Source organism: Cucumis melo, chromosome 9 (assembly GCF_025177605.1).
Source record: "Cucumis melo cultivar AY chromosome 9, USDA_Cmelo_AY_1.0, whole genome shotgun sequence".
Lineage (NCBI taxonomy): Eukaryota > Viridiplantae > Streptophyta > Magnoliopsida > Cucurbitales > Cucurbitaceae > Cucumis > Cucumis melo.
In genome coordinates, this window is record NC_066865.1 from 13,907,976 (window position 1) to 14,038,504 (window position 130,529).

Sequence of the window (130,529 nt, forward strand, 5' to 3'; positions counted from 1 at the left end):
CCAACACTAAATACAAGCACACTTTTCCACACTTCCATATAGAACTACAACAAATACACATCATCCAACACTTACATATTATAAACACAACTATATTCAACACTATAAGTTCAACTACTCCAAATCCTCCAATATATACATAATCACACATATCAAACAACACATCCTACCATCCATGGCAAACCAATAGTAAACACCTACAATGCATAAGATCCAACACTAAAATACAAGCACACTAACGCCATTAAAGATAATATATAAGATCGTGATTTATAAACACAATAGAAGGTTCCTTCACTAACTAAAGTATAGGTACAAACTATCTAACAAACAACAATTAGTACGGGACCACCTGCCCTTCAAAAAACTATAGGACTGCCGTCCCCTACAAAAACTTAACTCGACCAACTACTAACCTAACTACAAAAATCAACTACTAACCTAACTACAAAAAGCAACTACTTACACAAATCTGCTAACAAAAGCTGCCCATTCAGTTCGAATCTCATCGATCTCCTCTTGGCTATATGCATTTTTGGTATTGAACTACGCACAAAGAGAAAGATATGGAAAGTATGAGTTTGGATCACAAATTGTAATATGTAAAAAGTTAAAGTAGAAACTTACAAGGTTAGTAATAGAAGTACTAGAATTATGCACTATCTCATGTATGTACTTTTGCACGTAGTACCCGCACCCTACAGAATCCAATTGACGAGGGCACTGCATGTATATCAATTGAATACAAATTAATCTTATGTTTCATAAAAAGTAATAACCTGTAAATGCAAATTACCTTTACAGGTCTCCATTTTGGAGTTGATCGATAGCGTTGTAGATCGTGTTTCGCTTGCCATGTCTTCAACCCTCTAAATATTTTTAAACATTAGAAGACAAGAAAGTTAAATAAGAAGTAATAAAGTAAATACACTTACACATTTATGATTCCATGAATGTCTTCATTGACTTTACTCCGAAGAGAGTCCAAAACATAAACGCAATTTTCACGAAGATCGATAACATGCAACATCCAATGAAAACTACAATAAACAACATCTTCAATGTGAGTACACATTTAAGCTCAATGGAAATATATTAATGTGTTTCTCTTCTTTATTTACCCGGTATTATATGGAATTAGCACTTTAAATAACCAAAAAACTACTCAAAACTAAAACTAAACTATATCTTTGAATTTTATTTACAGGACCGACTTGTGATGATACTTAAACTAAACTAAGAAAGTAAATAAAGGTGATCGAATATGAAAGTTATTAACTAAGAGAAGTTTTAGAGAAAATATTTCATCAATATGAAATTAAGACTATGACATTATGTTCCTGCATCAATAATCTCTACCACTGTCGAACTAAAATAGTGATCAATTCAAACCACAACCTAACATGCAAGATGTAATTTAAACCTACTCTTTCAAGCAAGAATGAAACCATGGAACCATTCAAACCTTGATCAAATATTCAAAAGTATTAAAGACCAGTCATGCTAGAAAGTGTAAATGTAAATTACCATTCAAAAAGAAAAACTTTCAACAAATCAAACATAAAAATTCATCTATCCCTAAAGCAGTGTGAGAAATTTAGCCTAAAATTTCTCCTATAGACAAGACCAACATCACCAGAATGATCTAAAGCTTTTGTTCACTAATTATTATATCCAGACTACTGAATTTAAGAACTTAACATCAACAGCAAATTCCATTAAACCACCCATGATTAATTGTAATTGAAAATCAAATGCAGAACTCCATAAAAGTTGGAATCAAAGCAAACAAAACCCACACAAATCTTCCAATGCAACCAGACAAAATTTAGACTCTCTTCCTAGTTTCTAATCTAGCCATTCCAACAGATTCTATTATTTTTTTCCCTTTCTTTTCATAACAATCCATCATTCCTAGGATTTGTATATAGCGACCGACTTCAACTCTATGTTGTATATACCTGATGTGTTAAGTTAATAAAACTAGAAGACAGTGAAATTAATCAAAGCATCAATACAATTATGTTCCAATTTTTTGGGTTTTGCAGCAGAATTGATGTGTGACCGCGGTATATGCATGAACAGAAAACTACTCGTATTCTATATGCCTTGACAACTTTCCCTTGTCTAAGCAAACAAATGGGCTGCCGGAAAGATGACAACTTTCCCTTGTCTAAGCAAACAAATGGGCTGCCGGAAAGATGACAACTTTCCCTTGTCTAAGCAAACAAAAGTTGGAATCAAAGCAAACAAAACCCACACAACACCATCATCCTTCACATTTCTTTTCCCAATAACCAAAAATAGGCTACCGGAAAGATGAGATTTTTGCAACTTCAGGGCTCCAAATTCCCTTAATCAAATTTCTCGATCCTCCCAATAAAGCCCGCAACACAAATCTTCCAATGCAACCAGACAAAATTTAGACTCTCTTCCTAGTTTCTAATCTAGCCATTCCAACAGATTCTATTATTTTTTTCCCTTTCTTTTCATAACAATCCATCATTCCTAGGATTTGTATATAGCGACCGACTTCAACTCTATGTTGTATATACCTGATGTGTTAAGTTAATAAAACTAGAAGACAGTGAAATTAATCAAAGCATCAATACAATTATGTTCCAATTTTTTGGGTTTTGCAGCAGAATTGATGTGTGACCGCGGTATATGCATGAACAGAAAACTACTCGTATTCTATATGCCTTGACAACTTTCCCTTGTCTAAGAATCCATAATCTAAATCGAAATCAAAAAACATGCTAAAAACCCCAAATGAAAGAAGATGGAAATTTTACCGTGAGAAGATGTATTTTGTGAACGCGGACGAATTTGATTCCAAGGGTGGGCGAACCTGGTTGCTGGTTGATGTGAACGCGGTTGCTGTGAACACGATTGCTGTGAACGGGGACGACCGGACGAATTTCTTTAGAAGGAGAGAAATGCGGCCGAATTTGATTCCAAGGGTGGGCGAACAGAACAACAATCGATCGGAATGGTGGCGGCGATAGAAATGGTGGAGGCGATAGAAATGGTGGCGGCGATAAAATGGCGGCGTCGATTAAAATTGTGGCGTCGATCGGAGAAGAAATGAAGGAGAGAAATGAAGGAAGTTCGGAGAAGACGAGGGTCGAGATTTGGAATCGAATAGCTAGGTCGAAAAGGTAAAGTAAGAGAGAGAATTCACGAAAAAAATTATTAAAAAAAAATTAAATGGACCTTTAATGTCGGTGGAAAACCGACATTAAAGTGTCTATTTTTTCACAAAATAAAAATATTAAAAATTAAAATTTAAATGGACCTTTAATGTCGGTTCTCAAAATGGCGGACCTTTAATGTCGTTTTAAAACCGACATTAAAGCTTTGTCTTTAATGTCGGTGGAAAACCGACATTAAAGATCCGCTTTTTCAAAACCGACACCAATGGTCTTTTTTCATTTTTCCCAAGCGACATTAAAGCCTATATTTGTTCTAGTGAAAAACCCTTTATGTGTATAATAGTACGTACAATAGTTCACTAATTTTTAGGCATATAGCCGAAATTAAATAACCACACATATCAATATAATAAAGACGAATATTATGCTAATGTGCCTACAGTACAAAATCTCAGAGGTAAATGATTTCCACTATTTGTCTCTGAAATATCTCATGTAAGTTGGTAATAAAAGTTATTGCTAATCGCATGAAGTCATTCTGAAGAGCATCATCTATCTATCTATCTATCTCAAATATGTCTTCATCTTCTAGTGTTATATTCTTAGTGATATATAAGATCTTTATTATTCATGAACAAATGTCTTCACCATATAAAATGTTGGAAGAAGGGTAAGAGCATTTTCACGGCAATCCAAGCTTAGCTTATTGATAATGTGTATGAGTGATATGATGATAATTTTAATTTCAAAGTTTAGAGCAAGCATATACTATCACAAGTGTAGCTAGTAATGTACGAGTACTTTAAGTAACTGTTTCCCATAATACTAGTAAACAATTCAAATCTTTTTAAGACACAACTCTTCGAAGGTAAACATGAAAGGGTAATCGGTTAAAAGTTAAATTGGTGAAAATTTGTGGTTAAATAAAAGTAAACAATAGATGACAACAAAAATGAGAGGGTTATGATGTAGGCTCTTATTTGGGTTTTTCTTGTCGTCATTTCCTCGATATGTAAAGTAAATAATGCTTTCAACCATATAAATTACAGAGTTTGGAAAATTCTTCAAAAATGAAAAGAAAAACTTTTTCGGTTGTGGTATGAAAAACTAAAGCGTGATTCAAACTATACCAACATACACTTGAGCTGTTTTCGTCTACCCAAATAATTTTGTTGCGGTTATTCATATGTTTCTAGTGGAAATCTTCTCCATAATAAAGTAAGAGTCACTTTTACATTTTTTAATGCGTAGCTATATCTTTAAAAACTTTTAATTTATATACACATATGTCATGATATGAGTTTATTTAGGACTATATGAATAATAAACAACACAATTACGATTGTATAATGTCATTTGAAGACTTGGGATGCTATAACATAACAAATAGAGACTGTGCAAGAGGTAAGTAACTTTAATTTGGTAGTACTTTCTTAAGAATGTTTTTCTTTTAAATTATTAAATAAAAAAATGTTTAACTAATAACAAACCACACTTTATGACCTAGTTCCAATATTTCCAAGAGTAACTTTTTTATGCAGTACATTTTCTAAGGAGTTTCTTCTTAAATAAGTGTTTTTTTTCCATTACTTACCCTAAAGTACTTTTTCCTCATCCATCTCTAAAATATATGATCTTACCATTTGGTAGAGTTTTATTTTAGTATAACAATAGTGGAACGAAAGATCCAATGTTATAGAAGGGTCATTAGTATATTTACATTAGTGTATTATTGTAAAAGATAATTTTTCACTCTCTTGATTGTTTATTACAATCAATTAATTAACCTTTCCCACACAAAATACTGATTACTGAGTATTATCAAATATAATTATTGATTATTATAAAATATAATTATATATTATGAATGTATGTCCATGGCCTATATAGGTTATCAATAATTGTTATATAGCTATTATTCAATTTCAAGTTGTAACATCTAACTTATTGAATTCGATATTGTAATCAATACTATCACATGTCCTATAAATAGATGTGTATAGTGCATTTTTAATACACACCACTCTTCAATTATTATTCTTTCTTTTCTCTCTTCTACTTCATTCTCTTGTTTTGTTTCATTGTTATTATTGTTATTCTTGTTCATATTTTTCTTTATTTTATAACATGTTATCAGCACGAGCCTCACCACACTATAAGAAATCGATCGGGGATACCCCAATGCATTTTATCACATCAACATAAGGAACATCGAAAAATAGCACAACTGTCAACACCGTAAGGTGTGTGTCGGCAGATGCAATCTATCCCGACGTTGATTTCATGACATTAGGAATGGTCATCCAATTCTCGACGCCATACACGTACACATCGTGGAAAAGGAAACAATTAAATAACAATTTTCTTTTTCCCAACGCCATGCATATATACATCGGTAAATAGGTGGCGATTTCTAACATATACATGTATAGCATCGGAGAAAGGAAATTATTATTGTTTGCCCGACATTTTACTTATGGTGTCTAGAATAATTGGGATCTTCTGACATTTTCATTGTGCGTAGAGAGATCCTCTATAAAAAAGTTAGAGAAAAAGAGCTAGAGAGTTAGACACTACAACAAATTAGCCTTTTAATAACATTTTTAATAACATATATTATAAAATGTTATTAAAGAAAATAAAAAAAGGCGCATGGGAATTAAAAAAGAAAAAAAATGTGTGAGGACTAAAACGTAATTAAAAGAAAAACAAAAGAAAAGAAAAGCGGGAATGCGCGACCTAATTTGGGACTAGTTTCTTCTCCTTCGGTTCTCTTCTCACGAAAAGCAGCAACTCTTCCCTTCCACAATTTATAACTCTGGCCTCATTTTCTTCGTTCTCTTCAGTCTTCAACCTCACCTTCCTTCCAAGCTCCATTTGGTCAAATCTTCGACCTCATCTTCTCCATTCTCTAGGTCCCCAAGCTTTGCCTATCACGAAATAATAAGGTAAAGTAGCATATAAGTTAGATGTCGAGAGCTCTTTTGAATGATCATTCCATCTTCATTTGGTATGCTTAATCATCTTATCGTCGGCCTAATTTTTCTATTCTTTGACTCGTCTATCTTCTTTCTATTTGTGGTTGTTTGATGTTAGTGATAAATATTTTGTCTTTGGTTGTTTGTTGTTTTTCGAAAACCCTGCATATTGATATACTGTCTCCATCAATCTCCACATGATCAGTCAAGCTTTTAGTAGTAATCGGGCCGTAAAAATATCTCCAAATTCCTCAGTGGCGAGCCTACAACATCATGTTGGTAGATAAGTGGCTAGAGAGGCACTACAGAAAAATGGATTATTCCCGACGCAGAATACGACGTCAGCATAAGGAACGTCGGGAATAAGGGTTTTCTCGATGCCGTGAACACCGCGTCGAGAAAACACTATTTCTCGATGCACCAAGAAAGCGTCGGCAATAATTCGTCGGGAGAAGGGTAAATTAAATTTAAAAAACAAATTATTCCCGACGTTGTGCACAGTGCGTCGAGAACGATGTCGGGAAAAGGGGTTTTTCCCGACACATTATTAAGCATCGGGAAAACCGTTTAATGAGCGTCGGGAATGCCCCTTTTCCCGACGCTTTTAGAGGGATTTCCCGACGCCGCGGCACTGCGTCGGGAAATCCCCTTTTTAATCATTTCAGTTCTGTAATTTACAGAACCGAAACCGAGAGGGAAAACGAGAGGAGAAACCGAGAGGGGAGAAGAGAGAATCGTCATCGTCGTCCCGTGTTCTGCCGTCGTCGTCCCTTGCCGCCGTCCTTGCCGCCGTTCAGCCACCGTCTGCCACTTTAGGTAAGTGGAAAATTAAATTTTATTTAGTTTAAATTTATGTTTTAGGGTTTTTTTTAGGAAATTTTTTTTAGGATTTTATTTTGGAATAGATTTTTGTTTCTTAAATGTATTTTTGTATAGAATGTGTGTAATTTGTGGTTGAATTGAAATTTGAATGGTTTAGGGTTTAGGGTTATTTAGAAAATTGAATTGAGGGGAGAGTTTATAGTTAAATGAAAATTGAATGGGGGTATAATTGGGGGAGGGGGTTTATTGTTAAATTGAAAATTGAATTGGGAGGGGGGTTTATAGTTGAATTGAAAATTGAAATTGGAGGGGAGGGGGGGTTAATAGTTAAATTGAATTTGGAGGGGGGGGGGGGGAAATTGAAATTTGAAATTGGAGGGGAGGGGGGTTAATAGTTAAATTGAATGGGGGAGGAATTTATAGTTAAATTTAAAATTCAATTGGGGAGAGGGAGGTTTAAGTTAAATTGAAAATTGAAATTGGAGTGGAGGGGGGTTAATAGTTAAATTGAAGCCGGAGGGGGGGTGGGATTTATAGTTTATGTTTTGAATTGAAAATGTAAAATGTGTGTTAAGATTTGTTTTGGCTATCCTGTTTGTGTTGAATATTTGTATTGTTGATTTGAGATGGCTATCCTGCAGTTATGGTAGCTTTTTTGTTTTGAATTTGTTTATGTTTTGAGCCTCTGTAGTTTGGAGGGGTTTGTAGGATGCGAAGATATTTTGAAGTATTTTGTTGTTAATAATTAGGTTATGTTGGCTATCTTGGGGTTATGGTAGCCTCTATAGTTTGAATGTTTGTTTTCTATGTCCATAGCCATTATGTCATATCGACGATCAAATTTTATGGAGACGGACGATATGTTCCTCCAGTTTGAGGACGATTTAGATAATAACATCGCGAGAGGGTCGTCATCTGTAGGCGACAATATGGGTGAGTCTAAGAATTTTCTTCATTTTAACTTACAAATATTTCATGTTCTTTTTTCTAACTTTATATGTTATTATCGATTTATTAAGCAGAGTCTTCTTCTCAACAAGCGACTCCGACTCCTGGGAGACGTGCACAGTCTCGACTCTTGGAGTTAGAGCGCCACGTTGTAATAAATGGGTGCATTCCAATGACGATCGCCCCTGGAGCGGAGAAGTCTATTTCTCCACACGTCGTTCGCTTCAGCCAGGCGATAGACGTGTGCGTGCGAAAGACATTTCCCGTCCGCTGTCTTAAGTGGGCAGACGTTGGGAGAGAATACATTGAGGTCGTCAAGAGCGACCTCCAGGTAATTAAATGCACTACACATTTATATATGATTTCATTTGAAACATATCTAACTTTAACCAATCTTATGTGTTATGTTTGTAATGTGTTGCGATTGTTTGTGTTTGATTTCAATGATCAAGCGATGAACAGGTTTGTTGAGCATCAGATGTTCACGACCTTTAAAGAGTTTTGAGCCGACTGTCATAAACATTTCAAAAAGTACAGCGACCTGGAGGAGGCTCGTGCCAACCCACCAAACGCATTGGTTGGACGTGATGAGGATTGGCACTTCCTCTGCGACCATTACATCAGCCGTGCATTCCAGGTATTTGTCATGATTAATTATGATAACAAGTTTTAATATGTATACGAAATAAACAATATAATTGTTTTAATGCAGGAGCAATCACGGACGAACAAGGCTGCTAGACAGAAGCACCTTACAATCATAGTAGCGGGTCCAAGTCGTTTCTACAACGACAGTATGAGCTTGCTGAAAGAAAAGGGGAGTCAGTCGATCGTGTGAAATTGTTTCAAGGAACACACGTTCGAGCTGGGACATTCGTGTCGCAGGCCACCGAGGATGTGCTTGTAAGTTATGCCTTATTAATTATCCACTTTCATTATATATTTTTGCGCGTTACCTAACATAGTTTTTAAATTTGTTGCAGAATCAAATGCTAGAACTCCAATCCCAGCCTACCACAGAGGGTAGTCAGTCACTCTCTAAGGATGAGATATGCGATCAGGTGTTGGGTAGACGACCAGGCTACTCAAAAGGCCTTGGTTGGGGACCCAAGCCGAAGGCCCGCAGAACGGCGAGTGCAAGCAGTTCGTCGACATCTTGTTCGCAGTCCACAGAAAAATAGATTGAATTACAAGCTAAACTTCATGAAGCTTTGGAACAGATTGAAGTACAAGATAGAAATCACCAAGCATTAGCTTCACAAGTGGAAAGTATGAAAAAGATGATAGAAGAACTAACTCGTGCACAACAGAGACCACCACATGATCCCTAGCTCTGCGATACGTATATGTCTCTATTATTCTTAAGTTTTTGCAATATATGATTATGTACTAAACTTGGTTATTTTTATACCATTTTTAGGACCGAAGGTGTAGAATGACGCGCATACGCACCTCGTTGAAAGACTATTCATTATGTTTATGTTTTTTCTATTTTGAGAACTATATTTTGTTGTAGTCAACTTATTCGTATTATTAATTTTAATTCTATTTTTTTAATTTGTGTTTGTATATTTATTAATTTATTTTAATTTATATTTAATTTGTTTTAATTTAATCCAAAACGTCGCGAAAATTTTTTAAGCAATCCGAATATCATTGTAAATGTTTGAGCAAAATATTATAAGGAAAAAAGTAGAAATAAAATATTTAAAAAAATATATAAAAGGATTTCTCGACGTTCTTTACGTCGAAAAAAAAAACGTCGGAAAAGCGATGTTCCCGACGCCGAGACATGCGTCGGGAAAACCTTTCCCGACACCGTGTTGGTACGGCGTCGGGAAAGCCTCTCGCGACGCATTTCTCCCGACGTCGTTTTGTACGTCGGGATATCCTTTCCCGACGAACTTTTCATTTACGTCGACGTATTTGTGCGTCCGGAGTACCCCTGTCTCTTGTAGTGAGGTTGTGGATGTTCGTGTTCATCTATTGCATCTTTCTAATTTTCAAATAAATGATTGGTCAGAGCTTTCGACTAACCGATATGCGCTTACGATTTTGATGCTTCCATCAGATAGTGCTAGACAATGGTGTGTTCATGAGTTGGAGCTGGTTGAAGTTGTTTCTAATCAGGTATTCATATCTTGTTGGCATTGCTTTCCTTTAATCAAACTTCTCCATGTAATCTTATAAGTAGTTAAATGCAATATGTTTGTCTAGAATTTCCATCTATTACTGCTTATCATGGTTAATTTTAATCTATAACTCAGAACAGGCAAAAGAGTTAGTTTGTTTAACCCTACTGCATTGTGAAGCTGAATCTTTGCAGTAAGCTTTGTTTGATGTTTGTTGAAAAACCCTGCATATTGGTTATAAAGAACACTATTGCATATTGGAAAACCATGCTAGAACGTGAATATTACATTAAGGATTTTAGATTGAAACTTCTAAAATGGTTTAGCTTGAGATCAACCGAGCAAGAACGTAGAGTTGTTAACACCTTTGTCCAAACACTGATTGATGAACCTAGTAGCTTGGTTGGACAGTTAATTGACTCCTTTTCTAATATCATATCTTGCCAGAAGCCCCGAATACAGTCAGCTTTGGCATTAGATTAGCATTTTCACACGAAGAAAAATAATCGTATGATCTCAACTTTCTCTGCTTCTTCTCCTTTCTAATTGGTTTGCCATCATTTGTACAGGCGTAGAATATTCATTTTTTTTATTTCTTTAAGTTTATAAACTTATGCGTCATAATTCTCTTCAAGCACATATCAAGATTGAACCCAGCTTGATCCCATAGTTGCAACTATAACTTACAGTACACTAAAGTATGAACAGTGAGTATGACTTTCTTTTTTCTGAATAGAGGGGGAAAACAATGGTAATGGTGAACAAATATCAATTTTGCTAGGTTTCGTCTTGCTACAACAATGGGGGATTTCTAGAGGGTCAAAGGTGAACATCAAAACTATCGAAATACCCTCTGTTTTTTTTTAAACTAATATTTTTAGTCAAATATCTTTTTTTTTTTTTGGCTAAGTTGGACAAAGGTTTTAACAAGGCAAAAGGGAGTCTTATGGCATTCTATAAGGTATGTACTCAATTATGTTATGGTTGAATAGGTAACTGATTTTGTTTTTACCCATAAGTTGTTTCATTCCATGTTTTGGTTTTTAGACACAGTAAACAAGATACTTCTTTTAATATATTTCATAATTTTTTTAGGCACAGTATCTTATTCATTTCATGTTTTGGTTTACTTTTGCTGTTAATATGTAATATTTTATTTTTATATATTTCATTTTAGATGTTACTTTAGTTTACGTTTAATTGTTCTAGTCTCAATTTCTTCATCTTCCAATTTTACAAAGATCGTCTCTAGTTCCTACTTTCTCACAATTCTTTCATTAACTACCTTAAGAGAAAGGGGAAAGTAAAAAGTTTTATCATTATACTCATATCACCCTATTACATCCAACATAATTTATTTTTATGTCTCCAACACACTCCCCCTAATTATTATTGTTATGAAAAGTTTTTTGGTATGTAATTTCTATCATTTAGTTGATTCTTTTATGTAATTGCTAATTATTGTTGTTGTTATTGGATTATCTTGTCTGTGCTTTTTCATCTTATGTTTGGATCTATATGTGATTTTGTTTCCATTTCGAGATCTAGGTTTGGCTCTTTGACTTATAAATGGAAAGTTGTACGTTTTTTCGTCATTTTAGTTTTTGGTGTGGGGGAATTTCGGGAATTGGAGGATGATAATGTCCAATATTTGTGAATGGGGTTTGTTGTTTGATTCAATTTTTCTTTTATTTTATTGAATGGGATCGTGGGGTTGTGTCTGATGGTAATTTGATGTGATGGATCTTTGACTTGTGTTTGCAAGTTGATCCCCTTGTTGATTCTTTGGAAAATTGAATCTCTTGCCATTGATCGTGCTAGATTGGTGACATTGAAGTTTGGGTTGAAGAATTTTTTGTGCAATTGGAGTTCAATGTACATTCATGGTCAGTTTCTTTGTTTCTTATCCATGATTGCTCCTTCAAATATTGTGCTTTCGTTCTGAAGTTCTACTTATGATGGGCTTTTGTGTTACTTCCTTATGTTTGTTCTAATATTTTGATCTGGTGGTGTGTACATAGTCATTTTCATTTGGGAAGAACCATAAGTAGGTTTTCAATGATTGTATTGATGGCTTGTATACATACCAATCTATATAGAAGTATATGTCATGTAGTTTATGCTTTATGCTCTGTTTTTATATTTAAACCGAAGGCACTTCCTTTTTAGAGTGGTTCTGAACTGGATTATTAAGGGGACTTCAGAAATATTGGACATGAGAAGCTCCTATGTTAATAAAATATTGTTAATCTTAGCCTCTAATCTTTATTTTATAGACACCCCTTCCTCTTTTTCCCGTTTTTTTCTTTGTAGTATTTCATTGCTTATGTTTTCTGTTTGAACACTTTATGCATGATATTAAGGTAAGATCTCAATCTCTCAAACATTATTATAAGTTCATGGATTTTTATTCGTGCATAAATATGAATATTTGCATATTATTAGCTAAGTTTTTTTTTTAGTCTTTGCTTATTTTTCATTGTAATGTTAGTTTTTTTAGTGGTGATGGTGATTATTACTCTGTTGATGTTAATGGTGATTATTACTTTGTTGATGTGACCTTCGTATGTTAGTATTCTTGATTTCACTTTGGGTAGAATTGGTTCTCAATTACATTTTACATTCTTGTAGCAATAATTTGAAGATATAATGTTTTAAAAAGATTGGGTGCACTTGAATAGGAAAGGGAATGTCAAATTTTTATGAAACTAAAATAGATTGATATAGTTAGTTATATTAATTGCAAACTTGAATGTTTTTAATAGAGCAATAAATGAATATCTGAGGGGAGCATGGAACTTTGTGAAACAAGTAGAAAACATGTTGGGTGGAGTAGACAAAATTTCATGTCCATATAAGACATATAGGAACATGAATCATCAAACCTTTGATGTTGTATATGAACATTTGGTTATAAAAGATATGGATCCTACTTATAGGTTTTAGTACCATCATGGTGAAGATGTACTAGTAGAATGTATAATTGATGGTCAACCCTTTTATAGTACTTCTTTCATAAGCGACGAAAACGTTGATGAACCATTCGTAAATAGTGATGTTAATCAAAAGGTCGTAGATGCAAACACTTCTTTGTATCCTCATTGTACAAAATATACAAGAATGTCAACTGTGGTATCTTTATATAAGATAAAGGCTACTAATGATTGGACAAATAAAAGTTTCACAAGCCTTTTAGAGTTGTTGCACGATATGCTACCCCCTGACAATGTTATCCCAAAATCTACTTATGAAATGAAGAAGTTCTTAAAAGTATTTGATTTATGATATGAAAAGATTCATGCTTGTGAAAATGATTGTTGCTTGTTTACAAAAGAGAACAAAGATTTAGAGATACGTCCAATTTATAGGCATTCTCGATGAAAGGTGGATAAGCGCACCAAAAGAATGAAACAAGGTGTTCCAACAAAAGTGTTAAGATACTTTCCGTTGATTCCAAGACTAAAATAAATGTTCCAAATGCCTGATGTAGCTGAATTACTAACATGGTATATGAATCATAAAAGTAGTGATGGGAAGATGCGTCATCCAGTCAATTGTGTTTCATGGGATTGATGCTAAGTGGCCCAACTTTTCAAATGATCCACGAAACTTGAGATTCCATCTTACAACCGATGGTTTCAATCATTCTCTAATCTTAATAATAGGTACAGTTGTTAATCAGTCATGCTTGTGATATACAACCTACCTCCTTGATTATGCATGTCGAAAGAAAATATAATGCTAACTTTACTGATTTCTGGTACTAAACAGCCTGGCAATGACATTGACATTTTTATGCAACCATAAATTGATGACTTCAAATTGTTATGGGACAAAAAGGAGGTTTGTGATGTAATTAGCAAATCAAACTTTAATTTAAAAGTTGTGCTTATGTGGACGATCAATGACTTTCCTACTTATAGAAATCTTGCTGGGTGTACAACAATGGGCAAGACGAAATGTCCAATTTGTGGGGTGCAAACACATTCTCAGTGGTTGTACCATAGTAAGAAATTACTTTATATAAGTCATAGACATTTTTTGCCTTCATCTTATTCGTATAGAAGAAAGAACTCATGGTTTGATGGCAAAGTTGAAGACTGACAAGTTCCTAGGATTGCAAATGGGAATGCAATTGATATTCAACTTAAAAGATTTTCAAAATTACTTTGGAAAAGTTGATAAGAAAAAATGAAAGAGACAAAAAGAGTTGAAAGGAATGTGGAAAAAATGATCAATCTTGTTTGACTTACCATATTGGAAGGTACATACATTTTGTCACTGATGTCGTTTAATTGGCTAGTCTTCCATTGTACATTAGGTAATGCATTGACCTATTTTTACGTTAATGTAGGAACTTGTATTACGTCGCAACTTAGATGTCATGCATGTTGAGAAAAATGTATGTGAGAGCATAATAGGCACATTGTTGGATATTAATGGAAAATCAAAAGATGGATACAATGCTCGTAAAGATTTGCAAGAAATGAATATACGACATGAATTACACCCAAAAGAGCATGAGAGTCGAGTATACATTCCTTCAGCTTTACACACTTTGTCCAAATTAGATAAACAACTGTTTTGCAAGAGGTTGTACGAGTTGAAAGTACCTGATGGTTATAGTTTAAACATTTCGAACTGTGTTTCAGTGGAGGAAAGCAAAGTAATGGGATTAAAATCTCATGACTATCATGTTCTAATGCAACAACTTCTACCGATGGTCATAATTAAAGGAATGCTTCCAAAGGGTCCAAGATATTCAATAACACGAATCTGTGGATTCTTTAATAAAATTTGCCAACGTGTAATTGATCGAGAAAGTATGTTGAAAATTGAAAATGAGGTAATTGAAACATTGTGCCTTTCGTTAAATGTATGTTTGTGTGGACTCGTTCAATTTCGTTGGATGTATCCATTTGAAAAGTATCTTATTTTCATATCATACATTATAGGTAGCATACAGCTAAATATCTTAGGTATCTTATAATAGTTATGATGTTAACCTTAGGTACATGAAGACTATAAAAGGGTTTGTTAGGAAATAATCATGTCCAGAAGGGTGCATTGCAGAACGTTATTTAGCCGAAGATTGCATCCTTTTTTATAAGAATTGTGTTCAAGGTTCAATAGGACTTGATGATAAAAAATGTCGAAACAAAGAATTTAATAATGATATCATTCTCGAAGATCATCCTATATCTACTGGAAAGGAAATTACATTATCTAATCAAGTGCTCAATCTTGCACATCAATGTCTTATTTAACACAAGTGATGAATCAATTGTACACTATTTATCATCTTTTGAAGATTGTATTAGAATTTTAATTAGTGATACATCAAATATTTTAGAATGCATGAAAACGAATTGATCCTATCAAATAAAAGACTTGCGAATGATGACACTCAACTAATGAAGGTTCGCTCGAAACAATTTCCTATTTGGTTGAAAAAAAATGTAAAGTTTTGCTTGCTTATGATAATGGTCTCAATCATGAATTCATCTAACTATATTGCTTTTAATTGGAACAAATTTCATTGGATGTTGGTAAGGCAAAAAACTCAAATATATTTAAATGGCTTGCAAATGGACCACACAAAACCACAATGTCATTTTCAGGTTTTATTCTAAATGGTCAACGGTTTGATATTAAAAGAGTAGAAAGATTGACTTAAAATAGTGGTGTTTCAATTGATGCAAGTACAATATGTAGATCAAGTGCTGGAGATGGATCTCCAAAAATTGACGTGGTTACATATTATGAAGTGCTAACCAAAATAGTTTTATTAGATTACTATGTAATGACTATGGAAGATAACACTTTCATTACTATTAAAAGAAAATAAAAACTTTCTTAACAAAATGGAAAATAACACTTTTATTAAAAACCTCAAATACTCATTATTAATTATAAATAAATAAAAGTAAGTAAAAAAAGATCTAAAAAACTAAAATCCTAATTAGGGCCTATCTAATTTTAAGAAAAGTAATCATAAAAACAACTCATGAGGTTAATAAATTTAGTAATACAAAAATATACTAAAAATCAACGCGATGAAGCAAAAGTGGAAGCAAAAAGTTTTCTTATGGTCAGTAGCGGTCATTTATTATCATTTGCCAGCTTCCCTGTACCTCTACCTCTACCTATGTCTGAAAAATTAAACATAAAAAGAGTGAGTATAAACATACTCAGTAAGAGACCTACTACTAGTCCCGCTAGGTGTCTATTAACTTCTCATAAAGTTCTGTAAACAAGTACCCCTAAACTTGTGCACTCCCGAACACACGAAATCTAATGATCTTGTAGGAACACAACTGATCTTCGGTGAACTCAAAGGAACACCTAGGACAAAACTGGTCTTCGATAAACTCAAAGGAAAACCTAGGACAAACTGATCTTTAGTGAACACGAAGGAAACATTTAGGATGCGTTTGGGGTGGGGTTTTAGGGGGAAAAGGATTAGGAAATTGAGCCAAACCGTGTTTGGCCCAAGGAATATGATAAATGATCCTAATCCCTAAATAACTCTATCTTATCCTATCTTTACTTTCTTACAATCCTATATTACCCTACCCAAATAACCCAATCTAAATTCTATTATTATTTTTTAAATTACTACAATCATAATCCTTCCCCCAAACACATATTATTATAACACTACTATCATAATCTCTCCCCCAAACACATACTATTATAATACTACCTTTTATATTCTTTCCCTCAAACACATATTATCATAACACTAGGATTATCATAATCCTAGGATTATTATAATCCTTTTTCCACATAACTTTTTCCCTCCCCCAAACGCACCCTTAAGATAATCAGGCTATAAGTGACCCTATTGGACCACTCATATACCTAACATATCATGACAGACTGGTGACCCCATCGGAACACACAGTCATAAAAAGGTGGTGATCCCGAGGGACACCTATATAGGTACGACCACTACAAGAAATCTGGCCTTTAATGTCGGTTTAAAATCGACATTAAAGGCCTTTAATGTCACTTGGCAACCGACATCTTTGCGAGCGTTATTAAAGGACTTTAATGTCGGTTGGGCTTCAATGTCGGTTTATAACCGACATTAAAGACCTTCAATGTCGGTTATAAACCGACATCTTTGAAGGTGTTATTGAAGGCTTTTAATGTGGGTTCATCTTTAATGTCGGTGGATAACCGACATTAAATATGTCTTTAATGTCACTTATGATACATCTTTAATGTCGTTTTTCCACCGACATTAAAGTCTTTAATTTTGTTTCGACCGACATTAAAGCTGTCTTTATGTAACGCCCAACATTTCGGTTTTCCTTTGTTGTTTTGACCATTAATATTAATATTAAGTGTGGTTAATATTATCCTTATTAAACTAAAGTTGTATTTTCTTTTTATATTAATTATTGAAGTTAGGGGTAAAATAGTCAATTAATGGGTTGGCAAATTAATTATTTGCCTTGGAAAGGGTCAAGGGTGGAGAGAGAAAAGAGGGCTATTAAATTCTTTTATTATTTTTTTAATTCTTTTAAAAAGAGGCATTGGGAGACGTGAGACTCCTCATCACCCCAAAGAAGAAAAAAAAAAAGAAAACCCTAGCCGCCGCCACTCTCCGCGCCGCCGCCGCACGCCGCCAGCTTCAAGCAAGCGCCGAAGCCGATCCACCGCGCGTCTGCAAGTCGAGTAGAAGGCGAACCACCCTCCGCGCACGCCGGGCATCCATCGCACAGCCGAACCCGCAGCCGCCACCTGAAGCCGATCCTCCGCGCGTCTGCAAGCCGAACCCGCAGCCGCCAGCCGAAGCCGGAACTCGCCGCGCCGCTTCGATCTAAGGAGGACAGCCGACGCCGCGCCGCTTCGATCAGGAGGATAGCCGAGCCGCGTCGCGCCGCTCCGATCAAGCCGAAAGGAGCCGCTTGGATCTGACGCAGCCGGAACATCCGTCAGCCGGCCGTCGCGCCGTCGCGCCGACTGAAGCCCAGCAGCCAACGTCGAGTGTGCCTCCAGCCGTCGAACCCGAACCCGGAGCCGCTCCTCATCCGCGCGCCCGAGCCTGAAGCCGAAGCCGAAGCCGCGCCGCGTCCAGCCCTCTCCGCGTGTGAGCCGCGTCCGCGTGGGAAGCCGCGCCGCGCGTTTCCGCGTAGCCGAGCCGCATCTCCTTCCTGTTGCAAGCCGAGCCGCACGCGTAGCTTCCTGTACCGAGCCGAGCCGCGCCTGCGCCAAGCCGAGCCGGTCCCTGTCTTCTTCCAGCCGAGCCGCCAAGACCAAATTGGCTCCATCCACCTAAATTTTGGTAATTTAATTAATTATTGTGGCATTTCCCAGTAAGGCTCCATGCTTCGGACGTCAATTAAATTAATTTGGGACTAAAATTAAGTTATTTTCCTTAAGGGACGTCTTGGACCAAGTAATTGCTGCAGCGCGGGAATTCTTCAGCAGGGGGGCTCGAGCACTGCAACCTCTCTAGGGTAAGTTATTTCAAATGAGTCTTGAACCGATAGTCGTTGGCGACCTAATTACGAATTTTGGCATATTAAACAGTTAGGACTTCGTCGCTTGGAAAGCGTACTGCCTCGCGGTTAGGACTCGACAAGTAGATCTCCAGGTAAGAGATTCTACTACTAGCTTCATGTTTAGAAGTATGAGACTATGTATGCCCCGACTTTTCATGTTAAGGATTAGACAGTACGTTGCCTGAGATAAATGATAGTATGATGCAAATGACGATATAGTTATACTATAGCCTGTTATGTGTGGCAAGAGCTGTTATGGCTATACGACGAATGTCGGGACGGAGAGTGTAGAGATGATTTATGTGACATGTTATATGCTGATGCCATGTGTATGTATACTGCAATTAGGGTACCTGTTAGCTTAATCTGTTAGAGTCGTACATGCATGGGTGTCCTTCGGGATCACCACCTATTGAGGACTGTGTGGTCCGACGGGACACCAGTCTAGCATGGATATAGATATGACTCGAGTGACTCGACGGGGTCCTCGCATTCCGACTGTCCTAGGTGTCCCCCGGGGCACCGAAGACCAGAGTTACGTTCCTACGGGAGCGCATGATTGCACGTGTTCGGGAACGTGCCAGAGATTGGGTACCAGTTATCAGGACTCTAACAGGAAGTTAACACGCACCTAGTGGGACTAGTAGTGGGTCCCTTACTGAGTATTTTTATACTCACTCTCTTCATTTTATGTTTTCAGGTAGAGGACGAGGCAAGGGCAAGGGCAAGCTGGCGAGCGACCCGAAGTGAGACCGTGAAGGGCCATAGGGACTACCGCTTCCGCTTATCTTTATTTCAGACTTTCGCATTTGAATTTGAGTACTTTTCATTACTTACCATCTTTTATGTAGATAGGGCCTGAGTAGGACTTCAGAACGCATTTACACTTTTTTGCATGACTACCTTGTTTAATTTTTTATAAATGAAATTTCTTAAACCGTATGCGTTTTAATAAATTTTATGACTTAAACCACTTGTTCTATATTTAGTAATGACTTCGATTCAGTATAAGGAGTTGGGTCGTTACACTTTAATGTCGTTTTTTCAAATTTATTTTTATTAAATCCTTGCATTATTGTCCATTTTGTATGACACCAAATAGTTAAAAATGAAATCTTTTACTTGTACATATACAAAATGAAATCTTAATAATGTGTACATTTATATACAACTTGGCTCCAAACACAAAGAAATTATGAAGCTTAATTATTATACATTGATCATCCTTTGGAAAAAAAAAAAAGAAAGAAAAAGAATATATTGAGAGAGCAATAACTAAAACTGCAACTAATAGCAAACTAGAACGCTTCACAAATGACCATCTTTAAGATCTTGTCACAAAGATGAGGATTTGGCTAATTGTACTCACTTGTAATCATTTCTTCTATTGCAGTCATTTGTTTAGTGATAGCTCCCTGTAAAAAACATCAAGATGGTTGAATTGATAAGTTACAATGTTATGACCTAGTTGCTAGTAGAAATATTCACATTTGATTACTAATTAATAAAGCAAAGGGTTGGTTACCAAACATAACTTTTATTGCGCAAAGCGGAAGGGTCTGAGGGTGGTTAGATGGATCGATGGCAGCAATCGGAATATGCAAAAGAACCCAAAAAAAATTTTTTTAAGGACATTAAAAACATGAGTTAGCATAAATATTTCCATTTCTCATTATCAATAAATTAAATTATGAGACTAAAAACTCACTCCTCCATTAACTACATTAACTAAAGCAACAACCATTATAGCTATTTAAGTAAATCATAAGAGAACTGAAGATGACGATTGACTATATTAGTTAAAAATCAAGAAAAATAAAAAACTTCAGACTTACATGTATTTATCATAGCAATGAAACTCACCAATCTCGGGAAACATCCATCTTCCATCAACAAAAGGATGTGCAGGATACCTGTAAAAGGTCCCTCTATATAAGCCCTCAAGCAACACCTTTGAAGTTCCCGTTTAAATATCAATAATTATTATAAAAGTACCTAAGCTCTCCAAAAGGGCCAAGACCAATGCTTTTCCTGTATCAAATCTCCAACTAAGTGACCAAAATTCTTAACAAAGCGAAATATGAAGTCTTCATAGCACTGTAAAGCATATCATGACTATAAAATAGAACCACAAATCAGAGGTAAAGATATGATCACATTCGAAAAGAGTTTGTGGGATTGCAACATCAATCGAACTTTCAGCACAATGATAATACAACAAGATCAAAATGAAGAAAAACAACTCATCAATGATAGTACAACATCAATCAAACTGATCATTCTTTTTATAAGTATTCAAACGTTTTGACTTGTACTTGAAATGGAGTAGACAAGCCACCTGCAGACAACTCAAAATCATTTCATGCTATAATATATAATAGACAAATAAATCATTTAATTACTAAGATGGTGGGAACTTACAGAGAAGCACTTGGATGATGGAACCCATAAATTTGAACTACCAGTGTCAAAAACAACAGTAACTTCCCATGAACAAATTCTCCTTTAGTTACTTGAAAAATATAAGTGCATAAAAAAATCCAAGCATCTAATAAGTGACCACATCTACATTTCTTGTTTTGTTATCAACTTTCTATTCATGTTTTTCAAAAATCAAGTCAAGTTTTGAGAAATAGTCACCACCATAATAGTCTTTTCATTGCCAAACAAAAGAATCAAACATAAAGTCACCACCAAAACAGTTTTTTCTTCACATAATTAAACTTCCCGTTTTTCTAAATTGTTAAACTAAGTATTAGAAACAACACCACCAAAAAAAATTTCTAAACCAAGTACAACCACATAACAGTCTTACTAAGATAATATTGTAACTTGTTCATTCAAGTCCTCCTAAAAAACAAATTGAGAAACATGGTAAGATAAACTTTTTTGTATAATACCTTCAATTCCAAATAGTTGACTGAAGCTTGAACTTGAACCATCAATTTCCTACATATTATTTGGTGCTTGTGATTTGCTTGATTACACAGATAAGAGAACAATATATCTCTTGGTTGTTCTTATGGCTAAACAACAATTATTACAATAGAGCCATCAAAAACAAGAATCTGATTTGAACATGCAAATCACATTTCCTATCATCTTAACACTTTGGTTCTTTACTAGTGATTATCAATATGGCCCCATGAGTTTACGAAAATTGATATTTCATTGTGGGCTGAGGAAAGGGGGCGTATATTTTCAAATATTGATGCAGAGAAAAATCATTTAAGCAATATTGATGCAAAGAAAAATCAAACTACAAGATCAGTGGACTACAAAACCTTAAGCTTGATCAAACTTGGGTTGATGAATGTTATAATTTAGCATTGACCAAGCATCTGGATCTCAAAGCATATTATTAGTTCAACTTCAATCTTCCTTTTCTATAACATAAGAACTCTTCAAAAATAAAAAAAAAATAAAAAAGTTATATTCAATACTCTCATTTCCAACAGGTCAAAATCATCAAATAATATTTGGATAGAAAATAGTACGAGCTGGACTTAATGGTGGTAATGAAAAATTGTGAGCCATTTGAATCAGGTCCTGAGTTTACCATCGAGACAACACCTGTATAACAAGCAATCCATTTATAATGAAGATGTGAAACTTGAGTCAACAAACTAATAATGAAGTTAACAGGCCATTTGAAAGCATTGGGTTCAAGACCTGCATGTGAATGTTTTATTCTGAAGTTCTCATCAGCAAATATACCACCATAAATTGATTCATATCCTTTTCCATCACCATATAAAATATCACCACCTTGAATAACGAAACCAGATACAATACAGTGGAATGGTGTTCCTTTGTAATGGAGTGCTTTTCCACTTGTAGTTTTACCTTTCTCCCCTGCATTTAGAATTTTAGAGCAAGTTCAGAAAATGAGAAAACTAAATTAGGTAGAAGGTAAAGAATACAAGATTCATCATACCTGTACATAGAGCCCTGAAATTTTTTGCAGAGAAGAACACAAGTCAGAATTTAAACAAAAATCTGATCATAATGTCATAGAAACATATTGCAAGTTTAAACGGGAGACTTGAGAATTCCATTGCAGAATACAATCAATAAACAATCACACACCAAGAATATTGGCAAAAGACAAGTGAAATAAGGCAAAGCATCCATAAGTTCTAGTCACACTTCCAAGACCACTCTTCAGTTTCGAGGTAACTGAATACATCCTCAAGGCAAATGGTGAAAAATTTACTGCTTACTTGAAACCTTTTCTACCTTGGCCATGCAACTTAAAATTGAGAAGAATTTCGAGTTCAATTTGAACTTTTCCACATAAGGTGGAATTCAAGACAAGATTCACCATACCAAGAATCACATTGAATTGAAACGAATCCACCAAACAACAAACTCCAAGAAACAAAAAATGGCATATAATTACACATTGGACACGAATAAAACCGTTCATTAAAAGTGTAAAACGCCTCCAATCGAAGTTGAGTCTACAAGAAAACAATATATAGAAAGATGAAAGCATAGACAACGTTTTCTTTGATAATTTTATGGACTAGGACAAAAATCGGAGTGGGGATAAAAGCACGCAAAATAAAACATCCCTTCTTATTTGTTACTAAAGATGGTTTCCACGTAAGAAACGCACTCTCCCTCCACTTTCCTTTTGTTAATCATTCAACATAAGCCTTTGCAAACATAATAGCTATAAGTGAAAGTAACTAACCTCATGTTTGCTGTACTCTTTTAGGACTGGCAAAAGCAATTCATCTGCCTTCGAGTTCTCCCACCCAAACTTTTTCCAACGTAATCTGCAGCATATGAAGCAAGTTTAGTAGGGGGGATATTCAATTTTCTTAAGTATATTGTAGATCTGGTTCGCCGATGTAGAAAAGTGCAAAAAACATCATATATCAAAAGTTGAAATTTTTTTGTGTTTTGATCAGATGGAATTTTTTTTTGTGTTTCTCCTCTGATGTTGATGTCGTTACTGTATGAAGATGATACTATAACAAAAGTTGCAATCCAAAAAATGAAGGTAGATCTCGGTACTTGCTTCCACATTATTAAATCCACTAACCAAAACGTAAAAAAAAAAAATTAGGTAAGGAATTTTTGAACACCTATAAGCTTACCCCTAAACAGTATTCAAGTCTGGCTTCTTTTGCCACCCATCAAAAGAATTCCCATGGTAGGAAAGAACTATATCTTAAAAGAATCGTCGAACAACAGCTAATTGACGCTTTTGCAACAGATCTGGCCACAAGCCAACCAGATCGGAGCTTGTGAGATAGACACAGACGTGCGATAGTGGTGGCGAGGGCTGGACATGAACATGGTTGAAGAAAAGGACTCCCGACGGTGGTGGCAAGCATAACAGTGTTTGAAGAAAGGGAGAAGTGACGACGGTGGTGGCAGGCACGGGCTAGGCACGAGGGACGATGGTGGTGGTGGTGGCAGCGACTGTTCAGAGAAGAAAGGAAAGATTGTTAGATGAGAATGAGGAGTGAAGAAGAAATTGGAAGGAAGAAATCGTGTGGGTTATTGAGAAAGAGTAAAATGAGAGAGAGAAAGTCATTTTTTAAAAAAAATAAAAATTAAAATTAAAATTAAAAAGGAGCTTTAATGTCGCTTTTCAAAACAAGGATGTTTAATGTCAGTTTTAAACCGACATTAAAGCTCCTTTTTTAATGTCGGTTAAAACCGACATTAAACATCTGCCTTTTCAAAAACGACATTAAAGCTCATTTTTCATTTTTTCCAACCGGTAAAGGCCAGATTTGTTCTAGTGGACCTTAATAGATAAAGTTAACAGAACAGCCAATCAATAGCATGTAGCACATTATAACATCATATCATGGCATGAATATTAATCCTACGTTGTTAATCATTTTATTAATATTTCATGCATCATCATCATCATCAACATAAATCAGTCATAATTATCAGTCATCAATACATTATGCATCCTAGCTACATCAATGCATAACGGATAAATTACATGCAAGCTCTTAACTTTAGTACGAAGGTGTAGTAGGAGAATCTCTTACCTCGAGATTAGCAAACAGATAATTATGCCTAACAACAACAATCAGAGCTTTCTAAATAGACAAGTCTTAAACATAAATGAAACTAAATTAATAAATTCCTCAACTGGCTAAAAGCCCAAAAATCCAATTAATTCAACCTACATAAAGTTGAGGTTGAATCCAAATTATCCTTGATCTGGAAAAAATCTTGAGCACAAAACTTCCAATTTAATTTAGCCAAACCTTCATGAAAAATACCCCAACTTAAATCCAAAATTAAATTATTTAGAGTCCAAAATTAACATCTCATGCGTATTATCCAAAACTCATTAAAACTTACCAAACCTTACCAAAATAGGTAGGAAAAGAACCAAAACTAGGTTAGGGCTCGGCTAAAGGGAATCGACTTGGGTAGCTAGAGGCTGGCACACGTGGCTCGGTGAGGAAGAAGGCAGATGTGTACAGCTCGGCGGAAAGAGGAAATCGACTTGGATGGAAATGGATGTGCAGCTTGCGTACGGCTCACAAAGGAGGATCGACTCATACTCACACTTGAATGCTTGAGGCTTGCGACGACTTGTGACAAAGTTCCGTGTGGTGGTCGATGGTGGAGACGACTGGAGCATGGCGGATGGTTGGGTGATGCACATGAAGATGCATGACGAATACAGATGGAAGTAACGAAGACGTTCGACGACGGTTGAAGGTGAACTAACGAAGACAACGAAGGAGACGTGATGACCGACGACAGAAGAAGCCTTCGTTGATGACGATGCGTCACGATGAAACAATGTGGAGTTGATCGAAGGAGGATGGCGGCGCACTAAGGTTTTGACTTGAGAAAGAGGATGAATGAATAGTAATTGACATGCATCACGAGGTCTTATTTAAATAAAAATAATATTTTTTTTATTTTTCCTTTTTCTTTTTCTTCATTCTTTTCAAAAATATATTTCTCTCTCCATTTAATTATCAATCAGATCATCACTTTCTTTATCCAAAAATAAAATCAAATAATCTCTCTCCTCATTAACTCTTCCCATCAAATCAACTCTTTTATCTTCCCAAAAATCAATAATATATTCTTAACCTTTAATAACTCAAATAATTATATATACACATATATTTATAATTATCCATAATTTTCTAAACTTCAACAATTTAATTAACAAACAACACAACTTTAATAATATAAAATTCCAAATCTTCAAACTAATTAAATATTCTCCCAACAAAAATTTAATCAATCCTAATTCCACAAAATCAAACAAAATTGTCATTTATCTCAAATTAACACCCCATTAATTTCAACATGCTTAAAATTAAGACTTAGGATAATAAATACAAAATTACCTAAATTTTGGAGCATTACAATATTCCCTCCTTTAAGAACTTTTGTTCTCGAAAGTTCTAATCCTCGAATATCTCGGGATATTGTGCTCTAGTGTCATCCTCTCTTTTTCATGTGGCCTCCTCAGCTTCATGGTTTTGTTAAAAAATTTTAACTAGTGTGATTCCTCTATTACAGAGGAGCTTGACCTCTCTTGCCAAAATCTCAACGGGTTGCTCCTTAAAACTTAAATTCTTATTAATTTGCAATGGTTCAAAGTCAACTATATGCCTTGGGTGTGCTACATACTTCCACAACATAGAGACATGGAATACATCATGAACTGTAGAAAATGACAAACGATAAGTTATAGGGCTAATCTGCTCAAGTATCTCAAATGGCCCTACAAAACGTGGACTTAGCTTTCTCTTCTTCTTAAATCTCAAAACACCTTTCATAGATGCTACCTTCAGAAAAACCATGTCTCCTACATCAAACTCGAGATCCTTACGTCGTTCATCAGCGTAACTCATTTGTCTATTTTACGCTACCAACATACGGGCTCTAATATTTTATATGGCTTTGTTGGTGCTCTGAACTAGCTCGGGACCTAGCATTCTCTACTCACCAACCTCATCACAACAAATAAGGGATCTACAACACTTACCATACTGAGCTTTAAATGGTGACATGCCAATGGTAGCCTGGTAGTTGTTATTATAAGTGAACTCCATCAAATGCAAATAAGAGTCTCAACTCCCTGAAAACTCTAACGCACAAGCACACAGCATATCCTTCAATATTTGGTTCAAACGCTCTGTTTGACAATCGATCTAAGGATGAAAGGTTGTGCTAAAATCTAATCTCGTGTCGAAGGAAATCTGAAGTCCTTTCGAGAACTTTGAAGTGAATCGAGCATCTCTGTAAACAACGATCAATATAGGAACTCCATTCAGTCTCATTATCTACGTCATATATAATTGTCCCCACTTACTGGCAGTATAAGTGAATTTCCCTGGAATGAAATGTTCTGACTTCATAAGCTTGTCAACAACAACCCAAATCACGGTATAACCCTTAAGAGTCTTTGGCAGTCATGTAATGAAGACCATAGACATATTCTCCCACTTCCACTCTGGCACACTCAAGGGTTGCAACAAACCTGCTGGCTTTTGTCTTAGTGCCTTCACCTACTGCCACACCAAACATTTACTAACGAAGTCTCCCACTTCTCTCTTTATATTTCGCCACCAGTAAACTCGCTTCAAGTTCTGGTACATCTTTGTACTGCCAGGATGTATAGAAAATGGGAAACTATGAGCCTCAGTCAAAAGCTCTATCTTAACTATACTATCTGCTGGCACGCACAACCGTCTCTTAAACATTAGTCTATCATCAGAGGATATGGAGAACTCCTCAACTTGCCTTGCTTTTGCTAGGCAACGCTTCTTAACCAAATATGGATCGTTAAACTGAGCAACAATAATCCTCTGTCTCAAAGTCGGTCGCAATGACAACTGAGCAAACTGAGAGGTGACTTCCCCTATTGAAACTACAATCTCAGCTCTCTTAAAGTTTCTATACAAAGGAACTTACTCACTAATAAGTGCTGCAGAATGTGATATTTCCTACTAAGAGCATCAGCTACCACATTCGCCTTACCAGGGTGAAACAAAATCTCATAGTCATAATCCTTTACTAACTCAAGTCATCTTCTTTATCTCGTGTTTAACTCCTTCTAAGTGAAAAAGTATTTCATGCTCTTATGGTCTGTAAAAATATGTATTTTCTCACCATACAAATAGTGCCTCCATATCTTTAGTGCAAAAATAACTGTTGTCAACTCTAAATCATGTGTAGGGTAGTTCTGTTCATGATTCTTCAACTAACGAGAGGCATAAGTAACCACCTTAGCTTGCTGCATCAAGACACAACCTAGTCCTTTCTTAGAGGCATCACTGTAAATCACAAAAGTTTCAAATCCATCTTACACTGTAAGGATTGGTGCAGTAACAAGCTTCTGCTTAAGATTCTGGAAACTACTCTCACATGTTGGGCTTCAAACAAAAAAAGTCCCTTTCCTGGTCAACTGAGTCAAAGGACTAGCTATACGAGAGAAATATTCCACGAACTTTCTATAATAACTTACTAAACCCAGAAAACTAAGAACCTCACTAACTGTAGAAAGTCAAGGCTAATTGGTAATAGCTTCAATCTTTTTTGGGTCTACAAAAACTCCCTCAGTAGATACTACATGGCCAAGAAAAGATACCTTCTTCAGCCAGAACTCACACTTAGAAAACTTAGCATATTGCTTATTGGCTCGACGAAGAGTCTCCAAAACTTGATGGAAATGCTCCTCATGCTTAGCCTCTATCTTGGAGTAAACCAAAATATCATCAATAAAAACTATTACAAAAGTGTCTAAGAAATCCTTAAACATCTTGTTCATCAAATCCATGAATACAACAGAAGCATTTGTCAAGCCAAAAGATATTACAATGAACTCGTAATGTCTATATCTGGAATGAAAATCAATCTTAGGAATATCAGTGTCCCTAATCTTCAACTGGTGATAGCCTTAACATAAATCAATCTTAGAGAATACAGTGGCTCCTCGTAACTGATCAAACAAATCATCAATTCTGGGTAGTGGATATATATTCTTGATTATCACCTTATTAAGCTCTCTATAATTAATGCAAAGGCGCATCAACCAATCTTTCTTCTTCACGAACAGTATTGGTGCTCCCCACGGTGACACACTAGGTCGAACGAAACCTTTGTCCAGTAATTCCTACAACTGGACCTTTAACTCTTTTAGCTCAGTTAGGGGCCATTCTATATGAAGCTCTTGATATGGGAACAGTGCATGGCTCTAACTCAATATCAAAATCGATCTTTCTGTGAGAAGGAAGTTCTGGAACCTCATCCGAGAAAACATTAAGGTATTCCTTTACCACTAGTTCAAATGATAAGGAAACATCAGACTCTCTGATGTTTACTATGCTAGCTAAGATACTCTAAGTATCGTTATTGAGTAGCATACTGGCCCTCATGGCTGAGATAACTTTGGGTAGGACCACAGACCCTGCCCCCTTATACTTGAAACTAGTCGAGAAGAAGAATTAAAAACCACCTCCTTACGGAAACAGTCTATACTTGCATGATTAGCAGATAGTCAATCCATACCAAAAGTTACATCAAAGTCTTGCATGTCTAAAACTAACAAAGTTTCATCTAACACATGCTTCGCTATTTCTATTTTACATTCTTTTATATTTTCTTTTGATAACATGATTTCTTCGGATGGAGTAGAAACCAATATCATATAACCCTCTAAACACATATGATGAATAAACATTGAGGATATAAATGAATAAGAAGACCTAGAGTCAAACAACACAAATGCGAAGTGCCCCAAGATTGAGAGCGTACTTGTCCCCACTGTGCTAGCTTGCTCAACCTCTTGTTAAGTAGTGGCAAATACTCTTCCCAGCTGGGAGGTGGAAGTTTTGTTCAAGGCAGCCCCGAACAGTTTTTTAGGACAAAAGTCAGTTATGTGTCCTACTTGCTTGCACTTATAACATACTCCACTTCCTAGTAGACGACGTCCTCCATGACCTCCCAAAGCTTCGACAAGTAGGTAGTTCTTTCAAGGTCTTACCTACTTCAACAATCTCCTGGCAATGACACATAAAAACACCACCTGAACTCAGATTCCTCTGTGGCACTACGGTAAACTGCGACTCAGCCTTCCTCTTTTTCCTAAGGTTGACCCTTTCCCTACAGTCTTGGACGGATCAGCCCTCTCATGTAAACTCATATCCACTGCCAGGTGCAGTACTTCAACGTGGGTAGGCTTGAATGAAACCCTGGAGGTCTAACCTCAGACCTCTAACAAACTTGTCGGGTTTGGCAACCTCAATCGCTACCATCTCGGGAGAAAAATGGGACAACATGTTGAATTCTTGATCATACTGCTCCAAAGTCACATCGTCTTGCTGCAGTTCTAAAAATTCTTGCTACTTGGCATCTCTTAAGCTGACAGAGAAGAATTTTACATAAAAGTTCTCCTTCAACTGCTCCTAGGTGATCTGATTGACAACACCACCTAGCATCCTCTTTATAGACTCCCACCAAGCAGTTCCTCTGTCCGTCAACAAAAATACAGTACACTGGACATTCTGGTCGTTAAGGCACCTCATATAACGAAAAATAGTCTCCATAGAAGCCAACCACATCTGAGCCTTATTGGGGTCTTCCAAGGATCCATCAAAAGTCTTAGGATTGTACTTCTAGAAATCCCTCAAGTGTTTAGCCTCGACTGACAACTGATCTGGCATGCTTTGGAGTTCCACTAGGGTCTGAACAGAGGCTGACGAGGTTTGCTGGATAGCTTGAATAGTGTCAACGCCTCTCTTAGCATATCTCGGTACCTCTGCTTCATTACAGCAAGGTCTGCTTGAGTGGCAGGTGCAATGGGGTTGGTAGCTTGCACGACAGGTTATTCTTCAGGTTAGTTACATCCAGCTCCTCTGCCTCCCCTACCACCTCTACAAGCACCTCTGCACGATGACATTTTTCCTAAATCCATAATGGTGTTAAAGTTGACGATGGATTTACACTTGTTAATCTGCATCAAAACCAAAGTCAATTCTCAGGCGAACTATACATTCTTGCATCACAAGCTAAACAAGTTTCTATGCAAGAGAAAATGACAATTCTTCTTGGTATGTTGTATCAAAAGCACCATCGAGAGGATTTCATGAATTAGACAAATATGATGTGAATGTTGAGACAAGCTTTATAGGTGATGGATCCTCCTTAACGCTTAATGATATTGATGATGAGTTTGAATGTCACAACAATTCAAGGGATGATTGTGAAGGCATCTTATTATGATAACTTAAGACTTACGGTCTTTTTGTAAATTTGCACTAACATGTGACTTGTGGCCATTTTATGAGTTTACAATCGTATAGAGTTAGTGGTCATTTTGTAAATTTACAAACATGGTGCATACTTAGGGACACTTAGTATAATATTAGTTGTTTTTTTGTGAATATAGTGCTAGCCAGTCATTTTGTAAATATGCACAGACAATTGCTAGGTTGTGTGCATTCTGAAACTTTTCAATTTGCAATGCTCTACAAATATTTTACATGTATAATCAATATATATAAGTGTTCTCTTTATTCTCACTTAAACCCTCGCTATGCATGCTAGTGCTTTTTTTTTTTTTTTTTTTCAGGTTGTGTGAACTATTTGAGTCAAAGAGCTTCAACCATTGGGAACGACATGAAGTCAAACATGCATGTAAATTATCTTTAAATATTTATTTAGATAGAAAATATCATACACACACAAACATACATATTATTATTATATTAATTTCAATGCTTTATGTCTTAGGATTTTGATAAGGAAAAAAACAAACAAATCGTTGGTAAGAAATCAAAAAGTCCTCGTTGTACAACACATACATTAGAACGACGATGATCTGATCGAACCTCGGTGAAAACATCATGGAGATTTGCAAAGTCATTTAGTATGGACTTAACTCAACCTGGTAGCGACAATAAGGAAAACAAGGGAGAAGCTCTTCATTTAACAAAGAATGTAAAATCAAGGATTGTAAATAATACAAATAATGTTGCCAATCCTAGTACAGAGAAAGAGATTAGGGAAACATCACCTTTTTTCTGACCCACTTCACCACAATAATTGTGAGGAAGCTACTACTCCACTTACATCTTCACATGTCAATGCAATCATTCATCCCCAGTCTAAAAGACCACAAAATAGGTCGTTAGACTCACCTGCTGCTCCTACCAGATCAACAGTTCGTAAATTACCCATTAAAGAGGTTAAATCTTAGTTGGAGCACGATGAAAATGTGGATTGTGAGGAAGTTCATACCAAATAACCAAGTTCTGAAAAGACTAGAGGTCGAACGAAGATGCAAACAATAGGGATGGAGGCAAAAATAAAACTAAATATAAAGTACAACAGATATAGACAACCTATTGGAGAAACATCAGTTGGGTTGTCCTCATTTTTTGGTACATTGGTCAGAGAAGAGGTCCCAGTGAATGTTGAAACTTGAAAGAAAATTTCAACAAGGCAAAAAGAAATATTGTGGCATTCTATTCAAGTATGTAATTTATAATTATATATTTATATAATGAGTATAATTTAAACTTTCTTATATGATCACTACCTAAATGCTTTTATTCTTCAAGCACGATATAATGTTACGTTGATGAATGGCAAAAGAAATATTTATTCCAAAAGATGGGTGGACTGTGGAGAACAAGCAAAATCTTGCCTATTGAGTAATATTGGGGAAACCCCAAATGACGAGAAGTTGAATCAACTCAAGTCAGATAACATTTCTTCAATGCATGATTGGGATGACTTCGTCAAACATAAAACCGGTGCAACCTTCAAGGTATGTTTGTAGTATGAAAGTTGATGGCATTTATTTCTTTGATTCAAGGTATAGAAACAAGTTTAGTCTTAAAACCTTTATTGATATCTCGTTAAGTATGGTTTTTAGGCAAAAAGCAATAAGTTTAAAGATATGGAAAAAAAAAAAAAAAACGCAACTTCCTCACACATGTAGTCGTAGAGGCTATGGTCGACTAGCTGAAGATTTGGTATAATTTTATATTTATCATATATAGCTAATATATAACTCACTATTATGTTTCAATGTAGAAAAACTCTTTTTCTTCAACTCCGATTACCCGAGTAGATGTTTGGACAAAGGCACATGTGAAGAAAGATGGAAAACCTATCAACTCGCAAGTGGGCGACACTCTCGTTGGTTTATCTTTTGTATTTTTTACTTTTATGTTTTCATTTTTTATAGTTGTTGTCATTTGAGTATTGATTTCTACAACTAAATGGTTGTTTGATGAACTATGCTTAGACGCCACTTATCTCAATCTCTTGTTAAATTGCTGCCCATTGAGTAATAAGATTTAGTTGAAGTAGTTTTTAAATGTTGTGACTTTTCCTAATGCCTTCTCCCCCCCCCCCCCCAAATGATCTTTTTTTATGTCACATGTGTTGTTTAATTTGATTATTAACAATACTACAAAAACAGACTCTCTTGACGATTTTAAATTGTCAAAAATGATAATTCTTGACAGTTTTAAAACAGTCATTGAAGCCAATGTCAAGAAAGACAAAGTTCTTGACGGTTGGTAAAAACATCAAGAATAGTGAACGTTGAATGCTTATAACCGTAAAGTATACAAATTTTCATCACAATTTAAAACCGTCAAGAGTATAAGTGTTCATGACAATTTAAAATCGTCAAGAATATAAGTATGCAAGACATAAACCGTCAAGAATATGAATATTTATGACATTTTATAACTGTCAAGAGTATGCTTTTTTATGACATTTAATAACCGTCAAGAAAGTGATTGTTTATGACATTTTAAAATCATCAAGAATGCAATTGTTTATGACATTTCAAAACCATCAAATATTTTTCTATTTTTTTCAAATTATAATTCAATTATATTTTTATTCTTGTATTATGCTTTCTTTGGTCCTCTATAGTGGTCCAGCCATTGTTCTATAAATACATATAAACAACAATATTAATCAAATATAAAACTTTTCACCATATCATTTCCAAAACTTTGCAAATATTCATATCATTTACAAAACTAATATAAACAATTTCATCATATTTCCAAGAATTCAACTCAACATCCTCTAATTAAATAACTTAGCCCAAAAGTATTTCATCTCTATACATAAAGTTTCATAATGGCAACCCCCTCCATATGAACAATTCACCTATACCCTAAATCACAACAAAGTCTCAAAAGTATACCAATCAACCCCCTCCTCCATATGAACAATTCAAAAAATCAGCCACAAAAAAATCAGTCAACTCAACCCACACCTCATCTAACTCGGCCTGTGAGTATGGGTTTCGTGTATCAATTTGTAAACATGCAAAATAAATGAATTAGTATTCATGAAAATTATTATACTCACAGAAGAAATGGTTTGATATATAACAATATCGAATCCAAGATAACAATGCTTAGCTAAATGAAAGTACGTTGTCGGAGTAACATATCTACCAACCACATGCACTCTAACATTTTGGCTATATTGCTACTGATTCCAGAAAAAGAATCAAAACAAAAAAAGTAAAAAAAAAAAATGCAAACAATAACCATCAAAGACGAGTATCAAGCATCAAGTATAACATTCACAAGGACCTTAAAGAAAAGTACAGAGAGTAATATTGATAACTAATGGATTACAAGTTACAAATATATATTCAATCATTCAAAGTTCCATACTCCAATATTCAAAATATATATCAGTTTATGACCTATTTTCCTGGGATTCTGAAGGAGGGGTTTTTTCTCTACCAACCAGTAATGGACTTTGTTTTGCTCTCCAAACCTTTGGAAATGTATGCTAAATTTGAGCATTTGCTTCCTTATTTCCAGAGTTTCTCTGATGAGTTTCAGTAAAGGATTTCTGGAAATACACCATGCAGCACACAAAATTTCACAAGTACTCTCCATGAAAAGATTGTGTAAAAGAATAATGGTAATTAAAAATATGACGAGCAACCATTTTGGACAATAACAGTAATAGATAGCAGAAGAAATAGATTTGCAGATATGTGAGAAAAAGTGAGGCACAACAACAGAAATGGGAAACAATTAGATACTAGTGTTGCCCAAAACACTTAATCATATTTGAAGACACTTGAACAAGTGTGTACAATATAGGAATTAGGATGAATACTTTTAACTCAGGTGCATAATAAACGTGTGACATTGACAAATACTTGTTCATATTCATAGCTGAAATTTTCAAAAACATCTTATCAACATATCTAAAATCCACAAAATGAATCTATTCAAGAACATGAATTTGCAAGACTAATAAAATTAAAAAGAAAAAGAACCGAAACCATGAGGTATGATAACTTCATCCTATACTGAAAAGCACTGTACAAAGAATCAAAATCAGAATTGTGATCTTGAAAATGTGACCATTTGGGCGATACAGCACAAAAATACACAAACTTAAAAATAAAATAAAATGAAAGGTTAATTAAAATAAAAACAAAAAAAATCACCGTACAGCTGGAATAAACTCTCATCAGCATGTAAGACATACCAAAGCTGTAATTCCACACAAGCACATAAAAAGGAAAATCTAAAGCAGTCCTCCAAGAACGGCCACTGCTCGAACCACACGAAGCTGGAAAAGAACAGAGAGATTATTGACAGTCTAAATATGTTGTAAACCAGCGATTGTTGAAAAAAAAACATCTGGAAGAAACGTTAGGCTGACTTTTGTAGTAGAGAACTCCAGGCCCAATGCAAAAACAAGGAAGATCACACCAAACTTAGCTACTGTCTCAACCTGAATGGATATGTAAATGACAGATTAAATTCTGGTGAATCAATCTAATATATTAAGGTAATATCCGGGGATTCCAAAAGCATAAATTCTTGATAGTACCATAACTTATAAGAATCAATAATAATGCTCAAGACAATTAAATATTCATTATTCCATAACTAATTTAAAAAAGAAAAAAAGAAAAATTTGAGAAAAAAGTCAAATTTTGCTTTGACAAGTATACATACTCATTCAATAACAACAGCCTAATGTTACAGTTAGCATATGAACCAAATGTAATAGATTTACAAATTTTGTCCGATACCTAAAATCCAGTAAGTATATCTCTTAGCTTTATAATAAAACAGAATGTTACAACAGAAAATAATCAGGGAGAAAAGTTACATACTTGCACCATTTCACCAACAAAGCTTAAACCTCCAGGTCTAATGAGAGATCCAGCTAACAGGTATCCGGTAAAGACCTCAGATTTCAGAATACCGTAAGCACTATTTACAAAGAAGAAAGTTTTAGGTCTTTTAAAAGAATTTAGAGGCTTATGTCCTGAAGCTCAACCTCTCAAGGTAAAGCAATGTTTCTTAGAAATCAAATCGTAGGCTATTAGAAATAAAGTTAAAAAACTAGACGGCTATTGTATATTTAACATCAGATTTAAATATCTGGAAAATAGTTTTAGATAACGATGGGAAATAGCTTTCCAATCATTCTTAAACAATATCTACTGAAAGCACACCCAAATAAGCAAAATAACTCTTATAAAATGCACACTGGTTTATTTGGGAAAAATGTTCTTCCATGGAGTGAAAATCAATATAATATGCTTAAATGATAACATAAAGTTTTTTTCCACCACATACGCCTTTGTTTAACAAAGTTGCATATCACATTGGCCATTGATCCTAGGGGCTCTTCCAAAAATCATTTGTGCATTAAACATGCCCTATACAATAAGAATGCTATGGTGCCACATTATGACATTGGTTTTTCAATCTTTTTAGAGAGAGAGGATGAAGAAGAAGAATGATGATGATCAGACCGGTTGTCCTGCACAAGCGAAAGCAATGCCACACAAGCTGCAGAAACAATAACGACAACTAGATCTGAAATCAATCTGCAGATAGAACAATTGAAAAGATTGGACCAGTAAGCACTTCATCATATTGATGCATACCGAACAACAATGAATCATGAATAAAGACAAGACCTAAGGACTAAGTCCACTAAGCATTACTGATAGAACCTAACCTTAAATCCAATTGGAGCACAAGATACTTTCACTTGGGATTTGAAATAATAAAGACATTGTTCTGAAGGAAAAAATCCAATGAAAATGAATCAACTTCATGAATAAAATTATATTTGTTTTCTTGAAATAGGAATAAAATTGTATTTATTTGTAAACTTTAATGGATAAGTAAAAATGTAACAGGTATACACATTAGGCATACCTTTCGATCAATTAATGTTGGCCTGTCTTCTGCTCGATTCTCATTATCTAAATGGAAGATATCATGGAACTGAAATGATCTAAGGACGAAAAACAGGTAAAAAGTACTATTACAATCTACTTTCGTACTGGCAACGACTATGGTATTCATTTCATAAACAGTTCAATTCAACGAGTGAAATATATGTTTTGTATACAGGGAATGGAAGAACATACTTCTCCTCTTTCGTTTCATTCTTTTTTCACTTAACTCGAGCAACAGTTTCCAAAACTGCCTGACATATGGAAACACATTCATTTCAGTTCATGGGCAAATACCAGTAAGAGATAGCATTGGGAGTACATTAGCAAACATATTTGTTATTCCAACTGCATGATAATTCGTTGAGAAGGAAGCAAGAGGATGATAATTCCGCATCAGAAAATTTCATCTGACGGCTGGAATTTTGAGGAATCTTATAGCTTTCAAATGGAAATTTGAATTGAACAGAAAGAGCAGGTGGCCTTGCCTACTGGATTCTTTCATTAGTTTTTCTTCTGTTAAAAGTCAGTAGAAAGAAAAGACCGGCAGTGGCAAGATAAAACGTCAACCTAACCTGCTTCTCAGCAACGCTGGTGTTGAAGTTGCCAGGATCCGCGACTGCAAAGGAAAGTAAAAATATAGATACTCTCAAGAAATTCAGCGACACCATAGTTATTTTCTCAAGAAAGTCGATTTGGCAAAAAGATAACATAATTTATTAAATTGCTGGATGATTTTTCAAGACCATAGAGCATCAAAATCTCTTTCCAGTTAAAATCCTGCTTATTTTCCACATTTCTAGTGACCAATAGGACGTCTAAGTAGAAGAAATAATAAAAGAGAGAAGAAAAACAGACCTCAATGTTCAACAAACAAAGAATAGAAGAAACGCATTTCAAGAATTTCACAATCCTAAGCCGAAGGAGGAAGCGGGAGCTTAGGGCCCGTTTGGTAACGTTTCTATTCTCTGTTTCTTGTTTCTTGTTCCTTGTTCCCTGTTTCCTGTTTCTTCTTTTTTTAGAACAAGAAACAGTAATGCGTTTGATAACTGTTTCTATTTTTTGTTTCTTGAAAAAAAAAAAAGAAACAGAAACAAAAAAGTGTTCGATAACTGTTTCTTGTTTATTGATTTTCTTCTAGATTTATTTTTTATTTTTCACATCTACTTCAATTAAACATTAAACAAAAATATAGGTCTATCCATCAAACATAACAAATAAAATTATCAAAAGTTTATTCATTTAATACGAAGAAGTATCAATGAACGAATAAAAATAATAACATAAACATAAAATTATATTTATCCTTCAAATGTTACCAAATTTGATTGGCAATATCATCTCTTACTCAGGCAATTTCTCTTTTTAATCCATCAATTTCTACAATCTCATTGTTATTTCGTGACATCTAGAATTTAATATTAATTTTAAAGTAAGTTATTATGTCTTCAATATTCAGAATTGAAAGAAACAAAACAAAATTTAACCTTTAACTCTTAACCTATGATGCTTTAGAGAAAAACTCACAACGAAAATCCAGATTTGCACAAAGAGAAAGATGAAAACTATGGATCCGACGAAGAGGAACAATCAGGCAAAAACTATGGATCCGACGAAGAGAAAGAGTTCGGGTTGTCGAGAAAGACGGTGAGAGGTGAAGAGGAAGACAATGTGCAAAGAAAAACGATGAGTAAAAGAGGAAGAGGATGATTATTTGGAGAAGACGATGGAGATAAAAGGAAAAGGAAACCAATAAAAATAATTGAAAAAAGAAAAATGAACCAATAAAAATAATTGAGAAAAAGGAAAATAAAAGAAATAAAAATAATTGAGAAAAATGAAAATAAAAGAAATAAAAATAATTGAGAAAAAGAAAAAAGCAAATAAAAATAATTGAGAAAAATGAAAGGAAAAAAAATAATTGAGAAAAAGGAAAAGGAAACAAATAGAAATAAATTGAGAAAAAGGAAACCAATAAAAGCAATTGAGAAACGGAACAGAAGAAACTACTTTTTTTTGTTCCCAATAATTCTTTCTAAAATGAGAAACGTTTCTACTTTTTTTGAGAACGAGAAACAAGGAACGTTATCAAACACTTCTGTTTCTTAAAAAATGGAAACAGAAACAAGAAACAGGAAACAAGAACGTTACCAAACGGGCCCTTATATACCAAAACAAATAACAAAAGAGGAAGAAATGGAAGTCAGATCGACAAACCTTCATCAGCCTGCTCATTCTCAGTAAATTCCTTTCTCGAGAGCCCGATCTCTTAGCATTGCTTGAACAAAAGCTCAATAAATCCACTACTTTAACAAGAATGAACAAAAGCCTTAGTAACAAATCATTATGCCATTTGCAGGAACACACGGACCTATCACCACTAACTTGGTTTGTAGTCCTCTTCAAAGATAGGAGTTTATATTTCCTCATCCCACTTCAAGATTTATCCATGTGGGACAAAGTTTGATGGTTTTGCTATTTGGGCCAAGCCCAATAAGTCATTTCCAATAATCCCCACAAATGACTACTATAGCAAAGTTTTCGGGTAAGTGAAAAGAATGAGATTTGTTCTGAGCATAGAGGAGATATTAAGCTTAGGCACCAATATCCGAAGATTTGAATTGATGCGTAGTGAAGTAAGGCAACAACCTTGTTTAGAGGGAGTGGATTATATCTTGAACTCCTTGTAACACTTGGTTGAGACCCTTACGACACGCTTTATCTCTAGGAAAAAGCCTTTGTTTCTGCAACATAAACTTGTGCCTTTTTGGCCATGCACATAGATCGAACCTCGGGTCGTCGTGAGAGCTCTAGAAAGAGACCTTTAAACTCTTCCATAGAAGGCGGCCTCACCTTCACTGTCACGTTATATGCTCCATCAAGTTTGTCAAGTCAAACCACTCAAAAGAGCTATGGAGACTTCATTGTCCATACTGATTATGAACTCACAGGTTTTGGATTATCCATCTAGTCCATTTAAGGACTGTCCACACGATGGGCTATGGACCATCAAGTCTATCGCAACAGACCACCCAATAAGGGGCTATGGACCATCAAGTCTATCGCAATAGACCACCCATTTATCAAGTGCTATGGATCTCCGAAGGGCTTCAGGCCCATGTTCACAGAGGAATCTAATACCATTTTCCTTGTTAGTCCTTTGGTTAAAGGATCAGCCAAGTTCTTCTCAGATCGAACAAATTCCAAGGAGATGGTTCCTTCCTTTAGCAGTTGTTTTACTACTGCATGCCTAAGACGTATGTGTCTACTTTTACCATTATAAACACTGTTCTTGGCAGTACATATCGCGGCTTGCGAATCACACTGTATGGACACCGGTACAGATGTCCCCCACAATGGTACATCTCCTAGTAGATTTTTGATCCACTCAGCCTCCTGTCCTGCCAACTCTAATGCTATGAACTCGGATTCCATCGTGGATCTGTTTTGTAGACTTCCAAGATATAGCTCCACCTCCGAGTAAAAATACATACCCACTAGTAGAGTTAACCTCATCATTATCTGTGACCTAGTTTGCATCACAATATCCTTCTAGTACGGTAGGAAATTTGTTGAAGTGTAGACAGTAATCTATCGTCCCTTTAAGATATCTCAACAGATGGCGTAAGGCATCCCAGTGGTATCTATTAGGATTGTGTGTATATCTACTTAATCTACTGACAGCATATGCAATATCTGGTCTAGTGTAATTCATTAAATACATCACACTACCTATGATCTTTGCATATTCGGGTTGAGACACACTATCTCCTTTATTCTTCTTAAGATGTTTACTAGCGTCAAAGGGAGTTCTCACAGGAGAAACATCAAAGGAATCAAACTTCTTTAGTATTTTCTCTACGTAATGAGATTGACATAAAGACAAACTGGTTTTGTTTTTTCTGATTTTAACACCTAGGATTACGTCTGCTTCTCCCAGGTCTTTCATTTCAAAGTGTGACGAGAGGAAAAACTTAGTATCAGTTATTAACTCTATGTTTGTTCCAAAGATTAACATGTCGTCAACATATAGACATATTAATATGCAATCAGCTCCAACAATCTTTGAATAGACACACGTGTCAGAGGAATTTATTTTAAATCCATTGTTTACCAACGTATTGTTAAATTTTTCATACCACTGTTTGGGAGCTTGCTTAAGATCGTATAGGGACTTTCTCAGTTTACACACTTTGTTTTCTTGCCCAGAGATTTTAAAGCCTTCTGGTTGTGTCATATAAATTTCTTCTTCTAAGTCACCATTTAAAAAGGCTGTTTTTACGTCCATTTGATGAATAAGAAGATTATGTATTGCGGCCAAACCAATCAAGGCCCTAATTGTGGTTATCTTAGTTACAGGGGAATATGTGTCAAAATAGTCAACACCTTGTTTCTGGGTATATCCTACTACCACTAATCTAGCCTTGTATCTTTCTATTGATCCATTTGGTTTTGTTTTTCTTTTAAAGATCCACTTACATCTAATTGGCTTGTTTCCCATAGGAAGATCCACCAGTTCCCATGTATGATTCATGACCAGTGAGTCCAATTCACTTTTAATGGCCTCTTTCCACATACTTGAATCTACAGAGTTTAGCGCTTCTTGGTAAGTTTTAGGATCCTCATCTATTAAGTACAAGTTTGTGAAGTTACAGTCAATTTCATCACGCCTTTCCACTATGAAGGTGCTTAGGAAATCTGGACCGAAACTTTTCTCAGTTCTCTGTCTTTTACTTCTCCTAAGTTCTAATTCACAACTTAGGTTTGGAGTATCAACAGTTTCAGAAACAGGTGTTTCACTAACGATTTCAGGATCATGCATTCTGTTAGATAGGTTAGGAGCATACAATGATTGTTTTAACGAAAAAACATGCTCAAAGAATTCTGCATCTCTAGATTCGTTTATAGTTTTGTCATTTAAACACATAAACCTATATGCAGCACTATTTTGAGCATACTCGATAAAAATACAGTCAAAGGTTTTAGATCCTACCGTAGTTTTCTTCAATGCAGGAAATGGTACCTTAGCCAAGCATCCCCAGACCTTTAGGTAGGAAAGATTTGGTGCATGTCCTTTCCAGAGTTCGTATGGAGTTTTGTCTAGCCCTTTGTGGGGAATCCTATTAAGAATAAAACATGCAGACAACACGGCTTCCCCCCACATATTATCAAATAGACCGGAGCTTAATAACATGGCATTCATCATTTCTTTAAGAGTACTATTTTTTCGTTCTGCTATGCCATTTTGTTGTGGTGAGTAAGGAGCAGTAAATTCATGGATGATACCATTTGATTCACAAAATTCTTTAAGAGTTTTATCGGAATACTCACCTTCTCTATCTGATCTTAATCTTTTTATCTTTTTTCCTAACTGATTCTCAGATTCTGCCTTGAATTTTAAGAACATACTGGCAGCTTCATTTTTTGTTTTTATCAGGTATATCTCAGTGAATCTAGAGTAATCGTCAACAAAGGATACATAGTAGTTTTTACCACCTCTACTAGTAGTGGTTCTAAAGTCGGCTAGATCCGAGTGAATTAATTCTAACAGCTCAGTAGTTCTATATTCAACTGGTTTGAAAGGCTTCTTATGGAATTTACTTTCTACGCAAATAGGGCATTTACCAGTTTCATGCGTCTCAGAGGTATTAATGAGTCTCAAGTCTTTAAGTTTTCTAATTGATGCAAAGTTCACATGTCCTAGTCTACCATGCCATAAGTTAGCAGATTCAATCAAGTAAGCAGAACTGGAAGCATTTGCATTCATAGAAATTGTGTTTAGTACAAATAGACCATTAGACAGATACCCCTTACCGACAAAATCTCCATTTTTGGTGAGGACAACTTTGTCACTTTCTAGCACAATTTTAAGCCCGGTCCGATTCAACAGACTCCCAGACACCAGGTTCCTACGTAGGGAAGGGACATATAGAACATTACTTAAAGATAAAGTTTTGCCAGAAGTTAACTTTAAAATAACCTTCCCTTTTCCCGATTACTCCTGCAGTGGCCGAGTTTCCCATGAACACGCATTCTCCATCGGCAGTGTCTTCGTAGTCATGGAGAAGTTCACGATTGGTGCAGAAGTGTCTCGAGGCTCTAGTGTCGAGAATCCAGTCCGTCTTGTTTTCTATCAGATTGGGCTCTACTATGGCTGCTATGATCTCACTGTCTTGCTCTGCTAGATTGGCTTGAGGTGTTGGTTTCTGACTTGGCCTCCCTTTCCTCTGGTTGCATTGGTATGATTTGTGCTTTTCCTTTCCGCACACGTCGCAGACCAACTTTTTCTTTTTAATTTGACCCCCAGTAGTCTTGAATTGTCTCTTCTCTGAGTTTTTCCCTTTATGCCCTTTTTCCTGCTTCGTTCTGTCTCTGTTTACAAAGGATGATTCGACTAAGTTAGCATTAACTGAATTTAAATTTTGGGAGGCTAACTTATCTTTCAGTCTGTTGGCTTCTTCCGTGCGCATATGACTGATGAGTTCCTGGAGCTTTAGATCCTTCTTGTGCTTGAGATGATTACGGTAGTCATTCTAGGATGGAGGAAATTTTTCCAACAGGGCATTCGCTTGAAGTATTTCGCACATCTTCATGCCTTCAGACAGGACGTTTGCCACCAAGTTCTCGTACTCATGTATTTGTTCCACGACTGGTTTGTCGTCAGTCATCTGGAATTGTAGCCATTTTCCAACTACATATTTTTTCCGTCCAGCATCATCTCCTCCATACCGTGATTCCAGGGTGCTCCAGATGTCCTTGGCAGATTTTTGGACTACGAAGAGGTCAAACATCGGATCTGACATATGGTTTAACAGGTGTCCTCGAACGGTCTTGTTATCCTTTGCATATTTTTCAGGATCAATCACTTGGCCCTTCTTTACTTGATCAGTGACAGTGACAGTTGTAAGAGGCCCCGTAGATGATTCTGGATTAGAGGATGTTGACGTGGTAGTTGGGGGATCAGATGACGGGAGATCTGTAGTGAGGACATAATCAACTTCTAGTTGTTCAAAGAAGATTAGCAACTTTTGGGACCAACGGCGGTAGCTTGTTCCGTCGAGTGGCTCAAGTTTAGACAGGTCCGGTAGGATTTTGTTGGAGGTCTTGATCGACATAATTGCTTTCAGATTCTTAGAAGGTAAGGTCGATCAGAATTATTGCTGTGCCGTGACGAACCACTGCCCTGAAAGCAATTTCGGCTGACCGTGGTGCTAATCGTTATGTCGTTTGCTCCCCAAGGTTAACACAGCTTCCCTGGTACGAACGTGCACTCGTAAGTACATGGAATAGAAACAAAGGGCTTATAAAAGCTCAGACCACAGGGCGAATGAGAGGAAGAGAGGATTGAAGTGAATTGTGTGATTTGATGAATGGGTGCTCTCCAATTTATAGAGGGGTGAGGGAGGAAGTGCATGGAGGAGAGTCTTTAACGGGAAGAAGAGGACGAGAGCGAACTTCGCAAAAGTCTGGCAGAGAGAACGTTGGACACGTTTCACGTACGTACGTTTGAAGCGCGTAAAAGTGTGCCACGTACGTGAATGCCTTGACTGTCTAAAAAGGTTACACGTGTCCCTTAAGCTGCCAAAGAATAAAAATAAAATTATATTCCTATCTTTCGCGCAAGCACGATTGCCCAAGCTCGCCCGTCCGTCCGACCGGACGGCGGCAGCACGCGTGTGGGACAGGGTTATGCTATCACCACTAACTTGGTTTGTAGTCCTCTTCAAAGATAGGAGTTTATATTTCCTCATCCCACTTCAAGATTTATCCATGTGGGACAATGTTGGTTTTGCTATTTGGGCCAAGCCCAATAAGTCATTTCCAATATGCTTGACCTTAACCAAGCTGAAGAAGAACAATGCTCGGCAATGGATGACATTCGACGGACAACATTCAGAAAGAAGACGGAGCGACAGCCGATGAGTTCACAGCAACATACGCGAAGAAAGTGAAGAAAAAATTTGGGGGAGGCGCGCACGAGAAGTTTGGAAATTCATTTAGGTTATGAAATATTTAATAAAAATAATATTTTATTTAAAAATTACTTAGTAATTCTTGACGTTTTTAAAACGTCAAGAAATTTGGAAAATATCTCCTTTCGCCTTTTTATAAAAATTCTTGACGTTTTAAACCGTCTAGAATTTAATTGATATAATTTGACATTTTTAAAACATCAAGAAAAAATACATATTACTTTATGTTTACAAAACGTTAAGAATGTTAAATTTATAAATATTCTTGATGTTTTTAAAACGTCAAGAAAAAATTACTTGATGTTTAAAATGTCAAGAAATAAAAACTACAACCGTCAAGAAAGGTATTTTTTTTCTATTGTCATTTGAGTATTGATTTCTTCAACTAAATGGCTTATTTGATTAATTATGCTTAGACGTCACTTGTTTTGATTTCTTGTTAGGTTGTTGCCCTTTGAGTAGTGAAATTTAGTTGAAGTAGTTTTTAAATGTTGTGACTTTCTCTAATGCCTTTTGCCCCCACTCCCAATGATCTTTTGTTATGTCTCATGTTTTGTTTATTGAGTATTGATTTATAGTTGGATTGTTGCCTTCAACTAAATGACTTGTTGTGACTGTCTCATGCCCCCTCCCACCCACTCAACCACCATGACTTTTGAATAGTTATATGATTTTTTGTTAGGAAAGTATTGAACAAATTCGTGTGGGAATGTCTTCTTCGAGTAGTATAATTGATTATGCAATTAGTAGAGTTTTCGGTCCCAGTCAAGGCTATGTAAGAGGATTAGGATTTGGTATGATTGTATCGAAGGTATGTACATCAATTCAATAAGATAAAACCATTGCACCTCTTGAAAGAAAATGTAAAAACCTAACGTCAAATGTAGATGAGCTGAAAAGTGTGGTAGCTTCCTTACTAAAGGACAAGGCAAATTTGTCTTAATATTCTTAAAAGTTCTTACACTATGTTTTATAACACATTTTGACATTGTTGCTTTTACAGGAAAAAAAACAAGTGAGCACAATTCTAATAATCTTGTTAGAGTACCATCATCGACAAATAAAATTCCTACTCCTACACCAATCATAAATTCCCCACCGATAAATGCGTTTGTAACTTTTTTGTTCCTTTGTTATTTTAAATTATTATTTTTTGAGATTTTTCTAACCATATTATTGTTGAAAAAGAGTGTTACTACCAACACTCCCCATAAGTGCTTGTTACTAGATTGGGTTGGTTTAGGAGAAGTCATTGCTAAAGGTAGATGGTCTTCCAATGATCCATCAATTCTTGTCCACTATGTACCTCTTGGCCTCAACGTAGTTTGTGTATGGGTTGATACACTGAAAATACCAAATTCCTTTTTATTGAGGCCTACCTCTAACATGATTATTATTGATGATGCTCCGGTCACTAATTTAACATGGCCAATGGGTAAAGTCAAACCATGTAAGAAATTTTATTTACTTTGTGAAGTATTTATTTAGTTCTTTAACTAATTTATTGTTAGAGTTAGATAATGATATTTCTTTTTATTTTTTGTTAGGTGATTGATGTGTGGAGAAAATATTAGAGCAACACATATATGTGGGACAATTTTGGTATTGCTACAATTTGAACATCTTTTTGATCCTATCAAAATTTTGGGATATATATATATATATATATATGAAGTCATTTTATCTGAATTAAGAATTTACTTGTTCTAATAGTTTAGCACTTTGGGACTTAGTGTTGATGATTATTTCAAACGTAACGTTTGAATGAATATAATGCTTTTTTTTTTTTGTATGTTATAAATTTGAATATTTTGGTTATAATTATGATTGTAGATTTGGATGAATGTGAATTTACCTTTCTAGTATGGCAAATTACAACTTGATTTGTAAATATCTATATGATTATATATTGATTTTATAATAATAATATTGGATAAGTGCTATTAGATCAATTATAGTTATGTTTGTATTATTACAAAAGAATTGCTATGGAGCGTCCATCAACAATAAAGTTTGTGTGAAAATAGGGTATTTACAATTTGTTTCCATTATGATGAATAACACTAATAAAAATAAGAGACTTTCAATAACATATCTAGTCTTTTATAACGTCTTTTTATTGTTATAAAATTTTTTATGGTACTTTTTCAATACCATGGAACGTTTCCATAATAGTGAATTAAAGCTATAATATAACAACTTTTTATATTTTTATTAATAACTTTACAAAAACCGCTATTAAAAGTCAACGAGCATTTAAAAAACTCTACAAAATATTGTTTATAGCATTTTTCAATCTTATTAAAATAGTTATTGAATGGTTTTTATAACACTTTTCAAACGCTATAAAAAGTCTTTTATAGCATTTTTGCAATGTTATTAAAAACGATATTGAAACATTTTGATACCGCTTTTCTAATGCAATAAAAAACGTTGTCCAATTTTCAGAAGCGATTTTTCAATGTTATTAAAATAGCTATTGAAACACTTTGATAATGCTTTTTGAATGCAATAAAAAATGTTATAAAATGTCTTTTATAGCATTTTTCCAATGTTATGGAAAACACTATTGAAACATTTTATAGCGATTTTACAACACAATAAAAAATGCTATCAAAATGTTTTGATAGCATTTTTTTCACGTTATAAAAAGCATTTATACATCATATTTTTGCTATAGCTAGAGACATATTATAGCGTTTTGCATAGTGGTAAAAAAACGCTTGAAAAGTCATGAACTTTCAATAACATCGCCTACGATAGCATTTCAAAAACGCTATAAAAAATCAACAACAACGTTTTTTGATGCTATTGTAACTGATATTTCTTGTAGTGAGAGAGATAGAGAACCTGAGAGAGAAGTGCAGCCGTGAAGAAGTCGGAAAGAAGGGTCGTCGCTCACCGTCTTGCCGCTCGTCGTCCTATTCTGTCGTCACCGCTTGCGATTCCGGTAAGTTGTTTTTTGTTTTCTCTTTTTTAAGTTAAAGAAATATATAGTTTTAGATTTTGATTTTGAAATAGTTATAATGTTTGATTTTTTTGGAATGTATATTGAAAATTGCTAGAGGTGAAAATTGTATATTAAAAATTGTTGAAATGTTTGTCGAAATGTTTGCTGAAATGTATATTGAAAATTGTTAGAGGTGAAAATTGAATATTGAAGATTGTATATTGAAAATTGGAATGTATATTGAAAATTATTATAGATGAAAATTGTTTAAATTGTTAGAGGGTATAAGAATTTAGAGGTCGAGGGTTTTTGAATTTGAGAAAATGAGAAAGACTTAATGAATTTGAGAAAATGAGAGAGTGAATGAAATTGAGAAATTATGGGGGTTATAATGGATTAAACGTGAGCCTATAATGGATTGAGAAAATTGTTCGTTGAATGTGTTAGTTAGTAAAGATTGAAGCATTTTAATTGATTGTTCTAGTTATCCAGTAGTTATGGTAGTTGTTGAATAAGAAATTTTGGAACCAATTACAAATTGTCATGTCATTTACTAAAATAATTGTATTTGGGATTAACTAAAAATTAGCATGTGTCCCAAATTAAATTTAAAGACAAATTGGACAATTTTAATGATGTCATATGTTTTTATTATGATAATTGGATCAAAATAATTATTTTAGTTCAATTAAATATTATTTACTTGCGCTAAAATTCAATTAAGCCAAAAAATAAGCTTAATTTATCCCAAAATTAAATATGACATAAATTCATGTGATTGAGTCCATGGGCCTGGTCCATGGACTAGACCAGGCTTAAGTTCATAAAAGTTCACCAGTAAACTCTATAAATAGAGGAGTTCTTTCATTTGTGGGGAGGTAAAATTTTTAACTTCAGAAGGTATAGAGAGAATTCTCCCAAGAGATAGAAGACTGACTCATCAACTCCTGAAGGAGTCGAATACCCTCAAAGATTGAAGCTCCTTCCAAGACTCAAACTTCAAGAACACCCTCGTAGATTGAAGCTCCTTTGAAGATACAAGTTTTCTTCCAAGACTACAACTTCAAGAACACCCTCGAAGATTGAAACTCCTTTAAAGATACAAGTTTTCTTCCAAGACTCCAACTTCAAGAACACCCTCAAAGATTGAAGCTCATTTGAAGATACAAGCTTTCTTCCAAGACTCCAACTTCAAGAACATCACGTGTTTCGCTTCCTCAAATCAAGCGTAAGCATCTAGCCGAGAGAGAATTAGATGATCAAATTCTAGAGATCAAACCACATCGCATCAAATCAACGTAAATACAATATCAACACAAGTTCAACTCCACGAATCAAATTTCTCCGAAAATCTCGTGTGAACAAATTGGCACGTCCAATGGGACATCTCTACCTCTCATGTCTCTCATCATCCAAATCTATAAGAAAATCAATGGCATCAAAGAAGGCTGCATCCAAATCTTCTGTTGCAAACGACGCTTATACAGGACCCATCACCCGCAATCATTCTAAGGGAATCACTCAAGAGCAGGATCAAGGTTCTAACGTCGCTCAGAGCATTCTCAAGCAATTGATGGAGTCTCCTAAAGTTGGGATTGTCCTCAAAGAAAATTCTTTGTATGAAAATTCTGATTCTGCCTCTAGCAAGTCAAAGAAAGAAGCACACCCTGACGTGATGTCTGTCATGATGGCTGATATAACGGCCAAGGCTACCATGGAAGAGATGGAGAGGAAAGTTAACATCCTGATGAAGGTTGTGGAGGAACGAGATCATGAAATCACAGCTTTGAGAAAGTAGATGCAGACTCGTGAAATTACTGAGTCAAGTCAAACTCCTGTTGTCAAAACTACTGATAAAGGGAAGAATGTGGTGCAGGAAAACCAACCACAACAACAATCAGTTTCTGTTGCTTCTGTCTCAGTTTAGCAGCTACAGGATATGATCGTGAATTCCATTAGAGCTCAGTATGGAGGACCGCTGCAAACTTCCTTCATGTACTCTAAGCCGTACACCAAGAGAATCGATAACTTGAGAATGCCACTTGGGTACTAACCTCCAAAATTCCAACAATTCGATGGAAAGGACAACCCAAAGCAGCATATCGCCCACTTTGTCGAAACATGCAAAAATGCAAGATCAAGAGAAGACCAAATAGTCAGGCAGTTCGTTCGAAGCTTAAAAGGAAATGTTTTCAAGTGGTATACTGATCTAGAGCCAGAAGTAATTGATAGTTGGGAGCAGCTAGAAATAGAGTTTCTTAACCGCTTTTGTAGCACTAGGCGTGTCGTTAGCATGATGGAGTTAACGAATACCAAATGGTGGAAGGGAGAGCCAGTCATCGACTATATACAACCGATAGAGAGCTCCAAGCCTGGTTTGCAAAGACAAGCTCACAGAACTGTCTGCAGTAGAGATGTGCACCCAAGGTATGCACTGGGAACTTCTCTATAATTTACAGGAAATAAAACCTCGCACATTTGAAGAATTGGCAACTCGCGCCCATGATATGGAGTTGAGTATAGCCAACAGAGGGACAAAAGTTTTCTTGGTTCAAAAAACAAGGAGTGACAAGAATGAAATCAATGACACTAAAAAGATTGCAAATAGTGTCTTAAACGAGTTTATGGTTGTTCAAAAGACTCCATTGAAATCTTTCTCTAAAAGAAAAGAAACAAAACATGAAAGAAATCATGATGGTGATGGAAAGCGACGCCCAACTCTTCGAGAAAGACAGAAAAAAGTTTATCCCTTTCCTGACTCTAATGTTGCAGACATGTTGGAGCAATTAATAGAGAAACAACTTATTCAGTCATCAGAATGTAAACGACCAGAGCAAGCATGAAAAGTAAATGATCCTAACTACTGCAAGTATTGGGTCATTACTCACCCTGTTGAAAAGTGTTTTGTGCTGAATGAGCTAATTCTAAAGTTGGTTTGTAAAAATAAGATTGAACTGGATATTGATGAAGTAGCTCAAACAAATCATGTTGTAGTCATATGACTTCAATTGTTCTGCCATCAATACTGCTTTATGATTAAAGGGAAAGTTTGATTCAATTTGGGACTTTCGAACCTATACTTGTTTGATTTCAACAAAAGATCATGACGTCGAACTCTCAAAACAAAGAAGAGCCTATTGAGGATGAGGGCGAAGAATGGATAGTCGTGGCTCATCAAAAAGAGAGACAAACAAGTTCCATTCAAACGAAGTCACACTTCCATCAAAAGCATTCAAAAGGAAACATCTTTCATAAAAAGAAGAGGAAAAGAAACAAGAAGATGTCGAAACCTACACCTATCAAAGGAAAAGACGAGGACTTCCTCCAAGCTCGACGATCGATAACTTTGACAGAATTTTTTCCAAGAAGCTTCCTTGAGGATCATCCAAAAGAAATATTAGAAGTCATTGCATGTCATACTGTCAGCATAGTAGAAGTCGACAACAATTATGGAACTTTTGAAGAAGTCGACAATTCAAATGAAATTAAGGAAAGGGCTTCTGTCTTTTATCATATCAAGCATTCAACTACTCGATCTTCAGTCTTTCAAAGATTGAGTATGGCCATGAAAGAAGAAAACCAATGTCCAACATCTATTTCCACTCGAACTTTTGCTTTCAAAAGGCTAAGTATCTTTACATCGAAAAAAGATCAACCTTCAACATCTGATTTTGATCATCTAAAGATGACAAAAGATCAACAACAAAAAGAGATGAAAACTTTGAAGGCAGAACTATTTCTTGAAGAAAACAATGATGCCGCTAAGATTCATAGTTGTGTCCCATCACGCATGAAGAGGAAACTATCTGTTGACATAAGTAAAGAAGGTTCCTTGACAATTAAGCCAAGACTTATTATATTCACTAATCCTGCAAACAAGGGAGACGAACAAATCCTTGAGGAAGATAAGAGCTGCTAAATATGCACGTTCCTTATCGCAAGAGCCTAAACTGCTTGGTGCTCCTTAACCCACAAAAGAATAAAAGGTGAATAGCAAAAAAAAAATGTTAAACTACGTTATGACTTGATCCATATGTTATAAAAAGGGTATGTGGTCAACTTAAAGTTCACTCTAAGTTCAGTCATAGGCAAAAAAAAATATTATTCATTGTGATGATGTAAACATATAGTAAAGGACTAAAAAAAAGAATGGGGGCAAAGGGGGCAAAGTTAAAGCTTCCACTTGTAGTTCTTAAATTCTTCGCATGCAGCGTCCAGCTCTTATGAACCAGGGCCTCGGTGGCTTCTTTGGTAACAATAAAGATGTTTTATTATCTACCTTCTTAAGGTGCGACTTTGCCTCTTCTCCAAAATGTTGACCAACGAACTCTACTCCTCTCTGATATGTTACAGACGAGGATCTTTCCATGTGTTGCGACCGAGAGGATCTTCATCTTCATCTTCTCACATGTGTTACGGTTGGGAGGATCTACATCTTCATCTTCTCAAACATGTTACAACCAAAAAGGTCGTCGCCTATTTATGTTATATTCGATAAGGCTATCATCTCAAACATGTTGTAGCCAAGAATGTCGTCGTCTCAAATATGTTGCAGACAAGAATGTCGTCTCCTCAAATATGTTGCAGCCGAGAAGGTCATCGTCTCAAATATGTTGCAGCCAAGAAGGTCGTTGTCTCAAATATGTTGCAGTCAATAACGTTGTCGTCTCAAATATGTTGTCGCCGAGAAGGTTGTCATCTCAAATATGTTGTAGTTGAAAAAAGTCATCGTCTCAAATACGTTGCAGCCGAGAAGAGCATTATCTTCATTTTCTTACATGTGTTGCAACCGAGGCGATCAACATTTTCATCTTCATGTGGTGCAAGCAATCATCATCTTCGGTGCAGGCGATCATCATCTTCAATGCAACGTGACACAAACGATCATCATCTTCAATAACGCAACGCAGACGATCATCATCTTCATCTTTAATGCGATGTAGTAGAAATGATCATCATCTTCATGGATCATCATCTTTATCTTCAATACGGGTGCAGCAGAAACGATAATCATCTTCATCTTAAATGTGGTCATCATCCTCACCTTCAATGCAACATAGTAGAGATGATCATCATCTTCAATACGGCGCAATAGAGGCGGTCGTCATCTTCATCTTCAATGCGCGCAGCTGAGACGATCATCATCTTCATCTTCAATGCGGCGCAGTCGATCTTCATCTTCAATGTGGTGCAGTCGATCTTCATCTTTAATGTGGTACAATCAAGTCCATCTTCTCTTGGTTAATATCAGAAGAAACTACAAGGTGTCGGACTCTAGACAAGAATAGTTCTGTGAAGTAAACCATCGTTTTGCAAAATAAGATCACCAGAAGCAAGTTAGTGTGCTGATAACGTGGTCTTAGATCAAAGAATAAATGAAAGTAGAAGTGGATGGAGAAGGGCGTCATGATAGAGTTGCATTATCTATCATGAACAAACCCTAAGAAATAGGAGGGCATTATGATATAGACTCATCGGCTATCATGAACAAACCTTAAGAAACAAAAGGGCGTCATGATAGAAACTCATCGGCTATCATAAACAAACCCTAAGAAATCGGAGGGCGTCATGATAAAGTTGCATTGTCTATCATGAACAAACCCTAAGAAACAAGACGACGTCATGATAGAGACTCATCGGCTATCATAAACAAACCCTAAGAAACCAGAGGGCGCTATTATGAACAAACCCTAAAAAATAGAATGACGTCATGATAGAGACTCATCGGCTATCATAAACAAACCCTAAGAAACTTGGAGGGTGTCATGATAAAGTTGCATTGTCTATCATGAACAAACTCTAAGAAATAGAAGGATGTCATGATAGAGTTGCATCGTCTATCATGAACAAACCCTAAGAAACAAAAGGGCGTCATGATAGAGACTCATCATCTATCATGAACAAACCCTAAGAAACAGGAGGGCGTCATGATAGAGTTGCATCGTCTATCATGAACAAACCCTAAGAAATAGGAGGGCGTCATGATAGAGACTCATCGGCTATCATGAACAAACCCTAAGAAACAGGAGAGCGTCATGTTAGAGTTGCATCGTTTATCATGAACAAACCCTAAGAAATAGGAGGACGTCATGATAGAGACTCATCGGCTAACATGAACAAACCCTAAGAAACATGAGGGCGTCATGATAGAGTTGCATCGTCTATCATGAACAAACCCTAAGAAATAGGAGGGCATCATGATAGAGACTCATCGGCTATCATGAACAAACCCTAAGAAACCGAAGAGCGTCATGATAGAGTTGCATCATCTATCATTAACAAACTCTAAGAAACAAGAGGGCGTCATGATAGAGACTCATCGGCTATCATGAACAAACCCTAAGAAATCGGAGGGCGTCATGATAGAGTTGCATCGTCTATCATGAACAAACCCTAAGAAACAGGAGGGCGTCATGATAGAGACTCATCGGCTATCATGAACAAACCCTAAGAAACAGGAGGGCGTCATGATAGAGTTGCATCGTCTATCATGAACAAACCCCAGAAGTTGACAGTCAAAGAAGTAGGACGTCGAGGAGACTGAACCACATATATACTTGCATGGGACCTTCAAAGGCTTGCAAAAAAAACGAAGAAGAAAAAAAGGGAAAAGAGAAGTTGTTTCTCTCATACCTTTGTTCTGCTTGATAAGGAAAGAATGATGAAGGTATGGGTCTATTTATAAGGCTAACAAGTCCAATTCCTAAGAAGATTTGGAATGATTAAATAATAAAATTAAATTAAAAGTGAATTATCTTATGTTATCTTATCTTGGAATAAAATCTCAGATTTCACTTTTGAGATATTTAAACATATTTTAATAATTTAATTTTTTAAATAAAATTAAAATTCAATTATCTTATGTTATTTTATCTTGGAATAAAATCTCGAATTCCACTTTGTGATAATTAAGCATATTTAAATATTTGAAACTTTAGATTTTACCCCATTTTTATCTCAAATTTAAAATGGAGTCATAAATCTAACTTTATCCTAAGATTGAAATCTCGTATTTCTCAAAATAGATTTGGTCATTTTATCCTAAAATTAAAATTGGTCATTCTAAATTCTTGTGCATTTAATGACAAATTAGGGAATGCTAGAAATCTCATTTTTGTCTCAAATTAAAATATGGTTCCAAATTTTATATAAAAAAAATCATCAAATTTTTATCCTCAAAACAAAGTAAGTCAGGGATAAAGCCTTCAACTTTTCTCAAATTAAGGATCGACCATATTTCAACATTTATTTCAAATTTAAATCAAACTCATGTACTAGATTCATAGTTTGATTAATTTGATATGTCAAATTGAGCAAAAAAAGAAAAAAGAAAAGCTCGTATTTTGACTTTAAATTTATCTTTTCGAGATTCACCCACTCATACACGTGCATAAATCTCAAAATGGAGCATTTATTGAATAAGAAATTTTGGAACCAATTACAAATTGTCATATCATTTACTAAAATAATTGTATTTGGGATTAACTAAAAATTGGCATGTGTCCCAAATTAAATTTAAAGACAAATTAGACAATTTTAATGATGTCATATGTCTTTATTATGACAATTGGATCAAATTGGTTCAATTAAATATTATTTACTTTGGCTAAAATTCAATTAAACCCAAAAATAAGCTTAATTTAGCCCATATGGCACAAATTCATGTGATTGAGTCCATGGGTATGGTCCATGGACCAGACCAGGCTCAAGTCCATAAAAGCCTACCAGGGAACTCTATAAATAGGTGAGTTCTTTCATTTGTGGGGAGGGAAAATTTTTAACTTCAGAAGGTCTAGAGATAATTCTCCCAAGAGATAGAAGACTCCTTAACTCCTGAAGTCGAATACCCTTGAAGATTGAAGATACAAACTTTCTTCCAAGACTCCAACTTCAAGAACATCACGTGCTTCGCTTTCTCAAATCAAGCATAAGCATCCAGCCAAGAGAGAATTAAAGGATCAAATTCTCGAGATCGAACCACATCGCATCAAATCAACGTAAATACAACATCTACACAAGTTCAACTCCGTGAATCAAATTTCTCCAAAAATCTCGTGTGAACAATAGTCTTTAGTTTTTAATTTGTTAAATTAAAGTTGTGAAATTTAAGAGTTATGGTTGATTATATGTATTAGTATGTGTATATATATATATAACTACTTTATGGAAGGTAAAAGTAATTATATTTGTGAGAATATAAATATTTGTAAGAAGTTGGTTATTTAATTTGGAAAAAAAAATAAAGATAAATAAATTGTTGAATGATAATTATTTGGAGAAATGATATTTAACGAGGAAAGAGAAAGATTATTTATTAAGGAAGAAAATGAAAAGGAAAGGAAAATAATAATATTGTTAAAAATATAATATATTATTTTTTTAAAGGAGTCTACTTCTACATGGTAGACTATTCATTGCCTTCTTCCTTCATTCAACCCTAGCGACTCCCAACCTTCCTTTTACCGTCGCCCATAGTCAAATCTCTATTCACCTTGTCCGCAACTCACCATTCCAGTCTAGCTGAAACATTCTCCGATCCATCAGCATCCTTTCGTGAGTTGAGGCATTCCGTCAAGCAAGTCCGCACGAAGCCTCCTTATCGCGTGCTGGTCTTCCCTTCTTTCCCTTCGTTTCTATCATTCACAAGTCGTTCCTCGCTCAGATTAGTCAGCTCTCCTTTGTTTTGTGTCCCATCTCTTCACCATCTCCGACTTTCGAGCCAATCTTTTGTTCATCGAGCCGTCTAGCTGGTTCCCCTACACGTGAAGCCTTGCCTCTATCCAAGCCAAGTCCTCCCCTCTGCGAGCCAATCCAACCCGCGTGCGAGCCAACTCTTTTAGCTAAGCCAAGCTGCCAGCTAGTTTCTTACCCTATTCTTGCAGCCACTTGAGCCTTGTGGTCAATTATTTGAGAGTTTTTGGTGTGGATTTTGGTTTTACCATCAAGTATTGTTATTGGTACTGAAATAAATTAATTTTGAACTTAAATTGGATTTTTTTGCTTGAAGTTTCAATTGACTAAATTGGAGGAATTAAGTTGTGGAATTCTTGTTAAATTAGTTTCAAACTCAACTTTGGGTAAGTTGATTTGAAAGAATTTTTTGGTCAAAAGCTAATTATTAATTTTATTAAATAAGTTACTGACTTTCCCATTATTGTTTAGATATTTTCAATGGAAAATTTTAATTGTCAGCTAAGGAATATCCCAAAAGTTTTTCCTCAAATTTTGCAGAAACTTCGCATTCAAACACATTCTCATAAATCTTATGTCTTAAGAAACATTTTTCCAATTGAATGCTTTAGAAACTTAACTCAATCATGTTTTCTCATGTCTTAAGTACATAGTCTTTTCTAAACTTGAATCTCATCCTTTGTAAATAATTTTATATATCTAGCATATTCAAATGCTTAAACTCAAAGCATGCTTTAAAACTTAAATTCTTAAATCAAGTTTAGAAATTCACTTTAAATTCATTTTAGTCACTCACAATTTTTGGCTAGATTCTTGGTTTATAGATTTGCTCTATTTTCTCTTGCCCTAAAAATAACAAGAGAATCAAGTAAATCTTGAGTTCCAACTAAAGGAAACTTCTTCAACTTTCTTATCTTTATTCTTTACCTCTTAAGAGAACTCTTTTCTTACTAACCTTGACTTTCTTTAAACTCCTTGGGTGCTCTTAGCTTGCTCAAGACCAGTGCTTCAAACTTTCCCTAGCTTAACACAAGCTCTTAACAGATCTAGAGCCTAACACAACAAGCCCTAACTTAGCAACTTGCTTTTAAACTTCTTAAACAAGGAAAAAGAAATTTGGACTTACTTGGATCTAACCGCAAGCTCTACCCTTCCTTTTTAACTCAAACTCGCCAACACCCTTGCTTTCTCAGATGTCTCTTGACCGAACACCCAACTAAAACTTGGCGTCGAACTACTCTCATGCTTTGACTTCACTCTCCCAAGGAAACCTAATTTCTTTCAATTTCTTCTCTTTACTTTGATCTTGAAGTTAAAATGGTGTGAAATGAGAGAAATGAGAGTCTTTTGTATTTAAAATGTCTCCTTGTGTCCGAAAAATGCTAACCTCGCACAATAGATATTTTCGAAGATTTATCAGTCATGTGTCTTTAAGTGACCTCGACCAAAGTCGACCTGAGATCCTCTAAGATCTGTACTTTTTTCGGTCGAACATGTCCAAAATCATGTCTGAAAATCCTAATATTTTCCTTTTCTACTTTCAGTCTCAACCAAGCAAGACCTCGAGATGGCTTGAGATCTATCTCTAAAACCCTTTTTTCATCTCAGTCTGCCACAGCCTCGAGATGGTTCGAGAGCACTTCTTTTAACCTTACTGTCTTTCAACTAGGTCAACAAGTACCAAGATGCTCCTGCCTTAGCACCCCAATTTGCTTTCTATTTTTTATCTCTCCTGAGATTGCTCAAAGCTAGCCTAGGAAACACTTTTGTCTTTCTCTGCCTTTTCTCTCGATTGAATAGGACTTAGTTTAAACAGTTTGTTTTGAGATTTCTTTGGGCAAAAATCTTTCCCTCTTAACTTCTTAGCACACAAATGGGATAGAAGATATGGGTACTACAAATGACCACTTTGGTGTGACCAATTTTAGGCCCTTGATAACCACCACAATACAACTTCGACAAAGACTTTGACGCGACCAAATTCAGATCTTTGACAACCACCTCTGTGTGGCCAACTCTAACAACCACCTTTGCATAACCAACTCCAACAACTAATTACAGAAACCAACATCCATCTTCGACGGCAACTCAGATTACTACCTTTGTAATACCTGCATCCTCTATCTCATTTTCTTGTTAGGGAGTTGAGAAGAGGCTAAGAGTGTTGATCTTGAGACAGAAGCATTCAAACCTGGTCTTGTTCGAACGAAAGAAAAGGTAGAGAAAAGGCAGAAGTGAGAATCTAGGGCCAGCTTTGAGTAATCTCGAGCGAGATGGAAAATAGAGAGCGAAATCCCGATGCTAATCCGGGGCATCCAAAAGAGAAGCTCCTATCATTTTTGAACTTTATCTAGGCTAGACTTAGACTAGGTGTATCATAAACATATCATAATAATGCAACAAAGAAGACAAGGCTAGAAATGTATCCATGCACTTATTGTATTATACATGCAATCATTCAATCACAACATACATACAATTTTTCATTCAAGCATTCATATCTCAATATGGTATGACTAAAAAGGGCTTAAATAAAAGGAAGATAGCAATTCGTTATTTTCAATCTAATTAAAATATTCATAATAAAAAATATATCAAGAATATGACAATTATATCCAAAATGTGACAATTCATACACCCGAGCTCAGCTCAATGGTTGGGCAGGTATGCAATTTTTGAGTTTTTTTTTTAAAGAGTACCCAAAGTACCTCATATTCATACACATGCAAGCTAAGCTAATTATCAAGAAACATGCTATCCACCACCCACTTAAAAATTTGCTTTGTCCTCAAAGCTTTTGAAAGCAAAGTAAAGTGAAAGAGAAAAAAAAAAGGGAACAATGTACTCCCCTGGATATATCTTGATGTTTGCTAGGTGGAAAGCTTTCATAAAGAAAGCATTAAATCCTTATTTGTATGCAAAGTTTGCTTTGGGTAAGATTATTCCTGAAAAAATAAAGAATTTTTTTTTAATTTTATTGGAAAGTAAAAACTAGGAGTTAGAAAGTAAATGAAAAAAAAAACAGAATTTAAAGAAAGCAAGTAAAATTGACACCTAGCTGCCTCCAAGAAGCGCAAAATTTTCAAGTTGATCTATCGTTTATTCTTTCAACAACTCAAGGGTAGGTAGGATGGAAGAGTGTGATCTTGCACACTTGAGAAGATGTGGGATCTCCTTCAATGAAGATTTTGAGTCTATGCCCATCTATTTTGAGAACTTTTCCTATTTTCTCATATATAATCTCAACTACACCATAGTCAAAGACATTGAAAACAATAAATGGCCAAACCACTTGGATTTAAGTTTGCCCGGCATAATAGATAAGGATGAGTTATAAAAAAGCACTTTATCCGCTACTTCGAAATCTTTTTTAAGGATCTTTCTATCATGGTAAAGTTTAGTTTTTTCCTTATAGATCTTAGAGTTCTCATAAGAATCAAGTCTACGGTCTTCTAATTCACTAAGTTCTAACAATTTATTCTTGACGACTTCAAGAAGGGATACGTTGCACTTTTTAATAGCCCAAAAATTTTTGTGTTCCAATTCTATAAGAAGATGACATGTTTTACCGAACACTAATTTAAATGGTGTTGTACCTATGGGTGTTTTGTAAGTTGTCCTATAAGTCCAAAGTGCATCATTCAATCTAATGCTCCAATCTTTTTTATTGGGATTAATAGTTTTTTAAAGAATGGACTTTACCTCTCAATTGAAAATTTCTGTTTGGCCATTTGTTTGAGGATGATATGGAGTTGAAGCTCAATGTTGGACTTCGTAATTCTTCATCAATGCCTCGATGGTCCGATTGCAAAAGTGCTTCCTTGGTCGCTTATTATGGCTTTGAGAGTACCGAATCTAGAGAAGATGTTTGCAACTAAGAAAGAGGAAACAATAAAGGAAGAATTAGTTCTAGTGGGGATTGCCTCAACCCCATGGAAATATAATCTACTGCAAGAAGTATGTAAAAGATTTCTAAAAGAATAAGGAAATTGACCCAGGAAATCAATTCCCCAAATGTTGTAAAGTTTTTCTATTAGAGTCGTACCTACATGGGTGTCTTCGGGATCACCACCTTTTTATGACTGTGTGATTCGACGGGATCACCAGTCTAGTATGACATATTGACATTGACATAGTCATGATCATGAGTGATTCGACGGGGTCACTCACAGCCCGATTATCTTAGTGTTTCCTTCGGGTACACTAAATACCAGTCTGTCCTAGGTATTCCTTTGGGTTCACCGAAAACCAAATATGTTCCTACGAGATCACAGATTGAACGTGTTCGGGGACGAGCCAGTTCAGGGGTACCACTTTACAAGACTCTAATAGGAAGTTAACAGGCACCTAGCGGGACTAGTAGTGGGTCCCTTACTGAGTATATTATATACTCACTCTTTCATGTTTAATTTTTCAAGCAGAGGTAGAGGCAAGGGCAAAGGCAAGCTGGCGACTGACAAGAAGTGATCGTGGCGAGCCATAGGAATCATCTTGCTTCCGCTTTATGTCATAGTTCGGATTCCAGTATTTGCATTTTTATTTTATTCTTTTATTGTTATTTTATTCTTTAAAACTAGATAGGGTCCGAGTTAGGATTTTATTTTTTTGACTTATTTCTTTATACATTTATTTATGCTTTTAATGAAAAATTCGAGGTTTTGTTTTATTTTTTTTTATAAATTTTATTTATCTTTTAAATTAGTAATGACTTCGGCTTACTATAAGAAGTTGGGTCGGTACAGTCTTGCTCTCTTTTTTGTTTGCAAGATATTTTATAGTTTTGTGATCAGTATACACAGTTATTTTTTATTCAATTATGTAGCTACGAAACTTACCGAGAACAAAAGGTTATAGACAAAAACTCTTTTTCAATTGTGGAGTAATTAGCTTGAGCAGAGTTCAGAGTTCGACATGCAAAATATATAGCATGCAATTTGGTATCTACTCTTTGTCCTAGCACTGCACCTAATGCATAATCATTTGCATCACACATTATTTCAAATGGTAAGTTCCAATTAGGTGTTTGCAAGATAGGAGAAGAAGTCAATTTATCTTTCAAATTATCAAAAGCATCCATGTATTTATCATCAATTACAAAAGAGACATCTTTTTGAAGTAAATTTGTCAAAGGCAAAGCTATCTTAGAAAAGTCTTTTATGAACCTTCTATAAAATTCAGCAACAATGGCACAAGTTCGATAAATGGCTAAATAAGAATGAGTATAATTTATGATGGGCACTTACCTAGTATTTAGTATCTACAAGTTTCTTTTACACCTAAATGTTGCAAGTTAGATAGGTTGTCTCATGAGATTATTCAACGGTGCTTGTAGACACAAACACTAATGGATATTAAAAAGAATAATAAGAAAAGAGATTGATTTAGCTATTCAAAAGAGATTGATTTAGCTGTTAGAAAAAGCCAATGTTTCTTTCTTCGTCTATATGATGTTTGCTACTGCTCGAACACTATATAGATTGACATTTTAAGTGGAGGGTGAGTCGTGCCTGCATTTCATTCATGGTCTATATGATGTCTGGTGCCGCTACGAAATATAGACCATGGCATTATTAAACAGAGGGTGGGTTGTGCCTGCATTTCATTTATGTTCTTATGATATTTCCTGCTACTAAAACACGATATGTACTATGACATTATTAAACTGAAGGTGTGTTATGCTTTCATTTCTTTCAATGATTTATATGATGCTTGTTGCTACTAGAACATGATATAAACTATGTCATTAAACCGAGAGGGTGAGTTATGTGATAACAACTTTCATCATTTATCCTCATATTCTAGATCATGATTGTGAACTGTGAATTGTCAAGGACCACTAATTGTGGGTTGTTACCATTTTTATATCCAGATTTCCCTTGCTCCCAAGTTTAGATTCAATAAGCGATTTTATCTGGGTGGAACTCATTCTTCTTAATGGAAAATTGAATTTTATCCCATTTATCTTCTTTAATTCATCATTTCACGTCTTGGTGTATTACTGGGATTTTTGTCTATAAAATTTGGATTGGAGTATTCTTTGTCAGTGAACATGAGAAATTAGATCTTGATCATAGTTGTATGTTAGATACCTAGATTGGTATAGGACAGGGAAATAAAGGTAATTAGATAGGTGGCAGTTAGATGATTATAAATAGAAAGTTGTGGAGTGAAGAGACAGTATGAAGATTTTAGTGAAGGTAAGGAACTGTTATACTCCTTGAGAGAGAGGAAAGTAGAAGGCAAGTGCTTTTGTTCTGGTTATTTCATATAGTAGTTTCTGTTTAGATATCAATAAAGAAAAAATATTATATCAGTGTTCTATTACTGTATTAGTTATGGAGTTGTTTGTTGTTTTGCTTTGTAGTGTGGTTATGTTGTTCAAATCAGATTCTTGTTTTTGATGGGTTAAGCACTTCGAAAACTACTGAGGAAACATTCATTTTTGCATATATAGATTGATATGCTTAGGAAAGTTGTGTGCTTTAAAATTTGAAATTTGAAAACCTTGAAATTTCAAACTTTTTCTTATTTTCTTGTAACTAGTCTTGTTCTTTACTTACTAATTAGTTATTCTGATGCAAAATCATTCCAGATATCTAATAAAGCTTTCCTCTTTTGGTAGTTTACTAAGTAATAATAATGTTATTTTCTCTTTATGTATTTAGTTTCTGTATTTTGATTTTTTTTCCTACTATCTATATATTTTCTTTAACTGAATATGTCGTAGGCTCAATCGTTTTGTTTGCATTTTTCTGTATCCGCAAGATATTACTATCTATTATGGGTCAAAAGTTATCATTGAACCACCAATTAGGTGGTTAGACATTCTCATAAAGTCTAATAGTTATTCTAAAGTCCAAAGTTGTTAGTAATTAATTTATTCGCAACTCAGCCAAGTATATAAAATGCAAGCTTGATAAGTTGATATATGGTCCTAACTAGTTGAGAAATGAGTTCTATTGCTTTTAATGGGTATTTTTATGTGGTCTCTCTTCCTTTCCTTTTATCTATCATAATTAATGAGCTAAATTTTATAGTAAAGGTTTATAAAATTTTACATGGTAAAGAAAGAGAAATTACTAATTTTGTTGCTCATATTACAGAGACTTTTTGGAGCAACATTGCTTATTCTCGCTAAATAAACAGGATATAAAAGGAGCCCTTTCTCCAAAGAAAATTGCTAAGATAAGAAGTTCCTCTTGTAAGCTTTTAAGTTCAATTTTCGCTTTAATGGGATCTTTGTTGAAGATCTAACTTGAAATCGTTACTCGATAGTCCCGATCTATTTCTTCCCATCCTTCATGTGTATTATAGTGAAAAGGCGAAGGGTTTCATTCACATGTTGAAAGATCGCTGTTCTTGTCACTTTTAGAATCAAAACTTCATGTTAAGTCATACTGTTGTATATTTTTACTATTAACTTGAGATTGGGATGTGGGCTTCTTAAATAAATGCTTTCCATTGCATGAAGTGAACTAATGCTTAACTACCTACTTATCTGCTATCTCTTACTCTTTGAATTTGTCACTCCTGTTTAAATCGTTCAAATTTTTGGTGCTCAACTCTTAATTTTCTCCTTTGTTCTAAGATTAGCTTGATAGCTTTCCAGCTTACTTGCTTTTTCTAAATTTTTCTATAATCTTTTAGTCTTTCACGGGGAGCTATCACTAAACGAATGGTTATAATAGAAGAAGTGGATGCAATTGAGTATAATTAGTCAGACCCTCGTCTTGGTGACAAGATCTTGAAGTTGGTCATTTGTGGAGCATCTTGGCCTATTATTGGTTTCAGTTTTTGTTATTTCTCCCTCAATGTATTTCTTTTTTCTTTTTTTTTCAAAGGATGATCAATGTAATGGTTAAACTTCTCACTTTCATTGTGTTAGGAGTCAAGTTGTACATATAAACGTACTAAGATTTCATTTTCTACATATACAAGTAAAATTAGATTTCATTTTTAACTATTTGGCGTCATAAAAAAATAAACAATAATGCAATTATTTAATAAAAATAAATTTGTAAAAACAGACCAAAGAATAACATATTAATGTCAGTTTTAAACTGACATTATTGGATATCTATAATGTCTGTTTTAAACTGACATTGTTGATCTCTTTAATGTCGGTTTTAAACCAACATCAAAGTCCAACCGACATTAAAGGGCTTTAAAAACACCATCAAAGATGTCGGTTGAAAACTAACATTAAAGGTCTCTTTAATGTCGGTTTTAAACCGACATCAAAGTCCAACTGACATTAAAGGGCTTTAATAACACTGTCAAAGATATCGATTGCGAACTGGCATTAAAGCCCAGTTTTGTACTAGTGTTTTAGGCTCTAGATCTATTGGGAGCTCATATGGAGCTAGGGCAAACTTGAAGAATCGATCTTAAGCAAGCTAAGACCACCTAAAGAGTTCAAAGAAATCAAGATCAGTAAGAAAAGAGTTCTCTTGGCTAGAAAGGAAAAAGATAAGAAGTTGAAGTTTCCTTTAGTTGAATTCCAAGATTTACTTGATCTTCTTGTGACTTTCAAGGCAAGAGAAAATAGGGAAAATTTATAAACAAATAATCTAGCCACAAGTTTTAAGTGACAAAAATGAATTTCTAAGCTTGACTTAAGAATTTATGTTTTAAAGCATGCTTTGAGTTTAAACATTTGCTTTTCTAGATTTACGAAATTATTTACAAACATGAATTTCAAGTTTATGAATGAGTTTATGAGAAAGCATGTTTGAGCTGAATTTCTAAAGCATTGAAATTGAGAATGTGTTTGAATGCTAAGTTTTCAAAGTATTTATGCAAAGAAGTTATTTAAGCAAAGCATTTGCGAACGTGGACAAACACAGACATCGAACAAGCACAACAGTGACAAACACAATGATGGCAAGGCACAAAGAGACGACTTAGCACAGTGGACTTTTCATCAGAGAAGAGAGGGAAGAAAGTGAGATTGAGAAGAGAGAAATTGACAAACAGAAGAAGAAATCACGATAATGAGAAAGAGTAAAGTAAGAGAGAGAAGATACTTAACCTTTTACAAAATTAGAAAAAAAATTTAAAAAAACTAACCATATCCTTAGTGTCGGTTTTAAACCGACATTAAAGCTCTGTTTCATTTTTTTCAACTGACGTTAAAGACTATATTTCTTCTAGTACAGATTTAAGACTTGCTTAATGCAAGAGTTCTTCGTAAGCATGTTAACTTAAATAGTTAAAGTTTTAGAATGAGATTTCTAAATAAGTTTAAGTCTATACCGAGATGTCTTGATCCAATAGCAACCCCACAGGAAAGATTTTCCTATGAACAGAGGTCGTATGATGGGGATAGAGTTTCCATCACATAGACTAGGTAAGAGATGAGGGTCTCCCAAAATACCTAGATTTTCCATCTCATGATAGTTATAGCGAGATAAGGGTGCTACTGGAGCCTAAAGATCCACCTCGCAAGTATCGTTTCACGGGAGAGGGTTTTCATGTCTATAGTTTCGTCTTATAGATACAAGAAATTCAAAGTATAGCAAGAAAGAAAAGAGAGAGTTGAAAGCTAAGTTGAAAAGAAAGTTGCTTCGCTAAGTTTATATATATCTTGCTCAAAATTTTCATTATCATGTTTTATTTTAAAAGTTGTCACTCACAGGGTTTTATAGCTCATTCTTTCAATGCTTATTTCCCTTACAGGTAGAGATTATGGTTTCGGCTCCTGTTAAAGCTCGCTTACTTTACTAGAAGTTTGACTATATTTTTGTACAGCTCATTCCATGCATGCATGATAAATTATAATTAAGCTAGTAGAGGACTTTTCGTTATCTGTAATAGACTATTATAATTTGGTTTAAGTTTGTTTTGGGTGTCACCATAGTTAGAATACTGAACTTAGTTTTTTCTATATAAGACTATTGAATGGGTTGTCCATTGGTTGGTTAAATCTGAAGATGCCAGCAAAGATTTTAATCTATTAATTTCATATTTAGACCTTTCTTTCCACACTTTATGTCTAAGTTTATTTGAGAAGAGATAGACAAGAGCTACAAGTTTAGCAGGGTCAACAGGTGTCGTAGAAGGAGAACGATGTCGGTTGGCTTCACACCACATCTCGGGTCTAGTGAAGAGGTGCTCCGAGATGGGGTGTGGCAACCTTCGTGCAACCAACTCTAACAACTAATTTCAAGCTTCGACAACCACAATCGATGACAACTCTGGCGACCCAACTTCAATAATCACCCTCGATGACCAACTCCAACAACCACCTTCATGCAACCAACTATGACGACAAATTTTGGTATTTATATTATTTGTCAACATGTAAATAAACCCTAATAACAACCTTATTTGTGTGCATGTTCAACTCATACGCTTTTTTACTATTAAAGTATATTGTAGAGTTGATTATATAAATAATTGTATTTTGTTTACTCTAAATGCAATAGTTATATATAGAATGAATCCATATACCTTTAAGAATTTGGAAAGTATGCATGTAATAGAATGGAGGATTAAAAGTTTAAAAAGTTAAATAAAAAACAAAAATAAAAAGAAATATTGCATCAGATGACAAAAAATTAAAAAAAAAATAGTCCATAACACCTCTTTTTTACATATTACAAATATGGAAAATATGACAAATAATTAAATAAATCAGAAGGCTATCAAATAGTTATCAGGGTTATTAGAGAGCTAACAGATGGCTATTCGCTTTTAAATTTGTTACTTTTGCAATTTAGAAAATTTAGTCAAATGGACTCTAATATCATAAATCTTTTTACTATTTTTGCAAATGCCCCAAATAACAACTCAAAACAAAAATAACAAAAAAAATAATATAAAGATTTGTTTCTTAGAATATTTTATAAAAAGAAATGAGGAAAAAAAAAAGAGATTTCTTGTGGACCACCGAATTTTGAGAAATTGAAAGTAAAACTGTCGAAAATATGGAGTGATATGCCATTGGTCGCTAGGATGAAGGAAAGATTCTATTCAAAAAAATTTAATGACGGCGGAAAACATTACATAGCAACAAGGAAAATTGTATCAAATGATAAAAAAAGTATATAAAAAAACAACTCATAACACCTCTTTTTCATATTGCGAATATAACAAATATAATAAGTAATTAATGATATAAACAGCTACCAGAGAGTTATCCACTCCTAAATTTTCTAAATTTGATACTTTTGTAATTGAGAAAATTTAGAAAATTTAATGATATTATCCTATTATCATAAAACTTTTTGCTATTTTTGCACTGCAGCAATTGTGAAAAAAAAAAATTACAGTGAAACGCATTGAGAAAGATTTGAAATCAAAAGTTTTTATTTTTCTTTGATTTTCCATTTTATTTAACTATATTTCTGAAAAAAAAATGTACTTGTTAATTGTCGGTCATTACTAAAATCAAAAAATTGAAAGGAAAAAAACTTTTAAAATTAAAAGAAACAAATTACAATCCATATTTTTATTAAAACGAAAATGGGTAGAATTATTGAATAAAAAATTTCAAAACAAAAATAGTAATAAGTGAATTGATGAAAAGTTAACAAAATAGCATCAGATAGTCTTGATATACAAACTCAACGCAATACCCCAATCATAGACATATGGATTCAAACCAAATTAATTCTACACAAAGAGATATGAACTCCCCAAATATATGAACGGCAAATATTATATTTCAACTCAACACCCCAAATTACTATTGATTGAGGTCAGAAGCTGGATTGTAATTTTTTTTTTTTTTTTTTTTTGTCTTATATTATATTTACTAATACTTTTAACCCTAATTGCTATAATTGCAAATGACATAGTGATACTTAGCACCCTGGATCAGTAAAATAACACCATTGTGCTACCATGTGACACTCTTTTGTGGGGTCCCAATACGAGTCTCTGTGCTGCCTATTTTTCGGCTGCTCCCTTAGATTCAATATCCTTTCACCCAATTTTGGCCAATTGACCCAATTTTCAAGAATAGTTCCTTCAACTCACAAAGTGCACCATCACATCGTCAGGTCATCTTAAGGAAAATATTTTGTACTGCCAGAAGCAACAACAAACAAACCAAGCAGTAATCACTCCCAAAGTTTCAGCAAAAGTTATGATCTTTGAGAAAGAAAATAAGGCGGAATTTTATGCTTAACCACATAATAGACACCTATTATAATTCATGAAAGCGAGAGTATATATTAATCTTGCATTTCGAACCAGAATAGAACATTACTGAAATATAAAAGAAGGAATAACTACAATATAATTCCAAGTACTTAGGGTATTCGGAGCCTTCTTTTTTGAATAATTTCACTTGAAGTTGAAATTCACTGCACAATGGCTACCTACCGTCCTTTTTCATTCCCTCTATCTTTTACAATCCTCTAAAAAAACATTTTTAACTATTTGATAATGTGTAGTTTTATATCAAAATCAATTGACTACGAGAGAAATAGTTCTTCTATCTTATAAGAAGTTAAGAAGCACCGACACTTCTAAGATGGCCAAGTATCAATGTCGGACACGTATTGGACACCGACACGCTAGCTAACGTGCCAATTGTTTTATTCTTATTGTTTTTAATTTCAGACACACCCAAACACAGCTGGGAAACTTCTAAGACACGATTAGGACACTTTTGGGACATGGAACTTGCAGATTTGGGAAGAAAAATTATACTAAAACTGACCTTTTAAGAGCCAAAATGCCCAACCTAAAGATGGACCATCAACCCCGAATTATAGGCTTATTATTAATTTTTGTCCTTTTCTTTTCCTGAAAAAATACCTTCCACAGCCACGATATCCCTCATTTCTCCATGCCCAAAACCAATCACACCCAAACATTCATGCATAAATTCATGACTTCTATAGTGTTGTTATTTTTTATGTTTTTAAATGGAATATTTTACGATATGTTTGTATGCACGACATATATTTAATTTGTTAATAAAAAAATAACGTGTCTCCAACGTGTCGTGTACTATTTTAAAAATTAGTGTATTGGCGTCGTAGTATCGGTGTCCATGCTTCTAATTAAGGAGTGTGAGTCCCCTTTGGTTTTCCAACGTGGGATTTTAAACATCTCAATACTAACTAACAATTACTATATCCTTAATACTCTAATAATATTCCTTATTTGATCCTAATAGCATTTTTATCACCTTGATTTCCTTCATAGTGGAGTTCTTCTTCCTCTGCATCTTCTCATCAACTTCAAATCTTCAATCATAAAGTTTTGCTATCTACCAAATGTGCTATTTATTTACCTTGCGACTCCAGGAGCCCATTAGAATTGGAGCTCAAAATTCTGAAGAAACCCAACTTGAAACTAACCAGAGAGTCCAACCAATAGTTCTTCATCGAAGTAACATGTCACTTAATCTAAACCTATTTAATAATGATGTACACTTTGAGTTTGTTATTTTATGTTAAGTAGAGTACGGTTGAGTTGAGTTACTAACGTAGAGTTGGTTTGTTAAACCTTGGTTGAATCCGTTATAACTTTATATACTGCCTTTTGGCTCCAAATAAATGAGGGCAGAATTTATCAATCTATTAGAGCAGTAAGACTTACTTTTTTGTTATGACGAGTATAAAACTTCCTCTTTTGCACTGAATTTTGTGCTAGTAATGGCGGATCAACAGAATTTTTAGAACTCCTCAATGCAATTTCATCTCATGAATATTTGCAATCTCATATCTATCTGTTCATCTTGATTTGTCTAATTATGTTCTTTAGTACTTCCAGATTTCTCTGATTCTTAAGGCTTGCCGGTTGTTCAAGTATATTGATGGAACAATCAATCCACCAAATGCACCATTCTAACCGAAGGTCAACCTCCTCAATTGAATCCTGAAAATGAGCAGTGGATGAGAAAGATTAAGCCCTAATTACCTTGATCAACGCTACTTCGTTGCAAAGTGTACTCTCCTTTGTTATCAGATGTCAAACTTCTAAACCTTCTTGGTCCATTCATAATCATAAAAATGAAGATAACTAGCCTCAAGAATTAACAAACGGTCAACAGAAAGCATAGCCACTGTTTTCTTGAAGATAAGGTTCCATTTGAATTGAACCCTCTCGTCATATAAAGGCTAGGCTAAATAAATAGTCGAATTGATTCTTAACTATTGAATTTAGAAGAGCTATTATTTCTTTGGTAGTGAATTTAAATGAATAAATAAATAAAAGGCACCAAAAATTACCTTTCAATTGAGTAGCTTCTTTGAACGTAAATTACTCTGCGAGAGAAGAGAGGTACATGAACGTGTCAGTTCGTTGAAACCTGCACATGCTTAGAACAGATAATCTTCTATCCATCAAACATCATCTCATTATACAGTTCTAGAGCTTTTGCTCTATTACCCTTCTTCAAGTAGAACAAGATTAATGCCTGGTATATAGAGAGACTAGGTGTTAGAGAACTATCTTTCACAATCTTCAAATATTTCTCTGCTTCCTCCAATCTCCCAGATTGACAAAGGCTCCCAATGAGTGCAAAGAAAACTGAAATCCCAGGAGATAGCAATCTAGCTTCCATTTCATAATAAAGCTTAAGAATCTCCAGAATTTCACCACTTTTCCGATATCCTATGATTAGATTGGTGTAAGTGGTTTCATCAGGTAAAAATCCTTTATCTAATAAAATGGTTAACAATTCATTAGCCTTTTTCACATCTCCTTCCTCACAAATCTTAGCTATTGCCACATTGAAAACTGAACAACTAGGAAGAAACCCTCTTTCTAACATTTTCTCACACATTCTCAAAATTTCTTCTGAATGTCCTGATATAGCACACCCTTCAATGAGAAGATTAAAGGTCTCAGAATATGGCTTCAAACCCATGTTTTCCATCTCTTGCATTAAGCAATGTGCTTCCTCAACCTCTCCCCCTCTACAGTGGACACCAATGAGCAAGGTATAAATGAAAGAATTCGCCTGAAACCCTCTTTTAGACATTTCCTCAAACACTTCCCATGTGGATGTTATGCTCCCAGTTTTGACTTTAGCATAAACAATCAGTGAATAAGCAATGTCATCAAGAACCATATTTTTCTGCAACATTCTCTTCAACAACATTACACCATCTTCAACTCTTCCCTCCTCCAAAATCCTGTAAATCAAACAAGCATTGACAATCAAAGAAGCAGAGCAACGACTGCCGTGGATTCTATTCAACATATCAGAAGTTTCTTGCAATTTACCTTCCTTACATAACGAATTAATCATGATTCTAACTGTAATTGCATTTGGGTAAACTCTTTTCCCGATCATTTGCTCATAAATTTTCCAAACCTTACGATTCTCATCAGATTTTTCCAAAACATGAATCAAAGTGTTGAAACTTATCAAACTCAATGAGAACCCACGTTCCTCCAAATGGGAACAAAAACACAAAGCAAAATCAATCAATCTCAATTTAGCACAAGTCTGAACCAATAAATCAAACACAAATGGAGATGAACCAGTCACCTTATAGGAATCCAATAGCGAGTCTACAACAGAGTAATCAAAAGAGTTCCCCTCATTTTTCTTCAATATGGACTGGAGCAAAGCTCGAGCATCGAGTACCAGCCGCGCTTTCACTAAAATATGAATCATAATACCGTAGGATTGAGACCCATGATTGAAATTTTTCCTCTTGGCCGACCAGTGGAAGAACCCCAGAGCCAGTTTGGCATCAACGGGTTGCTGGAATTTGAGCAGGACTTTTTGAACCAAGAGGTCGTTTAATTCGAGAAACTGGAATTTTCGAGAAAGAGCGTCCCAGCTTTGGCGTCTTGTGAAGGACTCGCATATGGAATTAACAGTTGCATCATCGTTGATAAGATCATCTGCAACTGGAGTTGAGATGAGTTTTCGTATGGATAAGCAGAGAGAAATTTTGGATGATGAGAGAACAATAGGTGACAGTTTTTGACGAAGTAATGCCATGAATTAGAGAAATTCGAGGAACTGAGAAAGAATATTAATGGAAATTTGATGAGCAATCCATTCAATTTCCCTCTTTTTGTCTTATGAAAAAACACTGCACCGGTGGAAAAAATTATTAGGTTTCTTTTCAAGATGAAGCTAATAGAATGCTTTTGAATTTCAAAGGAGAAACTGAAAATCAATTACAATAAAAGGATAAAGATCACAGGTGTGTGAATCAAATAGTATTCACGCTCCTTACTCACCACAACAAAATGGCATAACCGAACGAAAAATAGAACCTTTAAGGAAATGTTGAATGTCATGTTAATAAGTTTTGGACTAACCAATAACATACGGGCGAAGTTATGTACAAAATTCTTACAAACTGGAAAGGATACATTGAATCTTTCCTACTTAATGGTCTGGGATACTTGGCTGAGATACCATTTCGTGCATCGAAGAAATCTATGGTAGGCTCTAAAACCTATGACTATATATTTATCGATTATACTTAAAATAGTGTTGCATATAAGTTTATGTGTTTAAATGATAAAACCATAAATGAATATAGGGAAGCAGAATTCTTTGAGCATGTTTTCCTTTAACGAAATCTTTGTTCGTCCTTGCATGTTTATGCACGATCTTGAAAACCTCTCTATTGTTAGTAAAACATCTAAAATTGAAACTGTAAACACATCTAATGAAATATGTGAACTAGAACCTAAAAGTAAAAAGACACCAAACCGGGAGAAGTTTTGGACCGGATTTCTTAAGCACCTTTATAGTGGAAAAGCGCGATGAAATCGACGGTAATTTCACGAGTTAAACTCTGTAGAGTCAAGTATGTGGAAGGAGGCTTTTAAGAGTGAACTAGATTCTCTAACCATGAATAAAACATGGGAATGCTATTACGTTGGTCGTCGTTTTTTTAAATTGATTGTTAACGATATGTAATTTTTTGATATTGTACTTACAACATCAATCTACAGAAAAGACATGTAACTTTTTTCGCATGTAATGCATCAATTAATTTTTAAGCAAGGAAAGCTTGTGTATAAAACGTTCAAAATTAACATCGTATTTACAAAAACTAATGAAACATGTTTTCCAATAAAAAAATCCAAATTTTGGTAAATAAAATATGAATATTTGTATATTGGATTTACAATACGAATTAAAAAATACATTTGTACGAATTAAAAAATAATAATATTTTTTTTAAAATCGATTATTAACGATACGAAATTTTCCGATATTACACTTACAACATCAATTTGAAGAAATTACAAGAAAATACATGTAATTTCTTTCGCATATAGCACATCAATTAATTTTTTTGCACGGAAAGCTTGCATACAAAACGTTCAAAATTAACATCGTATTTACAAAAGCTAATGAAACATGTTTCCAATAAAAATTTCAAATGTTGGTAAATAAAATAGGAATATTTGTACATTTGATGTACAATACGAATTTAAAAAATATATATTTGTACAAATTAAAAAAAATAATAATAAACTTTTTTAAATCGATTGTTAAACAATACACAATTTTTCGATATTGCACTTACAACATCAATTTAAAGAAAATACATGTACTTTCTTTCACATGTAATGCATCAATTAATTTTTTGGCACATAAAACTTGCATACAAAATGTTCAAAATTGACATCGTATTTACGAAAGCTAATAAAACATGTTTTTCGATAAAAAAAAATTAAAATTTTGGTAAATAAAATACGAATATTTGTATATTGGATTAACAATATGATTTTTTTAAAAAAAATACATTTTTACTAATTTAAAAAAAACGATAAAAAAAAATTGTCCTATTCCTCCCACTTATTCCTTCCCGCAAACAAGGATTATAAATAATCTCTCATAATCCTCCTACTTATTCCTTCTCCTAAACAAGGATTATAAATAATCCCTCATAATTCTTCCACTTATTCCTTCCCTCAAACAAGGATTATTATAATCCTTTACTTTTCATAATCCCCCCTCCCCTTTATTCATTTTCCCCCTTATTCATTTCCTTCCCTCAAACACCCCTTTAGTGAACATGGGCCTAAAGCCCTTCAATGGTCCATAGCGCTTGATATTAGGTGGTCTATTGCGATAGACTTTATGGTCCATGGCCTCTTATTGCAATAGACTTTATCGATAGACTTGATGGTTCATAACCCTGTGTGGATAGTCCATAAGTGGACTTGATGGATGATATACTAAAATCTTTGAGTGGTCCATAATTTATATGAATGATGATGAAGTCTCCATAACTCTTTTTGAGTGATTTGTTATGGCAAACATATAACGCGATAGTGAAGGTAAGGTCGTCTTCTATGAAAGAGGTTCATTTCATGTTCATGGCCATAAAGGTATAAACCTATATTGCATAAACAAAACTAAAACCAAGAATAAAGTGTGTTGTAAGGGTCTTGACCAGTGTTATTGAAAGTTCAAGTTATAATTCACTCCCTCTAACAAGGTTGTTGCCTTACTTCACTACGCATCAATTTCAAATCTTCAAAAATTGATGTCTAAGCTTAGTATCCTATCTTAGCTTAGAACAAATTTGTTAAATTCTCATTCTCCTTCGTCTACCCAGTAACTTTGTTACAGTCATTTGTGGGAGATTGTTAGAAATAACATGTGGGTTAAAGCCCAAGAGCAAAGTTATCTTTCCTTATCTCACATTGATAGTTTTAGAAGAGATGAGTGAGTATAGATACCAAAGAAAGGTAAGTGGTATATAAAGTCTGTCGGTGGTGATAGCATAACCTTATCACCACACGTGCGTCACCACCGTCGTCTGTCTGGTCGAAGGGCTCGGGTTCGAGTTTGGATAATTGCACTTGTGTTAAAAACGAGGTAAATTTTTACTTGTACTTTTGGTGAATCTACCTTTGAACGTCCAGTTGTATATGGATCGTGTCGCTCTCATATGCACTGTTTAGTCATCTGATTCTATCATTCCAACGTGCGTCTGTTCCATCTCTCCCTCTTGCCCTCTCTGTTTCAACATTTACTCTCAACCTCATCATCCCAGACTTGCCTCTTTGTAAATTGGAGTCATTTGATCACCATTTGGGATAATCACTTAAAATCAATTCCATTCCAATTCTCTCTTCCTCATTCTCCACATTCTCTCCTCTTTCCACTTTCAAGTTTTGAGCTTAAAACAGTTTTATTTCTATTCCTTATTTTGACGAGTGCACGTCAAAACAAGAAGCTACATTAACCTTAGGGAGAAACCAATAATACGATTAGCACCATGATCGGTCGTATTTGCTTTTAGGGTAATGGTTCGTCACAACACAATAATTCTGACATATTTTTCAACACCATTCCCAAATAAAGTACATTAGTTGTTCCTGCCTTTTAGGTGCGATGTCAAGTTACAGAAAGAAAACTAAATGGGCAGGGATCTTACTGGACTTTGTCTTTTGCCTATTTTCGATTCAAATAAATGACTTAAATATGCATCTACGGTCAATTGGGAGCAAAAGGCATGCATTTGCACGCCTTGACATAATTTTGAAAAGTTCATAGTGTTGCGGCACTAGGCTTGCCAACATAGGCGCTATGAAGGATTCCTTTGCACGCTTTTTAAAATGTAAATTAGAAATGAAGTAATGACATTGACATCTAGCGTTACATTATACTTATTCTTGTACTATTACGATGCATTAATTCCAAAAAACACAAAATGGTGCATAGGATGACAAAATGCAGTTGTATTTTAAAATATAATGCCCCGAGCATAAACTAATTTAATACAAATACCTTGTAAATGATAAAAGAAAAAAATTTAATCCCAACTTCGTGCTAATTTCACTAGGCAACAATAATACCTTAATATATATCATTTTACAATAATGCAAAACGTTGTGGCAGTATCATACACACAATAAGCTACCCTACAGTCTTTCATCACTAAATTTACCAAGATAAATATTTGAACTCAAGGTAGACAACATAGATCTAGCATGTGTATTGACTTATCTAGTTCAATTCAACATATATCAAGTTGAATTAGAGAATCGCAAGCTAAACAATTCCTTGTAACTTCTATCTCAAATAGTTGATCCTTAGGCATATATGTATACAAACATGCATGCATGCATGCATACACACACACATATCTATCTATCTATCTATACATACATACATACATATCTATCTATCTATTGAAAATAACGTGGGCATAAGTTTTATAAAAAAAATGCATAATTTCTTTAGTTTTTGCCCTTTTTTTTTACTTTTTCCCTCCCTTTCTCCTACACAACTTTTCCCTCCCTCAATTTCTTTTCACGCAAAACCCTCCTCCCAAGCAAGCAACATTCCTCGTCGCACGTAACTATCCTCCCTCTCCGTTTGCAGTCGGACGCTCCTCGTCGCATGCAAAACAAACGCTCCTCGTCGCCAAATCGCAACCAGACGCTTCTTGTCGCCTAATTGCAGAAGCTCGCCCACTTCTCACTGAAGGTGAAATGGATATCCTCTCCAATACTCGATTTTTAGTTCTCAATATCGCCAACCTTCTATTTCACGATGCTTCTGTTTCCTTCACCAATCGAAACTCCTCCAAGGTATTGAATCTCTCTTTCTTTGTTCACTTGAGACTTCATTTTTGGAGCGTTTGGAGGGTTTTAAGTGAGGGAACTAACGTGGATTCTTTGATGCATATTTTGTATTTGCTCTTCACTTGTTTCTATAAGATTATTGTCCATTTTTAGCTCTTGTAATGGAAATGAATTTTCACGGTGTTAAATTTCGGAGTGAATGATTAAGTCTGAACTTTCTGTTGTGTTTTAATTTTCAAATTTTTATAGTGATTGATTATGGTTCTTGTTTCCTTTGAGCATTTCAAAAATTGGTATCTAGAATGTTGCCTTCGCTAGTTAATGGGTCATATAAAACCTTTCCACTTGTTCTGACGTCTAAAAGTTATGTGAACAGAAGTTCAACATGTTTTCTAATCGCAAGTGATTAGTAGTCGTGTATTTCCTATGAAACTTTGTAGTTTTGTTTATGCATTTTTGATTTTATCTGAAATTGTTAGGAAATAATTTTGTGCTAGAGAAGTGATTCTAACCTTTAGATTTTGTGATTATATATCGTTTACAATTTCATTGTTTTCTAATTTATATTGTTCAACTTAATCTCTATGCATTGCATATTGCAGTGGGATGAATTCAAGACATTGCATACCAATATTTATGGAGCTGCAAAGACTACTTAGATAAGGTATAACATTGTGATCGAAATTAGTAATGGATAACAAAGAAGTTTTTAGGAATATGTGTTAGATAATCGTCTTGCTTTTTCCTTTTAATGTTAAAAAACAAACTTCTAAGTTTCTTCATTTGCATGATTAAGTTTGAAACATTAACAAAATTCTTAACCTACAAGGTTTCCTGTATATCTTAGCCATTGATAGCGATATATCGGGGCAAGTGCTTTGGTAGAAGCGCTAGTGCGTCGTCTTGGAAAACACATGTCTCAACTCTTGTGTAAACTTTTGATTTGATAATCTTATAAATTTGATATAAGAACCTTTGTGTTAGATAAAAGCATGGGCAAAAGCGTGTTCATGCAAAAATAATGTTGGCAGAAGCTCTGTCCACGTTTTTCTATGTCGGCAGAGACCAAAAATCTTGTAGCATAGGTAAATTAAGCGTGTGTTGCTATTATTCTTATTTTTTTTACTTTTTGTTATTATTCAAAATCAAAACTGAAAATATGCTGCTCCTTCCAATTTCTCTTAATAAATCATTCAAAGAAACCAAACATGGGTATGGGAAGCCAAGTCCATTCCCACCCATTAAACCCTTCTGTAAACTTTAGTTTCATAATTATACAATAAAACCCTAATATTGTATATAACGATAAGTGCCAAGATCTTTGAACTAGATAATTTTACAAATTAAAATTAGTTAAAGAACAACATACCCTGATCCATGATAATCTTGTTGAGGAATTGTGTTTCTCTCACTTACCTTCCTTTAGGACTTAATTTAAATTTTTTGATGGGAAGAATAAGCTACTTAATAAGGCGGTGAGAGGATCAATCCCTAAGGTTCTGTTTATAGACACCATCCATCATGGTGTTGAATTAGGGCATTGTCTTTTAACCTAATGAGCCTAATAAAATAATAAGCCCAAAAGAGATAAATAATATATAATGCAATTGGGTCACATTAAAAATAATATTAAATTTAAGAATAAATCTAACATTCTCCCACTTGACCCATTGACATTATTTACCATATACGGTCATTGACCCATTGACATTATTTACCATATACGGTCATAGACATAATGTGCAAAATTAAACTTCATAACATATCATGTCAAGTCAAAGATACTACTAAAGGATCATGGCAGTCATACATCATTGCATTAACATACTCCCTTCCATGTATCACTGAAATAGTTCTTCTATTATCATGATCTATAAATCGATAATTGTCTAACAATAAGTGTCTTTATCAAAGATGATGTCCTGTTTGGTTTACATAATTCATTTATGTATATACTAATCATAAGAACAGAACCATAAAATCAAATTAGAAACAATAAATAGATGAGCTCAAAGTGTCAAATAACATAATCTTGATCTCAATAATGATATCTACTGATGCCCATATGTTCAACGTGATCATTGAACGTCTTTGGTGGCAATCCTTTAGTAAGTAAATCTGCAATTATAAGTTTAGTGCTAATGTGTTCGATTGACACCCTTTGTTTATGAACTTCTTCTTTAACGCCAAAGTATTTTAATTCCATATGTTTAGCACCCTTAGAATACTTGTCATTTTTTTAGAAGAACACTGCTGCAGAATAATCACAATAAATTCTCGGTGGCTTGGCAATATTGTCGACAATTCCAATTTCTGAGATAAAGTTCCGTAGCCATAAACCATGAACTGTAGCCTCAAAGCATGCTACAAATTCAGCTTCCATAGTGGATGCAGGCATGCAACTATAATAGACTGTTTTGCACTTTTCCATGAAATTGCTCCTTCAACTAATAGGAAAGCCAAAAGTGGACTTTCTTGTATCAACACATTCGATAAAATCTGAATATGAATATCCAATCACCTCAAGATGATCGGATCTCTTGTAAGTAAGCATATAATTCTTTGTTCCTTGCAGATACCTTAAAATTTTCTTTCTAGTTTTCTAATGATCCATTCCTGGATTACTTTGATACCTGCCTAGCATACCCACAGCAAAACTGATGTCTGGTCTAGTGCAAGTTTGTGCATACAATAAGCCAACAATAGATGCATAAGGAATAGTTTCCATCTGATTTCGTTCCAATTCATTGTTTGGACATTGCATGAGACTAAATTTATCTCCCTTAAGAATTGGAACTACACTTGAAGAGCATTTGCCCATCTTAAATTTCTATAAAACTTTATTAATATAGGCTTTTTAAGGCAATCCTAACAATCCATGTGTTCGGTCACGGAATATTTCAATTCCAATCACATAGGATGCCTCACCCATATCTTTTATTTCAAAGTTTTTAGAAAGAAATTCTTTGGTTTGACATAACAAACCAAAAGTCATTTGTAGCAAGTAAGATGCCATCAACATATAGAACAAGAATTATAAACTTACTCTCACTGATCTTTAGGTTTATACATCGATCAACAATGTTTTTTTTTTAAACCAAAAGGTGTGATGGTATCATTAAACTTAAGATACCACTGTCTGGAAGCTTGTTTAAGTCCATATATTGACGAAATTTACAAACCATATGTTCCTTTCCTTTAACCATTAAACCTTATGCTTGATCCATGAACACTTCTTCATCTAAATTTCCATTTAGAAAGGCAGTTTTCACATCCATTTGAAGAAGCTCTAAATCATAATGAGCTACCAAAGCCATAATAATTCCTAATGAGTCCTTTTTCGAGACTGGAGAAAAGGTCTCTTTGTAGTCAATGTCATCTTTCTGAGTATAACCTTTGGCAGCAAGTCTAGCCTTGTATCGTTTGATATTTCCATTTGAGTCACGTTTGGTCTTAAAGATCCATTTACACCCAACTCTTTTACTTTCTTTAGGCAATTCTACCAGATTCCAAACTTCATTATCATTCATAGATTTTAACTCTTCTTTCATGGCATCTAACCATTTGGTAGAATTATCTCCTTTAGTGGCTTGTGAAAACAAAACTGGATCATTATCAATGCTTAAGTCAAATTCTGACTCATGCAAATAAACCACATAGTCATCAGAAATAACTGATCTTCTTGATCTTATAGATCTTCTTAACTCTATTTCTTGTAGTCCCTCAATTATAGGTTCATTTGTTATAACATCACCATGTGGTGTTTGACCATTAATTTATTGTTCTTGTGGATTGTTAACAAAGTCAACTACAAGAACAACAGCTTGAGAAGAAGTTATAGATGAAGGAATTTCCACCCTAACTTCTTGAATTTTTTCTTTACGTGGTTCCAAACTCCCACTAATTATGTCATTCTCAATGAACCTTACATTTCCAGTTTCAACTATTCTCATACTGTGGTTAGGACAATAAAACCTATACCCTTTTGATTTTTCTGGATAACCAATGAAGAAACCACTAGTTGTTCTTGAATCCAGTTTCTTTTAATGTGGATTATAAATTCTTACTTCCACTTGACAACCCCACATGTAGGTGTCTTAAACTAGGTTTCCTTCCTGTCCACAGTTCAAAAGGTGTCTTTGGAACTGACTTACTAGGAACCCTATTTAATAAATATTGAGTGGTTCTTAATAATGCATATATCCATAAGGACACAGGTAAAGATAAATTAATTAACATGTTTCTAACCATATTTATTAATGTACGATTTTGCCTTTCTGCAACACCATTTTGTTGTGGTGTTCCTGGCATTGTGTATTGAGCACATATGTCGTGGCTTTCTAGAAATTTAGCGAGTGGACCGGAGCATTGTCCATTCTCATCATATTTTCCATAATACTCACCACCTGTATCAGATTTTAAGGTTTTCACCTTTCTATTTCAACTTCATTTATAAATACCTTTAAGGCATCTATTACTTGAGATTTTTTATGCAATAAATAGATATAACCATAACGTGAGAAATCATCAATAAAGGTGATAAAATATTTTTCTCCACCAAAAGATGGAACATCGAAAGGCCCACAAATATCAGTATGTATAATTTCAAGAAGCTGTGAGCTTCTTGTGGCTTCTTTATTAACTGTGTGTTTTGTTTGTTTTCCTTTAATACAATCCACACAAATTCCAAGGTTAATAAAATCCAAATCTGGAAGAATTTCATTCTTTATCAATCTTTTAATTCTTTCTTTAGATATGTGACCTAAACGTTTATGTCACAAGTAAGCTAATGATTCATTAGTTTGACCACGTTTAGTACCAGTATTATGATGTAGGGTTAATAAACTCTCAGCAAAAACATTATTAAGCTTTAATTTATATAAGTCATCACAAAGAATACTATAACCATTAAAAATGTTCTGTTTGAATAAACTAAAACATTCATTCCCAAATTTAAAGTAATAACCTGAAGTATCAAGTTTTGACAACGAAATCAAATTACGAGAAATAGAAGAGACATAAAAGGTATCAAAAAGGTCTAAACGATGTCCAGTGTTAAAGTTAAACGATAGGTTCCCACAGCTTCAACTCAAACTTTGACTCTGTTTCCCATAAAAATGAATCTCTCATTTGGGTTTGTGGTTCGAGTCGTAAGGAATCCCTGCATCGTATTGAAAACATGAATGGTACAACCAGAATCAATCCACCATGTATTATAAGGAACTTCAGTTAAGTTTGATTTGAAACATACTAAAGCATTATGCTTACATTTATTCTCAAACCATGCCTTACGTTTTAGACAATCTTTCTGATAGTGCCCAGTGTTGCAAAAACGACACTTATCCTTAATTTGTCCCTTTTTGTGGATTGAGGCAGATGACTGTTTTGCCTTTAATTGTCCATGATTGCCCTTTCCATTCTTTTCTTCAGATTTCTTTCTAGCTCCTTTGTGACCCATGAGATTGGCAGAGTGAATTACTGGTTTCTTAAGCCTCGCTTCCTCTTGAATAAGCATGCTTTGTAATTCATGCACATTCTATTTATCTTTCAGAGTGTTATAGTTCATGTGAAATGGACCATACTTTGAACGTAAGGAATTAAGGATAAGCGTTACCAAAAAATTCTCATTAACTTCCATTCCCATGGTCTTTAATCTTGCTCCCAAGTTCATCATTTCAAGGATATGCTCATGTATAGTACGAGAACCATCAAACTTGATGTTGGTTAAAGTATCGTACTTATAAGTGTTCCAGCAAGTGACTTATCAACCAACTCTGACTGAGAACATTTTTCCATATATTTCATAAATTCCTTAGAATCTTTAGTTTTCTTAATTGTGGACTTAATATTGTTTTCTACAGTCATTCGCATAAACATTAAGCTTAATCTATTTGATCTTTCCCAAGCTTTATAGGAAGATTTATCCTCATCACTACTAGCAAAAGTAATTGGAGCAGGTTTCTCACTTAAAAGTGTTAAATCAAGATCCAAAACTCCAAGATGGAATGGATTTGTTCGCACCAATCAGAGAAATTGAGTCCATTAAACGTTATTATAGATGTTGCATACGAATAAAGAGAAACAAGAGCAGATGCTGCAATTATAAAATAAATATGCTTATACATAATTGTTTTAAGAAATAAACTTAAAGATACTGACATATTTTCAGATAATATTAAATAATCATTAATTTATACATTGAAGTTCTTCTTTGGAAGGCAACAATGTATAACATTTACACTTAACTGATGCTAGATTTAGTTTCATATAATTGGTAAAATGCTCAAATTAGATACATTAGTTATCTTTGGATATACTAATAATATCTAACCAAACACTTCAATTAACCACAATAAGATTCAAAATTATAAAACTATTAATTACCTTTGGGCAAATTAAGTGTTTTATAATAATGAAAATCAATACACTCATGACAAATTATTAATGTTTCATAATATCATCTCATTCATTAACATCAAATGACCATGAGTAATTGAATCAATCTTAATTTGATGTTTAAAGATCTAACAATTTGGCCACTTTGGTGACTAACAAATTGTTCATAACATAGGCATCATGATAAAACAATTCCAATTAACCACAATAAGTTTCAAAATTATAAAACTACTAACTACCTTTAGACAATTTAAATGTTTTATAATAATGAAAATCAATATACTCATAATAACATCTTTATATTTCATAATATAATATAATTCATCATCGTCACACAAATATGAGTAATTGAGTTTAATCTTAATTTGATATCTATTGAACTTGCTAATTTGGCCACTTTGGTGACTAACAAATTATTCATAATATAGATATCATATTAAAATAATTACAAATAATTATTTCCTTAATTTGCAAAACATTATCAATGTAATATCTATAAAACTTACTAATTTGGTCACTTTTGTGACTAACAAATTATTCCTAACATATAGATATTGAATAACATAGTTCCAAGTGATTTACTTCATAATTTACAGTTAGATAAAATAATTTCATCAAAACTTCATACATTTATACATTATCCTCCAAAATTTAATTGTTTAATTTAAATTTTAAAGATAAGTGGGTACTTTAAACATAACACATAAAATATAATTAATATATAATCATCAATTTCAACATAAACTAAATATATGCATACTAAATATAGCAATTTTCGAAAATCATCAAAATCTAAAATTTAATTAGATTTAGGATGAATTAGATTTTCGGCAATATCCTAATCTTCATTAGATTTTAATTCTTTTAATTATGGATTAGAATATTAATTTAATTCATGACCTTTCAAATAGATAATTGAAATTTATATCAAAATCAAATATCTTAATTCTTCATTATTGAGAAACTTTAATTATTGATAACATTCAAGAAAACAAAAATTGTACATGATTAGCTCAATTAACAATTAAGAAAAGGAAGGGTGGCCAGCGGTGGTTCAATTAACTCCGTAGAAAAGAAAGGGTGGTCGATGGTGATAATTGATTTAAACTTCTAAAATTTTCTTTCCTTCTTCCGGCTTTCAATAAAATCAAATTTCCAAATTCATAATCTTTAATTCAAATGATAATTGTAATTAAATAATCTTGATTTGAATTTTAAAAGAATAAATGCAACGGAAACATAAAAACAAATTATTGATCATCCATGTAAAATTACAAGTTCTCAATCAAGGCTCTAATACCACGTGTAAACTTTAGTTTCATGATTATACAATAAAACCCTAACATTAATTGTATATAACGATAAGTATCAAGATCTTTAAACTAGATAATTTTACAAATTAAAATTAGTTAAAGAATAATATATCTTGATCCAAAATAATCTTGTTGAGGAATTGTGTTTTTTTCACTTGCCTTCCTTTAGGACTTAATTTAGATTTCTTGATAGGAAGAATAAGCTACTTAATTAGGTAATGAGAAGATCAATTCCTAAGGTTCTATTTATAGACACTATCCATAGTGTTAAATTAGGACATTATCTTTTAATCTAATGGATCCAATAAAATAATAAATCTAAATATAAATAATATATAATATAATTGGATCACGTTAGAAATAATATTAAATTTAAGAATAAATCTAACACCTTAACCCAAAGGTAATAAAAAGATAATTTTCACATGGTTGAATGAAATTAGAAAAAAGAACAGAAAACAAAAATCATAAAAGAGTACGGAAATTTAAAAGGAAAAAGGAAAAGGAAAATTAACCCAATTGCAAGTAGTGGGGGAAAATTTTATAATATGACCGTTGTGTAATGCCGTTGGTTTTATCAACATTATTAGTATGATTTAATTATTATTATAAATGTGTGTGTGGGGACAACAAACAGTAAGTTTTGTTTGTTCCATAAAATAAAAAGGGCCCCGTTTTCCCTCCTTTTTGGTTTTGTTTGGCTCCAACATTCTGACTAACGGCTATTGCACGAAGAACAAGACTACCCACCGTCTCTTATACTGCATTTTTCTAGGAAAGATAAAAAAGGGGAGAAACTTGATAACTTTATTATTAATCTCTAAAATCGTTATCATACACGATAATGTTTTACTGTATTTGGATTTTAATTTTATAGACCCAATTTTAGCATAATATAATTACAATTATCAATTTATTTCACGGTTGATATATATAACTTTTTCAAAAAATAATAAAACAAACAAGCAATCTATTTAGTGGCAAAATCACTAAAAAAAAAATTCTATTTTGTTCGTTTTGCTATTTATTTGTACTATTTCCCAATGTATATTTGTATTTCATTCCATTTTTGTTAGGATATAATAAAATTGTGTAAGGAAGTTTAATCTATACTATATATAAAAGGATCTATAAGGAGAAACTTTTTCTCCTAATTTTATCATTTTCATTTTAAAATTTGTTAAATAAAAATTCAAAAAAAATTGGGGTCTTTTCAAAAATATAAAAAAACGGCAAAATATTTACACTCTATAGAACAATTCCAAAAACGGAAAAAACCCAAAGGCCCACCGTGTAAAATACCAAAAATGTCCCGTCAACCACGCCATCAGTAACGCGCGCGTGATATATTTGTGATCGTTTATATTTGGTTATTGTTTGATACGCGATCGTTTAAATATGACTACAATTTATCGCGATCGTTTAGATATATCTACAATTTATCTTTTAATTTTGTTACACGATCGTTTAGATTTGAGAATCTAAATGATTTTTTTCTTTTTAAATTCGGTACACGATTTTTTAAATTCTTTTAGTACAGTTTGTTTAGATTTATTTACACGATTGTTTACTTTTTTTTACATGATCGTTTACATTTGGCTACTCTAATCCAAATGATTTTTTTTCAAGATTTTTTATACACGATATTTTATTTTTTTACATGGCCGTTTACTTTTTTAAACAATCGTTTCTTCGATCTAAATGATTTTTTTTCAAGATTCTTTATACACAATCTTTTATTTTTTTACACGATCGTTTATATTTGGATACTGCAATCTAAATGATTTTTTTTCAAGATTCTTTGTACACGATCTTTTTAGATTTTGCTATTTTGTTGTACACAGTCGTTTAGATGGAAAGAAATCGCAGCGAAAAAAGAAGAGGAAAAGTAGAAAAACAATGGAAAGAAATTGAAGCGAAAAAAAATGAAGAGGAAAAGAAGAAAAACGATGGAAAGATTAAACAACATAAATAAAGAATTGAAAAATAAGGAACGAAAGAAATCGCAGAAAATAAAAAATGAAAAGAAGAAAGACGAAATCGCAGGCGAAGGCGGGGAAGACGAAATAACAGGAGGAAGAAAAGAAAGATGGAAGGGCAAATCTAGAATATTTAAAAACTGGCTAACCTTATGTGCTTTGTTACACGAGCCGTAAATAGTTTACAGTTTTGTTAGATTTATGTAAGTTTCCCAAAAAAAATTGTAAAGTATCTTAACATGTTAAATTATTTAATAATTAATATCTAAATATTAATTACATTTAAAATAAATTACCGTTAAATACATTAATTAATGAGAAACTTTCATAAATGTAACAAAACACTAAATTATTTACTACCCGTGTAATAAAGCTTATGAAATTAGTCATTTTTTTAAATATTTCAGGTTTGCCCTCTCACCTTTCTTCTTTTCCTCGATTCATAGTATTTCTTTTTTTCCTCATTTTTTTTTCTGCTGTGATTTTTTTCCATCGTCTTTTTTCTTTTCTGATTCTTTTTTTACGTTGTTTAATCTTTCCATTGTCTTTCTTCTTTTCTGACTTTTTTTTTTTGCTGCAATTTCTTTCCATCGTTTTTCTTCTTTTTTAGTTATTTTTTTACGTCGTTTAAATTTAGGTAACCAAATCTAAACAACCATGTACGAAAAATAGCAAAATCTAAAAAATCGTGTATAAAAAATTTTGAAAAAAAATCATTTAGATTTGAGTAGCAAAATGTAAACAATCGTGTAAAAAAAAAAATAAACCATCGGGTAGACAAAATCTAAACGATCATGTACCGAAAGAATTAAAAAGAATTGTTTAGCGAAAACTAAACGATCCTGTAGCAAAAGAATTAAAAAAAATCATTTAGCCATACTTAAATGATCGTCTAACCAAATTTTGAAAAAAAAAATCGTTTCCAAATCTAAACGATCAAATTTAAACGATTGTGTAACTAAATTTAAACGTAACCAAATGAAACGATCATGTAACGAAATTAAACAATAGAATTAAAAAAATAAATTGTAGTCATATCTAAACTATCGTGTAGCAAATATATTACACGTGCATTGTTGACAACGTGATTAACGAGACATTTTTTGGTATTTTACACGATGGACCTCCAGACTTTTTCTGTTTTCAGAATTGTTCTATACAGTGTAAATACTCTGCCGTTTTGTTATTTTTTTTAAAAGACCCCTAAATTAATATTAAACTTTATTTTCTTTTAATTCCAAAAAGCTTTTAGCTTTCTAAATTTTCATTCATTCTTTTAGAAAATAATTTTTAATTATTTGTTTATGGTTACAAAACCATCCACTAACTACATTAATTTGGCAATTCACACCAATAATAAATTAATAAAATTTTCATCTAAGGTATTTCTCATTCTATAAATTTAATGCACTATATAAAACTCATTATGCTAATTGAAAAATATATTCTCTCAAGTATGTGATGACGTACAATCTATAATATATATAAAAGGATGCAAGCGGAGAAATTTTTTAACCTCGTTTTACCCTTTCATTGTAACATTTTTTAGTCTTGTTTTGGTGGCAATTTTGTCGTTCATATAGATTTAATGTTTGTGGCTATTTTCGTTATAACTTTTAATATTTGATTGAGTGGAAATGATTTTTTAAACTTTTCATCTCCTTATTATAACCTTTTTATAAAATTTAAAAAATTTCTCTCCAATTAATCATGTTATTTAAATTTAACCAAACTCATTCATATTCCTTTCTCCCTTAATTTTCTATCTCCCAACTATTTACATTTTCTTCTCTCATATTAACTTTTTCCTATCTCTTTCAACCTTTCAAATTCTTTCTTTTCAAATATTTGAATGTAAATATATCTTTTATTCGTGCTTACAAGTCACGACAAAATGCTAAGAGCGGAGAAGAAATCAGATGATGCTTCTCTATTCTCTTCTATTTTTTTTTCTTTTTTTATTTTGTTGTCTATTTTTTATATAGAAACATGTTTGTGTATATTCTTTCATTCATAGGTTTATTTTTAGTACACAACAAAAAATGAGGAAACTTTATCCACCAACTTTTGACACACACATATATGTTATGTTCTTTAGGTTTAAATCATGTAATATAATTGAGAATCTTTTTTTAATATAACCATGAGAATCTTGCTCATGTTTTTTTTCTTCATTTAATTTTTTTTATTAAAACTATTTTATTGGTGAAATGATTGAGTGATTTATACTTTGATTTTGTTCAAATAATATAAATATTGTTGAAATTTATTAAGTATACATAAAAGTAATAAAATGTGTAAAGCAAGAAATTGTTAAAATCTTTCCTTTAATTTTTTACCTACAAAATCATTAAAAAAATTATGATATAATAAGAATTAAGTTGTTCAAGTACTGATTAATGATTTACCTAATGATATTTTTAGAAAAAGAAATATAATATAATTATGATATTTATTTTATTGAATTCTTTGTTTTTATAATAACAGTTCATACCTATATAGTTTGAAATATTCAATTTCACATTTACATTAGAAATATATAATTTTATTTTAAATTATAATTAAAATAAAATATATATTTTAAAATGGTACACGATGATATTTTTAAATTTACTATTAAGTGAATGTTATCTAAATAAAAAAGAATATAAATATGAAAAATATTGAAATGATTATTTCAAGTATGATTTGTTGGTGTGTAGTTTTTGGGTGCAATGCATGCCTTGTTTCCTAGAATATATAATAATGTTATGGCGAATGGATGGATTGGTCAGTTTTTAAGCGTCTGATTCATAAGATTAACGATACACGTGAAATGTGGGTCCAGGTGGAGCCCACGTCTCTCTCTGTTGCCCATATATTCTCGCATCTTTCTTTAACCCACTTTTTCCCGGTTGCTTTAACTTGGTTTTAACTTACCTTCACTCATTCTGTCCTTCCTCTGGATTCCATTTCATTCTCCCACTCCTCTTTCTTCTCTGCTCTCTCTTTCTCCCATTGTTGAGTTCTTCAAACCCCCAGCCAGTGCCGTCTATGGACTATCAAACGCCTCTTTCATTTCTCCTCTTCATTTTCTCTCTTCTGTTTCTCCTCTTGCAGGCCACCCCTGAAGGTCAGCCATCAATCTCACTTGCCTTTTCTTTTATTTTTCTCTAACAACTCTTTTCACTTCTTTCTAATGCATCTGAGCTGCTTTCTTCTTCTTCTTCTTCTTCTTCTTCTTCTTCTTCTTTTTGGGGTCTGAACGAAGGTTTTTACTGTTTTTTTTTTCCCTTTTTGTGCCTGATTTCTCTTATGAGCTGTTTTTATTTCATGAAATGTTATGTTTCCATGCGTTTATTGGAGTTTATTTTTCATAACCATGTGAAGCATGAGGAACCCTGATGGGAAAAAAAAGTTCCAAAAAAAGATGAAAAGGGAAAACTACGCGTTCAATGCGTTTGAATTTCTGTAGGTCAAGTATTTGATTAAATGTTCCATGAGAGGTGGTTGGATGGGTAGTGAATGATTGCTGTCCTGCTCTGTCATTAATGATGGTCTTAATCAAACATTTGGAGTTTTTATTGTTTGTTCTGTTACAGTGTTAAACTTAAATTAGTATTAAGCCAAATAGATTAATCTAGTAGGTGAGGGTATGTTTATTTTTTTGTATTTATTTTTAGCTCTCTCTCTCTCTCTCTCTCTCTCTACTTGCAGCTGACCTATTCTCTCGGATGTTATATAACTTATATTAAATTCATTACTGCATATATTCCTTATGTTGTGATATGTTTTTTGCAGATGTATTTGTTGGTGTGAATATAGGAACTGAACTTTCGGTTATGCCCCATCCAACACAAGTAGCAGCCCTCTTGAAAGCCCAACAAATTCGACATGTTCGGTTATACGACGCTGATGGTGGGATGCTGATGGCCCTTGCAAACACAGGCATCCAAGTTATGGTAACTATCCCTAATGAGCAGATTCTGGGGATTGGACAGTCTAACTCCACTGCAGCTAACTGGGTTAATCGCAATGTCTTAGCACATTATCCAGCTACTAATATCACAGCCATTTCTGTTGGTTTTGACGTTCTTACAACACTTCCTAATGCAGCTAAAATTCTTGTCAATGCCCTCAAATACGTTCATTCTGCACTTGTAGCATCCAACCTTGATCACCAGATCAAGGTCTCTACGCCTCTTTCTTCTTCGATTATCCTCGATTCATTTCCGCCTTCACAAGCCTTCTTCAATGCATCTCTGGACTCTGTAATAGTCCCACTGCTTGGTTTCTTGCAATCTACTAACTCCTTCCTTATGCTCAATGTGTATCCCTACTATGACTATATGCAATCTGACGGTTTTATTTTGTTGGATTATGCACTCTTAAAGCCTCTCCCTTCAAACAAAGAAGCTGTCGATTCCAACACACTTCTTCGTTACACCAATGTTTTCGATGCTATGATTGATGCAGCTTACTTTGCCATGGCTTCTCTAAATTTCACCAACATACCCATTGTAGTTTCAGAAACAGGCTGGCCATCAAAAGGTGGCTCTAACGAGCCAGATGCAACCTTGGAGAATGCAAACACTTACAATAGCAATTTAATCAGGCACGTGCTGAACAAAACTGGAACTCCTAAACATCCAGGGATTGCCATTAGTACTTACATTTATGAGCTCTATAATGAGGACTTGAAACCTGGACCTATCTCTGAAAGGAACTGGGGATTGTTTGATGCAAATGGAAAGCCTGTATACATTCTGCGCTTGACAGGATCAGGACTTGTGTTAGCAAATGATACGACAAATCAAACGTACTGTGCTGCAAAGGAGGGTGTAGACCCGAGGATGCTGCAGGCTGCCTTAGATTGGGCATGTGGACCTGGTAGGGTGGATTGTTCAGCTTTGCTTCAAGGGCAGCCATGTTACGAACCCGACAATGTAATGGCTCATGCAACATACGCTTTTAATACTTATTATCTTCAAATGGGGAAAGCGTCAGGTTCATGTGACTTCAATGGTGTGGCTGCAGTTACAACCACTAACCCAAGTAAGATAAGACCTAGTAGTATTCATCACTTTCCTTGTTTTTTCTCCTGTTGTCTTGCATATCTTTAGAGCTTACTTGTCTTTCTGTTGTCTTGATAATTCCAGGTCATGGATCTTGCTCATTTTCAGGAAGGTAAACTTCATACCAGACTTTTGGTAAAAATATTAACTATATTCTAACCTATCCATAAATCCTAAAGTTCATATAATGCAATTTCATTTTCTTATCAATCGATAGAGTGAAGCTTAAGTATATACGTTTAGTGGTGACGGTGTGTTTTGGAGGACTTTTGTCATGGTGAAAATTACTTCCAACTTAAAAACATCATGTTTGGAAGTGATAAAGTCGAAGCACTTAAATGCTACATTACTTTTAATGTAAACTAAATGTCAAGGAAGCACATTTGACAATGTAAAACTAGGTGCCTCAAAGTGATTTGCCATGAAGCAGTTTTTACCAAAGTAATCAGAAAACACTTTAGCTAGAAGTACTTATTCCAAACGCATTTGCAACTATTGAGATTGTTTCATTCTTTGTGATGTGATATAAACTCGACCTGCAGTTAGGAATCAAACATTCATTGATGTTGAGAATTTGTGGGTTTTATACAGTGTTGGGAGGAATGGAACGATGGCAAACATCACGGCCCCATCAATGAACTCCACAAATACAGATTCTTCTGCAACTGCTTTTGAGTATAATATTTTGAGTTGTGCAGTGATGATGGTTGGAGCGCTGCTTGGGAGTTCCATTAGGTTGTAGGCCTATGATTGTGCATTAGAAAGTGCTTTTGCAGTTTGTTCTTTTTCTATTTTTCATTTTTGATTTTTTTTGTGGGATGATCCATTAGTGTGATGAGTTGTATTCTCTCGCATAGTGGTGAGATGATGGAGTAGGTTTTAGGCTGTTCTCTCTTCCTCCATTCAATTTTGTACAAGTCAAGATGGAGTTATGGAGAATTTGAATTCTATTAGGTTGTTACCTCTCTTCTAAAACCATGTAACATTTTTTTTTCTGCTTTGGGAATCAGAGCCTTATTATATTTATTATCATTCTTTAGTTATAGTGTAAAATTCACATTTCATTTGAATTTTTATGTAGTTCATTTTTTTAGTAAAAGTATCCGTGGATTTAATTTTTAATTCTAACCTTAAATATATTATTAATTTTTTATACAACTAAATTTCAAAACTCTGTTATTTTATTATAAAAACTAAATTTGTTAAATAATAAGAAAACAAAATAATTTCAATCTAATAAAAAAATTAAGAAAATATTATTTTAAACCTTGAACTTTAGGAGTTGTATCAATTTAAAACTTAAACTAATAATTTTATCAATTTAAATCTTGAACTTTGGTGTTGTATGGATTTAAACTTTAAACTAATAGTTATATGGGTTATAAGACTTCTCTTTGAGTCACATGAGCGTCTACGGAGTTGTTGGGTGTCACAATCGTAACCCTTCAAACACGATTGTGCGATACTTGTTTTGCTCGGTCAACAAGTCAGTCGTTCAAAATTCGAAATCCACGGACAAACTTGTGGTATGATGTAGCCTCCCTTTACGTTCTTGAGGAAATGGTTTTATAAAACGTGAGAGAGAAAATAAATTGTTGAAAACATCATAAAAGAGAGCATTGAAGACTGTCAGTTGCAAAGAAAATATTTAGTTTGCAAAGAGTACAACAAGGCTCATCAGAGGTTGGACTACTCAGGTACCTCCTATAATACATATTGAGATTTTTGGCCTTAGCAGGCTTGCATATGAAAAAGCCGAAATGTCACACTGTGACTCGGCGACACGAAAATAAAAGAAATAGACTAAACTACTTTTAAGACATAAAGACAAAGCGAATTAGGGGTATTCGGGCATACGACCATAGACAAACAACACCTTGGACAAGTATGCCCGGACATTCTCCCCCACCTGAACGGTTGGCGTCCCTGTCAACTGCCGAAACTTGACTTCTTCTATCTTCTGCGTCCAAGCTTCTAGATCTTCAATACGTTCCCAACTGGTTTCCTCCACAAGAAGGTTCTTCCACTTTACCAGATACTCGTGGATCCTTCATGTGGGTCTTTTGCCCCTTCTTACTCGTTCAGCCAGAATTTCTTCAACATCTTTGTCTTCTTTCTGACTAAGGTCGATAATGGAGCGAATTACAACATTCCGCTGCAGGTCTTCGGTGTCTTAATGGTAGGTTTCAGGTTACTCACATGAATTATCGGGTAGATTTTCATCCATGTAGGTAACGCTACTCTATAAGATGTATTCCCTACCTTTTTCAGCACTTCTATTGGTCCTTCGTACTTTCTGATGAGATGTTGGTCTTTGCGCCCTCAAAACCTTATCTGTTCTGGTCGTAGTTTGATGAGTATCTGGTCTCTTACCCGAAACTCAAGAGGTCGTCGCTTCTTATCTGCCCACTTCTTCATCCGCCTCGATGCTTTTTCTAGGTATGCTCGAGCGATGTCATCTGTCTGTTTCCACTCCTTCGTAAAATTGTGGGCTTGGGGGTTCTTCTCTACATAAGGATGATCAAAAGGTTGCCTGCCCAAAACAATCTCAAACGGGCTTCTCCCAGTAGATGAACTTGTCTGAGCGTTGAAACAGAATTAGACTATGTCCAACAGCTGGACCCAATTCTTCTGTCTTGCATTCACAAAATGACGCAAGTATTCCTCGAGCATGCAGTTGAATCCCTCAGTCTGATCGTCAGTTTGGGGGTGGTAGCTTGAGGATATGTTCAGACTCGTCCTTAAGAAGGTAAATAACTCCGTCCAGAAGGAGCCAATAAATCTACCATCCCTGTCACTCACTATACTTGTCGGGACTCCCTACAACTTAACAACATGCTTGAAGAACAATTGAGCCGTCATTTCGGTTGAACACTGCTTGGTGGTGGGGATGAAAGTGGCGTACTTTGAAAATCAATCAATGATGACCAAGATGGCCTAAAAGCCGCCTACCTTGGGAAGATGGGTGATGAAGTCCATAGAAACACTCTTCCAAGGTCTTGTTGGAACTAGCAGAGGGTCGAGAAGTCCGGCAACCTTCACTTTCTCTACTTTATCCTGTTGGTAGATGAGACACGTCTTTGTGTACTGCATGACATCATCTCTCATGTTCGACCAAAAGTAGCGCTTCTTCAGCAAGGCGTACGTCCGCTGCCATCCGGGATGGCTAGCCCATAGAGTGTCGTGACACTTGTACAATAATTTCTTCCTCTACTCTAGAAACGTATAGTCGATTACCCTTTGTTACTAACAAGTCCTCCTCGACCCAAAACTGTCGTGTTTTGCCTGCCTTAGCTAAATTCATGACATTTTGAGCGACATGCTCTTTCTATAAAAACTCTCTCAAGGTGTCTCTGACTGACCCGCCAATCTCACTCGTTCGGAGGTGAGCTAACAGGCATTTAGTCCCATGTTCATGTTTCCAACTTAGGGCATCAGCAGCCTGGTTGCTCGACCCCTTCTTATGTTCAAATTCGAAGTCAAACTCGGCCAGAAATTCCTGCCATCTTGCTTGCTTCGAAGTCAACTTTGGCTGGGTAAAGAATTGGCAGGTTGCACTGTTGTCCGTCTTCACCACAAATGACGAACCTAGTAGGTATTGTCTCCAAGCCCTCAAACAATGTACTACTGCAAGCATCTCTTTTTCAGACACGGTATATCTCTTTTCAGCTACATTCAGCTTTCAACTTTCATATGCGATCAAATGCCCATTCTGCAAGAGCACACCCCCCAACGCATAGTCAGACGCATTTGTTTCAACCTCGAAAGGTTTGATTACATCAGCAATCCCTAAAAATGGCCCCTCCATCATGGCTTGCTTCAGGCCATCGAAGGCGGCTTAACACTTGGGGTCCCAACTCCATTGAACATCTTTTTTCAGTAACTCAGTCAGCAGACTTGCTCGTTTGGAGAATCCCTTGACGAATCGATGATAGTAATTTGCTAACCCAAGGAAAGAGCGTAACTCCGAGACTGATTTCGGTACTGCCCAGTCACGTATCGCAACAATCTTCCCTTCTTCCATCCCAATTCGGCCACACTCTATCACATGGCCCAAGAAGTTTATCCGCTCTTGTGCAAAGGAACATTTTTCTCTTTTGACATACAGTTGGTTCTCCTTCAATTTCTGAAAAACCTTTTACAGATGGTCTCTATGTTCCTCCATTGTTGTGCTATAAACCACTATATCATCCAGGTAGACCACTACAAACTTGTCGAGATATTCATGGAAGACCTGGTTCATCAACATACAAAAGGTTGCAGAGGCATTGGTAAGACCAAATGGCATTACGAGGAACTCAAACGCTCTAAATCTGGTGACATAGGTTGTCTTAGGCTCGTCTCCCTCTGCAATACTCACTTGGTAGTATCCCGACCGCAAGTCCAATTTTGAAAAATACTTTGCCCCATGTAAGCGATCAAACAAATCAGTAATTATGAAAAGTGGATATTTGTTGCAAATCGTGAGCTTGTTCAAGGTACGATAGTCGATGCACAATCGTAAACTCACATCCTTTTTCTTCTGGAAAAGAATTGGGGCCTCATATGGAGCTTTTGCAGACCTAATAAACCCTGCATTCAATAACTCATCTAGTTGTTTCCAAAGTTCAGCTAACTCCGGAGGCACCATACAATAAGCATTCTTCGCAGGCGGTTTTGCTCCTAGCACTAACTCAATCTCATGATCAATCATCCTTCGAGGTGGCAAGGACTTGGGCAAACTGTCGGGCATCACGTCATGATACTTCTCTAATATGTACAGAATATCCTTAGAGATTGTCTCTCCTGGGTTTTCCGACGAATCAAGTGGAATGGCCATAAACGTTGGTTCGTCTTGAGTAAGACCCTTCTTTAATTGCATGGCCGAAATCATTTTCAACTAATCTGGCTAGCGAAGGGAGGTTTGTACAATAGAGGGGGAAGATCCAGTGATCATCAAGCATTTGGCCAAAGGCATTGAGATCACCTGATGTTCGAGTAGAAACTCTATTCCTAGCACCACGTCAATGTCATCCATTTTTACCACCACAAAATCTACGAGGCCACTCCATCCTCTCAACCTTATCATCGTTCGTTTCACTAGCCCGATGATAGGTAAGGCAGCAGAATTCACGGCTTTCATTCTTCCCGTATTCTTTTCCCAACGAAGATTCAAAAGCTTAGCTTCTGTTTCCGTTATAAAATTGTGGGTGGCATTGAAATCAACCATAGCTCTTTTGGTCAGCTTCTGGTTGATCCAGGTGTCAACATACATTAAGCCCCTTTCTACTGGTGTGCTCGTTTCCCCCACCTTCTTTTGGAGAGAGGACAAAAATTTCAAGGCTCCCATTCGAGGGTTATCAACTTCCTCCGTCTGGTCTACTTCTCTCTCGGTTTGACCTAGTCGGTCATTTGAATCTGAGGCTAAGGAAGCTTGGAATGCATTGAAAGCAGTTTTGTTCAGACATTCTCTGGCCAATTGTGGTCCCTTACATATGAAACAACTGAGAGGACGATTGGACACATTCTGGTTACTTGATCCTCGTCAGGTGTTTTCGGTATTCGATTGGTGGGGCCTACGATCTCCATTAAAGCGTTTGTCCCCTCCAGCAGCTTTGGGAGAACTTGGGCGATTGTTTTTACTTCTTCCAGACGAGGAACTTGGATGACGTCTCACATCCTGAGAATCATTAAACAGGTCAAACAACCGCTCGACCGCAGAGTACGCTGATGTGAGGTTTGGAACCCTTTGTTCTTATAACTTTATCTTTTCCCACGGCTTCAACCCTTCGAAAAAATAGAAAACTTTGTCTTTCTCGGACATGTCGCGTATGTCCAACATCAGCCCCGCAAATTGTTTCACATACTCCCGAATACTACCGGTGTGTTTCAGCTCGTGTAACTTTCATCGAGCCAAGATCTCAACATTTTCGGGGAAGAATTGTGAGCATAGTTGTCTCTTTAAAGCATCCCAAGTATCTATTGTACAACGTCCCTTTTGCATGTCAACATACCGGGACCTCCACCATAGCTTGGCATCCTCAGACAGATGCATCGTTGCCAACGTAACTTTGGCTTCCTCTGTAACCGTGTTCGTGACCCTGAAGTACTGCTCGAGATCAAAGATATAGTTTTCTAGGGCCTTTACATCTCTTGCCCCACAGAAGGGCTTTGGTTTTGGAATCTTTACTATACTCACCGGAATTGCTCCTCCAGCTAGAGCTTGGTTTTCCATTGCTCGTATTGTGAGGTCCAGTCTCGCATTCATATCTGCGATTTCATTTCTGACGACATCGAGGGTAGCTCGAAAATCCTCAAACATGTCGTTCATCATCTCTAAAAGTGTCTTTTGAGAACTATCTAGCTCCTGGACACGCTCCTCAATATGGGCAACAGAGCCCATTGAACTGTCCCCACGTTCATGGCTACTAGTTCTTCCAACGTTTCCTTTTAGAGTGTTGACTCTTGCCAACAACTCTTGTATCGGTAATCCTTCGACACGACCAACTATCGCATCGATCATGTCAGTTTTCTCAGCAATCTCTTCGAGACGAGACTCCAAGAAGCGGATGGAGTCGAGAACTTCAACTAGGTAAAGCATCTGCTCCTCCAACTTTACCAGTCAGTCTCTCTGGGCCTTGCTCGATGGATTCACCGACGACATATTTCGGTCTTATTGCCAATTAGCCAATTTGGCTTTGATACCACTTGTCACAATCATAACCCTTCAAACACGATTGTGTGACACTTGTTCTGCTCGGTTAACAAGTCAGCCGTTCAAAATTCAAAATTCGCATACAAACTCGTAGTATGATGTAGCCTCCCTTCACATTCTTGAGAAAATGATTTTATAAAATGTGAGAGACAAAATAAAATTTTTAAAACATCATAAAAGAGAGCATTGAAGACTGTCAGTTACACATAAAATGCTTAGTTTGCAAAGAGTACGATAAGACTCGGCGGGGGTTGAACTACTCAGGTACCCCCTATAGTACATATTGAGATTTTTGGCCTTGACAGGCTTGCATATGAAAAAGACGAAATGTCATACTGTGGCTCGACGACACGAAAATGAAAGAAATAGACTAAACTACTTTTAAGACATAAAGACAAAGCGAATTAGGGGTATTCGGGCATACGGTCATAGGCAAACAACACCTTGGACAAGTATGCCCGTGACACTGGACAGACCATGGGATCCTGTGTGATTGGAGGGGAGGAATACTCGAGGTTTTTTTTTCGAGTGTCGATTGAGCGTTAGAGTGCCATTGTACAGAGCAACGAGTATCAGAGGGATCAGAGGGAAGGAGAGTGAAACTGTCAAGATGGATCCAATGAGTAAGATGTTGGGAAAACTGAACCTCATGAAAGAGGGAAAAAAGCGAGTTGTGGCTATAAAAGATGATGATATAGACAAAGCAAATAGGGATCTCTAAAATGCAGTGGTGGGTAAACTTTTGTTCGGTAAACAAATCAATTGGGAGATTTTCAAAGGAACAATGCCAAAAGAATTAGAGGTTGGGAGGACAAGTTTCGTTTGAAAGAACAAGAAGAAATATGTTCATATGTGAATTCTAAAACTCCAGAGACAAAAATAGAGTTTCAAAAGGAGGACCGTGGAGTTTCGACAATGCCCTGCTTTTGTTTGAAGATTCAAAAGGGCTCAATTTTTTCTCAAATGTGGAGTTTAGGTATTGCTTCTTTTGGGTTCACTTTTATTAACTCATCATTGCTTGTTACTGTAGGAAGTATGCAATGGCTCTGACTAACTCAATAGGATCTTTTTAAGGACTAAATGAAAGTTGGATAGGGAGATTTGGTGGGGAAACTTTAAGAGTTAGAGTAAAGATTGATATCCTTCTCCCTCTAAAACGAGGAACAAACATTAAGCTAGGTGAATGACAGAGGAAAAGTGGATACTTGTTTCTTATGAAAAGTTGCCAGACTTTTGTTACAACTGGGGTAGAGTGGGTCATATTGTGCAAGAATGTGACGAGGTTGATGATGATGGTGAAGGGGGTAAAAATCTGGGATTTGGCTTAGAGAATCACATAGTAGTAGGAGCATAGTGAAAGGAAAACGAGAGGAAGGAAGAAGCCAATCAATCAAAGGTAGAGGGGGGGAGGAGAAAAGGGTACTAAAGATTGGAAGAGTGACAAAATCCCAAGAGAAGTTGATCTACAAAGAAGGAAAGTCATTCTCTTAAAAAAGATAAGGACCACTCCATAGAAAGAAGGGGAGATAACCAAAATGCAAAAGGTGAAATGAAAGGAAAAATTAAAGGATCGGATTCCTGTTTTAGAAACACAACGAATTTCATCGATAGGGGAGAAAATGAAATGACGGTGCAGGAAAATAAGGGTGATGTGATTCGGGGTTTGGAGCGACCGATTGATAAGAAAGGAAAGGGTATAGTGGAAACAGTAGAAGCAATCAGATGTGAGGAAGACTTACTAAATAGCAATGCTAAAAAAGGGAGGAATCATGTTGGGCCACTCTATGGAGGTCTGATGGAGATAGAAAAACTGTTAAACACTTGAAAGGAAGTGGTTTTAGACTGTCGATTGGAGGTTTCTTCGCAAAAAAGAATGATGCTAGACTTAGGAAGTGGAAGTGTCTTGCTAAGGAAGGGGTGAGAAACATAGGATAGGAACATAGGGGGAACATGATTAGTGGTACAAAACATGGTAATGATAGTGGCGACAGGGAAGAAGCGAGAAAGAAAGGAAAAGGATCTTACTCATTGAGGAATGAGGGATATCAATAGTGGCTATGGAGCGACCCTACCGAATGCCATTAGTATCCTCTGTTGAAACGTTCAGAGTTTGGAGAATCCCTAAACGCTTCGAGTCCCTAGACACGAAGTCAAAAGGGTTATTCCCCAAATTATGTTCATTTTCTCAAAATTATGTGTGACTTTGGCATCAGTGAAAAGGTTAAAAAATGATTGGTTTCAATTATTGCTTTGTGGTGCCAAGTAGAGGGAATAGTGATTTTTGATGCTTTTGTGGAATGACAATTTTCGTGTTACGATATCATCTTTTTCCTTAAGCCATATCGATGTTACCATTGGCGGAGATTCACAGGTTTTTATGGTAGTCCAGCAAGAGATAAGTGAGTGGATTCGTGGAAGCTTCTGAATAGATTAAATGAGATTGTGAAACTTCCATGTATTATTAAGGGAGACTTCAATGAAATTGCGAAAGTCAATGAAAAAAGAGGCGACCAAATAGAGACCAAAATTAAATAAATCGTTTCAGAGAAGTATGGGATAGTTGTGCTCTCCGTGACTCTAAGTGGAATGGTGACATTTTTACTTGGAGACAGAATACTAGTCGTGGAATTATAAAGAAAAATTGGACCACTTCCTCATCAATAGTGGTTTTGCACCGAGGTTCCCCACATTCAGGTTAGTCATTTAAATTTCCATAATTTTGATCAGACCTATTATTGTTAAAACGCCTAGTGTAGATACAAGAAAATGTGCGAAAAAGAGGGTCAACGTGATTAGATTTGAGGAGGTTGGCTAAAGCTTCAAGAGTGAAAAGCTATTATCAATGTTCGCTAGCAACAATCAAGAGGGGAGGGAGTGCTTGCCTTTTTGGATAAAGTGAAAGCTTGTTTGATTAGTCTGAGAGACTGGAACCAAAATATGTTGAAAGGTTCTATCTATAATGCCATATGTATAAAAGAATAGGAAATTGAGGTTTTTAAGGGGTGTGAGGTAAGTGCGGATGGTCAAAACATTTCTTATGGTGGATTGGAACTTGAGAAGTTGCTAGAAGAGGAGGGATCTATTGGAAAAGTAGGACGTGAGAGGATTGGCTCACGTAGGGGGTGGGGAGGACAAGAATACCAAATGGTTTCATAGTAAGGCTTCTCATAGGAAAAAGAGGAACATGATTAAAGGTATTATGGACAATTCAGAGAAATGGGTGGTTGATGAAGATCATGCGGGGAATGTGGCCATTAATTACTTTTGCTAGCTTTTTCACTCAATTCCTATTGAAGGGGCTATTAACCATGTGGCTAATTGTAACTCTAAAGGGATCCAATCCAGTTCTTTGGGGAGTTTGATAGGCCCTTTTGAAAGGAGGATTTTGAGTTAACGTTGAAAGGTTTGGGCACTGAAAAGCCCTTGGTCCTAATAGGGTTCACACCATGTTCTTTCAAAAATATTGGGACATAGCTGGAAATGATACAATCAATATGTGCGTAAGCATTCTTAATGACGGTGAAGAGGTGAGACCTATCAACAATTGCCTTGATCCTCAAAATAAAGAAATCGAAGCAGATGTCGGAGTATAGACCTATTAGCTTGTGTGGCGTAAGCTATAAAATTATTGCAAAATCCATGGTCAATAGATTAAAAAATGGTTTTTGATGTGATTATCTCCTAAAACCAGTTTGCTTTTGTGTCAGGTAGAATGATTACAAATAATGCCATCTTGGGATTTGAATGTATTCACACAATAGACAATAAAAGATCCGAAAAAGGCGTATGAATGTCCCTTAAACTGGATATGAGTAAGGCCTATGACATGGTGGAATGGACATTCTTGTTGTTGGGTTTTATGTCTTCAAACTCGTAATAGTAAATGTAATCCATTGACTATTATTATTATATTTTCAATAAAGTGTTATTGATTATATTATTAGTTTTATCTTAATCTTAATAATCTAAATTTAGTAAACTAACATCCTAAGATGTTTGATGAGTCTTGAACAGAATGTAGAGTATACAAGGATCAATGTTCGAGATACAGCTTAAAGGGTCTATAGTGTAGGGATAAGGTTGGATACCTTATCTTGGTAACACTATGGATACGGCTCACTTTGTATTTGATACAAACACAATGATCCAATGCCTTTATGTAGGTGATATGCGAGTAAGGGTATCCTAGCAATGAATTTGCATAAAACCAGACCACGAAATAGTAGCCACTAGATGTTGCTTTATTAACTATTTAGGCTTCTATTTCATCAAGATGACGATCTAGGTAACTTAGTTTTAATCCTCAGTGTATTATGAACTCATGTTCGCATGGGATTGTCCTTTGATTTGTACAGGTGAGGGTGACTAAATTGTCAACTCAATATGCTTATCATTTTAGGGGCAAGACCGAGTAGAGAGCTGAGAACATAATTACACAAGATAAAATTTACTTCTTCCTGACTTTATGGTAAGTAGATGAGTGTTTCCTTAAACAGTGTCTCAAGGACTTGAACCTTCCTACCCTCTCTATGGTATGAGAGGGATTTTCACTTAGTGGTTGGACCATAAACAGGTTGTTCACTAACGAAGCACTAATATTTAAGGATTAGAAGTAACTCAGGGGTAAAATGGTAATTTGACCCAATTGGTGTTACGAACATTTGTGAATGACTAACTTACTATTATTGGTCTATATCCATGGACATAGTAACATATCTACAGTAAAAAAAGTTCAACTGTGAGTCCCTAGTGGAGTGTACACACAATTAACGAATATCGATTAATGTGGTTAATGAGTTTAGCCAATTAATCTCATATTGTTGTAGTTTCTGATCTATAGGTTCATTAGGTTCCCTTCCTAACTCGTAAAGGTTAATGAGGTTTATATATATTGGTTGTAATTTGAAATGTTCAAATTTACTTTGGGAATTAATTTATGGTGATACATTATAATATAAAGTTTATATTTTAATTAAACTTTATTATATAAATTTAATTTTGGATATGATTCAAAATTAATTTATGAGAGAATAAATTTTTTGAATGAGTTCAAATATTAATTTAATGTGAATTAAATTCATTAAAACCATAGGTTAAAATTTAGTGTGTATATGATACACATTAAAACTATAGGTTATGAGAAAAATTTATATTTGAATATGATTTAAATTTGGATTAAATTAAATATAAGATATTTAATTTAGCAATGAATTAATTGGAGAATTAACTAATACTTTAGTTTAATTTTATTTAATTAAATTAATTAAATCAAAACTATAGGTTATGTGAGAGATATTCATTTAATTATGATTTAAATGAAATATTAATTAAATATGATTTAATTAATTATTAATTTAATTTAATTAATCGAATAACTTCCTTGTGTCGGAGTTATTCAGGGAACATGAGATGCTTTCCCACGTATCCCGTTTCTCTCTTTACCTTCCCCATTTTTTAGGATGAAGAAAGAGGAAATAGCTAAGGTTAGAGTGATAGAGAAATTTTTTCTTGAAAAATTTCTCACTGTAATCTCTCAATAGTTCCTTGTAAAATTAATTTCCATTCCATTTTTTGTTTCCACCAACCAAGATCTCTAGCTAAGAGAATAGGAAGGTCTCCAGTGGTGGTGTCCCAATTTGGTGTTTTAGAAGATATAGAGACTTCAATGAGAGTAAGTACCTTTTCTCTTCTCTGTATTTGTTTTATAGAAAGCATGCTCAGCCTTTATGTTATAGAAAATTAGTTTGTGTATTTTTAACTTCCCAAATTAAATTGTGTTAATGGTTCTATTTAAATTCTTCCACTGCGTAGAACTTTTATCCTTTTACTTGTGTGCTATGATTATCTCCATTGGCCTTAATAACTAGTGGGTGGGGAATATTATAAAGTGTGTGGATAAGATCAGTTTCTTGGTTTTTATAAATGATAAGCATTATGGTGAGTTTTCCCTTAAAAGAGGTTTGCGCCAAGGTGATCCCCTCTCCCCTTATCTCTTTTTGCTTTGTGTTGAAGGATTGTCTGCTCTGCTTTACAGGGTTGAGTCTCTTTCGCTTTTACATGGTTTTTGTTTGAATAGATATTACTATGCTATTTCTCACCTCTTTTTTTTTTTTTTTTTTAGATGATAGTTTGATATTTTGCAAAGCGACATCTGATGAGTGCAAGAATATTGACAATATTCTATAGGTGTATGAAGAAGCATCGGGCAAAAGATCAATTTGGATAAGTTTGAATGCCTGTTTAGCAGAAATATGGGGGAAAGTGTGGCAAAAGGGCTTAATGATGTTATTGGAGTTGGGAAAGTAGGCTCTCTTGGCTTATACCTTGAAATGTCTATTCATAATAACAAAAATAAATCTAGAATGTTTAATAAGTTGCGTGAGAAAGTCAAGAAGGTGCTCCAAGGTTGGAAAGAGAATCTTTTCTCAAATAGTGGTAAGGAGGTTCTCACTAAAGCTTTTGCCCAAGCTATTCCTATCTTCACGATAGGCTGCTTTAAGCTTCCTAAAAGGGTATGAGAGGACATTAATAAGGCATGTGCCCGTTTCTAGTAGGGCTTTTTTAGGGATAAAGGTAAAGTCTATTGGGTGAGTTGGAAGAAGCTCTATGTCAGTAAGGATATCGATTTAAAGACCTCTAGTTATTCAATTAAGTGATGTTAGCAAAAGAAAGCCGGAGAATTATTAAAAATCCTGATTGTTTGCTTGCGTGAGTTCTCAAAGGTAAGATACTTTAAGGACGACTTCCTTGGAGCTATTTTGGGAAGCAACCCCTCCATGACTTGGATAAAAATTGTTTGGGGGAGGGATCTATTTGCAAAGGTAACTAATGGAAGGTGGGTAATGGGGCTTGTGTGGAAATCTTCAAGGACCTTTGGCTACTTGGGGGTGGGGGGTCTATCTCGCCTTGATTTCCTATTAGGTCTTTGAATGAGATGTAGATTCGAGATATTATTAATTGTAATGATGTATGGAATGTTGACTTGATCAATGGTTTTTTTTCCCTTATGATGTAAAGTATATTTTAAGTGTTCCTTCGAGGGATAATGGGGATATTGATAAGTTCATTTCGAACCATGATCCCAAAGAATGGTTTTCTTTAAAGAGAGCTTATAACTTGGCAGTTAGTCTAAAGTTTACTACATTGGGGTTAGACCATATGAAAGCAAAGCCTTTTTTAAGATCCGTGTAGAACCTGGAGGTGCCCCAAAGGTGAAACTGACCATGTGGAAGGCTATTTCCGACTTGGCTACCTTAGACAACATTTGCAAGAAAGGAATTGTTGCTAACCCCATTTGTTTGTTTTGCAGGTTCTAAGTGGAATCAACAAGTCATGCTTTATAGAGGTGTAAATTGATTAAAAGAGTTTGACTCTCCTCTTTTCCTTCATTTTTTTCCTTTCTTTCTGATTTTAGGGTTTGTTGGAGTCTGGGGGACTATAAAGATAGGTTTGTGAAGGGGTGAACTTTGAAGAGTGGGCCACTATGACCTTTCTTCTGTGTGATGTCTGAAACTATAGAAATTCTCTCAAGCTTAGCGGTGCAGTTGTAAAGAGCAATGTTTTATTGAACAGGTTTGCTCTTCATGTGAAGGAGTTTAGGGATGAGTATGTAGTTGTTTGTTTGCAACAAAGGAGGGAGAGTCCGAGGAGTGCCACTTTTTGTTTGATTTCTAGAAGCTTAACTTCAATGCATCTTGGAGCACCACTAGGAGGTTGGTGGCATTAGCTAAGTTGTTCATGACTCTACTGGATCTCTCATCCTGGCTGGCTGCGAGAATGTTAGTACCAAGTTGTGAGACTCTGATTCTAATATACCCTTTATGCGGCAAGGCCCTATGAGGCGAAGACAGTCTACGTGATAAAGGGGGCTTATTGGAAAATATGACATGATGAACTGTAGGCATTGGGCTCACTTCACCCGAAAATGGCAGCATAACCCTTGCGTTAGTAGGTCGGGGATTGATTTAACCTCATTGCCCAATCCTAATCTAGGACAAGGATTTGGTAGAGACACATGGGGCTTTGTGAACGTACCACCCTCTCTGCCTGACATAAGTCATCATTTTTGCATGAAAAATGTCACCATAAAGGCTTATAAATAGGTAAAGTCTGGCCATATTTTAAAACTGCTTCTACTTTATGATCGTTTGAGAAAGAATTGAGAAAATTTCCAAAGATTTTCATAAGCTTAAAACCAATGTGAAGTGTAAGAAAGTACGGGAGGATTCAGAGCTAAGGATTAGGCAACGAGGTCAACTTATTTGTCAGTGTTTCTCCCTTAAAACGTTTTCGAAGCAAAAAAGGATTTCAATGTGTTTAAATTTTTTAATATGTTTCCCTTGAAACCTCGAATATAAATGACTTCTACTATGCTTCCAAAGATATGGATTTTAAAAGGTGTAAGTTTTGAGATGAATTGAAATAATGAATTAAAATGACCCTTATACCTTATGCATGAAAAGTCTCACACTTGTTGTGTGTTCTGGTGTAGGATGCCTTATCCTTGCTATATGATTTGAGTTAAGATGCTCTATTCTTGTTGTGTGATCTGGAATATAATGTTTTATTCTTGCTGTTTGTTCTAGAATAAAATGCCCAATACTTGTTGTGTGATCTAGTATAGGATGCCCTTTGCTTGCTGTGTGTTCTAGCATTGGAACACGCATTAAGTAGACTAGAATTGATGGAAACTTGCTAAATGCGTTGAGACCTTTCACATTGCTGCAACTTGGCAAAAGAGTGTGGTAAACGCTTGAGTCGAAGAAAGGGTACAAAGATGTAACTAATGTGCAGAATGATTATGAGATAAGATGATGAGACTATAAGAACAAACGCGCCTCCACAAGTTACGAGCCTTAAATGTGATTTAAAAAGGAAAACATCATTCCATGTGATTTATGAATGTTACTAAAAGAATTTGAACTGTGTTACTGTCTAACCTATTGGAAGGAATTGCTTTGAACCTAATGTATTTCTATTGAGACATAAGATGTTTATATCACTTGTTTTGACAAAAATGATTGCAATGTGTTAAGACAACATTTGATTTGTAAAAGTATTCACAAAGAACCCCACTTACTAGACGTTATTTATCTAACCTTTCAAATGTTTTTTTATCTCCTTAGGTAGCAGGACATCCAACATCAAACTTGTTGTCTTGATTGCCTAACTCACCCTTTTGAAAGCATCACTTTGGTGTAGTGGTCACTTTCAAATCGCATAGCATGTAGAGTTGGGTGAAAGGAGTCAAGATCGTTATTTAAAAAAAGAAAAGAAAAGAAAACCTTGTGCTTTGAACCTGAGAAGGCTTGTACTCATGTTTAATGTACTTTTGATCCTTTATCAATGAAATCCTTGTGTTTTGCAATTGAACTCTTTCGCATTAAATTTTGACGTTCGTTTAATCCACTCATGTAAGACCTGTTGTAAAGGCCTGTAGTTAAGACCCATAGTTAAGACAAGTAGTTTAGACTTGTAGTTAAGGCAAGTAGTTTGGACTCATAGTTAAGGCAAGTAGTTTTAGACTCGTAGTTAAGAAAAGTTGTTTAGACTCGTAGTTAAGACAAGTAGTTTAGACCCATAGTTAAAACAAGAAGTAAGACTAAGTGTCCTAAAATAGGCGTTTTGGGTAGTGTACGCAAGAAGAGGTTGGTTAGACCGTGAGAAAGGTTATGCGAGAAGACTTTTGAAAGGTTAGGCGATTAGAGTTCTTCGTGAAATGGAACTTGGCGAGAAGAAACAAGGAAACTTCTCAGAAATTTCCTAAATTTATTTAATGTGCCACGTGTAAGGTTTAAGTTAAGCATGATTAAGTTAAATCTTAAGATTACACGTGTACCACTAAAAAGCAGGACGTGGCGACTTATCAAGAGCTTTAAGGGTGACTAGACTTGTTTAAGGATTACTATAAATAAGGGTCTTCAACCAAATTATGAGTCATGGTTATTTTGAGAGTTTGAAGAGAAAAGTTCAAGTGTTGAAGTGCTGCCAAAGTGTCTACATAAGAAGAAAAAGAAAAAAAGTCTTTGAAGTTTAAGTAGCTAAGTAGAGTGAGCGTTTTCTTTAAAGTGTTTTGAATGATTTTAAGCTTTCTTATAAATTATTTGATGGTTTGAAATGATGATTTTGATTTAAATATTTCTAAAAGAGATTTACATGAAAAGCCTATATGTTTCAAACGATTTATGTATTTCGACGCATGAGTTGTTATGAAATGGTTTTCAAACCATTGGTTGCTTCCTCTCAATGAGCTAACTTTTATGTGCACATAAGGAGTCAAGACCACCTTTTGGGTGTACGGGGCTACATGGTGAATTGAGGTGGGATAATGTATAGAAGATGTGCATTTCGTCTCAGCCTGAGCAACAAGGATGAATCTATATATTCTAGGATGTTGTTACAGTAGTCTAAACCTAAAGTTACGTGACCTAGCATAGAGAATGATTCGGGATCCTTGGGGAAAGGAATGTTGATAACTAATATGTGTTTATATAAGATTTATGTTTATGAGAATTAATTATGCGAGATGATTTGTTACTATAAAAAGATATGTTTGTGCTTAAAATGGGTTTGATATGTTATTATGGAAAAGTTACTTATGTTGAATGTTTTGATGTTTGACAAAAGGCCATTTGCAAAGGTATTGCAAAAAAAGTTTTCTTAAAACCTCACTGAGTCTTTTAAACTTAAGTTTTAAAGTTTTACTTCTAGGTGATCAGGCGTAAGCCTAAGTAAGGAAGGGTGAAAGGCTTGCTACGCGAGGAGCCGCTAGGCAATTAGATCTTAAGTTTAAGTATTATTTTCATAGTTTTTGTTAAGTGTTGTAACCACGTGACCTAAGTTAATAAAAGTATTTGTTGTCTTATTCCTCTTGTTAAGTTGTTGCATCGCCAAACTTATGACTGTAGTTAATTAAGAAATAAAAGGGTAGGCGATTAAGCAAAGCTTAATGACCTAAAGATGATTGTTTTGGCGTTTAACACGTTAAGATACTTAAAGTCACACTGTGTCTCGACTACTAAGCAAGGACGTGTACGGGGCAGGGTGTAACAGCTCACTAACTATGTGTCATCTCGCGGAGAGGTACATGTAGAAAGTCTAGGCAGTCAAGTCTTCACTTAGTCGCATAAAGTGGTTTTGAATGAGGGGGTGACATTTGTTTATTTGAGATTTATTTATTCAAGTCTTCTCTTGGTATGATTAGAGATTTATTTGTTTGTTCACACTTTTTTGGGTCAGGGGATTTCCCTTGAGTGCATATGGAATATGATTGTGTGAATCTTGTAATTGCCATTACTTATAAGTCATTGGTGTTGACTAAGTTAGCGAGGTTTGTTTATAAGGTAGTTGAGTTGGGTAAGATTGTCATGATGGATTCTTTTGGTTGGAGTGCTCGCTCGACAAATGGAGTCACTCATCGTCTGGCACATGCATCGTTGTTTGAGGGGGATTGAATGTGTTTTCTTTTTTTGTTTCCATTTCTTTTCTTTCTCGAGTGATTAGGTCCTCTTCCTGTATTCTAGATGTTTTTCCCTCCAATTTTGAGGAGGAGGTGTGTGGTTTGGTTAGTTTCTTGTGTACGAATATCATATTTAAAAAAAATAGTTATATCAAATTAGATTGAACTTTCATAAGTGTATCAATTTGAACCTCGAACTTTAAAAAATGTGCCAATTTAAACTTTCAACTTTCATAAATGTATCAAATAAAATATAATAGAGAGTTTGAATTGATACTTGCTTGGTTTGGTTTGTGTGCATATGCTTCCTGGTTATATCATGTTAAGTGGGCGATAAACGTTGATGGAGTAAAGCTCAACTAACGCGATAAACCTTATAAGTTAGACTTTTGATCAAGAACTTATCACAGGCCTAGAGTACTTATAATACTTTGACAATGAATAGTAAAGGCATGATGGATTGAAAAGGAATAAACTTGTAATGTATTAAAGAATGTAGGCATTTGGCCACTGTACAATATAAACTCATACATTACAATGAAATACAAAAATGAAAAGTAAATAGATGAAGCTGAATCGCATAATGCCTAAGCATTCTTTGGTTCTCTTACAAGTTAGGAGAAGAACATGGTGGTGCTCTCTCTAGCTTTCTCTAAGCTCTCACTCACAACTAATATGGGAAGATGATGATTGGGGGAAAGACTAGTCCTTTTTCTAGGCTTTCCTTCCTCAAATTCTTTGAGCCTTGTTGCGCCCATTCTGGCTAGTTCATTCAAACGTTTGGCCTTCCTTTCCTTGGTTGAGGTAGATGCTTTATATAGGCTATTTTCGACAGGAAACTTCTATTTTTCTGTGCATGTTAGCGCCGATTGCAGCCTTGACATCATTTTTCTGATTAAGTCGGGGCTGATTGCAGCCTCGTCAAGTCTCATCAACTCCAACTATCATTCTTGTGTGTTAGTGAATCTTCATCGCGTGATAATATGGCTTATTGCCTAGTCATGTTAAGAGCTAGATGGGGTTCCTATAGGCCTTTGCACTCATTCCTTTACAATTCACTGTCTCTTATTTTCTTTATAATCCTGTGATAAAACATTGAAAAACAAGGTAAAATAGGCGTTGATGCTTATGCAAGTTGTATTCTCTTATATTTATGGATTTGCGATAAAAGCTTGCATTTTGACACATCATGCGTTCTAGTTCCATTGTTCTACCTAAAAGACCATAATAACTTGCATTTTTACAAGTTATCAATACTATTAGGTAAGTTCATACTTTAAATTGATACTTATAGAAGTAAGGTCTAAATTGATACACTTTTATCAGCTATAAAAGTTAAAGATCTAAATTGATACATTTATTAGTTTAGCGTTTAAATTAATACAAATCATAAAGTTTAGAATTTAAATCGATTAATTTAGGGTTTAAATTGATAGAAATCCAAAAATTCAAAGTTTAAACCGACATTTTCCCAAAAATTAAATCAGAATTACAATAGACATATTGAATGTAAATTCAATTCTAAAAATAAAATAGATTGAATATTTTATTCAAATCATCATAAAAATTCATCTGATAAGTGAAAATTGTAATTTGTAATTCTAAACATTGGGTTTGTATGTATTTAAACCTTAAACTAATAATTGCATCAATTTAAATCCTGAATTTTGCGACCTGTAACAATTTTAACATCAAATTCATAATTGTATCAATTTAGATTCTAAACTTTTACAAGCATCAATTTAGACCCTGAAATTTTATAAATATATCAATTTAAGTCATCGATTATGTTTTACTTTAGGATTTAAATTGATACTTTCATGAATGTTTAAGGTTTAAATTGGTCAATTATTATTTTAAATTTTAAATTGATACAACCCTTAAAGTTCATGGATTGAATTGTTACAATTATTAGCTTAAGATTTAAATTAATACAAACAAGTTAGGAGTGTAAATTGGTATTTATCCAAATACACATTGCTTCTAAAACTCAAGTGCATTCTATAAATAAGCATTTGTGATCTTGTCAACATGAGCACTCAACTCAACTAGCCATGTATTCAAGAACAAGAAATCCCACTTCAAAAATCTCCCCCACACTAGGGTGCACTACAAAAACATTTGTGATCTTAAAAGTTCCAAAACCCTCCCAAATAAGCTAGTAGACAAAAAATCTAAACCCTAATTATCAATTTGAAGCAAAACAATTATTTTATCAAATTTACATTGTTAACCCTTATATTGTAACCTTTTTAAAAACATTTTTCTCCTTAATATTAAAAAAAAAAAAAAAAAAAAAAAAAACAGATAGATATTTATTTAAAAGGATTTTGCAAAATTTAAATCGATTAGACTCCGTCAGTTTAGATCGCTAAAGAAACCCTAACTTCATCCCCTTATAAATACATCGTCTTCGCCCCCTTCGCAAATCGACCCTTCCCTTCATATCTTCATTCCCCCACCAATAGCTTTATGCTTCCGCCATTTTTTTCTTTAATTTCTTTTCCAGAAGCATCGACTATGACTCCCTTTGCTTATTTATCCATGGCATCGGGAGTACGAAAATATGCGAAATCGATTTCAAATCGGTACTACATGGACAGGCATTGCCGACCTATCGACGGGTTTTGCCATTTCTCGTTGGTTCCACAGATTTTCTGACTTCTCTAGCCCTAGCTGAACTGATTTCTTGTTAGCTGAATCGTTTTCTTGTTTCTGACTTTTTATTTAGTTTGGTTTTATGAAATTCAACTGCTCGATGATGATTGTTTTTGCTTTAACCACACCGAAGCGAGCTGAGGCTGTGTCCTGATCCTCATTCCTTTAAGCTTTTGAGGTGATTTCCTTCTTGTTATTGATTTTCGCCTGACGACACTTCCTTCTACGATTAGAGGAATTGTTTTTTTCTTTTTATTTCCTCTTCTTTTAGAGGGAAGACGAAGGGAATTTCAATTGTTTGAAGTGATTTCTTTCTGGGCCTAAACGTTTTAGGATTCACCAGCTTCGAGTTTTAGCATGTGGAAAACTTTGGCCTTTTTCTGAGAGCAATTGTTGGTTATTAAACTATTTATGTTTGTCCTTGATTGTATTTTCTGATGCTTTTGCTTTTGAGTATCAATTATTCAAACTGCTTCGGTTTGTTTGATAATTTCCATTTTTTTTCTCGGTAACTAATTTTTGCCTGGTAATTTGCAACGCAAAATATATTCCTTTGAAAGTGTTTATTGATCGGACTTGGTAGGTAATGATATCAGATTTTTTCCCATTTAGTTGGGATATGATTTCAACTGATTAGAATTGTTTTTGAATACTTTCAAATTGTATTTTTAAAACCATTCTAAAATATTATGTAAAATTAAATGATTGCAATCCGGTGATATGGTTGAATAGAGTGGTTTTATAACAAAAGACTTATTTACAATCGATTTTGTGATTAATCATGCTTATGTTTATTACTATTATTAATTTTTTATGTTTTTAGATTTTGAGTACTAACATTTTGTCTCTTCTTTGAGAAATTTATACTTAGGTGGTTTTTTTTATCGAACTTTTAACCTATATGAGACTTTTTTACTAGTTTATATCTACCATAATAAAAGATAAGAAAAATATCACATTTTTATTAAATAGTAATATAATTTACATAAGTGGCGTAAAATGATAAGCATCTTCAAGTATTTGGATGGATTTCATCTGGAACCTATCTTCAAACCAAAATGACCAGATCTCCAGCGTAAAATTCCATCGCCGAAGAGAACTACGATTTATTATTTTTTATTTTTTATAATCCTTACCGTCGCCCAAGTCAATTTAAAAAAAAAAAACAGAAAAGGGTGAAGAGATGGGGGTCTCAAGATAAAAACTTATTTTAACTATTTTATAATTATTATTAATATTAATATGGTTGGGATAGAAAATAAGTGCGCAAAGTAAATAATTTCAAATTTAATCCTAGCTTACTAGGATTTCTTTTAAATAAGAATTATTTTAACTAATTTAATCATCTCTCACATTTTATTTAATTTCTATTTTTAAAATTTAATATTAATTTATTTTTCTCATTCTCTCACATTTTAATTAATTTATTTTTCTCTCTCTTTCGATTTCTTACATTGAATGACCCAGTTTGTTGGGTATTGACTCTATGACTTTTAATAGCATTATTTGTTAATACAACTTCGTGTTGTCAATTGCCACTAGGACTAAATTGGATTATGTTCCTAAATACTATCTCCTCATTTATGTCCACCTCATTGAATGAATTTGAGAGAATTTCATCTTCACGACCTTTGAAGCTTGTCTCTTCGAATTCATTGTTAGCTGTTTTAAAGTCTATATTTATTGTTAGCTAGCATTTCTATATTTAAGCTTTCACATGGAGGAGGTTGGTCATAATCAACTCCATCGACACTATTTATCATATGAACATTTATAAACAACATAAATGATACATATTTGCTTGCATCTTCGTCATATTAGTACTTCCCTATCTTCGTATTCTCATTTCTTCATGTGATTTCTTCTCTCTCTTCTTCGTCACTTCTTATCTTTGGTGCCATCTCTTAGATAACTCATGTGGAACCTATACGAGATTTTAGTATGAATTTATTTTTATCCAGTTAAGATATGAATTTTCTAATATCTAGTAGGCTATTATTTTGAAATTACCTTTGCTTTGTGGCCTTATTTTTTCTCTCAACCATATTAATATCAATAATACTTGTAAAATAGTTAAAATCAAGTTTTTAAAAGAATTATTTAAATATAAATATATAATAACTAAAAAAAATTACATTTTTTTAAAAAGTAAATGATAGAAAATAGAAATATTTAAATATTTTTTTTAATGATAGAAAATAAAAATATTTAAATAAAGTATTTTTAAATGAGAGAAAAGAGAAAGAAGATGTGTGAAGAGGGCGAGTCTCGCCCATCTCTTCACCCTTTTCTGTTTTTTTTTTTTAAATTGACTTGGGCTAGTTACTATTGGGAAGGATTAAGAAAAATAAGGAAGAGTATTTTCTTAATAAGTTTGAGAACAACATTATTTTCATAATTCAAAATGTCAAATTGATAAAAATAAAAATTAATTAGTAAAAGTTATATTTAAAAAATCCATCTATAAAATTTAAAAATTCATAAAAAAATCAAAGTCCAATTTTTTTAGAAAAGTTTACAAATTATAAGTCCACACATATACCTATTCTAAATGAAATTAGGAAAGTAAAAAAAAAAAGAAAAAAATGGTCAAAATGTGTTTTTTTTTTAACTCTTTTATATATTATTAAATAAGTAAATAAATAAATAATTATATTTATATTTAATTACAGAGATTTGTTTACAAATAGGCGTTTAATTTGGTATTTAAATTTGGCTAGATGATTTTTTAAAATTTTGACTTTTATTTTCAAGATTCTTCTATACAATAGTTTGTTAAAAACAACACTCAATAGTCGATCAACAATGGTCATGGGGTTGAAATATTGTTTAGTACACGATTTGGATAAATGCTTTGCGTGTTCAGATTTATGTACACAATAGTTTGTTAGAAACGACATCCAATAGTCGGTCAACAATGGTCATGGGCTTGAAATATTGTTTAGTACACGATCGATTGAGTTTGGATAAATGTTTTGCAATTGTTTAGATTTATCTATACAATAGTTTTTTGCAATTGTTTAGATTTATCTATACAATAGTTTTTTGCAATTGTTTAGATTTATCTATACAATAGTTTGTTAGAAACGACACCCAATAGTCGATCAACAATGGTCATGGGTTGAAATATTGTTTACTATTCAAACCCATGGAAAAAAAAATGTAAGAAGACTGGTGAAGCGGTCCTTGATCGTGACAATTGGTTGGTCGTCAAGGGTCATAGTTATTGGTCATTTGGTCATTGAGGGACGACATTGTTAATTAATGATAACAATTGGTCGTCGTTGATAATTGCAATCAATACGATCCAAATGTGATAATCAAGATGATTCGGAGTCAACATTAAGATGATCGATCGTCGTGATTGTCGATTGGTCATGATCGATCATTGTGGAAGTTGTAAGTTGGCTAATGGTAAGAAGTTAAAGTGTGATAAGAAGTTGAAGTAAAAATTTTTCTAAAACATATGTCATTCAATAAAAAAAACATATTTCAAACTTATGAGTTTGGTTTCTTAATCCAAAAAATTTTACGAGTCCAAACATGAGTTTGGTTTCAAATGTCAAACCTTGGGGAATTATGCCTCTATTTTTTCGACATTTACCTACATCTTTGTTGATGTAATGTTGCACCCATCATCATTATATATTTAGACACGCTTAGGATTATGTGACTTTTATATTTGGATGATTAGACTTTCTATTCATTGATCTATTTTTATTGATAAATTTCGTAATATTTTTAAAAATTTTAAAATATTGTTATATACGCTTTTAAATTTAATATTACATTCCCAATTATCCAACTAAACAAGTATATATATATATATATGTAACTCCTTTCTATTTATATTCTCTCCGACACCAAGCATTACTATAATGTTTCTCTCTCCATTATTAAGGGTTCGAAAATAGGGAAACAAACAAATATAAATAAATGAAAAATGAGTATTTTTCTCTTATATTTATACTTTCTGATATATACGCTTATATTTATGTAATGTGTTGAAACATATTGGAATTTAATAGATCTTTTTTTAATAATATGTTTTTTAAAAGTAGTGTGAAATAGGATAATTTATTAAAATATAGCAGTTTTTAAAACTTATTACGAAAATAATGTTGTTTTCAAATTTATTACGAAAATACTGCTATTCTTTATTTATTTTATTTTTTTTAATCCTTTCCAGTAAAGTAGTGCGAGTTTAAGTCAATTTAAAACAGAAAAGGGTGAAGAGAGGGCGAGTCTCCTCTCACATATTTTTTCTCTTTTCTCTCCTTTAAAAATACTTTATTTAAATATTTTTATTTTCTATCATTTAAAAAACTTTGTTTAAATATTTCTAATTTAAAAAATTTATTTAAATATTTTCTTTTCTATCATTCTCTTAATTATTTACTTTTGAAAGAATGTAAAATTTATTTTTTTAATATTATATATATATATATATATATATATATTTAAATAATTCTTTTAAAAACTTGATTTTAACTATTTTAGAATCATCATATTAATATGGTTGAGAGAAAAAAATAAGGTGACAAAGTAAAGATAATTTCAAATTTGATCCTAGCCTAGTAGGATTAATATTAAAAAAATGTTGTCGTTTTAAATAGGAATTATTTTAACTAATTTAATCTTCTCTCACATTTTAATTAATTTCTATTTTTTAAATTTAATACTAATTTATTTTTCTTCCTCTAACAAAAAAAAAAAAAAAAAAAATCACATTCTCTCACATTTTAACTAATTTATTTTTCTCCCTCTTTCGATTTCTTACATCGAATGACCCACTTTGTCAGTATTGACTCTATTACTTCATATGGTGTGTGACTTTTAATAGCAAAACACTTGACCATATGTTATAGCATTATTTGTCTCACAAATCATTCCCTTATACAACTTCGTGTTGTTAGTTGCCACTGGGACTAAATTAGATTGTGTTCCTAAGCGCTGTCTACTCATTTATGTCTACCTCATTGAATGAATTTGAGAGAATTTCACGTTCACGACCATCGAAGCCCGTATTTTCGAATTCATCATTAGTCTCTGTTTTAAAGTCTATATTTGTTGTTATATAACATTTCTATATTATCGCACACTGGTTCTCCATTTAAGTTTATGCCAAATTAGATTCTATATTCTATTTAAGTTTTCACATGGAGGTTGATCATAATTAACCCCATCGACACTATCTGTCATATGAACATTTGTAAACAACATAAATGATACATATTTGCATGTCATTTTCTTGTTGGTTTTGAATTTCTCGTTGAATACATGTGTATCTTCTTCATATTAGTACTTCTCCTTCTTCTTATTCTCACTTCTTCTTTTGATTTCTTCATCTCCTCTTCCATAATTTTTTCCTTCTTCGTCACTTCTCATCTTTGGTGCCGTCTCTTTATTCTTTTTTCATTGTCAGGTATTGCATCATTCTCTTTGACTTATTCTTTCACTACAAATCTAAATGATCATTTAGATTTGGTACCCTCACATTACATTAGTAGTGTCTAAGTTAGTAAGGAAATTGAATATTAAAGAAGAAATAATAAGAAATTATTAGATAACTCATATGGAACCATTATACGAGATTTTAGTATGATTTATTTTTATCCTACCACAATTAAGATATGAATTTTCTAATATCTAGTAGGCTAGGATCAAATTTGAAATTCTCTTTGACTCGCCCATCTCTTCACCCTTTTCTGTTTTTTTTTAAATTGACTTGGGCGAGTTTTGAAAACTCGCCCTACTGGAAAGGATTAAAAAAAATAAAATAAATAAAGAATAGCAGTATTTTCGTAATAAGTTTAAAAACAACGTTATTTTCATAATAAGTTTTAAAAACTGCTATATTTTAATAAATTATCCTGTGAAATATACATAGAGCGAAAACTATTGCTAAAAATAAGGTAGTTTGGGCGTAGTCATGTACTTGGAAGTCGTGGACCCTATCCGTGACTTCAATGAGACAGTAAGTGGGCTCCACACCTTTTTTATTATTTAATATATATATATATATAATATTTAAATATCTTTTTTCATTAAATATATTTCCAAATTTCAATTTTCAATTTTCAAAAACATTTTTCTAGATTCTAACCTCTACGAATATTTTTCCAAATTCTAAATTCAAATCTACATTTCTTTTAATATATATATATATATATATATATATTAACAAAATATGTTATTAAAAAAATATATTAAACAAATATTTGCAATCCACCGATATTAACAAAATATCTAATTTTTTTAGAATCAAAATGAAAAAAGTATGACAAGAATAATTCTATTGTACGGAAATTAGAATATCTAATTTCTTTAGAATCAAAATATCTTTGTATGGCAAGAATATCTAATTTTTTTTAGAATCAAAATGAAAAGAGTTATGACAACAAATTTAATATTGGTGGATTGTAAATAGTTTTTTACTAACATATTTTGTTAATATAAATCTTTTAAAAAAAATTAAAGATTGGAATTTGAAATTTGGGGAGATATTTAATAAGGAAATATATTTTTTAAAATTGAAATTTGAAAAAATATTTAATAAGAAAGATATTTTTGGAAATTTGAATTTAGCGATTTGTATATTTAATACATATATTATATTAAATATGTTTTTTTTAAAAAAAGGTGTGGAGCCTACGTGTCATCTCATCGCCCACGACTTTCAAGTAAAATCATATATGCCGTACACGACTTTGTCCAAACTATCATATTTTTGTTAATAGTTTTCCTTCTATCCTATTTTTGACATTACTTTTAAAACATACATTATTTTAAAACATACTAATTTAAAAAAAAAAATAGGGTTTATATTGAGTTGTCATGTGGATGTGGATGTAATTATCTAGTACAATATATTTAAATTTAATTTCGTGCATGGGTTATTTTATACAATGGTCTATATCTAAATAAAAAAAAAAATACAAAACAAATTTTAATAAATGAAGAAATGGTATTTATTTCTCCATAATAAATGTATTTATTTCATTAAGAAGTATAAAAAAAACAAGCAAAATAGATGTAAAAAAACATTTAAAAATAAATTGTATATTGTGACTGTGAAATCTATTGTATTTTAGTATTTTGGGTCTTTTAAAAAATATAACAAAGCGACAAGGTATTTACACTGTATAGAATAATTTCGAAAACGGAAAAAGCCTATAAGTCCACGGTGAAAAATACCAAAAATTCCTCGTTAATATATTTGGTACACGATCGTTTAGATTTGACTATTGTTTAGTACACGATCGTTTATATTTGGTTTTTTAGATATGACTACAATTTATTTTTTCAATTCTATCGTTTAATTTTGTTAACAATCGTTTAATTTGGTTACGTTTAAATTTAGTTATACGATCGTTTAGATTTTGCTAAATGATTTTTTTTAAATTTTTTTTGCAACACGATCGTTTGTTTTTTTACACGATTGTTTAGATTTCTTTACAGTGATTTGACTAAACGATTCTTTTAATTCTTTTGGTACACGATCATTTAGATTTGTCTACAAGATGATTTATTTTTTTACATCATCGTTTAGATTTGACTATTGTTTGGTACACGATCATTTAGATTTGGTTGTTTAGATATGACTCCAATTTATTTTTTCAATTATATCGTTTAGTTTTGTTACACGATCGTTTAAATTTGGTTACACGATCGTTTAAATTTGGACCCAAATCTAAACAATTTTTTTTTTCAAAATTTGGTACACAATCGTTTAGATTTGATTAACAACAATTTTTTTAATTCTTTTGGTACATGATCATTTAGATTTGTCTACACGATAATTTATTTTTTTTACATGATCGTTTACATTTGGCTACTCCAATTTAAATGATTTTTTTCAAAATTCTTTACACACAATCTTTTAGATTTTGTTATTTTTTGTACACGGTCGTTTAGATTTTGGTTACCAAAATTTAAACGACGTAAAAAAAAGAAGAGAAAAAGAAGAGGAAAAGAGAAAAAACGATGAAAAGAAAGAAATCGCAGAGACGAGAAAGAGAAAAAAGACGAAAGGGCAAACCTAGAATATTTAAAAAATGACTAACTTCATAGACTTTGTTACATGGGCCGTAAATAGTTTAATGTTTTGTTACATTTATGAAAATTACCCTTAGTATTTTTTGTTTGAACATTATCAAATAAATAATGGAATTAATTATCGTTTTATCTCTCAAAATGAAAATGGAAAAAAACCTTTATTAAATACATTTTCTCATTTTAATTGAAAATGAGTAAAATTCACATGAGTTCACTCCCTCCATAATAAATGAATTTTCTCTCTATCACGAGATTCGTAGATAATAAAATATATATTAAATCACACATAAATAAGGGTATAAATATGGAATTTTTTTCAAAAACGGAAAAAAATGACAAACTATTAACATTCCTTCATCCTCTTCATCATTTTTGCTGATTTTTTTTTTCATTTTGGGAGGTTACATCTCAACGGCCCTAAGTAAATACCTCCCCTCACTCCCATTCATTGGCTCATGAAGTTTCCACTCAAATATCTATGGACTCCTCGACTAAGCATGGAAATGCATGGTCGTGCTATAAATGAAATGACGAGGGTATTAATGTTTTTTATTATTTAAGTATGCTTATTGATCAAGAAAGCAATTAAATTAGATAAGGTGACTTTGTTCTTGCTTTATATTCAATTATAGATATAGCGTGATAAAATGATTAAAGTAATAATTATAATATAGGTAGCCATAATGTTTTGCTAGAGACCAATTATGAATTATGGGTCATAAAGCAAGTTATGGGCCCATTGCCATATTAAACTAACCTAACGGGTCGCACACAAAAGAACTAAATCAAATTTGTCTTTGGTCTGGGTAACTAATAAGCCCAATTAGAGAATTGAAAGCTTATTAGGAATTCCTAAGTTATTAGGAATCCATAAGTTATTAAGAAACCCTAAGAAGTGTATAAATAAGATTACAGACGTCTTATTTTATATACAGAAAAAAAAGCATAAATTCGTTAGTCATAGAGAGAGAATTTAGAAAGTCAAAATTTCTATTCTGTGAGGTTCTAGCAGAACCGAATTTGAGGAGTTGAATTCCCAGTTCGTGTGTAGATATTGTCAAAGAATGCTAGTGATTTCGCAGCGTTTTGGTGATACAATTTCGGAGGATCATCCTTATTAGTACAGAGGTAATTCGAATTTGGAGAGTTACTCACATCGACACAAAGGTATGTTTATTTGTGATTTAATTATTTCTGCATGGTTTGTTTACGTTCTAAGAGTTAGAGAAAACTTTTATGTTAATTCCGCTCCATCTAGCCCTAATTCGTTTTCCAACAGTGGTATCAGAGTCAGGTTGCTTCGCATAAATAATTAAATTCGATTATGTTTATTTCAATTAGGGATTGATATGTAATATTGATATGAGAATTTTGATTCCTCTAGTTGTTTAATATTTTGCTTCGTCGATCTGCCACAATCGATTTTGTTTGACAAAATTAAGGTTTGTGAATTTCTTGAATCAATGTTAAAAATATGTTTTAGATTTGATTTGTCTGTTATGTATGAAACCGAATTGATTGGCTAATATGTGATATTAATTCTTTTCATGTTTATTGAATGAGATATTTGAATTCGGATTTCATATGAGATATATAAATTGCATGTGACCGATTGAATGATTTTGTTCTATATACTTTTTCTTTTGGTTGACATGTTTAGATGAGATCTGTTTAAAATTGTTTTAAGTTATTAATTGCATTTTGTGAAATGCATTTTTTATATGTTATGTTTTAAGTTATTAAGTGGAGGTGTATTTGGTCTGTAACGCCCCAAAAACTTTGAGGAATTTAATTTTATTATCTTAAGTGTAATTTTGAAAATTTGGGTGTTATTTAAATGTTGAAGTATTTTACTTTATGGAGATTTGATTCTATTGGATATTTGAAAATTATCTAATTGTTGTTAAGTTGGAATTTATGTTTGTTTTGGTTATTTATGTTTAGGTGTATTATTGGATTTAAGGACTTAATAATTGTATTATGAAAATAATATAATTATTTATGAAAAGATATTTGGAGGAGATAAAGGTGATTGGATAGGTTGAGGAGAGAGAATATTTGATTTTATTTGAGAAAAGATAAAAGAAGATAAAAAAGAGACTTGGTGGGTTTAAATGAAAAGAGAGAATATTTGTTTTGGTTGGTTTAAAATAAGGAAAAGGAAAGGGAAAATAATATTTATTTTGTTAAATAGGCCTTGGCATCCGTGCATTTATTTTCTCCATCTTCTTCTTCATCACAAAGAAAGAGAAAAAAAAAAAGAGAGACACCATAGTTTCCTTGCCGCGCCGCCAACCGTCCCAGCCGCGTTGTCCGTGAACTCCAGCCGCTCGCATAGCCACGTCGTCGCAAGTCAAGCCGCGTTAGCCGTCCTCTTTGCTGCATCTTTCCCCGCATCGTTGAAGTCTTCGTCAACGTTCGCCGTCCCCGTTGCTTGGAACTCATCGATCTCCTCTGTCCGACAGCCACCGTCAGTCGTCAGTCGTCGAGTGGGTTCCGATCCGAGTTGGTTCGCTGAACCCGTATGAGTCCGCCCACGCCGTCCACTCCTGAGCCGCATGAAAGCCAAGTTGCTCTCCACTCCTGAGCCGCACACACTTCTTAGCCAAGCCGACAAGCCGGTTTTTTGCCTCTAGTCCAGCCATTTAAGCTGCCAAGCTTGTTTCCACCCTATTTGACCCATTGTTGGCTTTTACCTATATTTTTTTTGGTAAGTTTGAGTGGGTTTTGGTTAGTGCCTAACAAATATTAATTTCGGACTCTAATTAGTTAATTGTTGGATTAAGTTAGCTAGATTGAGCTAGAAACTGAGCTAGGAATTTGTCCAACTAAGTCTAAATCGGGATCGACCTTGATTTTTGGGTAAGTTAAATCAACTGGATTTTTGAGTCCTAAATTAATTGCATATTGAATTATTTTCTTAGCATTTTACCCTTAATGTTTATGACCTTCCTTGGGAAGCTTGATCTAGCCGTCAGGATTTTATTCCTTGGATTAAGCTAATCTCTAGGTAAGAGATTCTACTACTAGACCCTCGAGTTTAATTTATAGAGACCACATGTATGAATGGTTATGTACTGATGATGGCTAGCTACAGAATTTGAGGTTACAAATAGAAACTAATATTGTAAATGTGACTACTGGATGACTTTGTGGTTAGAGGTGATAATGCATTGATGTTATCACCTACGTTTTAATGATACAGTATTGTGATTGGGGATGATATGACATGATATGATGTGATATGATAGGATATGTATGGTATGACATGTTATGACATGATATGTTATGATATGATTTGATGATTTGTTATGTGCATGCTATGGATAGGGTATATGTTAGCTTTACCTATTAGAGTCGTACCCATGTGAGTGTCCTTCGAGATCACCACTCTTTTTTATGACGGTGTAGTCTGACAGGATCACCAGTCTGACATTGACATTGACATAGACATGATTTGAGTGACTCGATGGGATCACTCACAGCCCGATCATCTTAGGAGTCCCTTTGGGTTCACTAAAGACCAGCTTGTTCCTATGGGATCACAGATTGCACATGTTCGGGAACGTGTCAGTTCAGGGGTACCACTCTTCAGGACTCTAATAGGAAGTTAACAGACACCTAGTGGGTCCCTTACTGAGTATATTTTTAGGGTAGAGGTAAGAGCAAAGGCAAGCTGACGAATGACCAGAAGTGACCGTGGCGAGCTATAGGAACACGTTTGCTTCCGCTTACGTCATGTGTCAGATTTCAGTGTCGATTTTCTTTTCATTTTATTTTATTATATTTATTTCCTTGTTTTTTCCTTTAAAACTAGTAGGGCCCGAGGTAGGAATTCTGTTTTAATTTATTTCCATACATTCTATTTATAATTTAAACGACAATTTGCAGTTTTGTTTTATTTTTTATTTACTTTAAATAAATTTTAATTCTTTTCTTTTAAAGTAAAGTCCACAACTTAGTATAAGAGGTTGGATCTTTACAATTGGTATCAGAGCCTATGTTTTAGGTCCTGTAGACTGACTTACAATGTAAATCTTTGTTTTGTTTTGTTACCCCTATGGCTATGCGGTCCTTTTTCACCCGCCAGGTATGTTTTAAGGCTTTGTTAATGTTATAGTTATAACCTTGCCTGAATAAAATAAATATAGATAGTATAAGTGTTATGACTGTTTTGTGAAAAGTTTCTACTGGTGAAACTTCAGGAAAGATGCAGCCACATAGACGTGCACGTCGAGGGGGTGGTAAGGGAGGCAGAGGAGCTGGACGTACCCAACCTGAGGAGCAACCTGCTGTGCAGGTAGCCAACCCTACCACACCTGTCACTCAAGTGGATCTCGCCGCGATGGAGCAGCGATACCAGGACATGCTACATGCTGCTTTGGCACCTTTTCATGCTGTCCAACAGACCTAGGCTGCCCCTGCTCAGACCCAAGCCGCCCCTGGCCAGGCCCTAATGGAACCTCAGATCGTGTCAGACCAGCTGTCAGACGAGGCTAAACATCTGAGGGACTTTAGGAAGTATAATCCTAAAACTTTTGACGGGTCCATGGACAACCCCACCAAGGCCCAGATGTGGTTGACCTCTATAGTGAAAATCTTTAGGCACATGAAATGCCCTAATGACCAGAAGGTGCAGTGTGCAGTTTTCTTCTTGGAAGATAGAGGCACCGCCTGGTGGGAGACTGCTGAGAGAATGCTGGGGGGCAACGTCAACAAGATAACATGAGAGCAGTTCAAGGAGAGCTTCTATGCTAAGTTCTTCTCTACCAATGTGAAGTACGCTAAGCAGCAAGAGTTCCTGAACCTGGAGCAAGGCAACATGACCATGGAGTAGTATGACGTCGAGTTCAATATGCTATCTCGTTTTACCTCTGATGTAGTGAAGGATGAGGAGGCCAGGACAGAGAAGTTCGTTAGAGGTCTCAGACTAGACCTCCAGGGTATCATTCGAGCCCTCAGGCCAACCACCCATACTGATGCACTACGCCTGGGACTGGACTTAAGTCTGCATGAGAGTTCTAATCCGTCCAAGGTTGTAGGTAGAGGGTCAACTCTCGGTCAGAAGAGGAAGGCTGAGCCACAGATTGCCTTAACACCGCAACGGAACCTGAGGTCGGGAGGTGTCTTCCAGCGGCACCGTTAGGAGCTTGCTGCAGCAGGAAGACCATTGAGAGAGCTACCTGCTTGTCGTAGGTGTTAGAGAGTTCATGGAGGTCATTGCTTGGTAGGGAGCGGAGTTTGCTTTAGGTGCAAGCAACCAGGACATACTGCTGATGTTTGTCCTCAGAAACTTATTGAGACTACTTCGCACCAGCCTCCCGCTTCCCAGAAAGGAAGAGTTTTTTCCACTACTCGTCAGGAGGCCGAGCGAGCTGGTACTGTGGTGATAGGTACGCTCCCAATCTTGGGGCATTATGCACTTGTATTGTTTGACTCTGGGTCATCCCATTCTTTTATATCCTTAGTTTTTGTTCGCCAAATGGATTTAGAAGTTGAAACGTTGGGTAGTATACTATCTGTTTCTACCCCATCGGGAGAAGTCATGTTGTCTAAAGATCAGATAAAGGCAGGTCAAGTAGAGTTAGCGAACCATGTGTTGGATGTGACCTTGCTAGTTTTGGACATGCGGGATTTTGATGTGATTTAAGACATGGATTGGTTGTCTGCCAACTATGCAAGTATTGGCTGTTCCCGCAAGGAGGTAGTTTTTAACCCTCCTTTAGTGGCTAGCTTTAAGTTTAAGGGGGTAGGGACTGTAGTCCTACCCAAAGTCATTTCAGCTTTGAAAGCCAGTAAGCTACTAAACCAGGGTACTTGGAGTATATTGGCCAGCGTAGTAGACACTAGTGAGTCTGAAGTTTCCTTGTCATATGAGCAGGTGGTCAGAGAATACCCCAACGTTTTCCCTGATGAGCTTCTAAGACTTCCGCTTCCCAGGGATGTAGATTTCACCATCAAGTTAGAGTCAGACACTGTTCCTATATCGAGAGCCCCTTACAGAATGGATCCAGCTGAGCTAAAGAAGCTGAAGGTGCAGTTGCAAGAGTTGCTGGACAAGGGCTTTATTCGACCTAGTGTGTCACCTTGGGGAGCACCAGTACTGTTCGTGAAGAAGAAAGATGGGCCGATGCGCCTTTACATTGACTACAGAAAGTTGAATAAGGTGACAGTCAGGAACCGCTATCCCTTCCCAGGATCAATGACTTGTTTGATCAGTTGTAAGGAGCCACCGTGTTCTCGAAGATCGATTTACGTTCAGGCTACCACCAGCTGAGGATCAGAGATAGTGATATTCCTAAGACCGCGTTCCGTTCCAGATACGGGCATTACAAGTTTATTGTGATGTTCTTTGGTTTAACTAATGCTTCTGCCATATTCATGGACTTGATGAACATGGTGTTTAAGGATTTCTTAGACACGTTTGTTATAGTTTTTATTGACGATATCTTGGTTTACTCCAAAACAGAGGCCGAACATGAGGAACATTTGCATCAAGTTTTGAGGACTCTTGGAGCTAATAAGTTATATGCCAAGTTTTTCAAGTGTGAGTTCTGGCTGAAGAAGGTATCCATTCTTGGACATGTGGTGTCTAGCAAGGGAGTTTCTGTAGACCCAGCAAAGATTGAAGCTGTTACTAGTTGGCCTCGACCGTCTACAGTCAGCGAGGTTCGTAGTTTTCTGGGTCTAGCAGGTTATTATAGGAGGTTCGTGGAAGGCTTCTCTAGTATAGCTAGTCCCTTGACTCAGTTGACCAGGAAGAGGACTCCGTTTGTTTGGAGCCCAACTTGTAAGACTAGTTTCCAAGAGCTTAAGCAGAAGCTTGTGTCTACACCAGTCCTTACAGTACCAGATGGATCTGGGAGCTTTGTAATCTACAGTGATGCCTCTAAGAAAAGACTGGTTTGTGTTTTGATGCAGCAGGGAAAGGTAGTTGCTTATGCCTCCTTTCAGTTGAAGAGTCACGAGCAGAACTACCCTACTCACGACTTGGAGTTGGCAGCAGTAATTTTTGCATTGAAGATATGGAGACAATACTTGTATGGTTAGAAGATACAGATTTTTACTGACCATATGAGCCTGAAGTACTTCTTCAGCCAGAAGAAGTTGAACATGAGACAGAGGAGATGACTTGAGTTAGTGAAGGATTATGACTGTGAAATTCTGTATCACCCAGGTAAGGCGAATGTGGTAGCTGATGCGCTCAGTAGGAAGGTGTCCCATTTAATAGCACTTATTACCAGACAAGCTTCTTTACTTAGAGATTTTAAAAGAGTTGAGATTGCAGTTTCTGTAGGAGAGGTTACCTCACAGCTAGCTCAGTTGTCTGTACGGCCGACCTTGAGGCAGAGGATTATTGTTGCTCAGCTAAATGATCCTTATTTGGTCGAGAAGCGTCAATTGGTAGAGGCAGGGCAAGGTGAGGATTTCTCCATATCCTCTGATGATGGACTTACGTTTGATAGGCGTTTGTGCGTGCCAGAAGACAGTGCAATCAAGACAGAGCTTTTGATTAAGGCTCACAATTCTCCATTAACTATACACCCTGGAAGTACGAAGATGTACCAAGACTTGAGGCGTGTCTATTGGTGGAGAAACATGAAGAGAGAAGTGGCAGACTTCGTCAGTAGATGTTTGGTGTGCTAGCAGGTGAAGGCACCTAGACAGAAGCCAGCAGGGTTATTGCAACCCTTGAGTGTGCTAGGATGGAAATGGGAGAGCGTGTCAATGGACTTTATTACAGGACTACCAAGAACTCTAAAGGGCTATACAGTGATCTGGGTTATTGTCGACAGACTCACAAAGTCAGCCCATTTCATGCTAGGGAAGTCCACTTACACTGCCAGTAAGTGGGGACAGTTATATATGACCGAGATAGTGAGACTGCGTGGAGTCCCTGTGTCTATCGTTTCTGATAGAGATGCTCGTTTCACATCGAAGTTCTGGAAAGGACTTCAGCTTGCATTGGACACGAGGTTAGATTTCAGTACAACCTTTCATCCTTAAACTGATGGTCAAACATAGAGGTTTAACCAGATTTTGGAAGACATGCTGTGAGCTTGTGTGCTAGAGTTTTCAAGGAGTTGGGACTCCCATTTACATTTGATGGAGTTCTCGCCTATAATAACAGTTATCAGGCTACCATTGGTATGACACTGTTTGAAGCTTTGTATGGTAGGTGTTATAGATCTCCTGTTTGATGGGGAGAGGTCGGTGAGTAGAGACTGTTAGGCCCTGAGCTAGTGCAGACCACCAATGCAATAATTAATTATTAGGATAAAAATTAAGAAATTAAAGAAAATAAATTAAAAGATTCCATTTGAAGTAACGGTGGAAAGCGATCTTAACAATCAACCGAAACAGAGAAAAAAATCGACATGGCCGCGCGAACAAAAATTTGAAGGATATTGATTTGAGGAAAGAACCAAGATTTGAGAAAAGAACGGAGGAAAGGATATTGATTTGAGGAAAGGACAATATCCTTTTTTATTTTCTAAATTATTTATCAAAAAAACACACATAATAAATTAAGTTTACATTCTCTTAATTTTAACATTTTTATTTTATAAATTACTTATGAAAATTATTAATTTTGCATTCCTAAGTTTATGTCATATCGGTGTATTTGTTGAGATAAAAAAATCAAACAAAATATCACATATCACGAATACAGTGTATTTGTAAACAATAATTGTTAACTAAATAAAAAAATATATTATATTGTTTGAACAAACTCTAAAGATATGTCATTAGTTTTAAACTCCTCTAATTATTAGGATACAAAATAGTGTATTAATTTTAGATTCTTAAGTTGAATTCCTAAAATTATGTCAAAGGTAATATACAATCCATTAATTTTAGATAATTTATTTTGTTGGGTGTTAAAAGTTATTTAAGTTTGGAAGGGAAAAAAAAAAGATATAAATTTTATAATATTATAATATAATGCAATATATATAGAGTATGAATTATATTATTATTATTATTATTGTTATATATTTTTTTAAAACCCTAAAATCATCATCATCTTCTTCATCTCAGCCGCAAACCCCCACTCTCATCTTCTTTTTCTTCGAAATAACACGGCCTCCGTCGCCCCTACCTCTCTTCTCTCCACGGAGATCTCTGGCGACAATCTCCCTCTGTTCGTCGAAGCCGCCATCGTCACCTTAGTTCTTCGTCAAGCTTTTGTTCGTCGTTAGCCTAAGCCGCCACACCCCGAGTCGCTCCCCTTTCTGTCAGCCATCTCCTCTACATCGCGACGTCTGAATCTGAAGTGAGTGGATTGTGTCTGCTCCAACCGGTGTTTATCCACGAAGCTTCAATTGTCGTTGTCACATCTCCACGAACCCAACCACCACCATCACGATCTCCCATTTGCATGGAGCTTGTTGCACCATCCATCCTTCTTCGTAGCACGCTGCTGCACCAGGGCATGCTCTCCTTGCCGTTGAAGAAGCCTCCATCCTCGAGCAGTCATGTCCCAAGTGTGGGTGCATAGTTTGTATTAATTATAGAGTATTTTTGGATGTGGGTGCATAGTTTGTATTAATTAGAGAGTATTTGTGGATTCTATTACAAATGTATTTAGAAATAACATTTGTCAATTAGGTAGGGGCATTTAAGGCATTGTTCTCCCATTTATTATTTAAAAATTTTCTGTTTTGCTATTTTGTCAATTTAAAAATAAAATTGTCATTTATCCAAAGTAAATCTCTAATTTTGCTGTTCTTCTTGTCAGCCCTTATCCTAATCCCCAAATAACTTTATTTTCTCCTATCTTTTCCTTTCTTACAACCCTACATTACTCTATCCAAATAACCCAATTCAAATTCTATTATTGTTTTTTAAATTACTACAATCATAACCCTTCTTCCAAACACATATTATTATAACCCTATTATCATAATTCCTCCCTCAAACACATACTATAATGATACTACCTTTCATATCTCTTCCCCAAACACATATTACCATAGCACGACCAATAATAACATTTCTTCCAAACACATATTATCATAACACTAGGATTATCATAATCTT

The 130,529-nt window shown here is 34.5% G+C and overlaps 2 protein-coding genes and 1 long non-coding RNA gene across 13 annotated transcripts; 1 reads left to right on the plus strand and 2 right to left on the minus strand.

The window, feature by feature from the left end:
• Window positions 1–34,139: 34,139 nt before the first annotated feature.
• LOC103499326 (uncharacterized) lies at window positions 34,140–44,500 on the minus strand. 9 transcript variants are annotated; one of them, XR_007823479.1, is made up of 10 exons: window positions 44,458–44,490; window positions 38,992–39,145; window positions 37,350–37,393; window positions 36,970–37,028; window positions 36,755–36,833; window positions 36,552–36,613; window positions 35,695–36,417; window positions 35,235–35,306; window positions 35,058–35,141; window positions 34,140–34,406 (listed from the first exon to the last, which is right to left on the minus strand). It is a non-coding gene; the product is annotated as an uncharacterized LOC103499326 (long non-coding RNA). The 9 variants fall into 9 exon arrangements; XR_007823480.1 differs by having other exon boundaries at window positions 35,022–35,141; window positions 35,235–36,417; XR_539781.2 differs by lacking the exon at window positions 34,140–34,406 and having other exon boundaries at window positions 34,786–35,141.
• A 23,411-nt stretch (window positions 44,501–67,911) lies between these two features.
• On the minus strand, window positions 67,912–72,549 carry LOC103499327 (pentatricopeptide repeat-containing protein At1g66345, mitochondrial). Of its 2 annotated transcripts, XM_008462306.3 has the most exons (3): window positions 70,578–72,548; window positions 69,946–70,224; window positions 67,912–68,418 (listed from the first exon to the last, which is right to left on the minus strand). In XM_008462306.3, exon 1 carries the CDS (start codon window positions 72,305–72,307, stop codon window positions 70,685–70,687), a length of 1,623 nt encoding a protein of 540 aa, XP_008460528.1. In that variant the 5' UTR covers window positions 72,308–72,548; the 3' UTR covers window positions 67,912–68,418; window positions 69,946–70,224; window positions 70,578–70,684. The 2 variants fall into 2 exon arrangements, with proteins under 2 accessions (XP_008460528.1, XP_050945628.1); XM_051089671.1 differs by lacking the exon at window positions 69,946–70,224 and having other exon boundaries at window positions 70,578–72,549.
• A 16,793-nt stretch (window positions 72,550–89,342) lies between these two features.
• Window positions 89,343–92,656, plus strand: LOC103499328 (glucan endo-1,3-beta-glucosidase 2). Of its 2 annotated transcripts, none has more exons than XM_008462309.3 (4): window positions 89,343–89,675; window positions 90,344–91,597; window positions 91,702–91,729; window positions 92,209–92,656. In XM_008462309.3, the coding sequence occupies exons 1-4, from the start codon at window positions 89,597–89,599 to the stop codon at window positions 92,357–92,359; spliced, it is 1,512 nt and encodes a 503-aa protein (XP_008460531.2). In that variant the 5' UTR covers window positions 89,343–89,596; the 3' UTR covers window positions 92,360–92,656. The 2 variants fall into 2 exon arrangements, with proteins under 2 accessions (XP_008460531.2, XP_050945629.1); XM_051089672.1 differs by having other exon boundaries at window positions 89,460–89,675; window positions 91,702–91,752; window positions 92,209–92,348.
• The last annotated feature ends 37,873 nt before the right edge of the window (window positions 92,657–130,529 follow it).

What these genes read in the sequence shown, in the direction of transcription:
- LOC103499328 (XM_008462309.3), top strand. Translation starts at nt 89,597, where the DNA reads ATGGACTATCAAACGCCTCTTTCATTTCTCCTCTTCATTTTCTCTCTT. An exon ending in CTTGCAGGCCACCCCTGAAG is followed by an intron (nt 89,676 to 90,343) that starts GTCAGCCATCAA and finishes TGTTTTTTGCAG; the next exon opens with ATGTATTTGTTGGTGTGAAT. An exon ending in AGTTACAACCACTAACCCAA is followed by an intron (nt 91,598 to 91,701) that starts GTAAGATAAGAC and finishes TGATAATTCCAG; the next exon opens with GTCATGGATCTTGCTCATTT.
- LOC103499327 (XM_051089671.1), bottom strand. Translation starts at nt 72,307, where the DNA reads ATGGCATTACTTCGTCAAAAACTGTCACCTATTGTTCTCTCATCATCC.